The following is a 117,724-nucleotide window of genomic DNA, read 5'->3' on the forward strand; positions in this document are numbered from 1 at the left end:
TTGCCACCCCCCACCGTGGGTGCACGGTGCCAGTCAGATGGTACCGCCCTAGGCGCCTAATGGACCCTGATAAGTTCCAGGCAGCGCTTAGGGACTCGCATGCACCCCCTGCTCACAGCTCGGCGGAAGCCTTAGTGGAAGCCTGGGAAAAGGCAGCCACGGAGGCTCTGGACCGAGTTGTACCCTTGCGGCCTCTGACCCGGCGCAGATCCCAGCGAGCCCCATGGTTCACCGAGGAGCTCCGGGAGATGAAGCGTCGGAGACGGGGCCTAGAGAGCCGTTGGAGGGCCAGTCGATCCGAATCCGACCGATTGCGACTAAGAATCCTCACCAGGTCTTATCTCGCTGCGATAAGGGTGGCAAAATCCAACTACTTTTCCACCCTCATCGCGTCCGCAGATAATCGCCCGGCTGCCTTGTTCAGGGTGACTCGCTCCCTATTAAACCAAGAGGTGAGGGAGGAACCCTTGCAGGGTCGAGCCGAGGAATTTGGTCAATATCTGCTGGATAAAATCGCTCGGATTCGAACTGGTCTGGACTCCAACTGGGCTGAGATGGAAGAACAAGACATGGACAGTCTTGTCGACGTCATCTGGGAAGAATTTGATCCTGTAACTCCTAAGGAAGTGGACAGGATTATGAGAAGGTTGAGCTCCTCCACATGCTTACTGGACCCGTGCCCTTCCTGGCTGGCCTATGCAGCTCGAGAGGCGACACGAGGCTGGTTCCTAGCGGTCATCTCTGCTTCTCTGAGTGAGGGTCACTTCCCCACCGCCTTGAAGGAGGCGGTGGTGAGACCTCTCCTCAAGAAGCCCACCTTGGACCCATCCTCTTTGAATAACTTTCGTCCAGTCTCCAATCTTCGCTTCCTTGCGAAGGTTGTTGAGAGCGTGGTGGCGCACCAACTTCCTCAGATCCTGGATGAAGCGGTTTATCTAGACCCGTACCAATCGGGTTTCAGGCCGGGCTACAGCACGGAGACGGCATTGGTCGCTCTGATGAATGATCTCTGGAGAGCCCGGGACAGGGGCCATTCCTCTGTCCTAGTCTTATTAGACCTCTCGGCGGCTTTCGATACCATCGACCATGGTATCTTGCTGCGACGCCTCAGGGGACTGGGAGTGGGAGGCACGGTTCTGCGTTGGTTCTCCTCCTTTCTCCAGGGTCGCTCGCAGTCGGTGCTGACAGGGGGACAGAGGTCGACCCCGAGGCCTCTCGCTTGCGGAGTCCCTCAGGGGTCGGTCCTCTCGCCTCTCCTGTTCAACATCTACATGAAACCGCTGGGTGAGATCATTCGCAGTTTTGGAGTAGGGTACCATCAGTATGCTGATGACACCCAGCTTTTTATCTCAACTCCTAACAATATCAGTGATGCCCTAGACGTGATGTCCCGCTGCCTGAAAGCGGTCCGGGAATGGATGGGGAGAAACAGGCTTCAACTGAACCCGGACAAGACTGAATGGCTGTACGTACCGGCAAGCCAGGAGATTCAGAACGTCCCACTGCTTAACATTGGGGACAAGTTACTTCCCCCTGCTGATAGGGCCCGCAACCTGGGTGTCCTCCTAGACTCGCAGCTCTCCCTGGAAGACCACATTGGAGCTGTGACCAAGGGGGCCTTCTCCCGGGTTCGACTAGTTTGCCAACTACGGCCTTATCTAGACCTGGATTCCTTACGTACAGTCACCCATGCCCTTGTGACATCTCGCCTGGACTATTGTAACGCTCTCTACATGGGGCTGCCCTTGAGATCCACTCGGAAGCTTCAACTGGTGCAAAGTGCGGCGGCACGGACACTCTTGGGAGCCTCCCGATACTCCCATATCACACCTCTCCTCCGTGCGCTGCACTGGCTTCCGGTTGCCTTCCGTGTGAAGTTCAAGGTGCTAACAATGACATTCAAAGCCCTACATGGCATGGGTCCGGACTACCTACGGGAGCACCTTCTGCCGATGTCAGCACCCCACCGTCCTGTGCGCTCCCACAGAGAGGGCCTCCTCAGGGTGCCACCGCTCAAGGAATGTCGGCTGGTGGCCCCCAGGGGGAGGGCATTCTCAGTGGGTGCGCCAGCCCTCTGGAACACCTTACCTACCGAAATCCGGATGGCCCCTGACCTCCGTACCTTCCGTCGCGACTTAAAAACTTTTTTGTTCCAGCAGGCTGGCCTGGCATGATACCGTTAATTGGGGTCCCAGTTTGTGTTCATTAGTGTTTCTTATTATTTTATTGTTCGGTCTGTATACTTCGTCCTTCCTCTGTACACCGCCCCGAGTCCCTCGGGAGAAGGGCGGTTTATAAAAACTAATAAATAAATAAATAAATAAATTTCTCAGATGGCTATACATGCAATGATACGTATGCACCAATATGCCCCCCCAAGTGAAAACTGCCTGATCATGGCTATAGCTGAAATAATCTTGATAAAATATGAACAGTAGACTCAAAACCCTAAGCAGACATTTCACTGGATAGACAGGTTAGGAGTATGGAGTCCTTAGTGCTCTCTGAGCTTGGTTGTTTTCTTTCAGATGTTTCATTACTCAACTAGGTAACTTTTTCAGTACTAGAATGGGGTTTGTTCTCTGTTTATACAGCGTTTTGCCCTGTCAGTGCTGGTGAGAGTGTTGTTTTCTTGGTAGGTTTTTTTTGGAAGATTGTTTACTGCTTGACTGTTGGTTGTTGGACTGATATTAATCCTGGTGTTAATTCTTGCTTATGTGGGCGTTGATTACTGACGAGAAGCAGTCTTGATCTTTTTCTTCCCTTTTACCTTTTTATCATCTTTTCTGAGTGGTATATAAGTGTTGTTTATCTCTATGTGCCTGTTGATAGCTGATTTGTCTGAGTGCCAGGCTTCATGGAATTCTTTACTGTTTTTGAACTTGGTAGAAAACTCAGTTTCACAATTGAAACTATGGTTAAATCTTGCTGTGTAATTAAGCAGTTTTCATCATATCTTCTGACAGGTAGTTGGTATAGATCAGGCTTTGCTTTGGCTTACACTCCTCCAGCTTTTATTCGTGCCTGTTAGTGTTTGCTTTGCCTCACTTTGAAGCTTGCTCTTCACATTTTGTTTTGGACCTCACCCTTCTCTGGTGGCCACGTTTGACCTTTGCTTCACTGGGGAATTGGAACTGCTTCTTTTCTGGGACCTGTTTCTTGTCCTGAGGATTGTCCTTGTGCCTGGACCCTGCCTGGTGGATGGGACTTGGAACCCCGGACTTTGCCCTGTGAGCGTGCTCCTCCTCTATGGGCTTTCTTTGTGCTATTGGGGTTGTGTTTGGGAGTCTGAGGATGGAGCCTTACCTGTTGTTGGAGGACCATTGGCTGGAACATTTGTTAAGAGAAATAAAGGAATCTCTAGAGGCCTGCCTTGCCTTGACCACCTGGGTCATAACACTTACAAGCATTCATTTAATAACCATTCAAAGTTTAAATGGGACTGGAAAAAGTGACTTACAACTGGTCCTTGCACTTATAATCAATGCAACACCCCCATGCCCAAAATTTAGGTGCTTGGCAACAGGCATGCATTGACAGTTGTAGCATCCCAAAATCAGGTGATTGCCATTTGTGTGACCTTCCCAGCTAGCTTCTGACAACCGAAGTCAATTGGAGAAGCCAGAGTCACTTAATGGCCATGTGATTCCCTTAATAACCATAGTGATTCCCTTAACTATAGCAAAAAAGGTGACTAAATTGGGCATGACTCACTTAACAACTGTCTTGTTAACAACAGAAATTTTGTACCTAATTGTCAAGTCAAGAACTACCTGTAATATGTCAGACTACTGTTAGAATGTTTAGAAAGAATATTCTATTTGCACATTTACCCTCTTATTAAGGTTCAGAAATCATGCCACATTTTGTTTTATTTAGGATTAGGTGGCCTTCTTACTCTTGACAGGCCTTGAAAGTAGCTTACCCTAATTAAGCGAGATAATGTATACATAGCTTTTCCTTAGATAAATGTATTCTCAGAAAATTAACTGAGGTCTGGCATGAGGGCTGATTGTAATGTATATAAGCTGGGCCTTTTCAGTTGGATGGAGAAAATGGGAATGACATTCTTAAAGCTGGCGTCCTAGTTCATTTCTGCATAAGGGGTGAGGTTCATTCTCAGCTATCCCATATCTTTCTCTAATAGTTTGCTGTCATCCCTCTTGGAAATGAATAAAGAATGTAATTTCATGACGCTGCCTGGTCTTTTCTTTATCCCAGGATACAGAACGGACTTGGTAAGGAATAAACATATTACAATACTGCAATCCCAGCCAGGGAATTTTGGGAACTGATGTCCATATGGCTTCAAGTTGCAAGATTGAGAAACATTGTATTAGAGTTTGGGAGCAATAATTAAGGAATCTAAAGGAAGGCCTGGAGGAACACTGTCCATGGGGCCGCGATGGGTCAGGCACAACTTTTCAACTAACAACAACAAAGGAAATCTAGCAAACTGTAAGAAGCTTGCTGGAAGGTGGCTATTGTGAAAATCAGGAGGAATAGCACTCTTGGTAATGCAAAAAAGGGGGGAGGGAAACATTATTTACATATAAGGAAACAGGTATATTATCCAAGTGGCATGGGAACTTGTCACTGCCATGATAAACTACATCGTCTTTAAGTTTTTCAACTGTCAAGAATTCCTAGCAGAATTCTGACTGTCTGGGAACTCCGGGAATAGTACTGTGGTCTAATATACTATAGCAAGAGTATAAGCCAGGGGTAGGCAACCTCGGCTCTTTTATGACTCATGGACTTCAACTCCCAGAATTCCTGAGTCAGCATAGCTGACTCAGGAATTCTGGGAGTTGAAGTCCATGAGTCATAAAAGAGCCGAGGTTGCCTACCCCTGGTATAAGCGTTTGAAAAAGGCTGGATGGAGAAAATGGGAATGACATTGTTAGAGTCCTAGTTCATTTCTGCATGAGGGGTGCGGTTCATTCTCAGCTATCCACATCTTTCCCACTTTCATTAACCAACAGCTTTCTGCAAACAAGTAACTTGGATGCAGCCAAATAGTTTGAAATCAGTACTTCACTAGGTGGCAGTATAAACTCTACCGTGCGGGAACGCTAAAATAATCTGCCACCTTCTTCACTACAAATCCCACCATGCTTCAGGAAACAAGCCCGCCTCCTGGTGAAAGTCCTTGCCGGATTCCTGCGGTGAGTTTCTTCTTTGCATTCACGTTGTTGTTGTTCTTAGTGCTAAGAAACTATGAGAAGCATGCGAGAGTAATTTTGGTTTTGCAGAGTATTTTTTTTTGTACCTCCTGAGGTAGAAAGAAGTTTGAATTGCATTAGGCTTTGCCATGTAAGATATTGGAAGCCAAAGCAAACGGCTTCTCCCATACTTCCTTATGCCTAAACTACGTGTTTTCCCCTGAAATGCTGATGGAAACCTTGTTTCCAGTCTTATGGGAAAGGTCCCCAAAGATTATGCTCCATAGTGAATTGCGTCAAGTCATCAAAGACTAGGAGATATTTAAATCCCCATGTGCTCTTTTAAAGGTGCAAGCAATTTATAGCTGTGTTTGCCCAACACATTTTCTCATGGTTAACCAAACTGTGCTCTATTCAGTCCAGTTAACTGTGTCTGCTGATTCATAAGCTAAAGGAGGCTGACTAACCAGAATTAGCATGAAACTTTAGTGCTAGTTTTGTTCAGCTTGCCTCAGCCCGGTGCAGTCATATTTCCATTCCTATAATAATCATTCTTTTAAGGATTTATGAGAGTGGAAGTGTGGAGAAAATCATATTGGAGAAGATTGTTTCAGAAAATATTGCCGCATTATTTTGCATTTCTTGGCTGGTCCTGGGATATGTGAACTCAAGCATTTGAGAGACTTAATATTTTTATTTTATAAATATTGATTCATTAAAGTTTTTCAATGTCTTTAGTGATTTTGTGTACAGTATTCACAAAATAACGAGGTATCTGAAGCAAAAGCAAAATTGTCATATGATGCAAAGGTGTAAGTCCAGCCGTTCCCTCTCTAGGATAGGAAATAGCTTTGTTCTTTTAAAACCAAAGACAGAATTTAAGAGAAATAGATGTTTCTTCCTTATGAAAAATAATTTTATTAACAGTTTATCTGCAGTGCCTCATTATTTGAACTAATAAATCCTCATCCTTTCTTCTTAGCTGAAGAATAACCACTCCTTTGACTTTTTGATCAATAACTGCTACAAATATTTGAAAAGTAGCTTTCAGTCAGGAAGACTAACATACCATAATGATGCAGGTCACAATTATGTATAACATACATCAGTGGTTCTTAATCTGATGTCCACAAAAGGGGGGGAATGGGGGCGGGGGGGGGGCAATGTTGTCACAGGGTGTCTGTGAAGGCTTAAAGAAATGCTATGATTTAAATCTTGAATCTTGGTGGTCCGTGGCCATGATCCAGGCCACAAAAGATATTTAAAGGGGAGACCATGGTAAAGAAAAGGTTGAGAACTACTGATATACATTATCTGTGTTCACTTTTGCTTCTGAGGAAATACCAGTGGAGAAGATGTATTTCTTTTTGTTCCCTTTTCAAAGTCTCAGGTCAAGTACAAACCCTTCAGAGCATGTTTATCAACTTTAAAATGTGTGGATTTCAACTCCTAGAATTCCTCAGCCTGCATGTTATTATTTATTAGACACCCCCCCTTTTAAACTTCCTTGCCAAATACAAAATTCAAATATCAGCATAAAAGGACTTTTTGGAAATAACTACAAATTAAAGAGTGAACTGATCTGCTTCATATGAAAAAGAATCAGTTATGCGTTTAGATACCTAAGTAACTCACTCTGAGACTGAAAATCTTCATATAATGTGCAGATAAATGAAGATCTGGATTGTTAATGAGGAAGTTGACAACTTCCTTACCATAGTTACTATGGCATAGTATCTCTCTAATCTGTAAATTATGTTCTAAAATCAGTTTTGTAACTAAGAAGTACAAAAGAAGCATGGGGATCTATTAGGCTACTATATAAATGGAAATATAATGAACATCTGTTACCTTGCAGCTGTAATCAAGACCAATCCATAAGGCCCTGCAATTGATTGGAGCTGCTTCTAAAATGGGGCGGCTTCAGGGGAAGGTAATACTACTCTCTGCTGCAGCCCAAGGAATTGGCCAAGCTGTGGCTAAAGTAAGTGCAGAATTATTTATTGAATGTCATTATGGGATCGTGCACTTGATTTTATAAGTTTCAGGTACAAAAGTACCTTCCCTTTAAGTGTGGGAGCTAAAGGCTATGTGCTGGAGGAAGTGATGAAAATAAAAACCTGAAGAGAAAGGATTTAATATTATCAGAATAATATCATGCTGCAGATGTTTCATCACAATCAGATGCCAATATTTCATGACCTTGGCTGATCTTGAAAAAGCTAAATAGGATCAGACATGGTTATTTCTTTGATGGGAGACTCCCAGGAAATCCTTGGGCAAAATTTCCTTGGCCAAGGAAATCCTTGGCTAGAATCCAAATTAAAAAATGAGTCTCAGAAGAAAGAAGTGGCAAATCACTTTAATATTATTGCAAAAAAAGCAACAACCCTGTGCACCTGTCCATATATAGGACCAGAAGTAATTTCATCTAGAATTGTTACAAATGATGTAACATTTGTAAGTTCACTCATTTTGAAAGTAAATGTATTCTGTATGTGTTTGTGTTCTTTTATTTAAGAGGTGGGTATTTCATGCTACTACAGGCATAAAAAAATTCATAACTATCAAAAGTAGATTTTAAGAGCCAGCTTTAGAGTATATACAGGGTCATTTACTGAAATGGAAATTGAGCAAATAATAATTGCAAAAAGCAGCTTACATCCTGTGACAAAACCTCTAACGCCACAAAGCACCAACATCTGCATATCTCAGATCCTTGGGAAGGACTCTAAAGGTGGATAAAAATTCAAAATCTGAACATTTGACTGACTGTGTAATGAACCATAATAATGTAAAATCATGCAAGATAAAAAGTCAGTCCTAATTTTAAAAACTGGGCATCTTACACAGAGGAAAATATTATTATCTTGGAATATTCATACATATTCCATTTCCCTGTCTAGGAAGAAACTTGCATGAATCTTTAAAATAAATAGCATTATGTAAGTAACAATATTTAATATATATTTAGCTGGGATTTGCAATAAAAATCCAGGAGCTAGCTAGCCATCTACAGCTTCTTCCAGAAAATCCATTCCATTCCTACTCCCAAGTTTCACTTTTTTTAATCCCCCCCCACTAAATAGTAATTAGGAGGAGAAATTTTAATATATTTTTTTCTTGTGCTTTTTTCTAATCTTTGCAAACTGTTCAATTTCTGTGACTGCCCAGCTGAACAAGTACCGTAATTCTGGATGGCAATAAACCTTAAATTAAAAACAATTCCCATCATAAATATAAAGATTAAAATACACAGTAACCAAGGAAGATGCCACACTCCACAGTTGTTAGCACAACCAGGAGAGAGCACCCATCTCACATCTGGGGCCTCAGGCCTGGACACATGCAAATATGCTAATACTTCCCACTTCATGGGTTAAATATCTCATCTCACACCTGATTTTAGCATATCATGCTTTTTTTTGCAGCCAATATATTTTATTATTTATTTATTTATTTATTTAATTTGTATACCGCCCTTCTCCCGAAGGACTCAGGGCGGTGAACAGGGCAATACATAAAAACAAGATACAAAAATTAAAAATTATTAAAAAGTAATTAAACAGTGCCCATAATAAATTAATACAGATTAACAGTTAAAATCCATTTATAAAATCCAACCCCGTCCCATCAGGCCAGGCCAGCTTGTTCAAAGAGATGGGTTTTAAGATCGCGCCAGAAGGAGCGGAGATCGGGCGCCATCCGGAGCTCGACCGGAAGATGGTTCCAAAGATCCGGTGCACCCACAGAGAACGCCCTCCCCCTGGGGGCCACCAGTCGGCATTCTTTGACCGGTGGCACCCTGAGGAGGCCCTCTCTGTGGGAGCGTACTGGGCGGAGGGAAGTTGACGCCGGCCGCAGGTGCTCCCCAAGGTATTCCGGACCCATGCCATGTAGGGCTTTGTAGGTCATTACTAACACCTTGAACCTATTTTGGTTTTTCTTCTGAATATAAAAAAATTAAGTATAATAAATCTTTTCATTTGATATGAAAACTCATTTTTCTTAAGTAGATTGTTAGTTTACAAGATGATTTGCAGACATTATGATTTTTTTTCAGCAAATCATTTTTTTTTAGCAATTTCAGAACTTTTCACTGTCTGTGAAGATGCTCTGGTATTTCAGAACATATATCGGAAGCAGTAGTTTCAGAGATGCCAGAATATTTCTGGAAGAATTTAGTTCCTAACCAATTTTGTAGATATAATTCTTGGTAATTGCTGTAATCTTTAATGGTGGTACTATTGTTATAGTATTGTTACTGTTGTTGGTTGTTAGCCATTTTTCCAGTGGAACCCAGAGTAATGCACAGAAGAACATGATAATAACAATTTAAAATAAACATAACTGCTATTAAAAACAAAAGAAAAATATTGTGCTGCTTTTATCTATATGGCTATAGTTTGTAAAAATGAACATATATGTACATTTTTTTGTTTTTAAAGGCTTTTGCAAAAGAAGGAGCTCAAGTTATTGCTACAGATATCAATGAGTCCAAACTTCGAGAACTGGAAAGTTATCCAGGTATTCTTTGAATTACTTAGAACCAGAGCTTAGCAAAGTGTATTATGTGATCCCTCATTCTTGTGATGGTCCCATCTCCATCACTACAGAAGGCAAGTGGAGAAACAAGTCTGTTACATTTTATCCCTATGGCTTATCTGTAGTAAGTACCATTTCTCATATTGTATGAGGTAGTGAATTCATGCCTCAAGATTCAAGGTAGCTCTGGGCAATGAGCAAAGCAATCAGCAGAGAAAGCAAGGGAGCTACTATGGCCTTCACATTTACTATCTCCTCTTAAAGCTCTAATAAGCAGCAAGGTTGTGGTCCAGAAGGCCTAAACAGAAGGCTGCCATGCAGATAAGAACCTCTGGCAGCTTCTGTTCATGGGAGGACTATCTTGAGAGGATAAATGAGCAAATCATAACACAGTTGTCAAAAGTTGTGAGGGTGTTCTACCCTAGCACATTCCAGATGTGTGGGATGTCCTACTTGTCTCAGCAGAGGTTGTGCTGACTGGGAATTCTGGGAGTTGAAGCCCAAATATTTGGGTAGTAGATGGAGAAGATTGGACACCTAGATTGGAGAAGGCTGTCATAAATGACACTCTCAAAGTCCTAGGTCTCAGCAATTGTCAGATGTCATTTGTTTGGAATTATGAGGCCAAATTCAGGTTTTCTTCATTCCATTATTAGATCATTTCAATGTAAGTTTCCAATCTTGTGCTTATTTAGCAGTGTTGCCAAGGCTTGCTTTCAGCTATATAGATCAACTGTATCTCTATTATGAATCTTTCTTCATTTTCCTCTTTCTCTAGAAATTCCTTTCCTTTCCTAGATCAAGAAAGTTTCAGAGTAGTTGACCTGAATGGACTCAGAGCCTACTTCAACTGAATTTAAGTTTAATATCATATTCTCTCATCAGTGTTATTGTCAAAAAGCTTTATTCAGGCAGCTGTGGTCCAATTATTTCTGTATTTGATTTTCAGTTGCACATTTTCCAAGTCAGTCAGAAAATTATTCAGTGATTCAGTGGAAGATATAAATGTGTCTGTGGTTCTAGGTTATAACTGCTGGAACATAAAATGTTACTCAGCAAACAGAAATAATTTGTAACTGAAACATTAATAATGTAAACTTGTTATTGCGAACAGAGCAACTTTAACAATTATGATGTTTTGTGTATGCTTTCAAAGAAGCTGACACAGGTAGTTGACTTTTGACCATGGTTGGGTGCAGAATTTCCATTGCTAAGCAAGGCAGTTGCTGAGTGATGCCATGGTGGTTGAGTCATGTGGTCATTAAGTGAATCCAATTTCTCTAACTAGCTTTCCTTGTTGGAGGTCAGCTGGGAAGGTCGCAAATGGTAATATATAATCCTGGGATGTGGCAACTGCCATAAATATATGCCAGTTGCCAAGTGCCTAAGTTTTGATCACATGACTGTGGAGATGTTGCAAAGTGCAAAGACCAACCATAAATAACTTTTTCTCAGTGCCGTTGTAACTTCGAGGGGCTGGTAAATGTATGGTTGTAAGTTGAGGTCTATCTGTATCACATGTAGATGATCTCATAAAGAGATAGGTAAAGGTAAAGGTTGCCCCGCATATGCGTGCTAGTTGTTTCCAACTCTAGGGGCCGGTGTTCATCTCCGTTTCAAAGCCGAAGAGCCAGCGCTTGTCTGAGGACGTCTCAGTGGTCATGTGGCCGGCATGACTAGACGCCAGAGGCGCATGGAACGCTGTTACCTTCCCACCGTAGTGGTCCCTATTTTTCTACTTGCATTTTTATATGCTTTCGAACTGCTAGGTTGGCAGAAACTGGGACGAGTAACAGGTGCTCACTCTGTTACGCGGCACTTGGGATTCGACCCGCCAAACTGCCGACCATCTGATCAACAAGCTCAGCGTCCTAACCCACTGAGCCACCGCGTCCCAATAAAGAGATAGATCCATGTAAAAGAAAAATTTTCCACAAATGAATGTTGAGGACTATGTCAGACTAAAGCTTATAAGATGCTATTCATAATTCCAAAGAGAACCAGCATCAGTAGCATTTAGCTTCTCTGTGCAGAGTTACTCCATGTGGTTAGGAAGTATGGACAGTTCTACATTCATTCATTCATTCATTCATTCATTCAAATATCATGCAGGATGCTGATGTCAAAAGATATCCTTTTTTTTCTTCTTGCTTCAGGAGTTTGCCTGAACATGTGACTACCAAGTAGGGATAGGTCTACAAAGACTGATCCCATTTCTTATCTCTCCAGAACATACCTGGCCCCATGAATTCTCTTTCATTAGATAAAGCAAACACCTTGGTTGTAGATGGTAGAGGGCAGGAGTGACATCTCCCAGCTGTTGTCCTCTTTTGGGGAAGAGAAAGAGGAACAGGTCACTTCGCATGTTCTGCATTTTTGAACCATCATTAGGAATCTTGCTGGTTCTGCAAGAGGAAAATCAAGTGGGTACTCTCAGGCAGCAGGTTATTTTGAATTGGTTCTCTCTGTTTCCTTCTTCTTGGACTTTGCTTTGCTAAGATGACATGGGCCAAAATGTTTTCTCCTTTGAATGGACGTTGAACTCGTGAAAGGATTTTGTTTTTGGAAGTACTGTATGGTCCCTTTTCTTGTATGGCTCCCCACTTTCACCTTTGTAATATGGCTGCTTTTTTAATTTTGAGAACATCACACATACTCATCACAGCATAGATTATGTGGATCTCTTTTAACAGGCATTCAGATCCAGGTGCTCGATGTCACCAAGAAAGAGCAAATTGAAAAGCTGGCCAAGGAGGTGAAGAGAATCGATGTTTTGTGCAATATTGCAGGGTAAAATGTTGCCAGATTTTTAACTGTTTTTCCAATCTTTCTCCTTTCTGAAATTAGACTTTTGTTTCCACTTAGCTTAGTAATAATCTGAATCAAAGATGATTTGGCAATGCAGGGTAAATGAGCAATAGCAAGTTGATTCCATCTACTATAATCTTGATTCTGCCTATCAGATGGGCACTAACCCTTTAATATTATATTAATATTATAATAAAAAATATGGATATAATATTCTACACTTGCTTCTGTAGTGCGAAAGCATTGGGTTATCCAAGCCATCTGCTGTTAGTCATTTCTTCATATACTGTACTTGACTGCTCTGAGAATCCCTCATAGAGGTGACTTGCCTTTCATATTATAACACTGAACACATTGTGTTGACTAACTGTCTGCAATTCCACTCCAGATGTTGCTTCAATTTGGGTTAATGAATTCATCTGATTTGAAGCAGCACTTTGATTTGGAAAAGTTGATCTGGTTTGAACTGCCACATTGAAGTGGATGAGTTTGCTTCATGGGTCTTTTGCTCCTGTGTATCTTAGACTCTTTGATCAAGATGGTATGGAAGTCTAATGAAGCATTCCTGGATATTGATTCACTTTCAGTGGGTGTATCATTAAAAGACGTTGAATTGAAATATCACCTCAAAGCAACCTTCATAAAAATAAGCACGTGTCAGTTTGATTAATAGCACAGGAAAAGAAAATATCAAACCCTTACTGCCATAGTCCCAAAGTGATCTGTGAGCATAGGTATCCTTCTGTAATTAATTATATGTATATTAGAGACCATGATACCTCTGCAGTTCCAATTTTGTGCCAGTGTGTTTGCCAATACATACAAATTTACTCTTCAAAAGATTTAAACGTGATTGTCTACTTTGTGGATCACACGTGTTGTGCAAACTCATCATTTTTGTAGTACCGAAACAACAGTCATGATTTCAGCATACTAGGCCTTCTCCTGAATCTTTAATTTATAGTTTTATCCTATCACTTGACAGTTTATGTGCTTCGGAAAGTAAAACAAAACAATTGTGTCTTCTGCTATAGTTTTGTTCATCATGGGAGTATTTTGGACTGTGAGGAAGAAGACTGGGCCCACACAATGGAAGTCAATGTTCGTAGCATGTATCTCATGATCAAAACATTCTTGCCTAAGGTAAGATTGAGACTTTTCACGTCTGTAGAGCAACTGAGTAAGATGAAAAGAAATTTGGAAGTTGAAAAGTTCTCAAGCCACCTAATATGTGTTATCCGTTATAGAGGTATAAAGCCTTGGTGCTTTGGAAGGATATCTGGAAGCATTATAATAATAATCTTGTAAGGCAGAAGCAGCTGATACCTTTCATATTTTCAGCCTACAGATTTCATATTGTGTTAAAATTGGCCATAGTGGTTGGAGCTAGTAGAAGCTAAGATCAAAAGGTGTGTGATTGTTGGCACAAAGGTTTATGGGATTAGGCCAAAAGCATATAGGATAGTCATTCTGAACTTGGAATCTCATATATTTTCAACTACAAACCTTATAATTCTCAGCCAAAATGCTGGCTGAGAATTATGTAATTTGTAGTTGAACACTGCAGGGTATACCAAACTGAAAAGCATGCATTTCTGTCAAATATTTGTTGTGCCTTCTATGATTCTTGCACATGAAAACAACTCATTATTCAGATTACATAGTACTTTTAAATCTGTACTTGTAAATCAATTTTTTAAAAAATAAGACACTTAAAACATCACAGGATATAACATTTCAATTTTTGAACAGATGCTTGAGCAGAAATCCGGTAACATTATCAACATGTCTTCTGTGGCATCCAGTATCAAAGGTTAGTGGCTGATAACAACTGGCATGAAAGGGAGTCATTATATATGCTGAAAAAGATGGACAACAAAGACTTAGCTAACATTTGTATGTGTACTGGATGTTTCTCTCCCCAAAAAGGAGGAAAAGGGAGAAAACAAATAGGAATGTGTCCAGACAATTAAAATTCAGGAATGTGTATAGAGAATTGGTCCATCTGCAAAATACTCCTTGTAAAAGATAACCAAACAGAAGTCTGGAGCAGAACAAGACTATTCAAAAGAGCCCTTATGGAGATGGGGGCCAATACTGAATGAAAGTGATCTCTTTTCATATGCTTTAGTTACGTACCTTGATTGCTAATCCTTTCTCCTTCAGGGGTTCCCAACAGATGTGTCTATAGTACTTCAAAAGCAGCCGTTATTGGTCTCACCAAGTCTGTAGCTGCTGACTTCATTGAGAAAGGAATCAGATGCAACTGTGTTTGTCCTGGTATGCAATATTCTACAATCTCTGTTTTGGGGATTTTGCCCTTCAGAATTGTGCAAAAGAATTCAAACTGTAGCTCAAAGTTGAAGGACCCATTGTGCTTACAATGTATCAGCTACATTTGATTTATAGCACAAAGTACTTTTTTTTATTTAGTTAAAGACCCACCTTTGTTCATGAACCACATGGTGTCATTTTTAATTAAGGTTTGCATATGTTTTATAGGCACCGTTGACACTCCTTCTCTGAGGGAAAGAATCCAAGCAAGACCTGATCCAGAACAGGTATGTAATGCATTTTATTATAATATGCAAGCGCACAATGAAGGAACAAATATATAGCAGTTACTTCTATAAGACCCGTTTCCCAAATATTTGCAGGAAGTTTTGCTGGAAAGTTCCTATGCAAAGACACCATTAGTGGGATATTTGAAAAGGCAAACCAAGTGCAATTAGAAAGATAAATAGGACAATAAAAATGTTTTACCTAATTATATACCTAATTATAAGCCGCCATAAGCCTACGTGTATTTGGCAGCATACAAAACATAATAAAGAAATGAAACTTCACACACAAATCTAGTTTAGACTCTTCCCAGTAATTTCTTCCAGAGTTATCTCATAAGCCAAGTATATAGGTCATTGCTGTTGATGAGTTGACAATCAGTCTTTCAGTGGCCAAAGAAGAGGAGGTCAAGAAGACCACAGCAAAGGGAAATGTGTGTGCTGCCTTTCATGGTATAAAAAAAGGTGAAGGGAGTCCCTGCAGATTTTACTCCACTAGTTGTTGCTGACTGTACGGGGTGGTGTTCATCTCTGTTTCAAGGCCTTTGAGCCTGCGCTGTCCAAAGACATTTCCATGGACATGCAGCCAGCATAACATCACAGGGCGCTGTTGGGTGACTCAGTAGTTAAGACGCTGGGCTTGTCAGCTGGAAAGCCAGCAGCCCAGGTTCAAGACACGAGTTCCACGCAATGGTGTGAGCTCCCACCTTTGCCCCAGCTCTTGCTAACCTAGCAGCTTGAAAGCACACAAATGCAAGTTGATAAATAGGTACCACTTTGGTGGGAAGGTAACAGCGCTCTTCCTGGTATAAAGGGAAAAAATAATTAATTTGCTTGAGCTGCTATTCCATATAGTTGCAGAATTACAGCATGTTTGTAATAGTTGTATCTTCAACCAAGATCAGATTTCTGTACTTTGATGGCGGTAGAGATGTCTTCTTCTGTTGTAGGACCTCATAGAGTCCTACTAGAGTAACTGCACTATTAGAATGAAGTGGCTGCTTCAGTAAGCTGACTTTGAGGTATCATGAAAAGCTCAGCAAACCATTGCTACAGTTTTCTCAAGGGGCTGTGCTAATGGCACATCTTCCTTCTAGTGCCAAAATAAGCTAGATAACTTTTAAAGTCTCAAAGGATGTATGATTGGCTTTTTTAGTCTTTATGGATATACACAACAAGCACCTAGAGACCTGTTCTATTTAAATAACTTTTTAATTTATGTGGGTTTCATTGGTTATGCTAATTATTTACTGCTGTGCCTGATGATAACATTGTATACTGGTACTTTTTAGATCTTGCAGTATTTATCTGTGCAGTATTGATATACAGTATTACATGCTTGAAAAGATGTTTCAGAAAGACAGCTGGGAAAATGTTTAAAGTAAATTTATCTTGAATTTTGAAGGATGCATCTGTTATTTTCTATGCTATTTCAGCTAGCAAATTATTTCAAAAGTTGATATTTTTTATTCTTTTAACCAAAGGACAAACATACCAAATGTTCCAAGCAATATTTTACCATAATTAAACTTTGTTAATTTGCCTTGTAGATTTTGTAGGTGTCCTACTTTTTTTTTAATAATATCTTGGAAACAACATAAGACTTTGACACTCATCAAATCATTTGTAGGGCATGTTAGAATGCTGATCTGTTGCCTCTGATGATGAAAAATCAGAAACAATCTAACTCTGGGGCTGAATATTTACTTCCAATATCATTTTTTCTCCCCTAGGCACTAAAAGATTTTCTCGCCAGGCAGAAGATGGGTAGATTGGCTACTGCTGAGGAAATTGCCCACCTCTTTGTATATCTGGCATCTGATGAAGTAAGTTACTTGGATCAGCTATATGTTCTTTGAAAGAGAACCTTCCTGTTGCTAAAATGGGGGTTTTAAAAGAAAAAAGATATAAAATGTATAGGTGATATTTTTATAGGTACGGTAGTTCTTGCTTAATGACAGGTTGCTTAATCACCATTCTTTACGACAGATCCCCAAAAGGTACCTGTGACCCAATTTTGAAGTTCTGATAGCTGGTCCCAATAATCATATAACATTATGGGTGTTATGCAACCAGCCCATCTTTGTGGCTGTTTGAAGTGTCCCATGGTCACATGGCCACAATTTTTTACAGTTTTATTGATGGTTTCCATGCAAAATCATTGGATAAATTGTATTTGCTTAGAACCACCACATTTGCTTAACAACCACCAGGTTCACTTAAAGACTATCACTAAAAAGGTCATACAATTGGAAATGGTCAGATGGTAACTCATTTAATGACTCAGTGATTTATCACTATAATTCCAGACTTAATTACAGCCATAAGATGAGATCTGCCTACGTAAATAATTGCAAATATGTTCAATAAATAAAAATCTGAGAACAGTTCCATATATAGAAGGTTAAAAAAGTATGTGTTCAAGAATTACATTAAAGAAAAATCATGTGCAGTAAGGGATATTATGGTTATAGTGAACTTCAGCCCTTATTTCCTTGAAGCATAAATCAAGCTATGCATGGTAAATGTGACACTGGAAAGATGTCATGCACATATTTATTGCCACAGTAAATACCATGTAAAATGGTTTATTAAAGAAAGGGGATGTGTTCTTTAGTCAAATAGTAGTTTTAATTCTGATACCAACTGCAGTGTGTATTTCAATTGGTAAAAAGCATTTTAATATTTGACAGTCTATCTGAAATGCAAAATGGCTCATCTGTAAAATTTTGCATTATATGGCTACATCCCATAACCAACTAAGGTGGCATTACAATATTTGGAGCTTTATATATAAGATTTCAACACCATTAAAAACAACTTTATGAATGTTGTTTAATTATATAAGGAACGGTTGCTGGAATTGGGTGCGTCTAGTTTAATGAGGGGAGACATGATAGCAGTGCTCCAATATCTCAGGGGCTGTCATAAAGAAGAGGGAGTCAAGCTATTCTCCAAGGCACCTGAAGACAAGACAAGAAGCAACGGATGGAACTAATCAAGAAAAGAAGCAACCTAGAACTAAGGAGAAATTTCCTGACAGTTAGAATAATTAATCAGTGGAACAACCTGCCTCCAGAAGTGGTGAATGCTCCAACACTGGAAGTTTTTAAGCCATTTGTCCAAAATGATATAGAGTTTCCTGCCTGAGCAGGGGGTTGGACTAGATGACCTCCAAGATCCCCTCCAACTTTTTAATAAATAATAATAATAATAATAATAATAATAATAATAATAATAATAATAATAATAATAAAGGGGATAAATTGGATTCAACTGGCAAATGGATTTCCTTAAACACGAAACTATTTTCCTAGTGAAACCAAGTAGTATCTCCTTCAAACATTTGTTTCAATGCTTTCCGACCCAGTCCATAGCAATGAAACAGAGAAAGTTCTCCGAATTCCACTTGCTGCCATTGGCTACTAGGCTGAATAGTAACACAGAATTAATAAATGGCAACTAGCTATGTTCTCTATGTCTCTGCTTGAAGCTTCCTAATGCTTTTCTGTTTGCCTGAAGTTTCACTGTACATCCACAATACAGTTTGCTACTCTCTTAAGGCAATGGCTGTGGTTTTCCTGCGGAGGGGTCTTCTCAGATCCTTGTTGACAGTTCTATCCCTGTCTACTCCCGACTCTGCCCTATTTGCAGAGAATCATTACCCAATCAGGACTTGCCCTTTGTGGCCTGCATGTAGCTTGCTGCTCATTTCAAACTCTGGTTGGCATCTCCTATAACATATGCTGTATTCTAAAGAATTTGTGGCTGTCAGTGCTCCAAAGCAATTTTGTGCCTTAAATCCAAAATGCTAAACAACTTTAAATATGAGGCACTGATCAATTCTACAGTTCTATCTGCTCTAAAACTAGCTTGTTCCTCTGGCAAGATATGTTTTGAGTCTCACTAGTATAACAGCTCCAGGTGCAGATGTTTGCCAGAGATTTTACCGCTTGGGTGGTCACTGTTAACTTTCTTAAAAATAGCAATAAATATTGCTGGTCACAGTCATTTGGAATTCTAGTTGAGCTGTCAACTAGACATCAAGATTGGACCTTTCCAGTCAAGATTTATTTAGCCCACCCAGTGGAAATGGAGACAGCTCTAGGTGTTTTAGCAGTTTTCAGCTGGTTGATCGATCAGTTTAGATATTTTGAAGCCATAACCAATGGCCATAGTGATAATGACTCAAAGCGGGGGGGGGGGGGCTGTGTTGCTTTTGATGTGCCCCTCCCATATTGCTGCTGGCATATGACACTCTGCCAGTAATGCTTCATTGTTCAGACAAGCCAAAACCAACCTCTGTAAGAAGGTGGAATCAGCAAATTAACCGCTGTAATGAATCCTTTGATGCTCTCCTTTGTGTGGCTTACAGTCTTTTATTTTGTGTTTTAAACTGGATAATCCCTTTATTGGGAATATGTATGGAGTCTACCATATCGGCATAAACTCTGTTTCTGTACATTTATTTGTGAACATTTGCCCAGTTTGACAAAAAAATTGCCAGAAGTGAAGAGGTTGATTGTTAAATATGTAAACAAATGCAGTTAAAAACCCTCAACAGTCTTCAGGATTGTTATGCATTTGGGGGAAGTTTCCAAACTCTTATTATTCTTATTGTTCTGCATGAGGGTACAGAATGTATGTAATATACTTGGGCATATTTGTTTCCTGTGTTGTGCTGCTTCTGGCTAGTTTCTAGAATTACTAGCCCAGCAGTTTTTATCAACCTCTTGGTAAATTGTGTCAATACCATACTTCTGCTGGTGTAGAATGTGGCCACGTAGGCAATTGTGGACACCCAAAGAAGGGTGCATGTAACACTTCTTCTCTACAAACTGCTTTGAGTGCCAATTTGCTACCAGAACCAATTCAAGGTGTTGGTTATGACCTACATGGTAAAGGGTCAGGCTACCTATGGAACCGTTTCTGTCCCATTACATCTGCCCATCCCACACTGTCAGACAGCAAAGGAATGTTGCAGACCCTGTTAGTCAAATTCAATTGATGGAGTTCAGGGAGACAACCTCCTCTGTCATTGTCCTTGCCCTGTGGAACATTCTCCCTCCTCCTGGAAATGAGACAGGTTCCCACTTTCCCGGCCTTGTGAAAGCATGCCTCTGCGGCCTTGCATGGGGAGCCCAGAGGAGAACATAACCAGGGGGCTGGTTGCCACCTTGAGAGCTCTCCCGAAACCTTTCAGTTAATTTTTAATATGTGTTTTAAGTATCTTTCCTCCATTTAAATTTTAAACTTTTATGTATTTTTATATTTTAATATTTTATTGTGCATCACCCAGAGCCCTTCTGTGAGGGAGGTAGGCAGTTTAAAAATTCGATAAATAAATAAAAGAAATATACAGAGAGACAATTAGGTTGTGTGGTTAAGGCATTAGGTTAGAAATCAGGAGACCATGAGCTCTAGTCCTGTCTTAGGCACAAAGCCAATGGGTTACCCATAAACCAGTCACTCTCTCTCAGCCCAAAGAATCAGGAAATGCCAAACCCGTTCCAAAACCCCTTGCCAAGAAAACGGCAGAAACTATTTCAGATAGTTGCTAAGAGTCAACACTGACTTGAAGCTACCAAAAAAATCCCCACTCCACTTTTATTTCAGATTTTTATACCATCCTTTTTTTCCATGTAAAACACAAGGCAGTGTACATACCAATACTCCTTCCATTTTCTCTATAACAAAAACCCTGTGAGGTGAGTTGGCCCAAAGGTCAGTTGGTTTTCATGCCAAAGGCATGACTAGAATTCACAGTTTCCTGGTTTCTAAGCCAGCACCTGAACCACTACACCACGTTTATGTCAGACATTGAATCAAACCTCAATTTATCCTAAGCCAGTTTGGTTTTATAAGAAAGAAATGTATGAATAGGGAAACGGAGGTAAAAGAAAATGTTACCTATTATCAACATAATTTATTTCACTTCCTTTTATATTTCTAAATAGATCCCTAGGAACTTTTTCCCACAGATGACTTTATGACGAAGAACAGAATACTGAGGCTCAGTGAAAATTAACTTCCTCTTTTATTTAAAATAAGCATTTACAGAAGCAAGGTGAAAATCATTTCAAAATTACATTACAAGATGGTCAAAGCTTATCTTAATTTCTTTTGGAGATTTTAAACTCCATTTATAGATTTTCATTAAATACTACTTTGATTAAAGTTCCAGATGAATATGAAGAGAAGTGAGTACAGGGAAATTTTCAAAGGTTGGACTCAAGTCACAGCAACTGGTGATGAGGAGGACCCTTGAAAGTTGACAGCAAAAGCCCAGTTTTTGTCCCCTCGAGAGCCATGCTGCCGAGGTCATTTTCTTTTTCTGATTGGTTGTTTCCCTTAGCTTTGATTGGACTGTTTCAAACTACCTGGAATGATCTGGAACATTCTAGAACCGTGGTGGCAAACCTATGGCACACGTGTCACAGGTGGCACACAGAGCCCTCTCTGTGGGCACATGCACAGTTGCCCCAGTCCTAGGCCTTCAGCTGGGTTTTATAAAACCTTTTTGCTTTAGGCCTCCGCTGCCATATGCAAAAAAAAGGTTCAATCAAACAATCAATTTCAACTTCTCATGGGGAAAAAAAGATCTCGCAAAGTTGGAACTGATCGATTGAACTTTTTAGTCCCACCCAGTCTGCCGTAACCACCGCAGCCATGCCCACCCAATGGGCCATGCCCACCTGGCACCTGACGATACATAAGTGGGTTTTGGGTTGCAGTTTGGTCTCTAAAAGGTTCGCCACCAAGGTTCTAGAACATGCCATCATTTCCACCTTGGTTTCAGTACATGACCAACAGTGGTTATAATTGCTAGCTTGAACACAAATTTGACATTTGATCACTTTATTAGCATATCTTGTCAACCCTCTAGCTCATCTGCTCTTCTCTGATGAAGGATCTATTCGGCATCTTTACCCTGTTACTGCAACTTTTACTCTACCTAAATTAAACTTGATTTCTCTGACAAAGGTATGTGAAGCTTGCGCTATGTACCCACTCTCTGCAGATAGTCCTCGAGATACCATGGGACACTTAATAGCCCTTTGAAACTATGACGGACCCTAACTCCCAAAAGCTACATGTGATCCTGCTTCAAACCTACAGCAGCTGCAGTGCCCCTGCAGTCATTTGCCCTTACAACCAACCACATGGGTGTTGCACCAGATGCCCCTGTTCTGTACCAGCCTGCTACCGGCCCTGCAGAAAAGGCAACCCCTTTACAAACGGCAAGAGGCTGGAATTACGCCTGCCAAATTTATTACTACAAAAACAAACAAGACACGAACCAAGAAACACTATCCGAGCGGTTGCCTTCAGCAAACCAGCCCTCCCCACACATTCCCCTTATATAGAGTTCAGGGCGTGGCTTCTCTCTGCCTCCTTCCGAGAAGCCCCATTGCCTTCCTCTGTTTACTCCTAATTGACTGCCTCCTGCGTCGGGCGTCCTTGAACAGGGCCAGCTGTGGGTCATCTTCATCCACACTGTCAGGCTCACACAGCTGGGTCTCCTTGGTGACCAAGTGGGAGGGGCCTGGCTGAGGGCTATCATCAGCAAGATCGTCAACCCCCTCAGCAAGGTCTTCAACACCCCCCTCCTCCTCTGAGTCATCCGACCCAACTGCCAAACCCACAGGCTGACCCTGAATCACAACAGCCCCCCAGGTTTCCTCCCAGCCTGCCCCATTAGGACCCCACAGCGCTTAACACCTGTCTCCCATGCTTTCTGAAAGTAAGCAGAAAGTTCTGCGCTCCAACAATTCCTTGCAGAAAACATGGCAGCTTTCGGAGCTTTCTACCCTCATCAGTTGGCCATCAGGAGACTACAAAACTATCCTAGGCTTTGAGGAAGTCAGCTACCTGCATGCAAAGATAGCAACTTTATTTATTTATTTTATTTTTATTTTAATTCCATTTATATCCCGCCCTTCTCCGAAGACTCAGGGCGGCTTACAAGCTTAGCAGTAGCCTTCATTCTATGTATATGCCTGCTTATTAGGGCTTTCACACACACCCCAAGCGGCATTATTACAAAGTCAGCTTAACTGCCCCCAACAATCTGGGTCCTCATTTTACCTACCTCGGAAGGATGGAAGGCTGAGTCAACCTTGAGCCTGGTGGGATGCGAACCTGCACTAATTGCAGGCAGCTGGTGTTACTTAAGGAGGCATTTCCAAACCTTTCCCTTGCTTAACCGCTTCCCTCCCCCAGAAATCCACATTTTTTCAATAAGGGGGGGAAAAAAGGTCGAAGGGACAAATGTGTTGACCTCCCCCCCCCAAAAAAAAATTAGGTGCTGAAACTGAGTTCTCTACCTCGGCCTTCCAGTCTCAATCCCTTTTAATAATTTAATTTTAATCTAATATCTATATAGTACGCAAAATAGACAATCAACAAGCCAAAAAGGGAACAAAAAGACCCAAACACCTTTCCAGCAGCAATCAGCTGGTGGATGAGCTGATGAGCATAGATTAACTCCAAGGTTAACATCAGACCAACAAACAAGTAAACAATACCTCAATCAAGGAACTGCCAAACAAGCCAACAACAAACTGCCCAATCAAATAACCTCTAATACCACCCCACCAACACTAACAGGGCAAGCCACTAGAGCAGAGGAGCCCCCCCCCAACCTTTTGAGCACCAGGGACTGGTTCTGTGGAGAGAGGTTTTTCTGCGGACAGGAGGGGGTGTGGGTTTCAGGTACTGCCTGCATCCTGTGGATGGGACTTTGCTTATTTGCGCTGCCTGGTTTCTGGCATGCTGCGGCCCGGTGCCGGTCCATGGACCAGGGGTTGGGGACCCCTGCACTAGAATATTTTATTTTTTATTTTTTATTTTAATTCCATTTATATCCCGCCCTTCTCCGAAGACTCAGGGCGGCTTACAAGCTTAGCAGTAGCCTTCATTCTATGTATATGCCTGCTTATTAGGGCTTTCACACACACCCCAAGCGGCATTATTACAAAGTCAGCTTAATTGCCCCCAACAATCTGGGTCCTCATTTTACCTACCTCGGAAGGATGGAAGGCTGAGTCAACCTTGAGCCTGGTGGGATGGGAACCTGCACTAATTGCAGGCAGCTGGTGTTACTTAAGGAGGCATCAACCCCACTGCTTACTAACACTGAAGATGCTACCTAGTTTGGGTAATGAAATGTCTGCAAGAAAACAACCAAGCCCAGAGAGCACAAAGAACCCCTCGGAGTTAAAGTTGTTTGTTGCAAAAATCACCTAAGAAGATGGAAAATATACAGTTAAAATAAAAATATAATCCGCATCTAAGTACTAAACTCTCTTATACTGGAAGCAAAAAGGAATAGATCTCTTAGAAAACGTAGGAACCATGTATCTGGAAATGTTCTTGAAGGGCATCTCATCTAAGGATATCCCGAATCAGTCTAGTTGTGATTACTTGAATCTTTTAAGTTGCAGACCCCAAGATGTTAAAGTAACCAATCTCTTGAAGGTGGAGTTTACACATCCTAAACCATGGTTTGTTTAATCACAACGGATTGGATTCATCTAGCAGTAAAACGTGCTTGGTGTAAGTGATGCAACAAACTGAACATTTGTTGCCATAACCTTCAATGGTCATTTCATAGAGATCTGTACATCTCTTAAAGTTGAGCAAAGTAAAAGTAATGAAAGACAGACAATAAATACATCAATGATGGTCTGGTGATGCTACAAAGATCCTGTTCATTACTAGGTTTGAAACCACATTATCAATGTGTGGATTTAATCTTATTAGTGTTTCCTTCTATAGCTAGTCCTCGACTTACAACAGTTTATTTAGTGACAACAGTTTATTTATTTATTATTTATTTATTTATTTATTTATTTAATTACATTTATATACCGCCCTTTCCCAGAAGACTGTTAGTGACTGTTCAAAGTTACAACGGCACTGAAAAATGTGATTTATGACCATTTTTCACAGTTATGACCTTTGCAGCATTCCCCATGATGATGTGATCAAAATTCAGATGCTCGGCAGCTGGTTCAGATTTACGACCATTGCTGTGTTCCCAAGGTCATGGGATCACCTTTTGCGACCTTCTACCAGCAAAGTCAATGGAGAAGCCAGATTCACTTACTAACCAGGTTATAACTTATCAACTGCAATGACTCATTTAACTGTGGCAAAAAAGGTCGGAAAATGGGGCAAAACTCACTTAACAAATGTCTCACTTAACAATGGAAGTTTTGGGCTCAATTGTGATCATAAGTCGAGGACTACCTGTATTTTATTAGAAATCAAATTAATTTAATTTTAATATTTAACCTTTATTTCTATGTGCTATTTATCACTTGAATGCCACGTTTGTTTTTATTTTCTAAATTATTTCTTTTTTCTCCCTAAATTTCAGTCGGCATACATGACTGGCAATGAATGCATCATTGATGGTGGATGGAGTATGTGACCAGCTTCTGCAGACATTCTACCTGCAAATTAGTGTTCTCAGTATTCCAGAAGATAAAAAGGACAAACTATGTGCACATCTAACAATCATGTCAAATTACTATAATAAAAATTCATACAATTTGTTAACTATTTGATGGCAGCAAATCCATCAATTTCTAAAAGACTGTTCACATAATGGATTTATTGCTCATTTGTTAAGCAGCTGTTGTGTCCAACTTCATTTGAGTCAATTCTTCTATTGTTGGACTGACAGTTTGGTGTATAGACCCAGTTTGATCTAGTGCTTAAGGTAGAGATCCCCAACCTTTTGGGCGCCAGGGACCGGTTCCATGGAGAGAGATTTTTCCACTGACCAGAGAGTGTGTGGTTTTGTGGATGCCCGCGTCCTGCAGATGGGGCTTTGCTTGTTTGTGCGGACTGGTTGCTGGCATGCCGCGGCCAGGTACCAGTCCACGGACCAGGGGTTGGGGACCCTGGCTTAAGGCACCAGGCTAGAAACCAGGAGACTGTCGGTTCTACCTTAGGCATGAAAGATGGCTGGATGACTTTGGGCCAATCATTCTCTGTCAGCCCAATTGACCCATCAGGGTTTTGTTGTGGGCAAAATAGAAAGAGAAAGGAGTGTTACGTATATTAGCCCCCTTGATTTTTTTTAATCAAGATAATAAAGGCAGAAAAGAAAGAGAGAGAAGAAAAAGAGAAAGAAAGAAAAAGAAAAAAGAAAGAAAGAAAGAAAAAAGATTTACTATTTCATAATGAAAATAAGGTAGTTTGCCTCAGTACATTTGACTTTTGTTGACTTGGTCATTTCTGTAATGTTTTTCAGATGATTTGCCACTGTCATAATCAAGGATGTGTGGCAGGGTTTTTTTACTTCCAAGTTTAGCCTATAGCCATAGTATTCCTTAGGTGGTATTTTGTTTCTAAGATCAGATAAGATCATTCAGATGCTGCCACTCACAAGAGCTCTCTGAAATGTGAAAAATATTTATCAACCTTTTCTTTTTGCTTCTTTCAAGTCCAAGATTATTTCAGTTGCAAAACGTCATTGTTGAAATACTCACCTAGATTTCACTTTTTATTTTTAAATGGCTAGCAATCATAATGCCTTTCTCTCTGCTTACAATAGCCATACAGGTACACAGCAATGTTTTACGATAAATACAAAAAAATACAAAAATTGAAGGAGGTGAACAGTCAGGATATAGGTGCACATTTGGGGAACATGGTAATATAATTATAGTGTTTAAATATAATCAATTTCCTAGAGTATTCAATCATACTTATGGAAGGATTAATACAAGGTGTTTTTTTAAAATTTTGGGTAATGGGATAAATTTTCACTTTGCTTTCCCATACCATCCATGCCTGCCTTCTGCTGATTATGCACAGTTCTGGGGGCATCACTATTTTCTGTTAGAAGTGGATAAATTAATTTAAAATAAAGACTTGTTTCCTTAACATAGGTTCTCAAAGACAAATTATTAGACACATGTTAGTATGCTACTCTCTAATACTCTCTCATGGAGTATTCTGATCATAAGGTGTTGATACCACAGGAACCTTGTGGGGAAGTGATCATGCAATATTGGAATTCAACATTATGGAAGCACAAGCAATAGAACACAGTCAAACTAGAGTCTTGGACTTTAAAAGAGCTAATTTCAATAAACTTGGAGAAAGCTTGGGAAGGATTCAATGGATGAGAATCCTAAAGGGGAAAACAACTCAAGAACCTTGGGAAATTTTGAAAAGTGAGATAATAAAAGCCCAGTCTAGCACAATACCAACAAAGAAGAAAAATAAAAGCTCTCAAAAAAAAACCAGCATGGCTGCATAAAGAACTCTCTGATAAATTGAAAGATAAAAAGGACAAGTATAAAAAGTGGAAAGAGGGGCACATAACTAAGGCAGAATATCAGCAAATAGCCTGTGCCTGCAAAGATGAAGTGAGGAAAGCTAAGGCTCAAAATGAACTAAGGCTTGCAACCAAAGTCAAAAATAACAACAAAAAAGCTTCTTTCAACATGTAAAAAACAAGAAAAAAGTTAAGGAAATGATTGGTCCATTAGTGGGGGAAAGTGGCAAGAAGGTGACAAGCAACAGGGAGAAAGCAGAACTATTTAACTCATTTTTTGCATCTGTCTTTACACAAAGGGAAAAAACAGACCAACCTATCAAAAATAGTACCATAAAAAACAGAATAAAAACACAAGTTAAGATAGGCAGGAAAATGGTAAGTGAGCACCTGTCCAGCCTAGACAAGTTCAAATCACCAGGACCAGATGGATTACAACCCAAGGTTCTCAAGGAATTGACATGTGATCTCAGAACCACAGAACTATATTTTTCAAAAATCCTGGAGCACTGGGGAATTACCAGAGGACTGGAAAAGAGCTGATGTAATTCCCATCTTCAAGAAAGGGGGAAAAATAGATCCAGGAAACCACAGACCTATCAGCCTGACCTCAATACCTGGGAAGATTCTGGAAAAGATAATCAAACAACGAATCAGAGAACATCTAGAGGCAAACAAAGTCATTACTAAAAGCCAACATGGGTTTGTCAAAAACAGATCATGCCAGACAAATCTTATTGCATTCTTTGACCAAGTGACAAAATTAGTGGATCAGAGGAATGCTGTGGATATAATTTACTTGGACTTCAGGAAGGCATTTGATAAAGTAGATCACAACCTACTACTTGATAAGATAGAAAAATGTGGGTTAGACAACATTACCATCAGATGGATTCGTAGCTGGCTGACAGGCCGTACTCAGCATGTGGACCTCAATGGAACTGTATCTATGTGGAAGGAAGTGTGTAGGGGGGTGCCCCAGGGCTCTGTTCTGGGCCCAGTGCTCTTCAACATCTTCATCAATGATTTGTATGAGGGGATAGATGGGGAACTCATCAAATTTGCAGACAACACCAAGCTGACAGGAATAGCCAATACTCCAGAAGATAGGCTTAAGATACAGGAGGATCTGGACAGACTTGAACACTGGGCGCTTTCTAACAAAATGAAATTCAATGGTGAAAAAAGTAAGGTTCTACATTTAGGCAGGAAAAACCAAATGCACAGGTATAGTATAGGTGGTACCTTGCTCAATAGTAGTAACTGTGAGAGGGATCTTGGAGTCCTAGAAGTAGACAATCACTTCAATATGAGCCAGCAGTGTGCTGCAGCTGCCAAAAAAGCCAACACAGTGCTAGGCTGCATTAACAGAGGGATAGAATCAAGACCATGTGAAGTACTAATACCACTTTACAATGCCTTGGTAAGGCCACACCTGGAATACTGCATCCAGTTTTGGTCACCATGATGTTGAGACTCTAGAAAGAGTACAGAGAAGAGCAACAAGGATGATTAGGGGACTGGAGGCTAAAACATATAGGGAACGGTTGCTGGAATTGGATATGTGTAGTTTAATGAAGAGAAGGGCGAGGGGTGACATTATAGCAATGTTCCAATATCTCAGGGGCTGCCACAAAGAGGAGGGAGTCAAGCTATTCTGCAAAGCACCTGAAAGCATGAGAAGAAGCAATAAACTAGTCAAGGAGAGAAGCTACCTAGAACTAAGGAGAAACTTCCTGACAGTTAGAACAATTAACCAGTGGAACAACCTGCATCCAGAAGTGGTGAATGCTCCAACACTGGAAGTTTTTAAGAAGAGACTGGACAGCCATTTGTCTGAAATGGTATAGGGCAGGGGTAGGCAACTTCGGCTCTTTTATGACTCGTGGACTTCAACTCCCAGAATTCCTGAGCCAGCATAGCTGGGAGTTGAAGTCCACGAGTCATAAAAGAGCCGAGGTTGCCTACCTCTGGTATAAGGTTTCCTGCCTGAACAGGGGGTTGGACTAGATGACCTCCAAGGTCCCTTCCAACATCATCATCATCATCATCATCATCATCATCATCATTATTATTACATATAATCATGACAGCGAAGAAAAGGAGTCAAGAATTCACTGTGTACTGAACAAATGTTTTGACAATAACAAGGTGACAATAGGTACCAGGAATTTCAACAACATAAAGTAGAATAAACAAGGGGAGCAAAATAGATACATTCTCTAGCAGAATTAGGAGAAAAAATGATGGACAGACTTTATGTTACAGACACAAAGGACAGACTGACCAAGCATGTGTAGACAAGTGCACTTTAACAAAGGATGCAACAGTTTACTCTGGGGGGGGGGGGTTATGCCTGATTCATCTAAGCTAAATGAAATAGAAATTCAGGCTTTCAAGAAACAATTAGCTAGAGAACCCTAGGACACACAGGGCATCTGTAGCAAGGGGTACTTTAATCCAGAAAGGATACTTTGAGATTAGATTATGTTTTTGTCCTTCCAGGGCTTTTCCTTGGCAGCAGGATCAGGATTAATGATATAAAATCAGAAGAATATTTTGATTTATTTACAGTTCTCAAGCTTTGCCCACTGCAGCTGTTTCCATCTTTTCATTACTAGTAACAAGGTGGTTTTAATGGACTGTGCTGGCTGTATAGGATGTTATGTTCATGGCCTACATACTCCAACCTTAAGTATGAAAAACATTTTGAAGTTTATACTTTCTCCCTATCCATACCATAAGCTGCACTGGTTTATACTCTATTTGTGTCCGGTCCAGATGTAGGAAAATTAACAGGCACAAACGTCAAACCCACGTTTTTTTTGGTAGCAGATCCCCAGCAACGACCAATCAAAGGTGAAAGACACTTAAGCATCTTTAGAAATAATGCATATGCAAGTAGCCATCTCTATTTCCATCGCAGCGTATATTTGCATTGTAGCAGTTTGGCATTATGCAAAACGGCAACATGACGCTTTAATTTTGGCTTGGATTGTGGCTACCATGAAGTACAAAGATCCCTGTACTGTACGGCTACTGTAGGACCACTGCCAACTCAGTGATGGTGGCTTAGGCAACAAACCAGGCCGCGGAGGCTTGAGAACGACATGTGCGTTTCTCCCAGGAGTAGGCAACCTCGGCTCTTTTATGACTCGTGGACTTCAACTCCCAGAATTCCTGAGCCAGCCAAGCTGGCTCAGGAATTCTGGGAGTTGAAGTCCACGAGTCATAAAAGAGCCGAGGTTGCCTACTCCTGGTTTATTTATCCTCATCTGCTTTTCCTCGGTTCTCAACTCCCCTCCCGGCGCTACGCGTTGGCTGGCGCCGACGAAACCACGTGGTCTAAAATGACAGAATCCGCCGGGAGTCTCCCATTTTTGCCGCTCCGGGCGGATCTTGTGGGCTTTGGAAAACCTTTCACCCGGGTGAGGGAAATCTCCCTCTTGGCACGAGCTGCCGCGATGGCTCGCACAGCTAACGTTTTCCTGGCCAGCAGAGGCTCTTCCCAGCCGCTCCTCCTCTCTTTGCCACACAGAAGGGAGGGGAGCGTTATTTATATCGGCGGCGCGACCTCGGAACCGCGGAACCAGGCGAAGGGTTTAGAAGGCAGCGGCGTCCAGGAGTTAACGCTGCAACCTGCGGCTGCCTTTTTTCGCCCGCCTGCCTTGAATGGGGTTGTCTTTCGGGACGGCTCATCTACTCTTGACAAAGGCGGGCAGCCAGGGGATCCGCCTCCGCTGCAGTCTCTGGAAGGAGATCGGTCGCTCTCTGGCAACTGTTGGGACCGAGGTACGTTTTAATCTCAGAACTTTTCTTCTTCTATCCCAGCGTTTTCCAACCTTAGGAACTTGAAGATGCGTGGACTTCAACTCCCAGAATTCCCCAGCCAGCTATGCTGGCTGGGGAATTCTGGGAGTTGAAGTCCACGCATCTTCAAGTTCCTAAGGTTGGAAAACGCTGTTCTATCCGGACCGGGCAGATCCATTCACAGTGGTGCATCACTGAACGACCTATTGAGGTCCCGCCGTTTCCATCCTTGCTCGTGAATCGATCTAGTACCGAGAATGGAGAGCAAGGTGTTGAGGACGGTCACTCGTCCGTGCCCCCTCCTCGCGAGTGGCAAGACATATTTGTCAGTTCCCGCCGTCCAAGACTTCAGATGTACCTTAAGAGTGCCTAGGTTACCGGTAGCACTCGATTTACGACCACAATCGAGCCCCAAATTTCTGGTTGTAAGCGAGACAATGGTTAAGGGAGTGATGCCCCATTTTACAACCTTTCTTGCCACAGCTGTTAAGTGAATCACTGCAGTTAACTTAGGACGCGGGTAGGCAACCTCGGCTTTTATGACTCGTGGACTTCAACTCCCAGAATTCCTGAGCCAGCCATACTGGCTCAGGAATTCTGGGAGCTGAAGTCTACGAGTCATAAAAGAGCCAAGGTTGCCTACCCCTGACTTAGAACGGTCGCTAAGTGAATCTGGCTTCCACACTGACTTTGCTGGTCAGAAGGTCACAAAAGATGATCACATGACCTGGGGCCCTGCAACCTTCATAGGTATGAACCAGTTGCCAAGTGTTTGAATTTTGATCACATGACCATGGAGATGTTGCAATGGTTGTACTGGTAAGTGTGAAAAATGATCATAAGCCACTTTTTTCCAGTGCCATTGTAACTTCAAACTGTCACTATAAATGGCTGCAAGTCGAGGCTTACCTGTATAGTACTTTGCTATCTCTTATATATTTATTGTCTTAACTGCCCCACTTGTCCAAAAAAAATCACCCTCTCTTTGTCTGCTTTGTGGGGCATCATTTATTCGTTGAAAGCTTGTCAGTTACAGTCTGGTTAATATTTTTAATTATAAACGTTTGCTTCTGTGTGTGTTTCTTGAGGCTAATGAAGTATTCTCACTTTAGAAAAGGAGCTTTGAGGTAGGTTAGGAATAGCACTGATACAAATCCTTGTAGTCTGAGTGGCAATGATATATTTTTTTTATTTTTATTTTTTAATTCCATTTATATCCCGCCCTTCTCCGAAGACTCAGGGCGGCTTACAAGCTTAGCAGTAGCCTTCATTCTATGTATATGCCTGCTTATTAGGGCTTTCACACACACACCCAAGCGGCATTATTACAAAGTCAGCTTATTGCCCCCAACAATCTGGGTCCTCATTTTACCTACCTCGGAAGGATGGAAGGCTGAGTCAACCTTGAGCCTGGTGGGATGCGAACCTGCACTAATTGCAGGCAGCTGGTGTTACTTAAGGAGGCATTAGCCCACTGCTCCACCAAGGCTCTAATAATCTTCTAATAAGTACTTTCTAGCCCATTCCTCAAGGCCTTCATTAGATGCACATAATGACAAATGAAATGAATGTGGGTGACCCTTAGTTCCCTAGAAGTGTCTTGCGTTCAAGAGCATTTAATGTTATGCCAGGGCGGATAGTGACCGTGTCAAGGTTCCTTTCTAAATGTGATTTAATGAAGCTCTTAAGCACTAAAGTCCATTTCTTGTATAGATGTCTACAGAGGGGGGAGAGGAGAGAAGGTGGTCACAAGGACAGGCACATAGCAAAAAAAATTGCAGGGACTTGTCAACACAAATCACATCCACACCTGTGGTTGTAGCTTGCACTGTGGCATAATACACATTTTGGCATCATTATGGCTAGGAATGAATGGTTGGTTTTTCACATTGTGCTGGTCTATGATGTAATTGGGTTTGGTTTAGAATGTGTTACATGAAGCATCCATTGTACTGTAGTTTATAAACCATGTTTTTTTGGCTTATCCTTAAGTATGTGATTTATTCAAGAACAGTTGAGGCAGATCATGGCTTTTTTGTAAAACCAACAGAGTTCAACATCGTTTATTCTTAAGTGTAGTACAGATAGGTTGAAGTTCTAGCACCCAGCTACAGTTACAAGACTGACATTCCCAAAGATAACTGATTGACTGCTGACCAGCAGGTTAATGATTAGGTTTACCTTAAAGAGAAGTACAGTGGTGGCCAAATATTTACGGACCAATATATTTCTATGCAAACTTGTCAATACCTTTAGTAACAGAGGCAGATTCCAAAATGTTAACACACATACAGTTACAGTTAAACATAGTTACACGTGTACCCATACAATTACTATAGCTCACAATACTGGCAAGATACTGTATATCTGCTCCTGATTTTCCTATAGCTAGAATAAGTCTGTCCACCAAGGTGACTGATTTCATTATTATTTTGGCATCAACAGAGTATCCCCAGGTGGAAAAAGTTAGGAAGGCAGTTGCACCTATAAAATTAAAAGATGTATATACACATATACATGTGTGTGTATGTATATACTGTGTGTGTGTGTGTGCACATCATATATATATAATTTGTTATTAGCTAAAAGCAGTGTCCAACCATAATGATAAAGGATACTGACTTCTCCCAAGTAATATTTGTAAAATGGAGATAAAAAATGTTCAGATAGATTTTTACTGATCTGCTACTGTTGCAATTTTATGTTGACATATTTTCTCTTTTATTAAAAGCATAGTTTAAAGCAACATATTTGAAATCTTAAAAATATCTGTACTGCATTTTGTCCAATCTACCTTTTTTGTAATTTGATATTTGCTTTTTAGCTGCTTTATAACATACTGTATAAATGACTTTTCCCATTATGGAATCTTCTACCATATCTGTAACTCCACAATATATATAATATCAAATTTATCATTAGTGGGGGAGATTTGAAAAAAAAAAATCTGTGTCCAAAATTTCCCAAGGCCTGCTGGCTTCAGCTGGTTAGATTAGCATACTCAATTTCTTCATTCTTGGAGTTTTTTTTTAATCCCTATGATATAAAATTTTAAACAACTGCACCATGTTGAGGCACAGGATTCAAGTTCTTAATTTGTGGAAATATGTTCCTGTTCTGTGAGTTAAAGATACTTTGTTCTAAACCTTATGTGATAACAGAAATATTACCAGAAGTAGATTTTAGCTGGCAGATCTTTCTGTGATTGTTATTTAATACCACAAGCCAACTCTCCAATCCACTACATTGTTACAACTCCATTCTGCTATTGGATATCACCTCTGCATCATCCTCTGCATGGCAGTCAGCTCTGGAGTTTAGGTTTGAACTACAAGTTGCTTGTCATGCCTGTTACATTAAAAGCAAAAACTGAACCGTCTGTTTCTGTAGAAGTCTTCACTGAAACTTCCTTGGTGTAAATGAACAAGCTGGTGTATATTTGCAAAAGTTTTATTTGCCTTTCATTGCCTGTCGTTTCACATATTTTTAGAAACTCATGTACTATATTTTACATTAGCTGTAATTAGCATAAGTGTGTATCAAGCAGGTATGCTCTTCAGGAAATTAGCTTCAGCCATTTCTCCCTGACATGCACACCAAATAGGAAACGTTCTCTTGATTTTGCATGCTACACAAAGCAGAATAGCCACTAATGCTCACTCCATTGTGTACTTCTACACCCATTTCAGCACTTGACCTGGTAAAGCAAATTTCATTATCAGTCCAACTAACAAAACCACCTTGTTCTTTGTGATGAGATGAAAAGATATTTTTGCCCAGTGTACAAATAAAAGAAACAATTCTAGGCTTACATAGATCACTGCTTCTACCAAACATTAGTAAATGTGGCAATAATTTTAGTAACTAAACTCGCATTTGGAGAAATTGTTTTGTACTTTTTTGTAAAAAAATCAGAACTAATAAAGAAACTGCTAATGAAGGTAATTCAGTTTCAAGTTGTAAATGTACGTAATTGTGTTTTGGGAGTCACACTTTCATATATGGAAAGGATTGAACGTTATTTTAATCAAATCTATTCTGAACATTTTCCAGAGTTCATTGTTAGTCAGCTTGAACATATGGAGATACTCACTACACAGTCATTGTGCTTGTGACCATGTCACATTTTTGCATCCAGTTCCAGAATCTTCATCAAGAATGTGTTCATGTGACTAGTGATTCAGGATAAGCTGACCCAGAAATAACTCTAACAAAAATAACAAATCAGCTGAAATAATCCTCATCTACTATCAACAGGTTAATCTTTAGAATTGGCCTTAGGAAGAGTTTTGACAGACGTCTACCCAAGGTAAGAGCAAATACTCACATTCTTTGCATCCTCAGCCATGTAATTCTCCAACCAGTGGTTCACTCCTCAAAATAATTTGTGTTATATCTGCACATGGCGGGAAGACTTGTAGAAAACTGGGAAAAGAAATCAACTTACAAATATATTCTGAGGACCAATGTGCATGTGCATATTTACATATATATGAAGAATGTGAGAAAGAGGGAGAGAAAGAGAAAGTGCGTAGATGAATTTCATATTGGAATCCATTTAAAAGTATTATTTGGGGGGATTATATCAATCAATTTAAAATAGTCTTTGGGTTAATATTGATCACCTAACATATGTAGGCCCTTATTGGATGTTGTAATGATGATCATGTGTCTATGAATGCTACTTCATTGCCGGAGGTGCTATCTTTTTTAAAGTAGATGGTATCTTGTTTTTTTCCCTTTTTTTTGCTTTTCAGTTAGGTTGATCAAAATGGCAGAAGACCCAGTGACAGTGAGTTGGAAACCAACACCACTATCTGCAAATGCTAGCAATAATGTAATTCCCATGCATGGAGCAACTCAGGTATTTGTTGTTGCTGTTGTTATTTTACAACTATGTGATTTGGTTATTTTCATATATCCATAACAATCTCCCCCAGTCTAGTGAATCTTCCATAAATATTGGACTTGAAATCCAGTGGAACATTCTAAAATATGGAACTATTATGGGAGTTTCTGAACTACAACTCCCACAATCCCTCACTACTAACCACTAAATTCCCCTCCAATTTACTCGACAGCGACCATTCCAATGTACTGCTGTTATTAATTTTGCGCAGAAAAGGGGAGGGTTGAGCTTGACCTCTATAACACTTCTGTGTAGTTTCTTTGGAAGTGTAAAGAAATATGCAGTGCTTTTAAAGAAGGCATATTTTATGCTTTGGATCATTAGAAAAGATTGACCATAAGCTGGTTCTGATAATAATGGCCTCATATAAATCTATGGCATTGTTACATCTAGAATATTATGAACAGTACAATATTCTAGTAATCATATCTCAAGAGAAATATTACGTTGCTGGGAAGGTGGAGAAAAGGTAATCTAGAAGATGAGGGATTTGAACGCCTTCCCTATGAGGATAGGATGCAGTGGTTGGGACTGTTTAGCTTGGAAAATTGACAAAAGAAGATACGATTGAGGTGCATAAAAATGGTTGATAGGGAGAAGTTCTCCATATCCCATAATACTAGACTAGAGACTATTCTAGCAGAAAATGCAAAATGCAAAACTGATGCTTTTTCATATGATGTATATTCAACCTGTAGTATGTGCTGCTTCAGGACTTGTTATTGGCTAATAGTTTGCAGTTTTAATTATTGACTGCTACTTGTTTACATATTAGTTTCTTGGAATTGACAGTGGGAAAAAAGATTGATAGTCTTATTTCTGGGCTTGCTAGATGCTTCTTGTGGGCCCTTCTTGAGATGGAATGTTGGCTAGATGATCTCATGATTGAACACTGCCATTTTCCTGGATGCTTTGTCGACTTCCCTATGGAACCCTGGAATTCCCCTCAGTCTCACTACCAGGCCAGACTATATACAGTAGTGATTGGGTTACTTTTGAGTAATGAATTACTCAGGGGTAATATATGCATTATTGTAACAGTTTAATACACATAATCCTCAACTTACAACAATAGGTACTGGAATTTCAGTTGTTGTGGTCATTAAATGATGTTATGACCATTTTCATCAATCATTAAACAAATCACATGTTTAAGTGAATCACGTGTTAGTTAAATGAATCAAATGATTGTCACTAAATGAACTGCTGTAAGTCAAGGACTACCTGTATTTCCTGAAGCTAGCTATGAAACTGATCAGTGATAAACCCAATGTTTATCATGGAACTCCTGCTCCATGTTTTTAAGCAGGAGTAAATTGTATCAAGACAAATTCTTAAATTGCAATTATAAACCACAAAGCTTCATTCTATCTATCACTCTCAAAAGAAATTGGATTACAACTTATCTGTTGTATGGACATAGACTAGAAGTGAGCATAAAAGTCAGATAAACAATTTGAATAGATCTAAAGTCATAAAGGACCTACAGACTTCATAAACCAGCATATTTATCAACAACTGTTCTTGTCTAGACATAATTCAATTCAGTTCAATCCAATTTGGTGCCATTATTAGAATTCAGCTATGGAACAAATTTCTCCAGACAAAATTTTACTTAGAATTAAGTTCATTACTTTTGAAAATTGAAAAAAATAGGACTTAGAATGTGACAAATGGTTGTTCCTAATATTATTTCTTGATTTGTACTCAGGATGTTTTGGATTCTGGAGGCACCAGTGGCATTGTACAAACAAAAGAAACAGCTCCATTAAACAGATGTGAGGAACACGCTCAGGGACCTCTGGCTGAATTAAAAAGTTCAGGAAGACGAATATGTGCTTGTCCTCCTCAAGGCATCATTGCCAGAATAGCAACAAATGGTGAGGGGAAAAAGAATTTTTAAAAAGCCCCTTTTTTGTGGAGCATATTTAATTGATGTCTAGTATTTTAATCTGTTCTAGAATAGGTCAACATGGGAAAATAGCTCCGAAGAAAATGTGAGTTGCCCTTTGGACGTCTTATAATTCATGCTGGGTGGTGCATGCAGAAAAGTGTAGGAGTAATAGAATATATCATCCCAGTCTCTTTCCTCCACACCCACTTCTTTTCAGTCTTATCTTCCTATTAGCTCTCTGACTTGCTCATGGGTTAATGAGTGACTAGTGAAATTGTAAATTGTACCCAATAGAAAAGTATTGATTGTTCACAATGCTGGTTCCCTTGATGGTGACAATGGTCCCTAACAAGTCAGACTCTCTTCAGTCTCATTCTGTTGCACAGAGTAGAAGGGGTTATTTAGGCTACTGAGTCCAAATAGTCCTGGAATTCCATTTCTACAGCCCCCTGCCTCTGTCCAACTATTGTGCAAAGATTGCTAATCTGACTGATGAAAATCAACAGAATATATTCTTGTAATTTGAGGTTGGAGTATTACAATATATTGGTTCTATGAACTCTAAATTAAGCACAATACTATGAAAGCAAGAGGGTGAAAGGTGGGACTAATTGTCAACCTTTCCCAAAGCAAAGCTTGTAAAATAATGCCTCTTATTTCACATTATTGTTCCACACCCTTTGTATCATTGTTAGATGCACTTCAGCCTTTAGACCCTCCGAATATATTCAATAAGTATATCAATCACACCACTTTGCCCCAATTTTCTATGTTAATAATTTGATTCATTTCCTTGGGTAGATGTGCACAGTGTATTCTAGGCCCAAGGCAAGGATATCGGAGTAGCATTTAAGGTGACATCTGCACCCATAAGAATGAAGTCCTGCCCTCTCTTTTTGTCTGTCACATGGTCACATCTTGATCTTTTTACTCCCTTCCTATGGATGCCTCTGGCCAAGGGCCATATTTGATCTTTTAATTTTATAATGAAAAGTGGCCTGTTTTAGAGTGGCCTGTTTTACATCGGCAGCCCCATAGTGGCCTGTTTTACATCGGCAGCCCCATAGTGGCCTGTTTTAGAGTGGCCTGTTTTACATCGGCAGCCCCATAGAGGTGGGAGCTCTGTGGGTGCTGCCCCACCCAGGGTGGGCATTTTGGACCATCCCCGGAGGCAGACTCGCGTCCCGTTGTGAGAGGACGGGTTGTGGTATGCCTCTGGGAGCATCCAATCAAGTGGCAGTGGTTGGTGGATGGCCCAAATGTCCCACTCCTTTCCTTTGATCCTCCTGTTGGTTTCAATCATTGGACTGCCCTCTCTGGACTCGCTGACTGGATGCATCAATATTCTGACACGGACTTGCTCGCCCTCAGGGGTGCCCCCCTCTCCTGGGTGCGTCCCGCCTTCTTTTCTTTTCCTAATCTCGATGAGGGGCCCAATTGTTGGGACCCTGAGAGATGGCCGGGAAAGGCCAGGGGCTCTCGATATAAACCTAATAAGAGGCCCCTGGTTAATTTTTTAGCTAAATTTTTTAGGGGGTTGGGGAGGGGGGTGGGGGGTAGTGGTTGTCTGGCGGTGGGGGGTAGCCAAACAACTTTGTTGCAGGCCAGGCCTGGGTCTGACGGCGTTCAGGGGGAGCGGGTTGTGGTTACATCTGGGGCTCTTGAGCGGGTCGTGGGACTACCAATTCCCACGACGGGGAAAGGCAGCAGGCGGATAGACAGGGGGCCATATCGTTACCGGGAGGGCCGTCTCCGCTGTCTTCAAGCGGTGAGGCGCTCCGACCCTCTGGTTCTTCCCCGAGGTCCCGGGAGCGGGGATGTGCAGCCTCCTGAGCTCCGGCTGGTGTACCTGAATGCCAGGTCCGTGGTTAATAAAGCTCCCCTCGTTAGGGATTTAGTTGAGGGCGAGCATGCGGACCTGGCTTGCATCACGGAGACTTGGTTGGGCCCAGAGGGTGGGGTCCCTTTGGTTGACCTCTGCCCACCAGGTTTCCGGGTGCTACACCGGCCACGAGCTCAAGGTAGGGGTGGGGGAGTGGCGGTTACCATTAGGGAGACCTTATGTCCGCGGGAGGCCACCGTTTCTCAGATAGTCGGGTGTGAGTCTCTCTTCATGAGATTTGGTCCTGGGGCGCAGTTGGGCTTGCTGCTGGTGTACATTTCGCCTAGTCTCACAGCGGCAGCCCTGCCCGAGCTGCTCGATATCCTCTCTGGTTTGGTGGTTGAGTTTCCCAAACTTATAGTTTTGGGAGACTTCAATCTACCATCCCTGGGAGGTTCATCTGAGCTAGCTCGGGAGTTCATGGCTTCCATGGCGGCCATGGACCTGACGCAAGTAATTTCAGAGCCAACTCATGAGGGAGGCCACACCCTTGACCTGATTTTTTATCTAGACGGTGGTTGGATGATCTAGGTGGGGGCTCTCCATTTATTATGCCCCTGTCATGGACCGATCATCATCTCCTGCGGCTGGTCTTCCGCTTTGCCACCCCCCGCCGTGGGGGTACGGAGCCAATTAGATGGTACCGCCCCAGACGCTTAATGGATCCTGATAGATTCCAAGCGGCGCTGGGGTTCCCACCTGCCTCCACTGCTCACAGCTCGGCTGATGCCTTAGTGGAAGCCTGGGGAAGGGCAGCCACTGAGGCACTTGACCGGGTTGTACCCTTGCGGCCCCTGACCCGGCGCAGATCCCAGCGAGCTCCATGGTTTTCCGCGGAGCTCCGGGAGATGAAGCGCCGGAAACGGGGCCTAGAGAGCTGCTGGAGGTCTAGCCGATCCGAACCCGACCGGTTGCGGTTAAGAACCTATATTAGGTCTTATCTCGCAGCGATGAGGGTGGCGAGGTGTAATTACTTCTCCACCCTCATCGCGTCCGCAGATAATCGCCCGGCCGCCTTGTTTAGGGTGACTCGCTCACTTCTCAATCAGGAGGTGAGGGAGGATCCCTTGCAAGGTCGTGCCGAGGAATTTAGTCATCATCTGTCGGATAAAATCGCTCGGATTCGGACCGGTTTGGACTCCAGCTGGGCAGAGTCAGGCGATCAGGACACGGGCGGTCTTGTCAATGTTATCTGGGAAGAGTTTGATTCTGTGACCCCTGATGAAGTGGACAGGATTATGGGGAGGCTGAGCTCCTCCACATGTTTGTTGGACCCGTGCCCTTCCTGGCTGGTTTATGCAGCTAGGGAGAGGACACGAGGCTGGCTCCAGGCGGTTATATCTGCTTCTTTGAGTGAGGGTTATTTCCCCACCGTCTTGAAGGAGGCGGTGGTGAGACCTCTCCTCAAGAAGCCTGCCCTGGACCCAGCCGTTTTGAACAACTTTCGTCCAGTCTCCAACCTTCGCTTTCTTGCGAAGGTTGTTGAGAGTGTGGTGGTGCATCAGCTCCCTCTGGTCCTGGATGAAGCGGATTATCTGGACCCCTACCAATCGGGTTTCAGGCCCGGGTACAGCACGGAGACGGCATTGGTCGCTCTGGTGAATGATCTCTGGAGGGCGCGGGATAGGGGACATTCCTCTGTCCTAGTCCTATTAGACCTCTCAGCGGCTTTCGATACCATCGACCATGGTATCTTGCTGCGGCGTCTCAGGGGATTGGGAGTGGGAGGCACAGTTCTTCAGTGGTTCTCCTCCTATCTCCTGGGACGCTCGGAGTCGGTGTTGGCAGGGGGGCAGAGATCGGCCCCTAGGTCTCTCGTTTGTGGAGTTCCTCAGGGGTCGGTTCTCTCGCCTCTCCTGTTCAACATCTATATGAAACCGCTGGGTGAGATCATTCGTGGTTTTGGAGTTGGGTATCATCAGTATGCCGATGATACCCAACTTTTCTTTTCGACCCCAAACCACCCCAGTGATGCCCTCGCCGTGATGTCCCGTTGCCTGGAGGCGGTTCGGGTCTGGATGGGGAGGAACAGACTTCAGCTCAACCCTGACAAGACTGAGTGGCTGTGCATTCCGGCATCCCGGGACATTCCAAATGTTCCATCTCTTTCTATGGGGGGTGAGCTCTTACCCCCCGTGGATAGGGCTCGCAACTTGGGAGTCCTTCTAGATTCACGGCTTACTTTGGAAGAGCATATAGTGGCCGTGACTAGGGGGGCTTTCGCCCAGGTTCGCCTGGTGCGCCAGTTGCGGCCCTATCTGAACCGGGATGCCCTGTGTACAGTCACTCATGCGCTCGTGACCTCTCGCCTTGACTACTGTAATGCTCTCTACATGGGGCTTCCCTTGAAGACCACTCGGAGGCTCCAACTGGTACAGAATGCGGCCGCGAGAGTTGTCTTGGGAGTTTCCCGGTACTCCCATGTTACACCTTTGCTCCGCGAGCTGCATTGGTTACCAGTTGTCTTTCGGGTGAGGTTCAAGGTGTTGGTTACGATCTTTAAGGCCCTACATGGCATGGGTCCGGGTTACCTCAGGGACCACCTGCTGCCGGCATCGACTCCCCTCCGCCCTGTGCGTTCCCACAGAGAGGGCCTCCTCAGGGTGCCGCCAGTCAGGGAATGTCGACTGGTGGCCCCCAGGGGGAGGGCCTTCTCTGTGGGGGCTCCGGCTTTATGGAATCAATTGCCGGTGGAGCTCCGGATGGCACCAGACCTTCGAACTTTCCGTCGGGGCCTGAAGACCCATCTGTTCGAATTAGCTGGTCTGGCCTGATGGGGGATTATGGGCTTTTAATTGTTTTTAATCTGTACTTCTGTTTTTAATTGGGCATGGATTTAATTCTTTTTTAATTTTTGTATAGTGTTTCATATGTATGCCCTGTGAACCGCCCTGAGTCCCACCAAGGAGAAGGGCGGTATATAAATCAAATAAACTATAACTATAACTATAAAATAATATTCCAAGAAATAGGAAATGATTAACACAATTACCCCTCAGTCATACATGTAATCACTTCTGCCACTTTGAACATTACAATTTGATAAAATTTACATTAGTCTATGATCCAATTTCCATCATTTGGTTGCGTGTCTGATTGATAAGAAATTTACTGGATTATGCAGATTTATACCCACAAAAGAGAACATTTAGCAAAATTGGATATATTGGCCTTAGAAGCACAGGTTTGCTTCTTCCAATTTTATAAGTCATAATTCAGATGCAATTAGTAATAAATAATTAAAGAATAAGTAATAATTCCTTTAAACATTAATATAAATGTGTGAAGAAATTCTGTGAAATATTTTCAATATGCTTACATATTTTTCATTTTTTTCTTCTTCCAGTGGTAGCAATAGCATTGATCTGGGCTGTATTCTGGTCAATTACAACCCATGAAAGTCTTCCTGGTGGGAGCCTCTTTGGATTTTTATTCCTCTATCTTTTTACTGTAATTGGTGGTAAAATTATGGGCTTAATTAAATTTCCTGGCCTGCCTCCACTCCCTCCTCTTTTGGGTAAGTATGTTTTTAGATAGGCTGTATCTTTCCACATTTAGATTGGTTATTGAAACAAATAGTCCATTGTCAAACTGCCATATAATACAAATTTAGATCATTAAGCTATAATTAATTGGAAAATACAATATTACTTAGTGAAGATATTTTAATTACTGGGAATATCACTCAAAAGTTGACTAATTTTAATTATTTATTCATTAAATTTATATGCTCCCCATCTCATTATCTAAAGGAATGGGTATGACTCTGGGTGGTTTGGGATTGCTGTTTGATTTTTTTTGTTTACAGATGAAATAACTCCTATAATAAGGAATCTTAAAACAAATAGTAATAAATGTTAAGTCTTAAGGGTACAAATTAAAAAGTAACAATTACAAAAATGTTTCCATTTCTCAAATAAATATTCATCTTGATCTTTAAATAATGAGAAAAATGAATTGATTATCTCCTTTTAAAGATAAATTATCAATTATTTTTTTCAGTTTACCACCTCAAACTGTCCCTGTTTCACTAAGAAGTTTTTGTAAGGGATCCTTCATGTGCATGCAACCTGCAGATTACTTATATTAATTAATATTTTTTTAAGATTTTAATTATTCCTTTGTTCTAAACTCACTACTTTTTGGGTCCAGGGATGGTTCAATTTACAATGCAGCAATTACTTCATTTTTCAAGTGTTTGACTCCCACGTAGTGTTTTAACCATAACCCAGTTACTATGGGTTCACACAAAATATTGATCCATAAACTAAACAAAGATGTTGAGTTTGCCTATGAAGCTAAAAAACAAATCAAAACAAAATAAAACAAAACAAAACCCCCTAGTCAGTTTGGTGGGTGGTATTGTGGTATTCTAGTTGAGCCAGTTGTTTAAATGTGTAAAAATCATTATCATTCAGCTCATCTTGTGATAGCAGCATTAAAAGGTGTAGATTATTGTTCTATGTATGCTTGATTTAATTTTTGATGATTAGGTCTAGTAAAAAGAAACGTATGTTCACACAATGTGCAAATCCCTGCTGCCAAGCCATAGTTTCCTGAATAATATTACCATATTTTGGCTTATCATGATTAGACTTAGCTCAATTACTTTCTCTCAGAATGTGACTGAAGTCCCACATCATGCTAAATCATAGCTTACCTAACCATGGTGTACTGCATAAACCTCCATTTAATAAACCCTCGTGGCTAGTTCTACATAATACACAGTACAAACCAATTATTATGTAGCACACTGCCTAGATCAAGCAAACATGATTTAACACGCTCAGTATCTTTGCATCTAATAAGCTCTAGTCTATGGGATTGTTAAATTTATAAAACAAAATTTGGTGGAATACAAATTTGTACATATTCAGGAAGAAAATATTATCTGTGGTGTTCGGAGATCAAGAAATGGGACTCTATATGGTGCAAGAGTATGACCCTTTGACTGCGTGATCACAGAGCAACTGTTGTCTTCTTAAATGTTTGGTTCAAGCAGTGCTTTTTTTGCAAAAGAAAAAGGTGCCGGAACTCACACGTCATACAACCCGCCTTGCCTATCCTACAAGGTTCCATCCAAAAAAGGTGCCGGAACTCCGTTCTGAGCGTTCTATGACAAAAAAAGCCCTGGGTTCAAGTGGTGTTTTGTGGATACAAAAGGAAAACTTCTTTGAAGGCACTGGACTTCATAGCAAACTTTTCAGACTTTGTAGCTGCTAATTATGTCAGTAATATGCATCTTTTGCCTCCTTTTTAGGAATGTTGCTTGTTGGATTTCTTCTAAGAAACATCCCACTGATCACTGACATAGTCCTGATCAATGTGAAATGGGGAGCCACCCTGAGAAGTATTGCTCTCTCAATCATCTTGGCCCGGGCTGGCCTTGGCCTTGATCCAAAGGTGGAGTATCAAATGGTCCTTGCTTAGCAAATGCATAGCTAGATGATAAAGCTGTGACTAAACTCTGATTCATATACTGAACTGGGTCACAATTTGTTTAACCCTGGCTTATTGAGAAACAAAAATGGCTGGAGCTGCATTACAGATTAAGGCATAGAGTGTTCCTAAATTGTACTTTTCAAAATTTCAGTAATCCTCTCTTAACATAATCATCAACTGGCTGGGTTCCCAATGAAAATAATGGTGCCAGCTCTGAAATTGGCTTAAAATTGTTTCAAGAAACAAAACACACCCTCTCTCCTTAGAAAGCCGCACCCAATACTGAAAGTCCTAGGTTCTCTTGCATATATTTAACAAGGATCCACCCTCTTTACTTTGTTTCTCACCCAATGCAACTCCCAATCTCCCCAAAATTCACATATATTTTGGCTACCAAATCCACACATTCAGATAGCCATAAGTCATAATTCACAACTCCACCAATTAGGTTTATATGGCACACATTGTGATTTAACTAATGATATATTTGTATAATGTGTGACCCCAGTCCTCATCTTAGATTAATTTGGAACCACTTTTCCTCTGATGCAATGACCAAATGTTCCTTCCAACCAAACTTTCTTTGTGACATTTGGCTTTAAAAAAAACATGGAAGGAATATTTTGTAGAGATGTACATTTAATTGCAAGATGAACCTAAATGCCTCAACATTCCCCATCTAGTGTTTTCCTGCGATGTCAGGTATAATTTCCAGGATCCCAGCCCCCATATGTATTACCAGGACATGTGTAAGAACAGTTTCAACCCTGACCCTGTTTATCTCTGTGGTAAGAGCTATAATGCCCCCAGTAGAGCAGGGATATTATCCTTAAGTGCAAGAAGTGTTAACTGTTTCTCTTATAAAAGATATTTGGGGATTTTGATCTAGAATGTGAGGTCTTGGAAAAACTTTGCAAAGAAAACAATTAGGTTTCTTGACACCTGATGGCTTTGTGGACACATCCATGTGGTTTTCTTGTCAACAGATTGTTATTATCCTATTCTGGATACAGTAGCTTATGCTTCTGGTATTTGTTTGGGTTTTTTTGAACTTCATTTTGTTTTTTTCTGGGATTTGTCCAACATTACTTGCTTTCTGAGAGCAGCCAGGGATATCAAGCCTTGGTGGAGCAGTGGGCTAATGCCTCCTTAAGTAACACCAGCTGCCTGCAATTAGTGCAGGTTCGCATCCCACCAGGCTCAAGGTTGACTCAGCCTTCCATCCTTCTGAGGTAGGTAAAATGAGGACCCAGATTGTTGGGGGCAATTAAGCTGACTTTGTAATAATGCCGCTTGGGGTGTGTGTGAAAGCCCTAATAAGCAGGCATATACATAGAATGAAGGCTACTGCTAAGCTTGTAAGCCGCCCTGAGTCTTCGGAGAAGGGCGGGATATAAATGGAATTAAAATAAAATAAATAAAATAAATAAATCAATGCGTGAATTAGTTTGGTCATCTGTACTGATCCTCAGGATTATGATCAGTCTTGCCTTTAACTGAAGTTAGACCGTTTCTGAGCCCTGTTCACTTAGAACAGTTTAAATTCATTCAGAGGTAACATAAACTATGATTTACAGTAATGAGACATAACTAGCTTTGAGGATTAGATATTCCTAGCCTTTTTTCCCCCTGGATGATTGAAAAATCAAAAACTTCTGCTTTTCACTGAGATTAGCTAAATTGTCTGAACCCTGAACTATGGCAACCTCCACTATATTTAGCTCATAATACTATATATAAAACTCCACTATATTTAGCTCATAGCTGTTTCATAAATTTATAATTAAAATTGACTTCCTTCAGTCAATGATAAGACTAATCTATTTTAGAGTTTTAGCAATGTAGTGGTTCTAAAACTCAAGCATATTCTTCTAAATTCCATCTGTTAATCATGCAAACTGATAGGAGCATACCTAAGCCTTACTAAGATACAGTATTGCCATGACACTAATGCTGTGTTTGTGCAATATATTGTGTCAGTTAATTGATAAAACCCATGTAGTATATTATCTGAATCTGGACCATGGATCCAGTTGTAGAGGACTTAACAATAACCTGTAACCAAGTTTACAATTAATGCATCTTAATCTAGATTCCTCATGTCATCCAGGCCAATTAATCTTTCCTAAATGTTTCTGGCTTCTGGCCAAAATGATTGGAACTAAAATAGATGTAAAATGTCCTTTTCCCTGATTTTTTAAAAATTTATTATGTAAAATTAAGACCATATGCCAGATTAGACTTAATGCATTAAGCAAATACATTAAACCTCTGGCATGCTAAATGTTGCCATATTATAGTTCTTAGCAGTCTCAGCCAGCATCTCCAACGGTGAAGGAAGCTGGAAACTGTAGTTCAGCTATGTCTAGAGTGCTACAGTTTACCTGTTCCTGTTTTTTGCAGAAGCAAAACCATTGTAAACTCAGCAGATAAGGAAAAAATCCTCAGTTCTACCACCTTTTCTAAAGCAGCATGCTCACTAGGTAGAGCTTTCATATACAGGTGGTAAAAAGCCAGTTGGGATCTCTCTTATTTGCTGCCATCTGGTAGATACCCAGATTTTTTTTATGGCATCCCCATCATTGTGCAGAGCCAACTTGGTGCAATGGTTAAGGCCTCAGGATAGAAATTGTTTTAGTTTTGCCTTGGGCACAAAGCAAGCTGGGTGACCTCAGGAGTCACTTCCTCTTAGCCCCCAAAAGGAGGGAATGACAAACCACGTCTGAAATCTTGCCAAGAAAACTTCAGGGACTTAACCACAGAATCTACAGGAGTCAATAGTGACTCCAAGGCATAAAATAATAATTAAATAAATAAAATAAAATAAAATAAACAATAAAATAAAATGTAATATTTTCATCACAATGCCTTAACACAGCTTGGCCAAGAGGGAACATAGATGCTGATCCCAACCAACCAACAAGAATACACAGCAGAAAATAAATTATTAAAACATAGTGGTTAGAAGGCTATTCAGATAAGCAGAACAATCAAAAACTGTGTCATAAAACCTCCTGAGGCAGGTCCTGGGTCATTGTCAAATAGAGCAAATCTCACAGGTTTTTATTCCATGGTCTTCAAAACATTTAAAAAGCAATTCCATTGACTTGCACATGCATTTATCTTGCAGGCTCTGAAAAAACTAAAGGCTGTCTGCTTTAGATTAAGCTTGGGACCCTGCCTAATAGAAGCGTGTACTGCGGCAGTCATATCTCATTTTCTTATGCACCTGCCATGGCAGTGGGGATTTATGCTTGGGTAAGCCCCTCTTCCAACTCAAAAATGTTTTCTTTTCTGGGCCAGAATTGTTTTTCCTCTTCCATGAAGTCATGGGTAAAGTGTGGGTGTCACATCTGATTTAGTTTGATTATGCTGTAAAACCTATGTTCTTATCATATCACAGAGAATTAGGGTACGATTTGAAATCCTGATCCATGAATAATCTGGAATTTACAAAGTTGCATATTCAGTGAGAAAAACTACTGTAGGTTAAATCACCATTAATTCAAAGGTAAATTTTCTTTTAATTTTTTTGATTTATTTAATCCTGTTCAGAAGTCTTTTAAAAAATATCTTGCCGAGACCTATCTTTAACAACAATTTCTTAATAAACCATGACTGGATAGTTCATGTAACATGCTGAACCACAAACTAGTGTATTGTAACAGTGAAGCGCTTAGATTAGAAGCAGAGAGATTCATCCTCAACCCCAAAAGCACTCTGGGTAATCTTGGGATAGTCATTTGCCTTTCAAATCAATTTATCTCACAGAGTTATTTTTCTGGGAGAAAATAGAAGAAAGGAATATTATGTATAGCACCTTAAGCTCCCGAATCAAAGGTAGATTACAAATAATCAGCAACTACCGGTACTTTGGTTTACAAACTCAATAGCTGGGCTTATACATTAAGCCACAATAAATAATTATGATCTACAATTATGATCTATATTACATCAATCCAGCGTGCTTCAAGGACTCAACCTATATTCTTAACATAAAGTGATTCTTAGAACACCTTCCATCTTGACTACTGCAATGCTCTCTACATGGGGCTGACCTTGAAAAGTATCTGGCAGCTTCATTTGGTTCAAAATGCAGCAGCCCACATGGTTTTGTGAGGCCTAGACTTGCAGATGTGTCATTTCTCCTGCAGCAGCTGCATTGGCTACCGATTTGGTTCCAGATCCAAGTCGACGTTATCACCTTCAAAGCCCTACATAGCTTGGGAACAGCTTATTTTGCCAATCAGATCTACCCAACCCATCAGAGCAGGGAGGCAGGGAATACTTCCTAAGGAGGTCCATCTGATGGGAGCAAGAAGGGCTTTCTCTGTGGTGGCTCCCTCCCTATATAGCACATCATCCTTGCAGAGATAAGATTGTCACCCACTTTGGCAGTCTTTCACAAGGCCCTGAACATATGGTTCTACCAACAGGCCTAGGGACCCAGAATTGCATGGAGTCCATTAAATGGTTCATTTGATTGTTGTTGCCAGGAGGGCAAGGGTTATTGCTGTTTGTATTATTTATGTATTGGGATTTTATCCTTGTAAGCCACCTGGATTCGTTGAGGGTGAGTTGGGCAGCCATATACATTTTCATAAATAAAATTAGTACTTTTGTACTGTATTTTCCAACTCACAACACAGTTCTTCAGTTTTCCCTTTCTCTTGTAAATTGCAGGTCCTACTCTGACAGTGGAAAGTGGAATAACTATAAATTAATGTCCCTAAAAATTAATTTGTGTGTGTCTGTTCAGATTTGTCTTAGGTGCTGTGTCTCCTGCAGTTGTAGTCCCTTCAATGTTGGTTTTACAAGCAGGAGGATATGGTGTTGATAAAGGTGTCCCAACTTTGCTAATGGCTGCAGGAAGTTTTGATGATATTCTGGCTATCACAGGTTTCAACACCTGCTTAGGGATAGCATTCTCTTCAGGTACCTGTCTATTCTATTGATAAGCCACATCCAAGCCACTATCCTCTCTGTCGTAATGCTATGTTTCTTCTATACAAGTAATATGCTTTGTATAAAAAAACCTTTTATATTGATTTTATGTCTAAATCTTTGTGACACAATAAAATTCATAAAATTGAAAAATTGTCCCTTTGATCAGGATAAACCTGAGACCTTAGTGTGCATATTTCTTTACTGTCTCTTCTATATATACCTTTGTGACATATACTTTACACCATATAATATAGATCAAGTTTCAATGAAGGAGAAGTGGTTTGTATTACAAATTGAGTTACCGAGTTACCAAGTTCTTATTGGCAGCTATTGCCATTAAAAGGCATAAGGCAGTGATTGTGAACCTATTATATGCATGTCACAGGTGACATGAGGCCTCCAGACTGTCTAGAACAGAGTTCCCCAACCTTTCCAGCTTTGTGGACCGGTGCAGGGTGGGAGGGGATGGTTTAACACAGGGGTGTCAAACTCAATTTCATTGAGGGCCGCATCAGCATTGTGGTTGCTCTCAGGGGGCCAGGTGGGTATGGCCAGGGTGGGCATGGCCTACTGGGTAGGCGTGGCTAGAGTGCATATGGCCTACTGGTTGGGTGTGGCCAGCTCTACATCGTTCGCATCAAGGGTGCCTATGGGGGCCTGGGCAGGAGTGGGACAGATCTGAGGGTCTCTGGCAGAAGGAGGGTCTCTGGGCCAGGGCCAAGGCAGTGGGGGCCGTTCCCTCACTGTTTCCAGGATGGCTTCGCGGGCCACATGAAACCACTTCGCGGGCCTGATCTGGCCCCCGGGCCTTCTGTTTGACATGTCTGGTTTAACAGGTAAGCGGACACATGCACGCAGCTCCATTCGTGCAAGATGGGAATGTGCATGTGCTCACCCGCTGCTTCAGATAGCCCGGTTTTGAACAGGTCACAGCCCGGTAGTGGGCCATGGGCCAGGTGCTACAGACTCTTGATCTAGAAGTTGCTCTGAGCTATAATCCAGCAATATTAGCCAGCATAGCCAGTCGTAATGGATATATAAGAACCAAGTCTAAGGTTTAGCTTTAAGTATGCACAAAATGTCCCATAAATGAGTTAGAAATATTCGGGAAAATTCTGAGATACTTTGTCTTTCTTCCCCATGATGGTTTCTCAGGAATATTCTTGTTTCCAAAATGCTTTCTACAACTCTAATATTAACCTATTACTTATACGGTTTGGTGTACCTGAGAGTATCCTTCCTCTCATACAGATATTTCTAATTACTATTATCCTTATGAGAGGCCCTATTGATTGTATCACATATTCTAGATAAGGGGTCTTCAAACTTTTATGACTTGTGGACTTCAAGTCCCAGAATTCCTCAACCAGGCATGCTGGCTGAGGAATTCTGGGAGTTGAAGTCCACAAGTCATAAAAGGGCCAACTTTGAAGACCCCTGTTCTAGATATAGTATGTATTTTCTGGAACACTTTTTCCTTCAAAATAAAGCTTGTGAAAGCACCTGTAAAACACATAATTAATCCTTGAGAATCACAACAGCATGCAATATTCATTTCCAATATTGTATTGTAAATATCCAGACCATTGATACCTAGCCACTATAATTCAGTGGGACAAAATCAAGATATGATTTAGTACTTCATACAGTTCAGCAACTCCTGGAAGACCACCTGTTTCTCTCCCTTCCTGGGATACAAAATTCAGCTAGAAGTATCTTCAATTCTTCCTTTTCTTTTACTGTCTTCTTTTTGTGTAACAATAATCAAAATTGGATGTTTTCTCTGCTAAGCCAGCCATGCTTATAAGTGTTAGCTAAGGGACTATCCAAAAATCCATTTGAAACCTCTGTTTCTGCTTTGCCAAAACAGGTTCTACCCTTGAAAATATCCTGCGAGGTGTATTAGAAGTTGCAGTGGGTATAGCAGCTGGTGGGCTGTTAGGAATTTTTATTCGTTATTTTCCAAGCAAGGATCAGGTAAGTTTTAGTTTTATTAAATTTAGTTTAGTTTTATTAAACTTTTATACCGCCCTTCTCCCGAAGGACTCAGGGCGGTGAACAGGGCATATAATAAAAATACAAAAATACAAAAGTTAAAATAGAATTAAATTAATGCCCAAAATAAAACAATAAAATATACAAATATTTAAAACCCAAATTAACTCCCCATCAGGCCAGGCCAGCTTGTTCAAATAGGTGGGTCTTTAACCCGCGCCGGAAGGAGCGGAGATCCGGTGCCATCCGGAGCTCAACCGGCAGTTGATTCCACAAAGCCGGGGCACCCACAGAGAAGGCCCTCCCCCTGGGGGCCACCAGCCGGCATTCTCTGACCGGAGGCACCCTGAGGAGGCCCTCTCTGTGGGAACGCACAGGGCGGAGGGGAGTTGACGCCGGCAGCAGGTGATCCCCGAGGTATTCTGGACCCATGCCATGTAAGGACTTAAATACCATCACTAAGACCTTGAACCTCACCCGGAAGACAACTGGTAACCAATGCAGCTCGCGGAGCAAAGGTGTAACATGGGAGTACCAGGAAACTCCCAAGACAACTCTCGCGGCCGCATTCTGTACCAGTTGGAGCCTCCGAGTGGTCTTCAAGGGAAGCCCCATGTAGAGAGCATTGCAGTAGTCAAGACGAGAGGTCACGAGCGCATGAGTGACCGTACACAAGGCCTCTCGGTCCAGATAGGGCCGCAACTGACGCACCAGGCGAACCTGAGCGAAAGCCCCCCTAGTCACGGCTACCATATGATCTTCTAAGGTAAGCCGCGAATCTAGGAGGACTCCCAAGTTGCGCGCCCTATCCACGGGGGGTAAAGACTCAACCCCCATAAAAAGAGATGGAACATTTTGAATGTCCCGGGATGCCGGAATGTACAGCCACTCAGTCTTGTCAGGGTTGAGTTGAAGTCTGTTCCTCCCCATCCAGACCCGAACCGCCTCCAGGCAACGGGACATCACAGCGAGGGCATCACTGGGGTGGTTTGGGGTTGAAATAAAAAGTTGGGTATCATCAGCATATTGATGATACCCAACTCCAAAACCACGAATGATCTCACCCAGCGGTTTCATGTAGATGTTGAACAGGAGAGGCGAGAGAACCGACCCCTGAGGAACTCCACAAACGAGAGACCTAGGGGCCGATCTCTGCCCCCCTGCCAACACCGACTGCGAACGTCCCAGGAGATAGGAGGAGAACCACCGAAGAACCGTGCCTCCCACTCCCAATCCCCTGAGACGCCGCAGCAGGATACCATGGTCGATGGTATCGAAAGCCGCTGAGAGGTCTAATAGGACTAGGACAGAGGAACATCCCCTATCCCGAGCCCTCCAGAGATCATTCACCAGAGCGACCAATGCCGTCTCCGTGCTGTACCCGGGCCTGAAACCCGATTGGTACGGATCCAGATAATCCGCTTCATCCAGGACCAGAGGGAGCTGATGCGCCACCACACTCTCAACAACCTTCGCAAGAAAGCGAAGGTTGGAGACTGGACGAAAGTTGTTCAACACAGCTGGGTCCAAGGCTGGCTTCTTGAGGAGGGGTCTCACCACCGCCTCCTTCAAGACGGTGGGGAAATTACCCTCACTCAAAGAAGCAGATATCACCGCCTGGAACCAGCCTCGTGTCCTCTCCCTAGCTGCATAAACCAGCCAGGAAGGGCACGGGTCCAATAAACATGTGGTGGAGCTCAGCCTCCCCATAATCCTGTCCACTTCATCAGGGGTCACAGAATCAAACTCCTCCCAGATAACATTGACAAGACCGCCCGTGTCCTGATCGTCAGACTCTGCCCAGCTGGAGTCCAAACCGGTCCGAATCCGAGCGATTTTATCCGACAGATGCTGACCAAACTCCTTGGCACGACCCTGCAAGGGATCCCCCCTCACCTCCTGATTAAGAAGTGAGCGAGTCACCCTAAACAGGGCGGCCGGGCGGTTATCTGCGGACGCGATGAGGGTGGAGAAGTAATTACACCTCGCCACCCTCATCGCTGCGAGATAAGACCTAATATAGGTTCTTAACCACAACCGGTCGGATTCAGATCGGCTGGACCTCCAGCAGCTCTCTAGGCCCCATTTCCGACGCTTCATCTCCCGGAGCTCCGCGGAAAACCATGGAGCTCGTTGGGATCTGCACCGGGTCAGGGGCCGCAAGGGTACAACTCGGTCCAGTGCCTCAGTGGCTGCCCTTTCCCAGGCTTCCACTAAGGCATCCGCCGAGTTGTGAGCGACGGAGGCAGGTGGGGATCCCAGCGCTGCCTGGAACCCGTCAGGGTCCATTAAGCGCCTGGGGCGGTACCATCTAATTGGTTCCGTATCCCCACGGCGGGGGGTGGTAAAACGGAAGACCAGCCGCAGGAGGTGATGATCGGTCCATGACAGGGGCATGATAAATGGAGAGCCCCCACCAAGATCATCCAACCATCGTCCAGATAAAAAAACTAGGTCCAGGGTGTGGCCTCCCTCATGAGTTGGTTCAGAAATTACCTGCGTCAGGTCCATGGCCGTCATGGAAGCCATGAACTCCCGAGCTAACTCAGATGACCCTCCCAGGGATGGTAGATTGAAGTCACCCAAAACTAAAAGTTTGGGGAACTCAATCACCAAACCAGAGAGGACATCGAGTAGCTCAGGCAGGGCTGCCGCTGTGTGACTAGGCGAAACATACACCAGCAGCAAGCCCAACTGCGCCCCCGAACCAAACCTCAAAAAGAGAGACTCACACCCGACTATCTGAGGGACGGTGGTCTCCCGCGGACATAAGGTCTCCCTGATAACTACCGCCACTCCCCCGCCCCTACCTTGAGCCCGAGGCCGGTGTAACGCTCGGAAACCTGGTGGGCAAAGATCAACCAAAGGGACCCCACCCTCTGGGCCCAACCAGGTTTCGGTGATACAAGCCAGGTCCGCATGCTCACCCTCCACCAAATCCCGCACAAGGGGAGCCTTATTAACCACGGACCTGGCATTCAGGTAAACCAGCCGGAGCTCAGGAGGCTGCGCATCCTCGCTCCCGGCACCTCGGGGAAGAAACAGAGGGTCGGAGCGCCTCACCGCTTGTAAACAGCGGGGACGGCCCTCCCGGTAACGATACGGCCCTCTGTCCATACGCCTGCTGCCATACCCCAGTGTCGTGGGAATCGGTAATCCCACGACCCGCTCCTGAGCCCCAGATGTAACCACACCCCGCTCCCCCCGAACGCAGTCGGACCCAGGCCTGGCCTGCACCATGGTTGTATGGCCACCCCCCATAGTCAAACAACCATTACCCCCCACCCCTCTCCCTAACCCCCTAAAAAATTTAACTAAAAAATTAACCAGGGGCCTCCTATTAAATTTGGATCGAGAGCCCCTGACCTTACCCGGCCATCTCTCAGGGTCCCAATAATTGGGCCCTTCATTGAGACTGGGAGTGGCAAAAAAGGCGGGACGCACCCAGGAGAGGGGGGCACCCCTGAGGGCGAGCAAGTCCGTGCTGGAGTATCTATACATAAGTCCAACAAGTCCAGATAAGGCAGTCCCATAATGGAAAAGTCCAGTAGGAGGTTCTAAAGGAAGGGAGTGAGACATTTGGGCCATCGACCAACCTACTGCCACCCGGTTGGATGCTCCCGGGGGCAGACCCCAACCCGTCCTCCCACGACAGGTCGAAAGTCTGATCCAGGGGATGGTCCAGAATGTACACCCTGGGTGGGGCATAACCCATAGAGCTCCCACCTCTATGGGAGTGCCGATGTGAAAACAAGCCGCTCTCCCACTGCGGCTTGCACCCAGGTCCGTCCCAGTCCAAAGGGGAATAGGGAGGCAGATGGAGAGTTAGTAATTGGCAGTCCACCGGAGCTGCTACGGCCATCGCAGACCAGATGAAAAAGCACCGACCACCGCCATATCGCTGCCGATGGAACGGGCCAGCAAGCCCCGAAAACGCCGTCGTCGCCATCACCGTCGGAGGCCGGAACAAGGCAAACGAAGCAGCAGCACCGCCGCCGTCGCCGCGGTCGTCCTCTCCACTGCCCAAGGCAGCCCGAAGACGCCGTCACCATTGCCACCTCCGCCGCCGGCAGCGGCCCAAAAAACAGTGCCAGGGACATCCCTGCCACCGAGCTGACCAGCGGTCGTCCCCTCCGCCGTCGAAACGGCCCGAAGACGCCGCAGCCGCCGAAAGCGGCCCGAGGCAGGTCCAACAAAGAGATCCCCGCCGCCGCTGACATCGCCGCCAACACGGAAGCGCCAAAATGGAGGCGCCGATCAGCTGGAGCTCCGAGGCCACCGCCGATCAGCTGGAACTCCGAGGCCGCCGCCGATCAGCTGGAGCCTCAGAGACGCCGCCGAAAACCGCCGAGAGCCGGCCAGAAGCAACAGCGTTGCCCGAAACAGCAGAAAACGCCGTCACCACCAGCTACAACCCCTCAGGAGCAGCCCAAGGCAGCCCGGAGACGCTGAGGCGAAGCAACCCGGAGACGCCGAGGCTGTAGAAACCAGCAGGCCGAGACCAAACACAGCAAACACAGCGGCAGCGCAGACGAAGCAGATGGAAACAGCGGGCGAAGCAGCAGACGGAGCAGATGGAAACAGCCACTCATAGACGGGAGAAAGCCAACAGCAAGCTACCTCATTCTTTGCCTCTAGAATTAATAGTCCAAATCCCCTACCCAGGGGCCCAAAAGGACCCCTGAGGGGCTCCCAAGGGACGCCCAACAACTGGAGCTCGCGGAGCTCAGCCCAACACGTCCGCCATCTTGAATTGAGAAAACCTTTTGAAATGTAGCAATCTTCTATCTCTTGAAGCATGAGAAACAACACAAGGTGGAATAATATGTATAAAAAGAAGTATCTGGCAGTTGCAAATGCTTTGATCAGAAGAGTGCTTTGGATCTCGTACAAATATCAGGACAACATCACTATGCTATTCATTGAAGTTGTTGTTCTTTGTTCAAACTTTTGAACAAAGAGTTAATTCTTTAAAACTGGTACCTTTTTTCAGATGAAAAAAATGGGCTGCTTTAATGAATAGAAGAGAGGTGTTATATAGGTAATCTTTGACTTAACCATTTGTTTAGTGATTGTCCAAAGTTACAAAGGCTCTGGAAAAAGTGACTTACGATCAGTTTTCACACTTATGACTGTTGCAGCATCCCCACAATCACATGATCAAACTTTGGATGCTTGGCAACTGGCATGTATTTATGATGGTTGCAGCATCCGGGATCCTGGGATTGTCATTTGCCCTTCTTAGGGAGCTGCTGAGAAGCAAAGTCAATGGGGGAAGCCAGATTCGCTTAACAAATGCATGACTCACTTAACAAATGTAGTGAGTCACTTAATAACCATAGCAAAAAGGTTGTAAAATGGGGCATGGCTCATTAATTGCTTATGGGGCAATTTGTAGTCATACGTTGAGTTTCAAATTATTTTTTTCCAAATTATTTTTGAAGCAAATACAACTTAGATTTCTAGTATATTTATTTTAAAGAAAAAGTAAAGATTGCTTGAGTTGAATTAGGGATGTATAGTTTATTTGCAGCATTTTGAAAGTAATAATACAAGTGGTTTTTTTTTTCAACTTCCTAATCTAACTAACTAACCTGGAATTTCCCGGTACTTCCCTATCCAGAGGTAACCCTACTTAGCATTTACTGTACATAGTCACACAGATCCAAAATATTGTATTCTTTTCAGTTTCCTGTCAAGTTTGGATTGACATTTATGAATCATGTCTCTTGCTTTCTCCAATTTCTCTCCCTAGACGTATCTTGTATGGAAGAGAGCATTCTTTATTATAGGCTTATCAATGCTTGCAATTTTTGGCAGTATGTATTTTGGTTTCCCTGGAACTGGAGGACTGTGCACAATTGTCTTGGCATTCCTGGCTGGATTATCATGGTCTGATGAGAAAGTGAGTATTTAATTATCATGTAACCTGAAAGTTTCCCTGATTCCAGAATATGAGAGTTTATTAACTATTTTGGGCAAGTTGAAAGTGTTAAAAAATGTTTCAACATGAATTATTTTGGTCCTAGTTTTTAGTCATTTCTTTGTACACTATTTTGAGATTCCCCATCCCATGATTTATGGGGAGTTTAAAAAATATTTCTACAGATTTGAAAGTTTATTTGAGCCTTCCATCTTCTTTCTCTGAATGTATCCTCCCAAGTTCATAACCAGTGATGTTCAGTTTCTGAAAAAAAGAGGAAATGGTGCTAATATTGCATCACAGCATACAGAGATTCTTAGCTTAGTGGCTCAATCATGTTATTTTTTCCCCATTCAACTGAAGCAAATGTTCTGAAAAAATTATGAATCTAGTATACTTCTCTGTTGAGTATTATGAATAAAAGTGAATGGGATTAGAAGAGAACAGAGTGTCTTAATGAAAAAGGAGAACCCTGGAAGAGAACTACCATCTTTTTAATTACTTCTGTAATATATTATAGAAATAACTAAAAAGATGGTATCGCCTTAAATTATGTTTGTGGTGAGGGTATTCCTCCTAAAAGAATATTTATAATTTCAGAGCTCCTATTAAATTAAGTGTCCTTAATACCTTAATATTTGAAAGTTGTGATCTCATCTTTATAATGATAGAATCACTGTTCCTAAGATGAGAGCAAGAACATGAATGAATCATTTAATTGAATCGCTTAATTTTTTGAAAATCTTATTTAATGTGAAAATAACTGAGTTTGCATTATACATCTTCTGCATGAATGTACAGTACTGTGCAACAAAAATGCATTGCTTTTTTTGCAGAAAGAGGTAGAAAAAATTATTAAGGTTGCATGGGAGATTTTCCAACCTTTTCTTTTCGGTTTAATTGGCGCTGAAATATCTGTTGCATCTCTTGATCCTCAAACAGTTGGTAAGTTTTCTACTAACAACTGGGCATTTATACCTATTGTCCTTTTCAGAAGGAAAATTATACGATTCAGTTGTTGACATGATTCTTTTTTTTAATAACAGAAATAATTAAATCTATTTCTTTGTTGCAGGACTTTGTATTGCCATACTGGTTGTGGGACTAATAGCCCGAGTTACAGCCACATTTGTATTGGTCTGTTTTGCTGGTTTTGAGCTGAAAGAGAGAATATTTATTGCATTGGCTTGGATCCCCAAAGCTACTGTGCAGGTATATTGGATTTTTATGGAAGAATTCTGTCTTCTGGAAATAAAATTGATTGAACACATCCTTCCAAGAAAGTTGAATTGAATGGAATTGAGTTTGGTTAAGTTGAATACTTTATTTGGCCAAATGCGATTAGACACACAAGGAATTTATCTCCGGTATAGAAGCACTCAATGAATATGCAAAACAATAGAATCATTATCGTCATCCCAATAAAATGGGGGAGTAAGGAAGATAATAAGAATGATAAATAATACTACAGCCACACTACATGAATCAGTATACATAGACATTAGACTGTGAGAATTAGGTGTTCAGCCGAATGATGACATGAGGAAAAAACTGTCCCTATGTCTAGTTGTTTTGGCATACATGTTTTGGCATACTATGTCCTAAGGCACCATCCCAAGGGAAGGAGTTTAAACAGTTTATGTGCAGGCCTGTTCCCTCTTCTTTTTATTACATTCATTATTCACATTTTTTACTGAACAGCATAAACTTTGTTCTCCAGTAAAAATTCTTCTATCCATAGCTAAGAAATGGGGATGTTTCAGCAAGCATTTTATTTTTATTTCAATGCAAGTCAAATCATTCATAGTCAGAATTTGCAATCCTATTTTCAAATTTCCCTTTAGGAACACAATTTTTCATAGCACTAATGCAACAATTATACTACAACATCATAAACATTTCCTTAAATCTAGTGAGTTGATCCACCTATACTTGGAAAATATATGAAACCATAGCACTGTTGAGATGAATCACAAGGCTAGATCTTCCTAATTAGATATAAGATTTTCCAGAAGCAATAAGAGACTATTTATCTGATTTTGTAACTATAGCCAAGTTCAAGACTGACTTTCGACTGTGAACATCAATATTGACCTAAGATATAGACTATTTTGTAACTCTAAGATGTTTTCAGGGTTGTCAGTATGAATGTTAAGTCATTGCCAACAAATGTTGCTTGTGTGAATAAATGAGAGAGAGTAGGGTGACAAGAGGGAAATTGGCCTTCATCTTATCTTCTACTATTTCTTGGCATCCCAAAATTATCAATTTTCTATCTTAACCTCAGGCAGGAAAGTCCAATTTAGATCAACTTCAAAAATATAAACAGCATTTAATAAGGCTGTTAGTAAGGCTCTTAAAAGAAACTACAGACTCTAAACCATTACTCTCCTATAAATACAATCCTAGTTTGTTGCAAGATTTGATGTTATACTTCTCACCAGGTATAACCCTCAAACACTTACTGATTACAGTAAATCAAATTTTGAAAATATATGAAGGAAGAGCTAATCCCCTTTGAAACAGTAACTATTGTATTTACTCTTGCAGTCCTCTTCCAAAGCAACAGTAAAGAATAACAGAATAACAAAGTTGGACGGGACCTTGATGGTCTCCCAGTCCAACCACCTGCATAAACAGGAGACCCTGTACCAGGCGTGTCAAACTCTCAACGTCACATAATGTGTCACAACTTATCGTGACTTTTTTCCATTGCCAGCAATGGGGTGGGCGCAGTTTTGCTATGATACTTTCTGCCCACGGGCTGGCAGTTGGACACCCCTGCCCTATACCATTCCAGACAAGTGGCTGTCCAGTCTCTTCTTAAAAGCCTTCAGTGATGGAGCACCCACAACTTCTGAAGGCAAGCCGTTCCACTGGTTAATTGTTTTCACTGTTATGAAATTTCTCCTTGGTTCTCGGTTGCTTCTCTCCTTGATTAGTCTCCATCCATTGCTTCTTGTTTTGTTTTCTGGTGCTTTGGAAAATAGTTGACCCACACTTCTTGGTGGCAGCCCCTCAAATATTGGAACACTGCTATCATGTCACCCCTAGACCTTCTTTTCACTAGACAAGACAAACCCAATTCCTGCAACCGTTCTTCATATATTTTAGACTGTTCCTCTAATCAACTTTGTTGCTCTTTTCTGCATTCTTTCCAGAGTCTATATCTTTTTTACGTCGTGATGACCAAAACTGGATGCAGTATTATAAGTGTGGTCTTACTAAGGCTTTATAAAGCAGTACTAATACTTCACATGATCTTGGTTCTATCCCTTTGTTAACACAATCTAGGACTGTGTTGGCTTTTTTGGCTGCTGTCGCAAACTGGCTCATATTTAAGTGGTTGTCCACTGGGACTCCAAGATCCCTCTCACAGTTACTGCTATTGAATCAGGTTTCACCTAATCTGTACCTGTACATTTGATTTTTCTTGCCTAAGTGTAAAACCTTACTTTTCTCTACACTTAACTTCAATGTAGAAAATCACTTAAAATAAGTCATGAAATTTGAGTAGATGGATACCAGTTTAGATGCTTTTGAAAAAGGCAATACAAATTCAGTGAGAATTGGTCTCTTAATGGCTGCTCGTCTAAATATCTAGGTGCTATCACCTGAAAACTAGATAGCATACCTTAAATACCAGCTGCTGGGGAACAACAGTGGGAAAAGTTTCTTATTCACTAATTGGCTGCTGTATGGTATGCAGTGTTTGATGAAACAAGCTTTTGTGCTGTATTTTTAAAATGCTCTTTTGCTGTGTTATCTATTATTTCTTTTCTCTTGACAGGCTGCAATTGGCTCAGTTGCCTTAGATACAGCACGGGAGCAGGCAGATAAACAATTAGAGAAATATGGCATGGATGTTTTGACAGTTGCTTTCTTGGCAATCTTAATCACAGCTCCAATTGGAGCTCTAATAATTGGGCTGGCAGGGCCCCAACTTCTCCACAAGACTTCTGATACCAACAGAGAAAGTCATATATATGAAGAAAGAGAAGAAATAGAAATACAAGGGCCAGCATAGGGAGATATGAGGTGCAGTCCACAGATCACCTGAACTGAGACTTCTTATGAATCATGGTATTCACAAGTAAGCTGCAGAAGTTTAAAGGCCTGTGAGATACACTGCAGATCTTCCAAATATATGTACATATTTTTAAGATGACATCAGTTGAAGCTGTTTAGAGCCAATATTAGCTATTAGTGGCTTGTAGCTTTTCTTTTTATGGTTAACAGTTTATTAGGTGAAAAGATTAGCAGCTGCTGAATTAGAGCATATTTAAAGTACTGAAGAATAAATGAAGCTGTTTAGCTTAAACATCCCTGGGTTCACAGAAATCTTTTAGATGCACTGCCTGGGTGAGAACTAGGGATTACTGATAAAAGACTTCCAGCCTTTTCTTGTGGTGGAAAAATAGTTAGGACTGAGATTTAGCCTGAAGTTTCTCTGAAAGACTGGTAGCCTGAAGTCTTCTCTGAGGACTTGGGACTTGGTTGGGAAGAGTGAATTAGTGTAATTAAAAAATAGATTTTATATAAATAGTGTTGTAGAGAATTGGAATGTTAGATGTGTTGATGGTATGCATGTTGAGTGAGGGAATGGCAATATAAATAGAGGAAAGGAAGGTTGAGGGGCCCCCACTGTGGATTATGACAGGCAGAGATAGATATGGCAGGAAGCACCAGTTTGACTATTACAGGAAAAGGGAGACCCATATATTTTATGAGTCTCTTCTTCTAAACCAGATATTCCAGACCAGAGCCCAGATGGCTGAACTCTTGGGCATATTGGCCTCCAGTTACTGCTCAAAAATGACGAGTTGGTGCAAAGTAAGACCACATTCATTTACAACGTATTGGTAGATGAATATGCTGACTTGATGTAACTTATTGTAACATGGATGAAAAATAATGGGAATGTAGCCCTGTTGCAAATTTGCTCTGCCAGTTTTCAGATTATGCAACAGCTATAGCAATTGGGCAAAGGAGAAGGGGTTGCTGCAATGTACAATGTACACACCTTTTTTTTTAATCCCATTTATATCCTGCGCTTCTCCGAAGACTCAGGGCGGCTTACAATCTTAAGCACAAATCCATGTGCTTAGCAATAGCCTTCATTCTATGTATATGCCTACTTATTAGGGCTTTCCCCCCCCCAAGCGATGAGTGATGAGGAGCACTGTTCCAGGTGTGACTGGATAAGAATGTCTTAAAGGGTATTAAGTTATAGAGTACTCCATTAATTTGTGAATGTCATCTTAAAGATAATGTTGGGCCATCCCAAGACTGAGTGTTTGAGGAGACTTTGATCTTTCTGCCCTGGAAAAGAGTTCATGTGTTCCATGAGTTTATAACCTTGGGCCTGCCTCAAATAATCCATGCCAACAGACAAAAGCAAACACCCATTATGCCTAGTTTATACTTGGAGCAAATATGACAAAATTGGAAATGGAGGACATTGATACCTATCATCTGCTATGAAGAGTTTACTTCCTATTCAGATTCATAGACAACCAAGGCTTCCATATGAATATTGAATCCTTTCAATTGGTATTCTCCAGGACCTGGATGAATTCCAGTGGACTTCAAAGGACAATCTGATGAATTATTCTGTTTTGTGTCTGGCTTACGTATGGATCCAGCTGCTTCTGACAAGTGGCGGAGGAGGACTAATATTTTATATGTTCCTTTGTATATCCTGCTCTGTTTTACATTGCCCAGTATATACATATTGAAGTGGGGCTACAAAAAAATTAAAATAAATAGGAAAAAAATAAAATAAGAATTTTATTGAATAAACATCCTAATATGCCTTTAACCTTCTAGAAAAGACAAGAACAAACACACTGAATGGTTCCATACATGTTTGGAATGATTCTATGCTATCCTAGAACTGATAATTTTTCCTAACATATAAAACAAAGTAGCTTAATGAACAAATATTTAAGTATGGCTTTCAGCCAGTTAAATGAGCCTTACCATGCCACTCTTATGTTCACACAATGCCACTGAGTTGCTTTACTATTAGGCAAATATATACAGTACAGCAGGGGTCTCCAACCCCTGGGTCACGGCCCACTATCGGACCTTGAGCTTTTCGGAACTGGGCCAGAGAAGTGGCGAGCATGCGCACCCTCACTTGTGCAAGCAGCAGGTGAGCACGTGTGTGCATTTGCCTGCCACTCTTGCACAGACATCCCCTCTCTCCTTCCTGCCTGTCCACAAAGCCAGAAAGGTTGCGGAACTCTACTGCAATGAAGATTTAGTGAATTGATTCTTTCAAAATCTTTGTAAATTTTCCTACTTGCATACATACAGTCTTAGAAGGACTCTCTTCTTTCTCTCATATTATTCTCTTTTGTTTTTAATATTCCCTTGTATTGAAAAATAAACTTTGAAAAATGCTGCCTCACGGATCCAAGGTGCTTTGGTAGTTGAATATTATGAAATGTGAAGAATCCAAAATGATCCACCGCCAGAACAAGCAAAAATACAATAAGCCTGACCAAGGTATAACAAAAAAGCAACTGTTCCAAAAATAAAAAATAACTGAGTTATGAGACCTAACTTTGAAGAAAATTATTAAAATATCTCAAAAGACTAAGGTCAAATATAGTCATATAATCAGATTCTAAAATACTATTTATAATTCTATTATATAAAATACTATTTAGATTATTTTTCTTCAGAGCAAACATAATAGTATTTTCCAGATCATCCATTGCTGAGCTTGAAAAATACTTCACTGAGCTATGGTTTGCTTAAATAATCTATGGATTATTTAATGACCACAAAAGCTATAAACAAATTACAATAGATGGGTTGACACAACATGCTAAAGAGATTGCTAACAACTAGACAACTGCAAAGAAATACAATCCTTCCATTCCCCTCCCCACCATCTGGTCAGAATCTATCCATCCATCCATCCATCTCCCCACCATCCAGTCTCAACTGATGAAGTTTCTTGGATGAGACAAGAAACATTTTGTTCTTTCTCAAAGAAAAAAACAGTCCAGCTGTCTTTTGAAAAAGCACCTTTGAGACAACAATGACCTGGAAGATTAAAAATCTCCAAAGGGGTTTATCCTTTCATATATTTCGATTATATAGCTCATCTTTTCTCAAGTTTAAGCTTCTTCATGGAATGCATTCTCTATTCCCCTTCTCTGAACCGGTTCTCATTTCTCAAAATTAGTGCACTGCACAGAACTGCACAAAATACTACAATACTAGATATGAGAACTGACCAGAGCAGTGAAATAAAACAATACTTCCTATGATTTGAGCAATATACTAGTACTGCTAGATAGATAACCTTTATTGTCATTTTTCACTATGAGCAGACTGCCCCATATTAAAAGCGTGCAGCTCTTTCGCACCAAGACCTTTTTCACGAGTAATTACTAAGAACCAATCTATGTACTGTCTTTCTAAAGTAAGTATCTTGTATTTCTCTCTCTTAAATTTTATGTTATAACTTCCAGCCCATTTCACCCGCCTGTCAAGATAATTTTGGGTTTTGTTTTCTAGAGAGGTTTCTGAACTTCTTTTTACTGAGACTTTAAGATGGGTGGCAGCTGAAGTCCACACATCTTAAAAGTCCTTGAGGTTGAGAAACACTGTCAGTATGTGCCGGGCCACCACTCCATTTTATATCATCTAGAAATCTAAAGCGCTTCCCTCTCATTCTCCAAATCATTCTTGGAAGAAAGGAGGAAGGGGAGAGGACCCAGGGCTAACCACACCCGTTTGATACTTTTCTGCAAATCACGAATGAACCACCCCCCCAGTACAAATTTCAGGGCTGCAATATCCACTTATTTTTATTTATTTTAATTCCATTTATATCCCGCCCTTCTCCGAAGACTCAGGGCGGCTTACAAGCTTAGAAGTAGCCTTCATTCTATGTATATGCCTGCTTATTAGGGCTTTCACACACACCTCACACCCCAAGCGGCATTATTACAAAGTCAGCTTAATTGCCCCCAACAATCTGGGTCCTCATTTTACCTACCTCGGAAGGATGGAAGGCTGAGTCAACCTTGAGCCTGGTGGGATGCGAACCTGCACTAATTGCAGGCAGCTGGTGTTACTTAAGGAGGCATTAGCCCACTGCTCCACCAAGGCTCTTATACTGTACTTACCTTTCCCTCCCCCTTGTCCTTGTATTCTTTTTGCAAAAATAGGGGGGGGGGAAACCGAAAGAAGGCGGTGGCTGCTACTATTTCAGCCGCCTGGGTCCCCAAAGGCTGGGCGGAAATACAGAAGAAAGCAAGCCGGGGCAATTCTTGCTGCAGGGCAATGACAGACACCCACACACCCCACCCTTGCTGAGCGCCGTTGAACCAGATGCCCTTTGGCGGCGGGCTGCCACGACCGTTATTTCAGGACCGTTATTTCTCTCAGGGTGGCTCCGAGGCAGCTTTTACAGTTTGGAGAGCGGCGAACCGGGAGGTGGAGCTAGGAGTCTTCAGCCATCCTTGCACCTCCCACCTTTCCCCGGCTCCAGACCAGCCTTAGTGAGAGGCTTCAACATTTTAAACACGGTTTTCTGCCCTACAGTGGCTGGGGACGTTGAACGGGTCAGTGGCGCTATCCTCGCCTTATATCGCCGACCCTCCGAGAGGCAGACCGGGGCCGCGTGATGCTCTCAAGGGGGATTTTAGAAGCCAATTTCGAGGGTTCGCCTACAGCCCCTTAAGTCATGTGCCACGGTTTAGGAAACTGTAATGGGCAATTAACGTGTAACGCCCATGCCAAACAAGCCATGATGCTGTTGAGCGTGATGCGTAAGTCCCGTCCGCCACATGCTATTTCTGAAGATGAAATTGGGAAACAACCCTATATTCTTTTGAACGCCCGGTGAGAGTACAATCCGCTTGCTTTTCCGAGAAGTATAAATCCTCTCCCACCTCACATTCGCTTCCCCCCAAATCCACAGATACGTTGCCATGGAGATTCTTAATCATCCAGGTCATGGCTGTCCCAAGAGTGCTTTTCCAAAAGACAACTGAACTTTCTTGGGGTTTTGTTTTTTTAATGAAGTTTCTTGGATGAGAAGCGGACCATTTTCAAAGAAAAAAAAACAAACAAAAAGTCCAGTTCCCTTTTGGAAAAGCACCTTTGCAAACGCAAGCTATGCTTGATTTCACCGTAATCCCCCAGCCAGAGCTCAGATTTATAGGAGTCTCAAATCAGGAATTTAGGGCCGATGTAATTTTAGGAGTGGAAGTTTATCCCAAAAATGTGCATACTAAACTGAGTGTTAAGTCAGGAGGAGTTAATTCCGATACGTAGCTTCCAATGATAAACGTGTTAATTGTACTGGGAGTAAGATGAAACATTGTAAATATTATTTTCTGATTTCCTTGTGTCTTCTGCTCCAAGATAGTGAGCATAGAGGTTCAGCTAACCAATGCAGTCCTATAGTAGTTCATAGTTAAGAATAAATTTGCCTTCAGGTTTTTGAGGTTATTCTCAAGAAAATATATTTAGGAATTTAGTTGTGGCAAGGGTGTTGATCTATAACCTTTTTTATTTTAAAAAAATGGCAAAGAATTTGAACTAAAGCGTTGTGCAGATGAATACCTGTACCCATATTGTTCAGAATGTCTTGCCTTGTCTGCTCTAATATCTTGAATTTGCATAAAAAATAGAAGTTCCCCATTTATTAAAAGAATGAATTAGTTTTGGTGGTTCACACTAAGATTTTGTGCTGAAAAGTTAAGAAAAACCAACAGGTTTTTTTTAGTATTGTGCAACTCATTCATAGCATTTTATGAACTCTGGCACATACTCTTGACTAATGATTACAGAATATCATTGATGGTGATATTTTTCCAGTTCATGTTTTTTCCTAAACTCAATCCAATTCCATTTGTGAATTACAATCTAAGAAGATGGTTTAAAATTTAAAAATAAAAAAGTTCCTTTTTAAAAATAATGACTTGGATAACACTCAAAAGTCATTAAAATAAAAATATATTTTAAAGTAAAACACATTTTATTTTACAAAATTAGATAGTGAACTATGTCAGAGAGAATATTTGTGGCAGACAAGAAAAACATACCTTCAAAGTCAAGAAATGAAGTTTATCCAATTCAGGTAATAGTAATGACAGTTTTATAGTTATATTGATAGTTTAGGAATTAATAAAGAAATAAGTTATGCCTTATATAGGATTGAATGAACTTTATGAACTTTATATATGAACTTTAATGTAAGTATTGTCATGTTTCCTTTCTTCATGATATAGTTATGGCAAGTAAAGTTAGAGAAATGAAATGATCTTGCATCTAGATGTATAATTTCTGTTAAGCCAAATAAGCAAAACTTCTAGTGAAGGAGACCAAACATTATCTTTGCGAATTTGTGTGATTCAAATAGAAGACAGTGGCATACAACTTCATTGCTTAAAGAGCATCTATTCTTTAGGGACAATAAATGGATATTTTTTTAGTGTCAATAATAGTGCTTGTTTCAATATTAAAAGAGCTCAATGTTTGTTTTTCTTTGACCAAAAGGCTTATGATTTTTATTTACAAATAATCACACTGAGATGAGGAACAGTTTAAAAGTTCCAAGAAACAGCCAAGTCCTTTCTTTGTTTAGTTATGAGATTTATCTCAATCTATGGGGACTCTAGAAAAGTTATTTTTTAAAAGATAGAACAATAATAAATATTAAATTACAATGAAAACCAGAATAAATTACAGCTTCTTTAGGAATAGGAGTATAAGAATATTTTTATTGGCCAAGTGTGATTGGAAACGCAAGGTGTTTTTCTCCAATGCATAAGCTGTCAATGTACATACAAACAATAAACTGCTAAGTCACAGATCATAAATCATAAGAGGTACCGGTAATTAAAAATTATAAGAGGCAAATAACAAGTGATAAATATATGATACCAATAGGAAATGGTAGCAGGAAAGATGAGATGATGAGAAAGATAAGAACGAAGAGAAGATGAGAAGGATAATAGCAATACAGCTGTACTACGTGGGTAAATCTTTAGGCATAAGACAGTGCTGTGGGAATTAGGTGTTTAGCAGAGTGATAGCATGGGAGGTGGGGGGAAGGAGAACTATCTTTATGTCTAGTTATTTCAGCATGCAATGCCCTGTAGTGACGTTTTGAGGGGAAAAGTTGAAACAGTTTATGCCCAGGATGTGAGGGGTCTGTAGATATTTTCTCAGCCCTCTTTATGGTTCATGCAACATACAGGTTCTCAATGGAAGTCAGGCTGGCTGCAACTGTTTTTTTCTGCAGTCCTAACTATTTGTTAAGTTTGTACCTGTCTTGTTTGGTTGCTGTACCAAACCAGACAGTTGTAGAAGTGTAAATGACTAACTCAATAATTTCTCTGTAGAACTATATTAGTAGCTTAACAGTTGTATTAAACAGATCTTTCAGTATCTGTTCTTTAAATTGACTAGTGCAAGCACCAATGGCTCTATAACTAATCTACAAAAGCCAGATTTTGGCAAAATTTCAGAAGACCATAAGGTGGGATTCATCCTTGTCTTAAAGTTAACTATTTCACAGAAGGGAAACTCCCATAGAAAACACCTGTATGGGGCTTCCTCCGACTGAACTTCCTAGTAAGTTCTACTGAGGAATCAGTAGACTTATAAATTGACAACCATTACATCTTGCTTGCTAATCCTCTTCTTCCCCATCCAGACTTAATCTGCAGGCTCCAAATCAGAATTCCTATTGCATTCCCCATTGGTCATAAAAGTACAGTTAACTATTGCCATCATGTGGGTGATAGTATAAACTAATAAATTAATTCTCCCAACAAAATCATGTAAATGTTAAATAGATGTCATTATTTGCTTTTTGGCTGTAAGCCATCTAGAGTCACATTGTTTGAACTGGTGGCCTGTAATTCCACTGAATAAACATATAAAAACCAAAAGAAAAACCTGCCAGCAATGACTGTGCATAAGATGTTTCTGACATTTTGCAACCAACAACTGAGAATGTTAAAGCAGTTTTTCTATGGAATTTAATTCTGTTGAGAATGTTTCCTCATTTCATTTCAGGAAGCTGGTGTTTTGGATTCCAGTGGAGAGCAAGTACAGGCTAAGGCCAAGTTTCAAGAAAAACTGCAGAAATTATGTACTTGTCCTCCTCAAGGTATAATTGCCAAAGTAATAACAAACGGTATGTAAAACACAAGTCAAAGGCAAAAATAGTTCAAAGAGGCCCCCACATTAGGTTCCATTAATTTTAGAGGTTTGTTTTTACGTGCACTAAAAGTTCATCAAAAATAGACTTTATAGTTTTAAAAATTTCATCTTATTTTCCAGTAGGGAACATGATTTCCATGTTTGTTTTTATGAAAGAAATTGAATCAAATAATTAAAAAATAATTTGAATTATTTTGCTCTGACACCGATTAATCCTACAATTACTTGAGATTTTATATAGGCTAATGAAGAGATAATTACTTGTTTAAAGTTTCCTTTTGTCTGATGGAAACTTCTGAAAAATTACTCTGGAAAAACAAGAGAACCGTGGAGAAATCCCAAATTCATTCCAGGAGAAATAGAAGATAGAGACCAACGGGGTTTGTCAGGACTGAAGCCAGTGTGTGTGTGTGTGTGTGTACAAGTGCATGCATGTGTGCTCTATTTGTGTGAGCAGAGGGCACACATGCACGTGACTGGCACAAATGGAGCTGTCCACACACGGATGGGTGTGCTTGCTGGCTGGTCACATGGAACGATCCCCTCTTTCCCCCCCCCCCCCGTGCCAGTCCGCAAAGCCAGAAAAGTTGAGGAAACTCTGCCCTAAAGGATATTTTGCAACTAGTGCCTTCCTGATGCATTGTGATTATGACTCATAGAAAATATAATGCAATATGAAAGGATTAAATTTGTGCTGTGTGAGGTTGTGACTTACATTTTGTCATTTTTTCATTATCACAATTTCTACTGACACCTAGTCATGACTGAATTATCTGAGTCTGGGAAAGGTTAACTGTTAAAAGTCAAATTTTGTGAAAATTTTGCCTCCCAAGAGTAGATAGATTCCTGCTACAAAATACAAATATTTCCTTTCTTTTTGTAATAATTTTAAAAGTAAGTCAGGGACATGCAACATTTTAAGCTTCAGAATAATGTTATGAACAAATAATGTTTATGATATTATAATTAGCATTTTAATACGTTGATGATAAATCAATTTGATATATACATTTTAGAGACTGAATGGAATAAGAAATAGGAGATTCCTGCTTGGTTAAACAAAGGATATTGTCTTTTAACATCTATCAAAAAATTCAATAGATGTTTGTTAAATAAGGTGATTACACTTTATTCAACAAAAATGCTTTAGCCACACTGGACTTCATTATACTCTTACAGAAAAGGAATCAGGATATCATTTTGTTCAAGATGTAATAATTCATACAAGTTTTTCCAATCTTCTAAAATTGTAATATTTTGGGAAAAAGTCACTATGCACTTTAATTTGACTTTGAGACACAGTTTAATATTTTGGGTTGTTCCTATTCATATTCTGAATTACCAAATTACTATACAGAAATTGGCAACCGGACAACAGAAATGAATTCTCTGGATACTTCATATTGCTAAGAGATTATTATTCTTGTAAACTGTTCAGAGTCATTTAAATAATGAGGAAGTGCATAAATTTGATCAATAAATTAATACATTCAAGATTGAAAAAATAAAAGATAAATTTATAAATTGCATATTCTGTAAAACAAAGTTCTGATGTTACTTGTGACTCCTTCATACGTTGCTTGAAATATTGTAAGAAAATATGGTAAACCTTTACGGAAACTGTACTATGAAGCACTATCTTTAGATGGAGATATGCGTGAGTTGCCCTTACATCTTTTTAAATTTTTAAATTTATTTTTTACTTTGTTTCCCCCCTGCCCCCATTTGTTCTGTTCAAATAAATACTCCCTCCCCGGACAGAAGAAATAAATAACATTTGAAAAAAATTAAGTGAATGTAAGGCAGAACATAACAACATTAAAAAATAGTATCACAAATAGGGAAAAGTACAAGAACAAATTTTGCTTCCATATCCTACAGGTGATTTTTCTCCTTTCTGAATACCTATAAGATTCATACTTAACATTTCCTTCCTTCCTCCCCACCCTACTTTCTTTTCCTAGTGGCAATAGGAGCAGTGGTCTGGGGCCTAATTTGGAATTTTACAAACAAAGAGAGTCTGCCTGGTGGGAAGATCTTCGGAATAGTATGCCTCTATTTTTGTGCAGTAGTTGGTGGCAAAATTATGCAGCTAATTAAAATACCAGGACTGCCTCCTCTCCCTCCTTTTCTTGGTAAGTATCATGTTAATAAATATTGTGCCAATTTCATTCTCATTAGCTAGGCCTGGTTTCTTCCAGCCTAGTATTCCAAATTATTAAACATCACTTTCAAATAATAAAGAAGCATTAACCCTTGTTATGAAAGCTTCTTTTGTGGCTCTCTCATGGACTTAATCTTTCAGAAGGCTGTCTGTGAGGGGAAATAGATGTTGAAAATTATGGATTGATTCTGCAGTTGGTTCTGGGTTGTAATGAGTAGACTGCCAAACAAACTGACCTACGGAATTGCTGTCTTAGGCCCCCAAGGCCAACTCTTGTGACCAGCTGCAGAAAGGGGGACCTTAACAAGAGACGGGTTTTCTAACACAGTTGCGTGACGGGAAAAACTTTGTCACTTAGGTGTTGCTTATCAAGCTAAGTGTCATTAAGATGAATTTTGCTTGACTACTTTATTGTATCACATTGACATATGAGAGGGTGCAACTCCAGCTTTAAAATGGAATCCCCAAAGGCCAGGAAACAGGTCTGTGGTTTTATTCTTGAAGTTGTGAAACTGAACATTGATTCTTTTTATTGGTTTGTTGCATTTATTTTTCCTGCAATATTCTCCATCTGTTCCTCCTTCCCTCCGTCCCCCCTCCACCCGTTAATTTTTTGTAAAAGATGTTTATTTTTGTAAGCAAAGAAAATGAAGAATCATTGTCAGATATTATGCTGGGTCTCTGAAAGAGTTAATCAGGTGGTTTTTTCTCTGTTCCATTTAGGTATGCTGCTTGCTGGATTTCTCATCAGAAATATTAAATACGTCAGTGAGGTGATTGTGATCGAAGTAAAGTGGGGAGTTATATTCAGAAACATTGCCCTCTCGATTATTTTGTCTCTAGCTGGTCTTGGCCTTGACGCAAAGGTGGAGTATTTTTACTTTGAGACATATAGTAGAGGGCACAGGTGTTGGGAGAAATGGAACAGAATATGAAGAAAGAGGAAGCTTAACATTTCCTAATGTGACTAGCATAAATTATCCTTCGAATAGTTCTCAGTATTACCCAGGAGGAATTTCTCTCCTACCTACTGTGTCTGTGGGAAAGAGAGAAATTGTAGCTCAGATCATACTATGTGGGGGGGGGGGATAAGTTCCCATCAAGCTTATAAAAACTTAAAATAAAAATTGAAACATAACTAGACCAGGGATGTGTGTATTGTGTGTTTGCTTGTTATTTACATACCTAAACACACACATTTAGAAACAATCTTTAGGGCTTATTTAAGTGTTGCCATCAACTGATTAATTTCCTTTCCCAAACAACTCAATTTGTTTTAAAAAAAGGAAAAGTGCTTTCACTAATAGTGGCACACCATTTTCTTACTTTTAATTGGCTTGCCTGGAAGCCTTTGAAAGGGCTTTGAAAAACATGGAGAATAAAGACAGATTGCTTCCCTCTTGAAATAATCGTGAAAATTGTCCTTATTCACTGTGGGGGAAGATTTTTATTGTTACCAATGAACAAAGACGAAGGCTCACTCAGTCAACCCCACCTTTGGGTGACTTCGACAAACATGGAGGGTTTGGCCATGTTATAGAAAACAGACCTAAGCCTGGGGGGACTCGGGGAGAGTGGGAAAAGGGATGAAGGGGCAGGAAGCAGGTATCTCAGGGGGTGGGGAAGGTGTTGGGAAGGCCAGGAGAGGTAAGCCTAAACTTCTGCCTAGCCTCCAAGGACCTCCCCTAACTCCGAATCACCCCTTGCTTCGCTTAATAACCCACATATTCCTTTAATGATCCATTGGGAAGAAGAGGGATGTAGGGGTCATTATGTGAGACGCTTTACCTAACAGCTATTACATGGGACCATAATGGGCAGGCTCCATTAAGGTCACATCTTGAGAAATAGTTTGCTCTTGCTTCTTCCATTAGATACTTAGGGCACAAGAAAATGTTTTGGATTGGGCTTGAAATATCCTTAAACTTCATGCTATGTTTTTTTTACCCTGCAATATTCTTTTTAATATTTTTGTTAGTCCAAATTAAGAATAAAAATGGGCACCCATTCTTTATTAGAACAATAATACACTTACCACATTTGGTCCATTATATGTTTGGAGGGGAAATACTTCTGACTAATTTGAAATAATTTGTGACTAAAAAGTACTTTTTAAAACTTGTTCTAATTTGGAAAACTCATACATTATATCTCCAGTATGGAGTTACATACATTACTTACTCCATTCTAAAGCATGATTTATAGCCTAGTCCCTAGTGCAAGAAGGCTATTTTAGAAATTGTGGACTTAATCCAGAAAACATGGTTTATTGCAAAAGTAAATCCAGCCAGTGTATTTATTAGCAAATCTTGGAATATTTTTTTTAATATTAATTGTACAATATTTTTGTATTTCAGGCTCTGAACAAGTTAAAAGCTGTCTGTTTCAGACTGTGCATGGGACCCTGCATCATTGAAGCATGCTCTGCAGCAGTCATATCTCACTTTCTAATGAAATTCCCATGGGTATGGGGGTTTATGTTAGGGTAAGAGGTGACCCTGCTTCTTTTTGTGCCAAGTATTTCTTTTCTTTTTTGCTATAGTACATCTTATCTTCCATTCATAAATACAGTTGGTGAAAGTACTTGCAGTTTCCTTGTTAACACACCCAAAGCCACTTTAATGTTGGGAAGAAACAGGCAAAGGATGTTCTCTTGCTTGTACTGATGCATCTGGAAACTTTAGTTCTACAGTCTTAAGATCCCATTTCGTTTCCAGTCATACTGTATTGGGCTACAACCCCTTTAATTTTCAGCCAGTACAAGTTGGGGAAGCCCCATCATGAATAGTGCAGTTGTGATAAGAAACCATACCCACCTCATTTTTGTTTATTCCGTGTTTGTTTTCTAACATTCTAAACTGTTGTGGGAAAGAGAGTGATCTTTCTACCAATACATTATTTAACCGTCTGTATTCTGCTGCCTCCAACAAACCTTGACAGATTTAACAATGGCTGAACATTATTTCTTGACTTGATGAGATCCAATAATGTGTAGATTTTCAGATTTGTTCTAGGTGCTGTATCTCCGGCTGTTGTGGTCCTTTCCATGCTGATGTTACAGAGACAAGGTCTTGGTGTAGATCAAGGAATTCCAACTTTACTAATAGCTGCTGCCAGTATGGATGACATTGTAGCCATCACAGGCTTTAACATTTTCTTAGGCATGGCTTTTTCCTCAGGTAATATTGCTACACTCTAGAACTGATGAAACAGAACATGTACCCATTGAAAGGGAGGGTGGGTGAATTACTAAGAGCCAACACTGGCAATAAGATTTATTTGTAGCATCTTTATTTCTTAGGATGAGGCAAAACCATGAAGACCTAGATAATTGAATTAAAATAAATCAGTAGAATATTAAAAACCTAAGAGATATCACTTTTTAATATATTCTGGTGATATTTAGATACAGCTTTAGCGAAATCATAAATGCAAATAATCATACAAACATAATTCAGTGGTGTAGCTTGTGAACGACATGAGTCCTCAAAACTCTCTGGAGTCCCCAAATTTTCATGACATAACTTTTCAGTATTGGTTTATGTAAATTAGAAAATAAAATAGTCTCTTGTATTCAGTACTTAACTGACATTACCTTTTCTTTACACACAAATAAAATGGCTGAACTCTACTATGATAGATTCAAGAATATATAGTCTGTGACAAAATGTAGATGCAAATCTGTACTTTTGGAGCTTGATTTCACTTTTTGCTTTCTGTTTATCACTCCATTTGTTTTTGTTGAATTATTGTAAATAGATGGGTCATAATTCTGAAAGCTCAATAAGCCCACATTCACAAGAAAACCATAGAATGTCATCAACAGCTGGAAACTATGTAGTAAAGCAGAAGAACTGGCATTTCCCATGCCTCCCAGTTAAATGTCCTGCAGAATTGAAGGGATTTCCCCAGTTCGGCCCAGTTCTTTCTCCCTGGAGGGCATAAAAAAGCCAATAGCAACAGAAAAAAATATCCAAGATCCAAGAAAATGGTCATGGCTGTACAGGAGGCCAGGCTAACCCTTCCCAAATGGGGTGAAGTTGAGAAGGCGACAATCTAATGGAAATGTGACACAATCCAAAAGGTTGCCAGAGCATATTCATATATGATTAGAAATCAGTAGGGAAATATTTTTAATACAGAAATATCTTTTAAGCCACGTTATTATGGGACTTGAAAAAAGAGAAAACAAAATGTCTTCAAATCTGATCTTTTGAGCTCTCTGATGCCGATTGTTTTACTTGTCATGCATCTGGTTTTCAGATGCTGATTAGAGGCAATTCTGCCTTATTTTACGGGGTTGTACTTTGATTACTTTTCCAACGTTGTTAATTATTTTTACCATTTAAATGGCCACCCATCTCAGTTGCATGACACAACCTTTGGTGATTAATGTTTTCTTAAGTTTTGCAGAAATTGTTTATTTATATTTTTAAAATCACTAAAAAATTACATTAAAATATCTTCTTTACTTTTTTCCTATTTGTTTTTCATAGGATCCACTTTTCGTAGCATCTTTCGTGGTCTGGTGGAAGTTGTTATTGGTGCAGGTGGTGGTTGCCTTTTAGGATTTTTTGTTACATATTTCCCAAGCAAGGATCAGGTGAAAACAATACTGTTAGGAAAATATTCTGTGACAAAGCCCACATTTTTAGGCTGCATTTACAGTAAAAAGCATGTGATAAACTGAGCACATTCTAAGAAACTGGAATAGAAGAAATTTAGTCATTCCTTCCAAACTGTCACATTCCTATTTTTTCAAATGCAGAATTGGTGAAAAGTAGACTAAAAAGCATCCAGTTGAAGTCTATTTTGCCAGTTAGACCCTAGTCCTAGGATATCACAGATTGGACATTTTTGATGAAGCAGTTAATAGTAACTCCCTGTAAAGAGGTTAACTTCCACTATAAAACTGGGGATAAGTATTAGAGGGAGAGAAAAACAAAAGAGAAGAATAAAGGTGGAACAATCAGACCCGTTTCCCTAAAAGAGGTCCAGATTATCACTCTCCAGACACCTGACACCCGCTCTGCAATGAATATATCCTGAAACCTAAGACCTTATTTTAGTAAGTAGTAATTAGTCTTTCAGTTGAGTGATATGGTGGCCTAGTGCTGAAGACACTCACCTCTCACATGGAAGGTGAGAGTTCAATCTAGGTACCAGCAGATATTTCTCTCCTAGGATGCCAAGAAAAAATATCCACAGTAGATATTTTTTCTTGGCATCCTAGGAGAGAAATATCTGCTGGTACCTAGATTGAACTCTCACCTTCCATGTGAGAGGTGAGTGTCTTCAGCACTAGGCCACCATATCACTCAACTCCATATGAAGGAGGCGGTGGTCAGACCCCTCCTCAAGAAGCCTGCCCTGGACCCGGCTGTTTTAAATAACTATCATCCGGTCTCCAACCTTCGCTTCTTGGCAAAGGTTGTTGAGAGTGTGGTGGCGCATCAGCTTCCTCTGTTCCTGGAGGAAACTGATTATCTTGACCCGTACCAATCGGGTTTCAGGCCCGGGTACAGCACGGAGACGGCATTGGTCGCACTGGTGAATGATCTCTGCCGGGCTCAGGACAGGGGATGTTCCTCCCACAATTCCACAGCCAAGATGCTGGAAGTTCAAGTCTACCCATCTTAAAGTTGCCAAAGTTGAGAAACACTGTCCTAGAGTATTTCCAGATGGACTGATCAAAAGCATTATGTAGTTGTTCTATTTTACTGAATGTATTTTCTTTTCTGGGAATTAAAAACAAACCACTGATAAAAAAAGAAGACAAATATAATTGAAGAAAAATGATAACAAAATAAAAATGTCCAGAAGTGTTGATCACTTCAGGAACCAATAATGTATATACTGCTCAGAAGATACAGAGCCAGTGTAATTTTTAGATCTTTTTTTTTAATCATTGGTGGTAGGACCCTATGAAAACATCACATCCCCAAGATTATTTTAAATGCAACACTGTATTGTGTCATTATTTAAAATATTAAAGAGAGAATTCTGCTTGCAGCCTAGCAGCTGCAAAAATGGTATATTTGAACTTTCTGGTTTTTCAGCTTCTCTGCACAGAGCAATAAATTATTACTGAAAAATTTGGATTTCCTGTCAGCAAGCAAGTGAATATTGTGTTATGAGTTTATAGGGATAATATACACTACCTTATCAACATCCAAACTCTAGAAAGAAAGTTGGAATTACATCATGATCCCACTGCCCAGGGCAGCGTATTTCATTATATGTTCTTTAGATATATGCTTTACTTACCACTTGGAGGCAGGGTACAACATGTTTTGTTCTGCTGTACTCTAGCAATTATATTCCTTTTCCATATCTCTTTCAGAAATCCATTGTATGGAAAAGAGCCTTCTTTGTGATTGGCTTCTCGGCATTTTCTCTTTTAAGCTGCAAGCGTTTTGGCATTCCAGGATCTGGAGGACTCTGTGTCATTGTTTTGTCGTTTATGGCTGGGATGGCCTGGTCTAAAGAAAAGGTGAGAATTCTCTTACCACACATCAAAATCCCGGTTCTGATTCCAAAAAATAGATAACACTATTTTTTTAACATACTGTAACTGATTAGTCTTAGTTTGGGACAAAGGTAGGTACTGTGTATCAGTGTGGGGTATATTTCTTCAGATTCTTAGAGTTAAAAAACTGGAAGTTGACAGTTTCCTAGCAGTTTGCCAAACCCATATTTGTAGGAATCCCTTTGGGGCTCATGTAGTAGGAGTCATAGTTATACTGAGAAAATAACTGTGAGGGGTGGCGTAGCCCAGTGCTTTGTTGTGATGGATGCAGGGAAAAAAAGATAAAAGAGAGCAAATTTACAGTTTGCCTTCTTAGTAAACACAGACACTTGTGATTGATCATGCCTTCTGTGGAAGCTGTTTTGTGTGAGCAAAACTTCCAAATGTGCATATACTCCAAAAATTAGAATTAAAGCAAAGTTGCCTTCTACTTATTTTGATATTAACTCTTGTAGGATCTTGGGCAGGTAAACATCGCACATTAAATGACAAATAATTTTGTTAATCCAACTTCATTGGTTACACTATAGCGAGGCTTCGCTAACACATACGCACACACACCATTCTCACTCATTCTCCAAGTCGTACCAGAGTAGCTGCTCAATAAAGGGACTGGAAGAGATGAATTGAAGACAAGGCTAAATGGAAGTTAGGTAGCTTTAATGACAACAGCGAAAGACCTAAAAGTCAAGTTAAGAGAAAATCATTTGGAGAAAATCTATCCATATAATCACTAGGAAGTGACACATGATTTGATAGCAATCGAACAATCTCTCTTTTTATTGATTTAGACCAAATACATACTGTCAGTTTATGTCATAAGATGTTGTTGTTGTTGTTAGTTGCGAAGTCGTGTCCGACCCATCGCAACCCTATGGACAATGTTCCTCCAGGCCTTCCTGTCCTCTACCATCTTCTGTAGTCCATCTAAGCTCACGCCTACTGCTTCAGTGACTCCATCCAGCCACCTCATTCTCTGTCGTCCCCTTCTTCTATTGCCCTCAATCTTTCCCAGCATTAGGCTCTTCTCCAGTGAGTCCTTCCTTCTCATTAGGTGACCAAAGTATTTGTCATAAGATACACACATTTTATTCACTATCTTATTTAATCTTCAAACAATTTCAGCATTTTTATTTGATAAAGAATGGCAAGTCAGGTAACAGTCATACAGATTTTTTTTCCTAATTACATAGAAAATTTGAATATTGGTTTTGCTGCCAGAACAACCTATCTTGATTCAACTTTCAATCACAGGCATACAATTACTGTGGAGGTTAGCAATTTTATTTCAAGCCTGAAGTGATAAAACAGTGACCAAAAATGTAACCAAACCAGAAACTTGCCTGAAATTTGTTTTAGCAGGAGAACTCAGAAAAATAATCCAAATCTATTCCAGGGTTCTGAGAACCACATCAGGCAGTTTAGAAGTCAGAGGCTCAAGATTTCATATACAAATAGGATTCACAGGAACATCACACAGGACTCCCCCTTGTCTCCATATAAAAACAGTTGAAACCATTTTCTATAATAAGGCAAGGCAGGGTTTTTTTCTCTTAGACATGAGGTTTTATTTTTTCACTTTCTGTAGCTGTCCAAATCAACTAAGTAACTGAATGGTTTACAATTCTAAAATTAAAAAACAAAACAAATTAAAAACATTAAAAATATCCACAAAATAAGTAAGTACAAATAGCAGTTGTGATGATCAATAAACTAATTATAAAGCCAAGTATCAGGGCCCTTAATACAGTCTGAGCCCCAGGCCCTGGTACACAGCCAAGTTTTTAAAGCTTTCCAAAAAGCCAACAGAGTTGGGAACCATTCTAATTTCTGACAACAGAATATTGCATAAGGCAGGGCTACAGCAGGAAAAAGAAATCTGCAGCACTGGCTGGCTGGATGCTTGATAGATGGAGTCATTATTTGTTAAAATTGGAGAATTCCAAATTGAAATATATTTAATTAAAAGTAAAGGTAATCTATTTCAATCATTAACTTTGGCCTTTGAAATATTGAAATATTTTTCTAGTGCTGCATTACATTCTTGTCAATTACATACTAGCTGCTTTCAGTCCTTGAAAGATGATGGTACTTCTTCATAATTAATGGCAGAATCCAATTTCTAGTGTTAGAAAAAGGAAACTCGTGTTTTACTTGGACAAATTAATTTTAAGATATGCAACTCTACTGCACAAGTACCATCAACACTTGTTGGTGTAAAACTTATGTCTTGTAGAAAGCAGTGCAAGATGTTGTTACTTTTGCATGGCAAGTGTTCCAACCATTTCTATTTGGACTAATTGGAGCTGAAATCTCCATTTCCAATATTGGATTTGAAACTGTTGGTAAGTTTGCAAAGAAGAGCTATACTGTAGCATTCTGAAATATTGTGCCTGGCTTCCTTATGAGAACGAGAATCTTAGTCAGAATTGATTGCATTTATAGAACATAGTGGGCCATGAACCATGATTTAAAATTATATTATGGTTTGTAGCAATATGTAAACTAGCAGTTGAATGCCTCTTCCAAATCAAAACATGCTTATATTTCTCCATGCAGCAAACATAGAGTTTTTTTAAAAAAATGTTACTGGTCATGCAACTAAAATTCTGTTTATACACAGTCTTGCATTCAGATGAATAATCATTTATGATTATATATAATGTAATTATATATATTACATCATTAATATTTTAACTGTCAACTAAGAATCCCAAGATGAGTGTTTATATAAATATTATTGGTCAAGTAGTTTTCAGAATATGAAATAGTTTTCCAAGACAGTTATAAAATGCCCGAAAAGTTACAACTTAGCATAATTATGCCAGAATCTTATTTTTGCAGTACTGTGAAAGCAAGAGACCTTGTTTGCAGAAGAGATCTGTACATCTCAACAAAATTCTTCTCCTATTCCTCTATAAAGATGATGTTCAGTAGTTATTGCCTTTGGAGGAGATCTAGACATTTGCTCCTGCTCAATTGGGAGTAATGGCTACAAATAAAGTATCTTATTTTAAAAAAGACTAATTTTTGATAACGAATTAATAAACAAAGACAGTCATGGCTAATTGGTTTCATAAAATGCACTGGCTCCATCTGAAAAATACTTAGCTATATTTTATCGATCAAGATTGTCATTGCCTGGCATTTGTGCTTACAAATATTATCCCAGCCCAAGTGGAACAATTAAGTATCGATCTGTTACAGGGTTTTGTTTGGCCACTATGTTTTTGGCTTTATTGGTTCGAATTCTGGCTACGTTTTTGTTGGTGACTTGCTCTGGCTTTCATTGGAAGGAAAGGTTATTTATTGCACTGGCATGGATCCCCAAAGCAACTGTCCAGGTAGAGTATTTTTGTATATTTAACCCGAACCTTATGTAAATAAGGGAGTTGCACCAATGAAGACATGTAAATATATTTAACACCAAATGGGTAGAGTGAGGTAGTGGGTAGAGACAAAACATGAGAATGGCTCTCTTCTATTCAGAAGCACCGAGTCCTGACTGATGATTGAAATTTTAAAAGCCTATAGGCCTTCAGTTGATTTTGACACTAAAGTCAGAATAGATCATCTACCATATGTTTGTCCAAATGTTGCTGAACTAAACTACTACCATACCTCTGGCTATGCTGGTTACAAAACTGTGGGGAGGTTTATAGTTCAACAAGATCTGGAGGGCCACCTGCTGCCCACCCCAGATCTCTAAAGTAGTGAAAAGTTCTTATCTTGGATTGAAAATGACATATTTTCCGTGCCTGGGATTCTCTGGCAGCACTGCAATGTGTATATATGTTGTGAATGCTGTTTGTAAAGAAAATGGTTTACAGAGAACTCATTGGTATGTGTCAACTGGCTGTCTTTTGGTATGTTTTCTGCCCAGCCACAATATATTCCCCAGCCCTGCTTTGGGTTCAAATATTTCTTTGCATCTGTTTCAATATAGGGGTCTTCCTTTTGAATTCCTGTGCATGAGTTAGGTAAGGCAGATTGGTATCGAGGAGATTATGGCAAGGACATTCTTGGGAAACTTCACATGTTTGCTACATGTTTTAGACCACCTATGACAACAGTTATTTCTTCTAATGCTTACTATTTGCAACAGTTAATCCTTTACTCTTTTAGGGTGTTTTACAGCATTTAATGGGGTTTTTTAATATAAATATGAGAATCACATTATTTGTCTATCATTTTTATCTGTTTATCAATGCTACTAAGAAAGTATATTTAAATACAAACGCATTAATACATTTTATCCACAGTACTGCTTACAAAAGGAAATTCACAAATAACATAAACATTCAATTTCAAGGAAATTAATTTATCATGTCGTATTGATGGGAGGAAAGTGACATAGCCTTTGAAATGGAAAGTAATAACAGAGAAGCAGTTACAACCTTCAGTCCTAGGTATAGACAAGAAGAATTAAAAATAGTCATGGTTATGAGATAGATGGTTAAAGCTGTTTTCACTATGATCAATAAACAGTATTATGACTCTTTCTACTCAGAACTGAGGTTGTATACACATTTGATCTCAGTAGTTTAAGATTTCTGAGTAGACCTAAAAACCCAAGAAGTTCCAAAGCCTCCCTTAGCCAATCAAAATTTTTTAGAGAGTCTCAGGTAGATTTAAACACCCTCAAAAGGTATTCACATAAGGCATTTCAGATTTTGATATAATCATTATGAACTTTAGATAATTGGCTTTTTTTGCAAAAAAATAATAATACAGTATGCCTTTAAGAATATATAATTGTTCCCATAGGGTAAGAGCACTAAATGATCATCCTTATTTTTTTTCCAAATAAAGACATATCCATTATGGCTTTTTTGATTTTATAACTGAGGTGACCAGAAATATAATACTTCTCAGGAGTAACTACACTGGTCTGAAACCTAATATGTATAAGATATTCCTTTGTGTTAAAGCATCAGAATACTCAGTTTATTTTGGGTGTGCTAGACATCTAAAATGACGCCATGCTGCATGTTTCCAAATACTCTTTGATTAGTAGAGAACACCCTCTGAAACAATATTTTCCAATTTGGATGCCCTCCAAATGAGTGGAGTTTAATTCCTAAAATTCTCAGAAATGGCCATGCTGCTTGGCAAATTATGGAAGCCAAAGCACACACAAAGGGATACTCCAATTGAGAAATGTTGTGCTAGAACAATACTGTATAGAAGACAAATAACAAGCAATGAGACATTGTCTGAGAAAAATCTTAACCAAGCAAACGTGATTTGAGGCATGTGTCTCCAAATAGGAGAACTTTGAGGGATGTGGCTGACTGCAAGTTGAAAGGAAAAAAGGAAAGTTATCCCATAAACTTAAGGTGCAATGGAGGAACCTGCTTTACTAATTGTGATGATCTATTTTGTCTAGGTTTTTAGCACAATAGGTGAATTAAAAAATTGTGATTTCTCTTTATGGCGTAATGTGATGTTTGAATCCTAACAACTGTGCTTTATTCAATCAATCATGGCTATAGAAACCATGATTTAGCGCAATATATGAACCCAGATCAGTGACTTTTTAAAAAAAATCTGTCTGCAGGCTGCAATTGGTTCTGCCGCCTTAGATACAGCACGAGAATATAAGGATAAAAAGCTAGAAAAATATGGCATGTACATCGTGACAATAGCTTTCCTTGCAATCTTGATCACAGCTCCTGCTGGAGCTGTGATAATTGGACTGACTGGACCTAGACTTCTCCGCAAGACTACCAAAGGCAATGAAGATAATCTAGCAATAGACAGTTTTTCACCAGCAGAGACAACTTAGACATCGTTTTAAATTCAGATTTAACTCTCTGATGTTTGAGATTAAACCGAAAAGAAATGGAAGTATAATTATGGATCAAATTAAACGTTTTTTCCTAGTGTGAGCAACAATGAAATCATAGCACTACATGATACTTTGTTTTCAGACCTGTGATCCACCCTGTATTTTATATAATAAAAATATACTGTATTCTCTCAGCATTTCTGGCTGCTGTCTAAATCAATTTCGAAACAGAAGACTTGGATCTTAAATTTGATTTCCCAAACAAAATAAGTAGTACTCTTGGCACTGGATTTTCTTGTTGTGTATTTCATTTATCAGTCTCCCAGAACTCTTGAAGCTCTTTTGGTAGTTTGAGAAAGTTTAGTTAGTCCTGAAGGTGGCATTTGTTGCAACTGTTCTCTCCTTTAAAGGAAAGGAAAAGTACCTTCGGACCTTTTTTTATGAGATGACTCACAACTCAGTTCTGCATTATTATGTATCAGCTGAAAAGTACCTGATTTCCTATTATGTTGGAGGAGAACATTTTCAATGATAGTAAAAATCATAGTATGTAACTAGCTCATCTTTTCCTCACATAGAGGTATCACATCAGTGTTTTTCAACCTTGGCAATTTAAAAATGTGTGGACTGGCTGAGGATTTCTGGGAGTTGGTCCATATTTGTTTACCTTATTTGTCATTTTGTAACTTGCTAAAATTTCATTCAGTTCATAGTTCATACTGTTTTCCAGTATCATACATTTCAAGAAAGATACTTGGTCTCCATGACCAGAAATAGAAAAAATGCAAACGTTGCTTCTTCAAAAGCAAAGTGATCATAAAAAAGAATACACAGTTGTATTATTTTCCTTAAGTAGAAATGCATTTTTTTCTCTAGAAAAAAAACTAATAATAAGCATACTATATCTCTACATTTCTAGCAACAGTTCATCCTTGGTGAAGTATACAGATAAGGGACTTACAGAATTAATGGAAATATTTGGGAGGCCAGATGTAGAATTTAAGTTTTACAAACAGCCCTTCACCATAGATAGGAAACTAACAAAGTAAAGTGCTTTGTTAGAAAACTGGATTTTGTTCATGGAGAAATCCCTGAGATTTAGTGGGATGGAGAAAAGGAATCTATTCTTAATTTGACTGAAGATTGGAAAATATGGGGGGAAATATTAGAATGTAACATAAGAGGACTATGTGAGGTCAGAATGCTATACTGTTTACGTGTCATGAACTAATTGGTTTGAGGGGAACAACAGGTTTAGTAGCAAATAGGCTAATTACTGTAGTTCATATAATGCAGCCAGTAATTACTCAACATCATGTATTGTGCAGTTAAAATAGGCAGTTCTTAGACTGAACTCTTCTATATTTTGAAATATCAGTATATAATGCTGTCATTTCTAAATCACAAACAAGCCAATAATATACAATCTGTATCAAAAGCAAAAAACACTGCTCCATCCTTAAGAGGCGCAGAGCAGGATTGCTCTCAAGAAGCAGTGACTCACTGCTTTTTCAATCGCCCCATTTTCTCACAAAAGGAGCTCCCCATCTCCCCAAGGTTTCCATTCAGATAAAAAGTGTTTGAGCGGTAGCAGCTTGAGTTTCTCTTTTCCATCCGAAAGGAAGAAACTGGAGGCGCAGAGCAGGATTGATCTCAATAAGGCCAGCGCATGCGAGCGAGCGGCGCACCTGCGTCTTCTTGAGGACAATCCTGCTCTGCGCCTTCCTTAAGGATGGAGCAGAGAAACTCAAGTCACTGCCACTCAAACACTTTTTGTCTGAACAGAGACCTTGGGGAGATGGGGAGCTCCTTCTATGTGCAAATGCAACGCTTGAAAACGCAGCAAATTTGCTTCATTTTGAACCGCCCCATTTGCTCACAGAGGGAGAATCCAATTTCTCCAAGGCTTCCCTTCTGATAAAAAGTTAGTGAGCAGCAGTGGCTTGGGTTTCTCAGCTCCATTTGAGTGGAGGAAAGCAGAGGCGCAGCAGTGGGATTGCTCTCAATAAGGCCAGTGCATGCAAGCAAGCAGCACACCCGGGTCTTATTGTTTAAGAGCAATCCTGTTGCTGAGCCTCTGCTTTCTTTCACTTGGACAGAACTGAAAAACCCAAGCAGCTACCACTGCTTGCGTAAAGAAGACAAGGAGGAGAAGAGTGGTGAAGATTTGTGCCAGCCGGCCAGCCAGACAAGGAAAAGGTTGGGCAAGGTGGATGGATGGCTGGGGAGGAGGATCGTGACCACTCAGGTGGTTGCCACTGCTGCTGGCTTGGATGCGGGTGCCAGGGACCTGGACCTACAATGCCTCCCTGCTCAGTTGAAGGCTTTGCTCCTGCCCTCAAACTAAGGCTCGCACACACAAGTGAGGCAATCAGCTGGGCCATGGACAATTCCATGCCTTACCTCATAGGTCAGGGCTTTTCAACCTTTTCACCCATTGTACCAGTTTTAGGATATGACAACATCCGAGTACCACCAGTCGCCTAGCAAGGTGTCAAAAACTTGATGACCAAAAAAAAAGAAGGAAAAAAGTGATGAAGTACAGGTAGTCCTTGACTTACAACAGTTCGCTTAGTGATCATTCGAAATTACAGTGGCACTGAAAAAAGTGCCCCCCAAGCCACAGCCGAGCAAGACACCTGCCTGCCCGCCTGGCGGCACTCTTCCTCCTGTCTGAGGTTATCATTGCTGTGAGGGTTTCTGTTGAGGATTGGCAGCAGGGGTGGGGTGGGGGTTGTTTGGTTTTTATTCTCCCTGTCTGCTGGGTGGTTGCAGCAGGTTTTGGTCACTTCACATGACACTGTGACCAGCATAAATATGAATCAGTTGCCAAGCATCTGAATGTAAATCCCAAGACCCTGGAAATGCTGCAACATTCCAGCTGATCGGCACTTCTTCTGGGCTCAGCAGAAGTGCCAGGATCAGAGCCGAGCTCCAGCTGGAGCCTGGCACTGATCTTGGTGCTTCACTGAGTCCTGACAGCCCTGCAGCTCCAGCCGTCTCTCACTCAGGCTTGTGCAGTGCTGCCACCAGTTCAGCTCATTCCCCTCCCCGGCTACCACTTTTCTAGGATGGTCATGTATCACCTGCCAGATGCCAATGTACCACAGGTGGTACCCGTACCACTGGTTGAAAAGCCCTGTCATAGGCGTCCAAACGAAGCAAACACTCCCCACCCCCAGAGAATGGAAGTTTCCGGGAGCCGACCTCTTTTGCAGAGAATGGCTGTTTGAATTCATGCGATATTACGGCAGCCAGGAGCTTCCATTGTCAGCAGGAAAAGCATTTCCAAGCCAACTCTCCTCTCCCTCAAAGGGAAAGAAAAAGCGGCAGAGAGCAGACAGATTTTTGCAAGGTGAGTCCTGCATGACAGGAAGGGAGGGGTAAGCAGTTGTGAGGAGTGGGGGGGGAATAGGGTGAATGTTGCAGACCAGACATGTCAAACACAAGGCTGCAGGCTGGGGCTGGCCCGATATGTGGTTCCGTCCGGTCTGGGGACCAACTCTGGAAACAGCAAAGGACCGGCCCATTGCACCTTGGCCCAGCCCAGACCGACCGGGCACTGATCTACAACCAGGTTGCGTCCATCAAAGCCAGAAGTTGCTCAGCTTTAAATCCACGGGGCAGCACTGCTCTATCCCCTGGGTGCGTGTGCAAGCGGAGTCCCTGCAGGCTGACTTCACCCATGACGCTGACGCCGGTCATCTCCTTTGCGAACACCCAGGGGGCGGGGCACAGGCGGCAGGGCAGCTCCTTGTGGATTCCAGGGCTGCCCAGTGGAGCGCATTCTGGCTTTGATGGACTCAACCAGGTTGTATGTAGATCAGCGCTGTCACCCCTCCCACCAGCACCTCCAGCCTCGCAGCCAGGAGGCTTTTCTTTCACCAGGACAACTCTCCCCCTCCCATCACCCCTTCCTGAGTGCAGAGGAAGGAAAGAAATGAGAAGGCAAAGGAAGGAATGGAAGGAGGGAGGGAGAGAAGGAAAAAAGGGAGGAACGGCAGAAGGAAGGGAGGGTGGGAGGAAGGAAGGGAGGAACGGAGGGAGGGAGGGAAAAAAGGAAGGAAGGAGAGGCAACTTGGTTGGAGATGCCCCAGTTCACACAGTTCTGCTTCAATCCTAGATCCATTGAGACTTGGGCTCAAAGGAGAAAGCAATTTTGTGTTCTCTTTTGTCACAGACAGGACTTTATTTGAAATCCAAATTAACCCTGGTATTCTTGAATTGTGAACTCTTAGGAAAGTATCCCTTCCTTGTGTGTTGCAAACAGGCATTTCCAGTGGAGAAAACAGGACAAAGCAGAGTAGGGGAAAATATTTTCCTTTGCTATATTTCCAGTCTGAATTAAACCAGGCAGGGTCCCTGCAGGAGAGCTCTTTTAAGGATTATGTATTAATATAAAAGCAACTAACTTACCTCTGTTCCTAAATACTAAAACTCTTGCATACAAAAAACAGAGCTCTGATCAAATATCACAGCCACCATTTTGACTGTTCTGCTGTACTGTTGTCTGTGGATGCCCCCACTAAATGCAAGCATGGGATAAAATGAGCCTGGTTTGTTCTCGGTCTTTTAAGTGGCCGCAGACTACTAGCAAAAGTGGCATTTGATCACAAGGCAAAGAGGCATCTAGAAATGTTTCCCCTTTTGCATTTGAGCATTCAAGAAGGGACAGGAAAGGAGAAAGGGAAAGACAAACAAAAAGAAGGAAAGAGAAGGAAAAAGAAGGAAAGGAGAATGAAGAGGGAAGGAAAAACAAGAAAGGGGGGGAAGGAAGGAAAAAAATATATATGTAGGTATCTTGGTATGCATCACATTCCAGAGGTTGAAAAGGTAATAGAGAGCAAATTTACTCTTTGCCTTCTAGTAAACACAAACGCTTGTGATTGATCATGCCTTCTGTAGAAGCTGTTTTGTGTGAGCAAAACTGCCAAATGTGTGTATATTCCAAAAGTTGGGATTAAAGCAAAATTGCCTTCTACTTATTTTAATATTAACTCTTGTAGGATCTTGGGGCAGGTAAATGTCTCACACTAAATGTAATGCAGTGCACAAATAATTTTGTTAAGCCAGCTTTATTGGTTACACTATAGCATGGGTTTCAAACTTGTCATGTGACGTGTTGTGACTTTTTTTTCATCGCCAGAGCTGGGGTGGACGCGTCCTGTGTATGATACAACCAGCCTGCGGGTTGGCAGTTTAACATCCCTGCACTATAGCAATGCAATTCTCACTCATTCTCCAAGTCTTACCAGAGTAGCTGCTCAATAAAAGGACTGGAAAAGATGAATTGAAGACAAGGCTAAATGGAAGTTAAGTAGGTTTAATGACAACAGCGAAAGACCTAAAAGCCAAGTTGAAGAAAAATCATTTGGAGAAAATCTATCCATATAATCACTAGGAAGTAACACATGATTTGATAGCAACCAAACAATTTCTATTTTTATTTATTTAGACCAAATACGTAGTCAGTTTATTTCATGTACCCCCACGCACATTTTATTCACTGTCTTATTTAATCTTCAAACAATTTCAGCATTTTTTGTTTGAATTGATAAAGAATGGTAAATCAGGTAAATCCTAATTACATATTGTGTCCTTATGGTCCAGAGCAAAGTTAGGTATTTATTTTACTGCCAGGATAACCTATCCTGCTTCAAGTTTCAAACAAAGGCACATAATTGCTGTGGAGATTAGCAATTTTACTTCAAGCCTGAAGAGATAAAACAATGACCAAAAATGTAACCATACCAGAAACTTGCCTGAAGTGTTTGCTCTAACAGGAGAACTCAGAGGTTCAGGATTTCTTACACAAATAGGATTCACAGGGATATCACAAAAGATTCCCCCTTGTCCCCTTATAAAACAGTTGAAAATATTTTCTTTTAGAAAGCAAGGTAGTATTAAAAGTGGTATTTCCTGGAATTATTTTCTTCTTCAAAGGAAAGGAAAGTTACCATGGGACCTTTTTAATGAGACAACTCAAGAACTCAGCTCTTCATCATTATGTATCAGCTTAAAATTACTTGATTTCCTGTTATATTGGAGAAAAATATTTTCAGTGAATATTTTCAGTAAAAATCATAGCTAGTAACTAGCTCATTGGCTTAGCTATCCACATTTTTTCCTCACAGATGTATCAGATCAGTGTTTTTCAACCTTGGCAATTTAAAAATGTGTGGACCGGTTGAGGAATTCTGGGAGTTGATCCATATTTGTTTACCTTATTTGTCATTTTGTAACTTACTGAAATTTCATCCAGTTCATAGTTCATTTCGTTGTCCAGTATCATACATTTCAAGAAAGATCCTTGGTCTCCATGACCAGAAAAATAAAAAATGCAAACATTGCTTTTTAAGAAACAAAGTGATCATAAAAAGGAATACAGTTGTGTGTTTTTCTTTAAGTAGAAATGCATGATTTATCTAGAAAGAAACTGATAGTAAGCATACTATATTTGTACATTTCTAGCAACTGTTCTTCTGTGGTTAAGTATGCAGACAAGAGATTTTCAGAATTAATGGAAATATTTGGGACACCAGATGTAGAATTTAAGTTTTACAAACAACCCCTACATCATAGTTAACTAACAAGGTAAACTGTTTTTGTAGAAATCTGGATTTTGTTCATGAGATTCAGGAGGATAGAGAAAAGGAATTTACTTTTTCTGTGACTATATAATGTCTAAGAATTTTTTTGATTTCAGCCCATTTCTTCAAAAAAAAAAATAGTACACACCTTAATCTAGCATCATTTACTGTTCTTTTATTAGCTTGCCTGAGTCCTTTGGAGCAACTGATATTTTCCAGAGTATACAGCTTAATACTATGTAAAATGTGGGCCATGACCAACTAATGTTACTCTTGCACATGGGAATCCGAACTTAACTATGTACAAGAGGTACAGGTAGATTGGATATACAGACCAAGAAGGTTTGGAAAATATGCAAAAAAGTATTAGATTATTTGAAGTTCAGAGTGCTATACTGTTCATATACCATGAACTAATTTGTTTAAGGTGAGAGCATGTTTAGTAGCAAGTAGGTTAATTACTATAGTTCATTTAATGCTACTCAGCACCATGAATTGTGCAAATAAAATAGGCAGTTCTTGGACTGAACTGTTCTGTATTTCAAAACATCACTAAAGACAAGCCAATTATATATAATCTGTATCACTTCTAAAAAGCAAAAAAAACCCACTCTGCTACTAGTTTGTATATCTCTTTAATCATTCTCAAAAAAAGCCTATCTGCGGTTCTGTATAAAAGTGATTCCTGAACACGCTCAATGTTCAAACTGAAGTACCGGCTTGTATGCAAATTTCTATGCCCACTTAAAAACAAAATTATGACCATGTTTGACAACCTCGAAAAATCAATTCCCCGTTTTGTGGCTATCTGGCAATATAGCTGGTTTAAAATCTGTTAACTCTGTAGTGTTGATACATCTGTAATTAGAATAGAGGTATCTATTTCTTTCTCTTTCTTTCTTTCTTTCTTTCTTTCTTTCTTTCTTTCTTTCTTTCTTTCTTTCTTTCTTTCTTTCTTTGTTACAATTCCTATAGTTCTGGGAAAAATAATTCTGCGATGGTTACAAAGCATAGATATAGTACATTTTTGTTATATAAAACACATTACTAAACATCTAGCACAAAGTATAAATCTAAGATAATTTAAAATATTCCAAAATCTAACCCTGTGACTAGCATAAGACAGAAACCTTTACAAATATATATACAAGTTGACTTCCCATCAGTCATAGCATACTTAGGAGTGTGCTAGACTTCTTTTTTCCTGAGTATTAAAGGTCCTATATTATCTCCTGTTGACTCGTTGTGTTTGTTGTGAGAGCCATCACAGACAGGGAACTGAAACAAAAACAGAGGAAAAAGTAGGCAACCTGGAATGTTAGTGATTTTATGACTATAACTGAGATTAAGGGTCAAGTTAGACTCAAATACATTAATAAACACAATACATACTCAGATGAGGTTGGTAGGCTAGTATGGGTAATAAATCACCAAGGATGAGAAGTATCAAAATAGGTAATCTAAAACCTAAATGACATGCTTGGTGGTTTAAATTATGGACTATGCTTATCATCATCAAAACTGAACAATTTGAGCATGTAGAGTGGCTGGCTAACAGAAGCGAGCAGTGGTCAGAAATGAACAGCTACAAAAATATTATTTCCAAAATCTTTTCCTTTTTAGTTTAACCTCAACAGTTGGTTAGCTTGCACGTGTTAAGGTATAAAGTGTGGTTTAGAAATCATAATAGGCTTGGTATAAAATATCTATATTAATAAACCCCATTACTTGGACTGAATTCAATTGGTATTGGCTATACTTATATCTTCACTTATATCCACTTTCTTCCTCTAAGTTACAACTGTTGTGGTGGCAATAAACTTGTATTAAATGTTACATACAATATGTAGAGGATTCTGCTTAGTGTAATGCTAAAAACTGAGCCATAGTTGCCAATGTGGACATGTCAAACTATAAGTAACAAGACCATAATATTATTTGGCTCTATATCCAAATTCAGTTATGGTTTATGATCAATTTGCATGACAAGACATGATTTATAACACTTGTTCTAAACCTGAAATGCCATGCTAGTTAAATAAAGCTGAGAAATCATATCTATATCATAGCTGTTGTTCTTCTCCAGGAAATTCAACCTTACAGTTCAGCAACATGTCAGAAACTAAATGGAAGCAAAGAACTTTTAAATCATGATGAACACATATGAATTTGACAAACTACATGGGCTACGCTAGATGTCCATGCAAATGATGTGTTCACAAAAATACATATAAAATTCTCAGGCATCACCTTTCCCAATGATCCTAAAGGACTATGGACAATATTGTTTTTCCAGCTACAGAATAGATCTTAAAATGGAGGTATTTACTAGTATGCAATCAAAACTAGTTCTGGCAAAAGTGGGGGAAAAGTATTAATTCTTCACTAGTGATAAACAGTCTGCAGGAACATTCTACCCCGAAGTGTACAATCATGTCTTTTAAAAGAAGCAAGCAATTCTGTACCATAAGTGACAAGAACGACCTTAAGTAAAAAGTGTACGGCAAATTCAATAAAATAACTCACTGTTTTAGAGCGCCAGCATCTGCAGTACGCTGCCTTTGTGTGACATAGATCCTCAATGTGGATTTCATTTACTACTTTGGGATTCTCCTTCTGGATCTTGAGATTGATCAAGCGGTCCTTCTGCTGTTTCTTCTTGGAAAGGAATGGGCGAATAGCAACATATCCGAGCAGAGCAAGGACACCCAGGAAAGGCAATAACCGGAGCCATTCTGAAACTAAGCACATGCCACAAGCATACTCTAAAACAATATTCTGCAGCAACGTATTTCATATACAAACATTAATTCCCTTCTTGTTAATTATCCCAGTGCCAGGACTAGCTTGCCAAAGGGTGGGGAATGGTTAGGAGGAAAAAAAAAGTGTGAAACAGATTAATCTTGTCAGTTTTGAGCCAGAAAGCACACTTTCAGTCCCATAATTTTGTACGGTGCAAACTGCTTCGCTTAATTAGAAAGGGGGTGGTCCTAACTGTGGTCACTAAACAAGGATTACCTGTTGTTCTAAAACAGCATTATTGAATGGGGACAGATATTTCCCTCTGCCAGGCAGTCACATATTCTCTGCAGAGAATAGATACAGATTGCAGAAGGATACCACCTATTTTAGTATACCAGTATAAAAAGCAGAGTCATTTGGAGATGATATGGTACACTGCAGTAGAATTCTTTGGAACAGAAACAGGAAATGAGAGCAGGAAGATATAACTAGAGCACAATACAATGCCAAATCTAACAAGTCTTTCCTGCTTCTTCATCTTGCATCCAAATGAAATGGAAATCAATTTTTGTTAAAGCCCAACATTAATTAACAAGGAAGAAAGATAAGCAAACTTGATTTGTCATACAAAGAGACTTTATACATGTCGAAAGAAGATGCAGCAAATCCTTCTAAGTTATATTTTGCTGCTGCTTTCCTTTGGTCTGCAAAACTCATTGGATTAGGCTAAAAAGAGACCAAATGGTTCACGACTCAGCATATTTTTTAATATGTAAATAAGATGGAAAAAAGAGCAAAGTGGGAGTACTCACAAAGACATAACAGAAAGAAGAAAAGATTTTGGCATGATTTAAAAGTAGGTTTACTCTTTTAAACCATAACACTTTTCCTTTCATGTCCTAATGTTTTCCAGTATGTATCTTAACTGCAGTCTTTATTACAGAAAATACAATAGAACTATAGTTAAAAATGGAACCAAGGTATTTTCATGGTGTCAGTCAGTGAAATAATAGCTTTGTAAATGAGCTCAATGTTGTAGTTTGACTTAATGATTTTCATTCTCTGCAGAAATTAATGTAAAACTACAAGCCCAAAGATAAAGCTAAAATCAAGACTTCCGGTTTTTGCACCATAGCACATGGCCGCAGGATTGCGGAACTCTGCATCCCACGGCTGATTTCACCCGGCCAGTGGACCCTAAAAGGGTCTGAAGTCACCCTGGAGAGGCAACGAAGAAAGAGGAGTGCCCCAATGATCATGGAACGACAGCGGTCATTCCGTTTGATCCAGGGGAAGCCCTCTAACCCAACAGGTGAAAGGCTAGCTGCACATCAGCATCTAGCCCAAGCTACCTGCAGCCGAAGTCCAAGAGCACGAACCAGAACAACGGTGAACAGCGTGCTTGGAACTGGTGAGAGTATTGATCTCCTCTACTCTACTCTGTAACTAAGTCCTTGGGAAAGATCCCCCAAAGTCAGAAAACCTCCAAAAGTGAAGGGGACTACACCTCTACTCCCCCATAGACAGAAGTGGCAAATTAACCTTTAAGGGGTAAAGAAATATATTGAAATCAAAGTTAAAATAGTCTGGATAAATCTAATTTTTTTAAAAAAAAAACTGCTAAGATTATACTTTAAAGGGTTTTGATGAAACTATAAAAATAGTAATAATATTTTTTGTCTGAAAAAGCTGGAAAACAAACAACTACTGGAACCTAGTGGAGAACTAGAACATAGAACATTAACAACATTGACTCAGAAATTGGCAAAACACCCAGAAGCAAAGAATAATCTGTTTCCTTGAACTTTAATAACTCTCAGAAGACAGCTGGGTGGGAACAAAGAAAGAATACATACTGGGCCAGCCATAAGATTAAAAAGTGTCTGAAGGAAAAGAAATACTCTGACTGTTGTCTAAACTCAAGAATTGTTTACAGAAAAAGAAAAACTTTGACTCTGGGCTAATCTTTTAGGGAGGAATTTACAGGAAGGTGGCTAAATATATTGAACTGCAATTTTGACTGGTTGACAACTGACCCCTGAATAAAAGAACTATTATAAAATACTGATTTTACTGATGCCGTGACAATTGAAAATACAGTGGATTATAAAAACTATATATAAAAATAAGAACTACCGGTATATAAAATTTGGGCTGCTTGGATTCTGAGTTTGGTTGGATCGATAAGGCTAATTATAGACACTATGGCACTGATGGACTATTTGAAAGGGGGAGGCAATGCATACTTATCAAAAAATGACAGAAAACCACATTTAATACTTACTGCCGAAGGACCTAGCCTGGAATATCAAGGACCTCCAGAAGTAACATTTCAAGACAAGACAAAATACTTTCCAGGAGGAAATGTATGTAATGCTATGACAGATATAAATGACAATAGCTTCAAACCACGAGGAGATAAAAAATAACTTTGATGGCATAAATGAGCACATCTCTAATCTAAACCCACAATCAAAAAACACTCAGAAAATTATGGTAAAGAATGAACAAATCAGATAACAGAACATAAACTAGAAGAAAATTACTTGATCAGCGAAGCTACAAATGAAGAGAATTATAATTTAACACAAACAGGAAAAAACCTAGAAAACTCTGACATAACAATAAAAATGGAAAAAATACTTTATTCATAAGAATGTCAGAATAAATCTGAGGATAAGAAAGAAGATTTAACAAAATGGACCATAGAACTGCCAGGAAAACCATTAGATTCGGGAGACAAAAAGCATACAGTATATTCTATGCATCCTGTCTTCTCCATGCCCAACAATACTTAACAAAAATATAAGAACTCCCTGGCAAGCAGAATATATCAACCTGGGAAGCTACTTGGCAAAAGAAGGCCGGAGACAGATTCGAGATTTGACTCGCCCTACCAGTATTATATGAGCAAACACTTGTTTGAATATGGTTAAAAGAGCAGATGACTTTGGAAATAAAGGCGCCCTACAAGAAGAGGGATAAGATATATAAGTAATATAGTATTTTTCATAATATATAAAATATAAAAATATTGGGATGATGTATGTGAATGAAAAGTTTGACATTTAATGGTAAATTAAGCTGAAGAGAATTAGGAGTGAGGAATGACTGAAATACTGAGAGGAAATTAAGCTTAAAAAAGAACTTTAAAAATAAGATATATAGTGATTTAACAAATTAACTTTTACAAACATAACTGAAATATAAAGTACGGTAATCAGAAAAGATGTTATAGGTAGATGGCTTAAGATAGATAAGCAGCATAGTATTTTTATAACACATGAAATATGAAAACATTGGGATGGTATATCTAAATGGAAAATCTGGATATTTAGATGATTAATATTGAGAAAATTATGACTGAATATTAAGGGGAAATTAAGCTTAAATAAGAACTATGAAAGGATATATGGTGAACTATTAAGATGATTTTTATAAAAACAACACAAGTTGATTAGAAAAAATGTCATACATGGACATTATTTGTACAAACATGAAAAAAATGTTTATATTTAACCATTTATGCACTGAAAAAATTAAGAACGATACTTGTTTAAGGTTGAAGGAGAATACTATTGGGAGAAGGGAAGATAAAAGAAATATATTATTAATATATTAATTATGGAATTACAAAAATTAATTATTGTTAATTAACTATTGATTTTTTTTCCAAAATATATGAACTAAGACAACAGGCTGTACACTATGCTCTAAGAATTGTTATTCTAAAAAATCAATAAAACATTTCTAAAAAAAAGCTGAAATCAAGAAAGTTAAAACCCCCCATCATGATATGATAGGGGGTTGATCATATATAGATGTAAATATATAGGGAGATAGAAATATCAAATCATCCTACAATAACATGGTAGTACAGGAATACCTCTATGTAAGAACATCAGCTTTGAACTAATACTAATTTTTACATAATTATCTTCAATGGCATTTTAACAATTCGTTAAATTTTATGTTGAGAAAAAATTTACGCAAAAACTAAAATCTTAGTTATTATCATTTGGACAGAAACATTAGAGCACTGTCATGGTTCCAATAGATAAAACTCTTCAGAAGAACTCCGAGGCATTGTTTACCTTAAAGAATCTTTTATTCAAGAAACAAAGTATCAGCACTACCTAGTTGAAACCAGAAACTAAATTCCCCTCCCCTGGATACAAAGTAACAAAGTGCAATTCCCTCCTCCAATAAACAGTCATAAATCACATTCCCCAATTAGCTTGAAGCGGGCTTTCTCCCCAGCTCGCTGAAACACTATCAGCTCTGGGTCTAATGTCCTTGGGTTCCCACGATTAAGTTATTATTGTTATGACTAGCTGGACTCTCATCCCTATTCCCCCTCCCAGCAGCAACTAATTCTAAAAGCAAGAGAAAATGGCTGCATTTCCATCTGTTGTCAAAGCAAAAACATCCGATGTTCGCAGCGTTGACAAGCACATTAAAAGTATTTTAAGACTCAATCACTTGATAAATTATAAAATTTCTTCAAAATATCAATATTTTTATAGAAAATAATTATAGTCTGCATATAACAACTTGTGTTCATCTCTTACCACTGTTATACTTGAAATCTCTATTTGCCTAATAAAAGATGTAATGGTTCCATTATTAAATGAAAAATAAAAGAAATAAAAAGACATGATTGTACCCTACAAATTGATCCAATTAATATAAAGGAATGAAATCTCTATTTAAGTCACAATTCAAAGGTGTTGTCCAGTTCCAACAAAGCCACAAATTCTAATTTCAATTTTTTCCAAATGAATAATCGGAATATTTTTATTTTAAAAATTAATCCATTTTATTATTTTTATAAATAACTGAAGGTGGCAAACATATCTAATTCTCCTTCCTCATCCGCTTTTTTTTACAACAGCAACCCTGTCAGGTGGTTTGGGCTGAGAGACAGTGACAGGTTCAAAGTCACCCAGTCAGTTTTCATGCCTAACGTGGGATTAGAACTCCTGGTTTTTAGTCTACTAACTTAACCAATAGAACAAACTGGCTTTCAGTGGAGATCAATCAAGTACTTGGTGAACTTTTATAAAACCAGATTGGGTAGGATGGATTACTAATATGTCTGTAATATATGTGTCATGGTCACTATTTTTTTGTAAATGTTCAACAAAAATATAAAACCATTTGTGTTCCGTTTTACTCAATTACTTGATACAATAGATTAGGTTCTGGACTAGTTGCAGGTCGAGCATATTGTGGGAAATCAATCACTGCTTACCGTTAGCATATTGTGTTAGCCAGGCCATTGTGTTCATTCATCAAATTGTTCGTTAGTTTTATACAGCATGCTGTATAAGTCTAAGACACAATTACTGTTTGTGTCTTGAAACTTTCTATTAGCCAAAAATCTGTTATGCAAAGCAACTGTATAATGTTTTTTGGGAAACATCATTCCATGGAGGCATGATTTTACCTCATGACCAATTTGCTAGGCTAACATAAGAAAATACCATATTCTGGGAGCAGCATGTTAGGCACAGATGGACTTCTCTATCTACTGTAACTGTGCTAACAACAGATATTTAGCCTGATGCAAGAGTACAAATGAAGTAACAGGAAGAGGCAATTAAGGCAATAAAATTATGGGCCTGAAGGTGACCTTCCCTGTGAAATTGCTAAAGTCCTCTGTTCTTCACAAATTGGTAAATAAAATTTCCAAAGTTGCTTTGGATTCAGTCAAGAAAGGCAGGTTGAACAAGATTCCTTTTCTCTCAAAGCATTTTAGCCTCTACCCCATGTTGGCCTTTCAGCTGTGCTTTTCACTTTTCACTGTTTTTTAACCTTGTAGCTATGTAGAGTCTACAGAGCCAATACACTCATTTGAGCTGAAGCTTAGTTATCTCTCCAAGCCTCTGAATTTGTTAGGCAGCTCAGCCTAGAAACAGTTAATAGTTGGAATCAAATTTTTAAAAAATGAAATAAAAGAAGAGATAAGAGATATGCCATGTTGATTAAGAAAACTAACTCTGGATAGAATGTCAAAATCAAACTTAATCTGCTGACAATTAACTCATTTTTTGAGCTTCCACAATCAAGTCAACTGATTTCACACAATAAGCAAAATTACCAAGGTTAAACTAACCAAAGTTATGTTGTGTGTATGGAGCTATTAGATCTTTGGTAGATCTACTTTGGCATGTTGTATACATCTAACTAGTAGTTTTAAGAGAAAGGGAAAACAAGTGTTGAAGGAAGTGTCTTCATGGTTCAGTCCAAGCTGGGAATAAACAACATGGCGACTGCTTTAGAAAGAAGGTTGCAGTTTATTGAAGAGGACAGCCAGACAGAAAGATTCCTCTGGAAGAAAAGAGAGAGAGCACATGTAGGAAGTGGGTTTTTATACCCTCTGGGGCTCTTGGAAGTTGTTTCTTCTTCCTGTTTGAGGCTTTATTATTTGTTTGTTTTTATATACCGCCCTTCTCCCGAAGGACTCGGGGCGGTGTACAGAGCAAGGTAAGTATACAGTAAAACAATAGTAAAACAAATGAAACCCCAAAATCTATCAGGCCAGGCCGGCTTGCTTGTATTTCTTGTGTCATGTATTTTGACCTGAGTCTGAGTGTGCCCCTTTGGCATCTGTGGGTTAATTCTATTATGTCCTGTCTTAGATTTTAGGTGTCTGTCTTCCTAAGCTTCTAGCTGGAGGCCTCCAACTTTCCTAAATGGATTACTAATCTGCATTTCTACAGAGCTGGTTTCTGCTTGGGAAGGGAGACTTGGGGCTAGTAAGAAAAACTGGGCATGTTTTTCTGTCTCTTTAAGATCCTTTGAAAAAATATAATATTCTGACCTTTTAATATTTCCTTGGGGGGGGGGGTTGTGGGAACGGCCAGAATTTGGCCTCCCAAGAATTTGGCCTCTCAGCCTTCAGCTTTCCCAAACCCCCTTATTGGCCTCCACTTGAGTTACAGTGATGAGCATACTCTCCTGGCTCACAGGCTGGCATGTGGGAGGTTTGGGAAATGCTATGATAGAGCTTTCACATATATCTTTTAGTATCTTGTTTTTGTAATGATCTCATAGGCACCTGAGAAGTTCTCACTATGTATCCAATTATCTCTATGTATCCTATTTTGTATGAGATTGATGGAGTTTTTGTAATGTTGGTATTCAGAAGAGGGAGGTGAATAAAAGTTCAGCGGGCAGTTGCTCAGGAGGTTTTTTGGTGAGACGAGGCTGCCTGGCTGGTTCAGAGCATCTCTATCGACCTGGGTCTGAATTCTTTTCTCTACTGGGTTTAACATGCCATTATCCGTGTCTCATGCAGAATCAGGAAAATTAATCATTCTTAGGCATGAAAGAAAAGTGATCTTTCCTCTTTCCTCTATTAACACAAGAAAGAGAACAAATGTTTGGTTTATTTTTCCAAGAATAAGTTCACATATCTATCCTCCACAGTTACTGTCACAAGGTTTATATTGATCTCGTCTCCAACATGGATATTCCACCACATGCTATGACTGAGGTAGATTGAAGTACACTGATGCCTAGTTTGTCAGTGAAACATCTGCAAGAAAAACTCCAAGCTCAGAGAGCCCCCACCCCACCCCGGTAGTTCAACCCTGAGCTACAAATATTCTTTTTCATTGGTATCATATCTACTCTTTTTAGGGATGGATGATTTAGTAATGTGAGAAATGAAAACATCACTCACAACAGAAACATGCCCGGAAAAAGATCATAAAAGCAGTTACCAAAAACCATACCACTGTAGGAATAAGAGGATTTAATATAGAAAAAAGTAACTTATCTCCACTGAAGAATGTTTCTATACTTCATGGTGTGGGACTGGGTTGCCTGAAGGACCACTCATCTGCAATTGGAACTGCCTGTCCCCCATTAGAGCTGGCAGAAAGAGCATGCATTATCTGCTTGACTTGGCTGGCCTTCTCTGCCCTGATGCCCTGCTTGTGGAACAATCTCCTCCTTCCATCACTCCTAATGTTCCATAAGTTTGTCAAGACCTGACTTGGGGAGGGGATGTCTTAAGGGACCCAGGATATCTGAAGAGGGTTCTGGCATAATACAACAACTGGACTGTTGTATTAATTTTCCTATATTTTTATTTAATGGTTGCATGCTACCCAGAGTCACTTCATGGAAGATGGTTGGCCAGATAAATGAACTAAACACTCTCTTGCTAAATCTCTTGTATAATGATATCAATTATCATTACTTATGTACCTTTTTAGTCCACTACATACAGTTCCAAGTGGCTTGAATAAACCATCAAAACTATGTAGATACAGGAAACTAAAAAATCAACATCGACATAAGGTATATGATTCAATAATCTTAGTTCCTAAAAATATGCTTGTACTATTTACCTTATATTGTTTATAAATACAGACTGAAATGATAGACGACAAAATCTAAAGAAATTTATTTTATTTTAAAATCCTACCTATTAGCATTAGGAATACACAGGAAAACATGAATGGGTAAAAATCCTACAGAGTTTTTCTTTTACATATTATATAAAGGTTTTTTCAAGCGGAAACTCCTGGTGATTTTACAGGTTTGGGGAACAACTTGGAAGTGATTTGCATTTGCCTTCTTCCAGGACACTTTTCTATTTTCTATTCTATCTACAACCCTAGAATTATCTACTATCTACTTAATTAGCTTATTTTTAATTTATTGGGTTGTGGGGCCACCCAACTCCCAAAAGAGACTGAGTAGCCTACAATATGTAAAATGCATTATTTAGGTTACATACAGCCCAGATCAAACTGCATCAATAATTTTTAAAAAATTGATAAAGATGCTGTCACCTGGGAAACTGCATTATCTACAAAAGCATTTAAATGTGTCTCAAAGTGTACGTAAAACAGATGTTTTGGAATGTAAAACCAAAAAATAAAATAGCTCTTTGGAAATAGAATTATTTTAAGTTGTGACTTTTACAATCCACAGATACCAACACAATGATGAAACAAACATGACAACATAAAGACAACACTTGGAATATTGCATCCAGGTTTGGTCACCAGAATATAAAAAAGATATTGAGACTCTAGAAAGAGTGCAGAGAAAAGCAACAAAGATGATTAAGGGACTGCAGGCTAAAACATATAAAGAACTGCTGCTGGAATTCGATATGTCTAGTTTAATGAAAACTAGGGGTGACATGATAGCAGTGCTTCAATATCTAAGGGGCTGCTGCAGAGAAGGGGGGGGGCAACCTAGTCTCCAAAGCACCTGAAGGTAGGACAAGAAGCAATGGATGGAAACTAATCATGGAGAGAACCAACCTAAAACTAACGAGAATTTTTCCTGACAATCAGAACAATTTATCAGCGGAATGAGCTGCCTCCAGAAGTTGTGAGTATTCTAACACTGGAGGTTTTTAAGAAGAGAATGGATAACCATCTGAAATGTTACAGGATTTCCTACCTGAACAGGGCTGGACTAGAAGACCTCCAACTCTGTTAATCCATTATCATTCAAACTTAACCAAGTCATCTGTTCTTGTCAAAACAAAGCACGTTTTGACATTCTCCCCCCCCCCCAACATGGAAGCCTAAATGACAACCTGGCATCTCTCAGATATAGATTTTTTCATCATGGTTAACCACTGTATTGTAGTTTGTGGTTTTATGTGTTGTTTCAAGCCAGGCATGAGATTTTCTTAAAATAAGACAGGCATAAACAATGTGCGAACCCAAGTTACATTTTCTCTGTTGGAATACCAATTAGTTTTCCATTTCTCCAACCCCTGGAAGCAAGCCAGCAAAGTTAGTAGCTGCAGAAAGTAGGAACCAACATGCTGTGTGGCCCTTTGGGAGGGAGCATCACGTGGCGGAAAACTGGGCACTGTGGTCAAGCCACAGAATGCACCGGAGGAGGCTGCCCGACTTCCTCCCGTTGAATCCATCGGAGTTTATCTCCGAGCTGACTTTATGCAAGTGTCCGTTCTTAAGCGAAGCGGAGAGCCAAGGCTGGGTGTGCAAGAAATGGGGACGTTCCATGATACGTCAGGCTAGTGGTCGGCAACCTCGGCTCTTTTATGACTCGTGGACTTCAACTCCCAGAATTCCTGAGCCAGCTATGCTGGCTCAGGAATTCTGGGAGTTGAAGTCCACGAGTCATAAAAGAGCCGAGGTTGCCGACCCCTGGGCTAGTCCAAAGCGGCGCTTCTCGCCTCTCGGCGGCCAGAAAGCCACAGCTTTCCCACGGACACGCAAGTGTACACGCCGTGCCCCCCTTTTGCCTTTCCCGAACAGCCCTGCGCTGCCCTCTAACCTGTGAGTCTCAGGAAGCCGCCGACGCTCTCCGGCAGCGGCAGGCGCTTGAGGTAAGCAGGCAGCTGCACTTTGACGATGCGGGCCAAGCTATCCAGCACCATGGCGCCGGGCGAGGTTTGGGCCAGGCGGGACGAGACCGGACGCCGCCGGGTTACCTTCGGCTCGCCTGGCGAACTTTCAAGCCGCGGCCGGACTCTTCCTCGCACAGAAGCAGCGGCACTCCCGGCCACGGAGCATGCGCGCCACCGGGGGCGGGGCCTACCGAGGAAGGAGGGCGGGGCGGAGCCAGAAAGCCGGCGCTAGATGGGTCGCCGCGGCTTTTCCCGGCGGCTGGCCGGGCGTTTGACGAGCCGGTGGGCCGAGAGGGAGGAAAGCCGGAGTCGCCTCGGAGGGCGTGACGAGCTAAGCAGCGTCGCCCTCCTTGGAATCTGCGAAGGAAAGTAGGCCAGGCGAGGAAGCTGGGAAAAGGCCGGGATAAAGCAGGGGGTCTTCAAACTTGGTCTTTTTATGACTTGTGGACTTCAATGGCCAGAATTCCTCAGCCAGTGTGCCTGGCTGAGGAATTCTGGGAGTTGAAGTCCACAACTCATAAAAGGGCCAAGTTTGAAGATACTTGGGATAAAGCAACGGCTTCTGGTGCGTCGCTGGACTGAAGAGTTGAGCTCTTGTCGCTCGGTTGGAAGAAGCACCTGGCAGATACAGAGATGCTACGCGAGGCCGCCGGTATCCGGAGACCGCTGGAAGTAGGAGCGTTACAGTTTCGCCTAGCTAATTTCTCCCATCTGGCGGTCGTCCAGAGTTTTAGTTATGTGGATACGTAAGCTGAGCTCGACTCCAGGACATGGAAGGAGAGACAGTTTTAGTATCAAAAGTTATCACCGAGTCAGGCTGCAGCCTCAACCTGCTCCCGCTAATCTTCATCTCAACGGTAAAAACGATTATACTTAGAAGGCAGGGGCTGTTATCCACCCAAAAAAGGGGAACGGGAAGAACAATCAGGATCATTTGCTTGTTCTTTCTGGGGAGTCCCTAATATAAGTACAGCCTGTACCTGACAAGACTTGATTCACGTGCCTGGAGGCCCTTCTTCGTTCAGCTAATAAGCTAGTGCCTGTTTGCTGTTAAAGATCTTCCTCTTCCTTTGGAAGGAGGACTCTTAACTGTTTTGCCCAATAACGAGCTTAACTCAAATCTGAATTCTCAAAAGGGATAATTCTAAGAATTCTACTGTAAAATAGTATTAGTGGCTACACACAGGGCTTTTTTTCTCATAAAACGCTCAGAACGGAGTTCCGGCACCTTTTTTGGATAGAACCTTGTAGGGTAGGCAAGGCAGGTTGTATGACATGTGTGAGTTCCGGCACCTTTTTCTTTTACAAAAAAAGCACTGGCTACACACATGCATAAACATCCATAACAAGCCATACTGTTCTCAAAACAATGATATGCACATTGTGACATCATCGAGCAAACGACCAGGTTTAGAGAAGACGCAAACCTTAGTAAATATAGCAAATCTGACGAGACGCGCGCTCACAAATCTAGCTAGCTCCTTTCGCTCCACCGAATGAGCGCGCGGTCTCCTTTCCTACAGCGGCCGTTGAGAGGCGCTGGATTCCGCCAATCGGAAGGCACTTAGGGGCGGGATATCACGCGTGCGCGCGTTGTAGGCCCGCCTCCTCAGCCTCCTTCACCGCTCTTCCCCCCCCCCTCTCCCCGTTCCTCTCCGAAGGAGGTAGCCGCCGAGCCGTCGTTGCCCTTTTGCCGGAGAGGCTCGTCGGGAGACATCCGCCGAGCGAAAGAGGCGGCGCCGTCGACGTCGCGGCTGGCGTTCGGTGCGGGCGGGCGCCCCCGGCTGTTTCCGGAGGAAGGAGGAAAACGCAGGCGGCGAGCGAGCGAGCGACTCCATCCCCCACCCGCAGGGAGGGAGTGCGGCAGCGGCGGCGCAGACAGGCCCGACGAGGCGGAGGCGAAGGAGGCGCAGTTCGAGTGACCCCCCGGCCGCGGCGGCCACCCACCACCACCGCCCTCACCGCGACGCTCCCCCCGCGCAGAAGGAAGGATGGCGCTGAAACGCATCAACAAGGTGAGCGGGGCCCGCCGAGCGGCCTCGGCCTGCCGGCTGGGCCGAACCGCCGCCGTGCGGAGGAAGAAGCCGGGAGGGGAGGCTGCCGCCTGCCTTCGCCCAGGGCAGGGGTCGGCAACCTCGGCTCTTTTATGACTCGTGGACTTCAACTCCCTGCTATGCTGGCTCAGGAATTCTGGGAGTTGAAGTCCACGAGTCATAAAAGAGCCGAGGTTGCCGACCCCTGGCCCAGGGCGTTGGGCAGCGGCGGTTCGGCTGGGCCCGGTAGGAGCGTTACGGGCGGAGGGGAGGTTGGATTGCCGGCTCGCGGCCGTCGGGCCCGGTTGTGGGGTGGGAGTGGAAGCCGTCGGAACGGGCCTTCGGGACCGTTGGGGCTCAGCGGGGATCGCGGAGGCTGCCGAGCCGATTCGTCCTCCCCGGAGTCCGTTCGGCTGCTGCCGGCCGCCGTATCTGCCTTCGTTGAAATTACAAAGCCGCCTGTTACGGTAGCTTACCACAGCGTTTCCCAACCTTAGGAACTTGAAGATGCGTGGACTTCAACTCCCAGAATTCCCCAGCCAGCTATGCTGTCTGGGGAATTCTGGGAGTTGAAGTCCACGCATCTTCAAGTTCCTAAGGTTGGGAAACGCTGGCTTACCATCCTGGCCCCAGTCGTTTCATGTGGGGAACAATCAAAAAGCATCCCGGACCGCTCTTCCTCTCGCGCGCTATTTTTTTTTGCTCGCTCGCTTTCAGCAATAATATGACAGACACATGCATGCTTGTCTCGGTTCTCAGCCGCCTCCTTTGCAGCTGCTGGTCGGCCTGGCCCCAGAGGCCGTAGCCTTGAAATCCTGCACACAAACTCCTTCCCTGGAGATGTCGCTTTAGGACAAACAATTAGACACAGCAACAGTTCATTGTTTTTCTCCTATTGCCCTGAACACCCAATTCTAATACTACTGACTACTGTAGGTATGTGTGTAGTATTTATCCTTATGTTCTGCCCCTTCTTATTGATCTTATTATGACGATTATATTCTGTTGCTTTCCATGTACACAGAGAGCTGCTCCACTGGACGCAAATTCCTTTTTTTATGTAAATATCTTATTAATTTCAAGTTTTACAATAATAAGTTCTTAATAAACAACTCGGTGTGTGGGTTCCTTTATCATTCAGTGGTATATATTAACTTTCACTCAAAAGATCCAATGCTACACCATCCAGTATTTCCCTGATCCTCTCTTCTTCCCCACTATACAAGTATAATTCTTACTGCTATTAATACCTATACAATTAAATATAAACATCTTCATCACATTTCTAATGTTATAATGTCAATAATGTTTTTTTATTTTTTATTTTATTTTAATTCCATTTATATCCCGCCCTTCTCCGAAGACTCAGGGCGGCTTACAAGCTTAGCAGTAGCCTTCACTCTATGTATATGCCTGCTTATTAGGGCTTTCACACACACACCCAAGCAGCATTATTACAAAGTCAGCTTAATTGCCCCCAACAATCTGGGTCCTCATTTTACCTACCTCGGAAGGATGGAAGGCTGAGTCAACCTTGAGCCTGGTGGGATGCAAACCTGCACTAATTGCAGGCAGCTGGTGTTACTTAAGGAGGCATTAGCCCACTGCTCCACCAAGGCTCTATTATTACTGTTTCGGTAGGAAGGCTGTGCAGAGCGTAGTGAGTACAGCAGAAAAGATTACTGGAAGTTCACTTCTATCCATGACATGACATATAAGCGCTGCTTGACCAGAGTCTGTAGTATTGTCAGGGACGCTACACCTCCTCTCCATGACCAGTTGGCTTTGTTAACTTCTGGGAGGAGGCTTCGTGGTATCCGGAGCAGAACAACTAGACTGTGTAAAAGGTGTGTACCATACGGTATCAATCTTGTTAACACTCATGACTCTTTTTTCTGCTATGTATTCAAAATGGACCAAGATTAGAAGTATCTTTCATTTTTGTTACAAACAGCAGTTCTGGGAAAATAATTCTGCTATGATTACAAATAATACATATATTATATTTTTGTTATATAAAAATATACAACAAATTACCTAACATCTAACACACAGTATAAATGTAAGATGATCTAAACATATGCTAAAATATAACCCTGTGATTATTATAAGACTGAAAGCCCTACACACACACACACACACACAGACTTCCCTTCAGTCGCAGCATATTCACAAGTTTGCTAGACTTCTTTTTTCCTGAGTATTAAAGGGCCCACATTATCTCCTGTTGATTCGTTGTGTTTGTTGTGAGAGCCATCACAGACAGGGAACTGAAACAAAAACAAGAAACAAAAAGTAGGAGACTGGAATGGTAGTGGTTTTAGGACTAATTAAGATTAAGGGATAAGTTACCCTTAAATACATTATTAAGCACAATACATAACCAGATGTGATTGGTAGGATGGATAGCTTGGGTAATGTCAGAAGGACACAACGGCTATCCAAAATGTAAACTGAAATCTAAATGCCACTCTTGGTGCTTTAAATTATGGACTATGTTTATTCATCACCAATACTAAGAGCTGTTGAGCATCTGATATGTATTCTTTAAAACAATGGCTTAAAACTGGAGTGAGCAGTGTTTAGAAATGGAACAGCTACAAAAATATTCTCTCCAAAATTTCATTTAACCTCAACAATTGGCTTGGCTTGCAGGTGTTAAGGTATAAAGTGTAGTTTAGAAATCATAATAGGTTTGATTTAAAATATCTACATTAATAAACTACATTAGATTATTTTGAGAATTCAATTGGTATTGGCTGTTCATTGCTTTTATCTTCATCTTCTTGATTACAACTCCTGTTCTGGCAATAAATTACATTAAATGTTATATCCATATGTAGAGAATTCTGCTTAATGTAATCTACCTGCTAAAATAATTGAGTTATAATTGCCAATTTGGACACATCAAATCATAAGTAACAAGATAATAATATTATTTGGCTCTTTATCCAAATTCAGCTATGGTTTATGATCAGATGGCATCATATGTCATGATTTATAACACTTGTCCTAATCATGGAATGGCGTGCCATTCTTAGCTAGTTAAATAAAATGGACAAATCACAATCATGCCTTTTAAAAGAAGCGAGCAACTCTGTACCATAAGTGACAAGAACGACCTTAAGTAAAAAGTGTACGGCAAATTCAATAAAATAACTCACTGTTTTAGAGCGCCAGCATCTGCAGTACGCTGCCTTTGTGTGACATAGATCCTCAATGTGGATTTCATTTACTACTTTGGGATTCTCCTTCTGGATCTTGAGATTGATCAAGCGGTCCTTCTGCTGTTTCTTCTTGGAAAGGAATGGGCGAATAGCAACATATCCGAGCAGAGCAAGGACACCCAGGAAAGGCAATAACCGGAGCCATTCTGAAACTAAGCACATGCCACAAGCATACTCTAAAACAATATTCTGCAGCAACGTATTTCATATACAAACATTAATTCCCTTCTTGTTAATTATCCCAGTGCCAGGACTAGCTTGCCAAAGGGTGGGGAATGGTTAGGAGGGAAAAAAATGTGTGAAACAGATTAATCTTGTTCAATTTTGAGCCAGAAAGCACACTTTCAGTCCCATAATTTTGTAATGTGCAAACTGTTTTGCTAATACAGCATCTTGAATGGAGACAGATATTTCCCTCTGCCAAGCAGTCACATATCCTCTGCAGAGAACCGATACAAATTGCAGAACGATACCAATTTAAGTAACACTTTATTATAAAGAATAAGTATAAGAATTAGTACAAGACACTTGTTTGACGTTACTTCATTGTGTGCAGCAGCACTGTGTCTGCAAGCAGCAGGAATGAGATGAGGCGCTGTTCTGGGAAGCTTCCAAAGCATCTGGCTCCATTCTTCCTTAAGGGACCTTTCTTTTCTGTTTGACTGCAGGAGGCTCAAAGAAGGTGTCTCTTTGGGTCACCTGGGTGCTTTTATCTAGCCCGAATGTGTAATTTTGGAGAAATGCCATGCAATAATCACTTGAGAAATCTGACTTGGTGAGTTTTCTCAGCCTGAAGGTACTGTCTTGAAGATGTAGCATCCATTCTGGGCTCAAGTCTTCCTCCTGGGTGCTTTTATCAACTTGAACAGGCTGATTTGGAGAAACGCAAATGTCTTTCAAAATGTCTTCCTCCTGTGACTGATGGTCAGTCTGAGCCAGTTTCTTAGTGGGGACCTTCTTGAGAGCGAGTGCTTGGTCGAGTTCTCTACGCTCCTTTGACAGCTGAGCTAGCTGGAGGGCATACTGAGCAGCATAGCTTTCTGAAAATAGCAGAGCCTCCAGGTTTACTGCAAACATCCAACTGATTTTCTTCAGTATCTCAGCAGTCTGATCTGCTGCTTTACTCTTCTGGAGGAGCGAGTGGTCTTTCTCCATCAGAGAGTGATTTTCCAGACTCATCCCAAAGCCTCCAGGCACGGCTTGTAGAGAAATTAATGTAAAACTACAAGCCCAAAGACAAAGCTGAAGTCAAGAAAATTGAAACCCTCATAATGATATGATAGGGAAATTTAAATGAAGAAATTCTAGGGGTTGCTGAGAGGGAGGGAGAGAGATAAAAATGCAAAAACTAAAATCCTAGTTTGCACAGAAATATTAGACCACATTAAAGGTATATAAGACTAATTACTTGATAAATTACAAAACTGCTACAAAATATCAATGTTGGTACAGAAAATAATTACAATCCATATATAACAGTTTGTGTTCAGCTCGTACTTGAAATCTGTATTTGCTTAATAAAAGAGGTGATGGTTCCATTATTAAATGAAAAATAAGAAAAAAAAATGACATTATTGCTGATCTCTACAAGATTTCTGACAAGACAAAAGAAAAGATAATTCCATTTGCCCAGCAAAGGACACAGAACAGCCCATATTGATCCAATTAATAAAAAGGAATGAAATGAAATTGTTATTTAGGTGACAATTCAAAAGTCTTTTCCAAATCCAACAAAGCCACAAATTCTGATTTTAATTTTTTTTCCAAACGAATAATCAGAATTTTAAAAAAAATCAATCCCACTTTTATTATTTTTATAAACAATTCAAGGTGGTAAAACATATCTAATTCTCTTTCCTCATCCTGTTTTTTCCACACAACCACCCTACTAGGTAGTATGGACTGAGAAACAGTGACAGGTTCAAAGTCAGTCAGTTTTCATGCATAAAGTGGGATTAGAACTGGTTTCCAGCCTACTAACTTAACCAATAGACCAAACTGGCTCTCAATGGAGATAATCATTATCAAATACTTGGTGAACTTTTATAAAACCAGATTGGGTAGGATGGGTTACTAATTATGTACTATAAGTGCCAGGGTCACTAAATATTTTTTGTAAATGTTCAATAAGAAAATCATTTCTGTTGTGTATTTTACTCAATTCATACAGCACCTTGGATTAGGTTTTTGACTAGTTTCAGGTACAGCATATTGTGGGAAGTCTTATTACGATATTGGGTTAGCCAGGCCGTTGTGTTAATTCATCAAATTGTTCATTAGTTTTATGCAGGATGTTGTATGAATCCAATTTCATAACCTTAAGCATACTTAAAAATAACTGAATTCACATTATGTTAATTGTTGAATACATCACACTTAGTTTGCATGTGCAAATGACATAAAATATGGCTTACAAATCTTAGGGACCAGGTTCACACAACAAGCTATGCCATAATTTGATTTAATTCTGAATTAGCGGTGGTTGTGAACCCAACAGCCGCTTATTTGTAAAAAATAATAAACGTGATAAATAAATATTCCACAAACCAATGGCTAAATAAACCACATTTTTTTATTCTGTATGTTTATTTACTGTATGTTTATTCATATTTATTATGTCTTCATCAGAACAATAAATCCAAACTCAGGTAGAATACACAGCTTGAAGGAAAATGTAGATGAATGTCCTTGAAAACAGAAGCAAAAGCCAATTTTATGAAACCACATCTAATATGAATATACAAAGTGAAGTGAGAGCAGAAACACTGATCCATCTGCCTCTAGAATGTGTGGATCTTCCTCTGGCACTCCTGGAGCTGAGTATATTAGAGTTTACAGGAAAATCTTTTACATGTGGTACCCTTCTAACTATGTCTTGAATTTTTTCTATTGTTACCAAAAAATCTGTTATGCAAAATAACTGCACAATACTTTTTGAGAAACATCGTTCCATGGAATCATCATTTTACCTCATGACCAATTTGCTAAGCTAATGTAAGAAAACACCATATTCTGGCACAGATGGGCTTCTCTATCTACTGTAAATGTGCTAACAACAGATATCTAGCCTGATGCAAGAGCACGCATGAATGGAACAGGAAGAGGCAAGGCAATAAAATTATGAAGGTGACCTTCCATGTGAAATTGCTACAGGAAAGTCTTTTCTTCTTCACAAACTGATAGATAAAATTTCCAAAGCTGCTCTGCATTCAATCAAAAAAGGCAGGCTGAACAAGATTCCTTTCCTCTTAAAGCATTTTATTTTCTACCCTAGAGGCCTTTTGGGCACCAGGGACCAGTTACATGGAGAGAGATTTTTCTTCGGACCGGAGGGGGTGTGTTTTTGTGTGCTGCCTTCATCCTGTGGATGGGGCTTTCCTTGTTTGTGTGGATCAGTTATTGGCGTGCTGCGGACAAGTACTGGTCCATGGACTGGGGTTGGGGACCCCTGCTCTACCCTATAGTGGCCTTTCAGCTGTGCCTTTCACTTCTAACTGGTTTTTAATCTTGTAGCTATGTAGGTCTAGAGAGCCAATGCATTCATTTGAGATGAAGCTTACTTATCTCTCCAAACCTCTGAATTAATTAGGCAGCTCAGCCTAGGAACAGTTCATAGCTCGAAACAAGATATATCATATTTATTTAGAAAACTAACTCTGGGTAGACTTTCAAAATCAAACTTAATCTGCTGACAACTCATTTTTTGAGTTTGCACAATCAAGTCAACTGAATTCACACAATAAACCAAATTATCTTCTCACATATTAACAAGGTTAGAAGTATTCAACCTTATGTTTTGTATATGCAGCTATTAGATCTTTGGTAGACTTACTTTGGTATGTTATCTAACCAATAGTTTTAAGAGAGGGAAAGCATGATTAACATGCCATTTGGCAGATACATTTACACAAAAGTATCCATGTCTCATGCAGAATCAGGAAAAATGATCATGCTCAGGCATGAAAGAAAAGTGATCCTTCCTCAACATTAGAAAAAGAACAAGAGTTTGGCTTACTTTATGAAGAATAAGTTCACATACCTTTCCTCCCCAATTACTGTCCCAAGATTGATATTGATCTCTTGTCTCCAACATGAATATTCCATCCATGCTATGATTGAGGTAGACTGAAGTGCAGTGATGATGTTACCTAGTTTGGTAGTCAAATGCCTGCAAGAAAACTACCAACCTCAGAGAGCACCAAGGATCCCACAGTTCAACTCTGAGCTACAAATACTCTTTTATCATCATTCATCACTCTTCAGTGATGAATGATTAGAAATATGAGTAATTTAAAAATAGGACAGAAATATGCACTGAAAAAGTTCATAAAGGCATAGTAACCGATTCATTTAATCATACCACTGTAGGAATAAAAGGATTTAATATAGAAAAAATAACTTGTCTCCATTGAAGAATGTTGCTATACTTCATGGCATGGCACTGGGTTGCCTGAAGGACCACCCATCCACAGTTGCAACTACCTGTCCCCCATTACAGTTGGCAGAAAGAGCATGCATTGCCTGCTTGACTTGGCTGGCCTTCTCTGCCCTGATGCCCTGCTTGTGAAACAATCTCCTTCCAGAGGGAGGTTAGTTCCATCAGTCCTAATGTTCCATAAGTTTGTCACGATCTGACTTGTGGGTGGGTGTCTTAAGGGATCCAGGATATCTTAAAATGGTTCTGGCATTGTGTTTAATCTATTCTCTACTGGATGCCTGTATTAATTTTTATATATTTTTATTTAATGGTTGCATGCTACCCAGAATCACTACATGGAAGATGGGTGGCCATATAAATTTACTAAAATACATCCTTGCAAAATATATTACGTAATGTTATCAATCATCACTACTTACATACATTTCTGTCCCACTACATACAATTCCCTGAGTGGCTTAAATAAAACATCAAAACAATTTAGATACACTCTTAAAACTGTAAAATTGCAATCAATCAAACTATTTAGATGAGGGAATAGAAGGAGAACTCATCGAAGTTGCAGATGACGCTAAGTTGGTAGGAATAGCCAATACCCCAGAAAACAAGCTCAGGATCTAAAAAGATCTTGACAGACTTGAACAATGGGCCCTATCTAGCAAAATTAAATTTAATGTGGAAAAAAGCAAGGTTTGACACTTAGGCAGGAGAAACCAAATGTCCAAGTACAGATTAGGTGAAACATGGCTCAAAAAACAGTAACTGAGAGGACGATCACTTAAATATGAGCCAGCAGTGTGTAGCAGCAGCCAAAAAAGCTAATACAATCTTTGGCTGTAGAAACATAAGGCATAGAATCAATATCATGTGAAGTATTAGTACCATTTATAAAGCCCTAGTAAGACCACACCTGGAATATGGCATCCAATTTTGGTCACCACACTACAAAAAAGATGTTGAGACTTTGCAAAGAAGAGCAACTAAGATGATTAAAGGTCTACAGACCAAACATGAAGAATGGTTGCAGAATTTGGGTTTAGCTAGTCTAGAGAAAAGAACTAGGGGGGATATGATAGCAGTATTCCAGTATTTGAGAGGCTGCCAAAGTGGAGAGGGTCAACTTACTTTCCAAAGCACCAGAGGGCAGGACAAGAAATAAGTGATGAAAACTAATGAAGAGGAGAAACACCCTGGAAAAATAAGGAGAAACATCCTAGCAGTGAGTACAATTAACCAGTGGAACAGGTTGCCTTCAAAAGTTGTGGGCCTTTCGTCACTGGAGACTTTTAAGAAGAGACTGGATGGTCACTTTGTCTGGAATGGTACAGGGTCTCCTGCTTTGCAAGGGGTTGGATTAGACAGAAGACCATTAAAGTCTTCCAAGTCTATTCTGATTGATTGCTGTGTGGCCCTTTGGGAGGGAGCATCACGTGGCGGAAAACTGGGCACTGTGGTCAAGCCACAGAATGCACCGGAGGAGGCTGCCCGACTTCCTCCCGTTGAATCCATCGGAGTTTATCTCCGAGCTGACTTTATGCAAGTGTCGGTTCTTAAGCGAAGCGGAGAGCCAAGGCTGGGTGTGCAAGAAATGGGGACGTTCCATGATACGTCAGGCTAGTGGTCGGCAACCTCGGCTCTTTTATGACTCGTGGACTTCAACTCCCAGAATTCCTGAGCCAGCTATGCTGGCTCAGGAATTCTGGGAGTTGAAGTCCACGAGTCATAAAAGAGCCGAGGTTGCCGACCCCTGGGCTAGTCCAAAGCGGCGCTTCTCGCCTCTCGGCCGCCAGAAAGCCACAGCTTTCCCACGGACACGCAAGTGTACACGCCGTGCCCCCCTTTTCCCTTTCCCGAACAGCCCTGCGCTGCCCTCTAACCTGTGAGTCTCAGGAAGCCGCCGACGCTCTCCGGCAGCGGCAGGCGCTTGAGGTAAGCAGGCAGCTGCACTTTGACGATGCGGGCCAAGCTATCCAGCACCATGGCGCCGGGCGAGGTTTGGGCCAGGCGGGGCGAGACCGGACGCCGCCGGGTTAACTTTCAAGCCACGGCCGGACTCTTCCTCGCACAGAAGCAGCGGCTCTCCCGGCCACGGAGCATGCGCGCCACCGGGGGCGGGGCCTACCGAGGAAGGAGGGCGGGGCGGAGCCAGAAAGCCGGCGCTAGATGGGTCGCCGCGGCTTTTCCCGGCGGCTGGCCGGGCGTTTGACGAGCCGGTGGGCCGAGAGGGAGGAAAGCCGGAGTCGCCTCGGAAGGCGTGACGAGCTAAGCAGCGTCGCCCTAGTACTTGGAATCTGCGAAGGAAAGTAGGCCAGGCGAGGAAGCTGGGAAAAGGCCGGGATAAAGCAGGGGGTCTTCAAACTTGGTCTTTTTATGACTTGTGGACTTCAATGGCCAGAATTCCTCAGCCAGTGTGCCTGGCTGAGGAATTCTGGGAGTTGAAGTCCACAACTCATAAAAGGGCCAAGTTTGAAGATACTTGGGATAAAGCAACGGCTTCTGGTGCGTTGCTGGACTGAAGAGTTGAGCTCTTGTCGCTCGGTTGGAAGAAGCACCTTTGCCAGGGATGCTACGCGAGGCTGTCGGTATCCGGAGACCGCTGGAAGTAGGAGCGTTACAGTTTCGCCTAGCTAATTTCTCCCATCTGGCGGCCGTCCAGAGTTTTAGTTATGTGGATATGTAAGCTGAGCTCGACTCCAGCACATTGAAGGAGGAGAGACAGTTTTAGTATCAAAAGTTATCACCGAGTCAGGCTGCAGCCTCAACCTGCTTCCGCTAATCTTCATCTCAACGGTAAAAACAATTATACTTAGAAGGCAGGGGCTGTTATCCACCCAAAAAAGGGGAACGGGAAGAACAATCAGGATCATTTGCTTGTTCTTTCTGGAGAGTCCCTAATATAAGTACAGCCTCTACCTTACAAGACTTGATTCACGTGCCTGGAGGCCCTTCTTCGTTCAGCTAATAAGCTAGTGCCTGTTTGCTGTTAAAGATCTTCCTCTTCCTTTGGAAGGAGGACTCTTAACTGTTTTGCCCAATAATGAGCTTAACTCAAATCTGAATTCTCAAAAGGGATAATTCTAAGAATTCTACTGTAAAATAGTATTAGTGGCTACACATATGCATAAACATCCATAACGAGCCATACTGTTCTCAAAACCATGATATGCACATTGTGACATCATTGAGCAAATAATATTGTAATTACAAACACTAATTGCAATTGCAATCACAATCATGTTGTAGAAAGAAGAAACTCACGCCAGCTTTTCAGGAAAGGTTTATTGCACAGGTTCAGAAGGCTTAAACGAAGCAAAAGGTCTGAACCCCGAAGGGCTCATGAACAGACATATTTATACACCTCTAATTCCTAGTTATACATTGTTATACATTGTTCCTTATATGGTTACATCCTGCACATTCTTATCAGACAACAGTTTACAGAAGAAAATTACATGAAGTATGTGTAGTTTCAC

The 117,724-nt window shown here is 40.6% G+C and overlaps 5 protein-coding genes and 1 long non-coding RNA gene across 9 annotated transcripts; 4 read left to right on the top strand and 2 right to left on the bottom strand.

Annotated features, from left to right (window-relative positions):
* Positions 1–5,113: 5,113 nt before the first annotated feature.
* BDH2 (3-hydroxybutyrate dehydrogenase 2) lies at positions 5,114–25,682 on the top strand. The gene is made up of 10 exons (XM_083366987.1): positions 5,114–5,168; positions 7,024–7,149; positions 9,614–9,692; positions 12,404–12,500; positions 13,553–13,661; positions 14,271–14,331; positions 14,685–14,798; positions 15,021–15,079; positions 16,813–16,905; positions 25,464–25,682. The coding sequence occupies exons 2-10, from the start codon at positions 7,078–7,080 to the stop codon at positions 25,515–25,517; spliced, it is 738 nt and encodes a 245-aa protein (XP_083223113.1). The 5' UTR covers positions 5,114–5,168; positions 7,024–7,077; the 3' UTR covers positions 25,518–25,682.
* Positions 25,683–31,004: 5,322 nt separating this feature from the next.
* On the top strand, positions 31,005–63,289 carry SLC9B2 (solute carrier family 9 member B2). 3 transcript variants are annotated; one of them, XM_083367753.1, is made up of 13 exons: positions 31,005–31,169; positions 35,326–35,496; positions 35,945–36,051; positions 37,808–37,976; positions 43,219–43,389; positions 45,133–45,275; positions 48,445–48,572; positions 50,074–50,249; positions 52,132–52,238; positions 58,012–58,161; positions 59,016–59,124; positions 59,255–59,391; positions 61,970–63,289. In XM_083367753.1, exons 3-13 carry the CDS (start codon positions 35,959–35,961, stop codon positions 62,204–62,206), a joined length of 1,620 nt encoding a protein of 539 aa, XP_083223879.1. In that variant the 5' UTR covers positions 31,005–31,169; positions 35,326–35,496; positions 35,945–35,958; the 3' UTR covers positions 62,207–63,289. The 3 variants fall into 3 exon arrangements, with proteins under 3 accessions (XP_083223879.1, XP_083223881.1, XP_083223880.1); XM_083367755.1 differs by having other exon boundaries at positions 35,949–36,051; XM_083367754.1 differs by having other exon boundaries at positions 31,040–31,169; positions 35,445–35,496.
* Positions 63,290–68,215: 4,926 nt separating this feature from the next.
* On the top strand, positions 68,216–84,864 carry LOC310643033 (sodium/hydrogen exchanger 9B2-like; the record flags this gene model as incomplete). The annotated part of the gene is made up of 10 exons (XM_083367060.1): positions 68,216–68,290; positions 70,237–70,357; positions 73,271–73,413; positions 74,905–75,032; positions 75,551–75,726; positions 77,044–77,150; positions 78,891–79,040; positions 81,313–81,421; positions 82,284–82,420; positions 84,637–84,864. The coding sequence occupies 10 exons, from the start codon at positions 68,216–68,218 to the stop codon at positions 84,862–84,864; spliced, it is 1,374 nt and encodes a 457-aa protein (XP_083223186.1).
* A 105-nt stretch (positions 84,865–84,969) lies between these two features.
* On the bottom strand, positions 84,970–104,700 carry LOC310643315 (CDGSH iron-sulfur domain-containing protein 2-like). 2 transcript variants are annotated; one of them, XR_014493048.1, is made up of 5 exons: positions 104,481–104,700; positions 93,984–94,198; positions 91,115–92,735; positions 90,120–90,211; positions 84,970–85,269 (listed from the first exon to the last, which is right to left on the bottom strand). XR_014493048.1 is itself a non-coding variant. In XM_083367606.1 (3 exons), the coding sequence occupies exons 1-3, from the start codon at positions 104,581–104,583 to the stop codon at positions 92,646–92,648; spliced, it is 408 nt and encodes a 135-aa protein (XP_083223732.1). In that variant the 5' UTR covers positions 104,584–104,700; the 3' UTR covers positions 90,067–92,645. The 2 variants fall into 2 exon arrangements, 1 of the variants encoding a protein (XP_083223732.1); XM_083367606.1 differs by lacking the exon at positions 84,970–85,269 and having other exon boundaries at positions 90,067–92,735.
* Positions 104,701–106,191: 1,491 nt separating this feature from the next.
* LOC310643432 lies at positions 106,192–107,698 on the top strand. Its single transcript, XR_014493070.1, has 2 exons — positions 106,192–106,568; positions 107,346–107,698. It is a non-coding gene; the product is annotated as an uncharacterized lncRNA (long non-coding RNA).
* Positions 107,699–107,787: 89 nt separating this feature from the next.
* CISD2 (CDGSH iron sulfur domain 2) lies at positions 107,788–116,331 on the bottom strand. Its single transcript, XM_083367859.1, has 3 exons — positions 116,129–116,331; positions 109,751–109,965; positions 107,788–108,856 (listed from the first exon to the last, which is right to left on the bottom strand). The coding sequence occupies exons 1-3, from the start codon at positions 116,229–116,231 to the stop codon at positions 108,767–108,769; spliced, it is 408 nt and encodes a 135-aa protein (XP_083223985.1). The 5' UTR covers positions 116,232–116,331; the 3' UTR covers positions 107,788–108,766.
* Between the last annotated feature and the right edge of the window lie 1,393 nt (positions 116,332–117,724).

The sequence above is a fragment of the Vipera ursinii genome (genome assembly GCF_947247035.1).
Source record: "Vipera ursinii genome assembly, chromosome: 7".
Taxonomy (NCBI): domain Eukaryota; kingdom Metazoa; phylum Chordata; class Lepidosauria; order Squamata; family Viperidae; genus Vipera; species Vipera ursinii.

Coding starts and splice junctions, on each gene's coding strand:
- BDH2 (XM_083366987.1), top strand. CDS start 7,078: ATGGGGCGGCTTCAGGGGAAGGTAATACTACTCTCTGCTGCAGCCCAA. Junction 14,799..15,020: donor ATGCAACTGTGTTTGTCCTG/GTATGCAATATT, acceptor TATGTTTTATAG/GCACCGTTGACACTCCTTCT. Junction 16,906..25,463: donor TATATCTGGCATCTGATGAA/GTAAGTTACTTG, acceptor CCTAAATTTCAG/TCGGCATACATGACTGGCAA.
- SLC9B2 (XM_083367753.1), top strand. CDS start 35,959: ATGGCAGAAGACCCAGTGACAGTGAGTTGGAAACCAACACCACTATCT. Junction 36,052..37,807: donor CCATGCATGGAGCAACTCAG/GTATTTGTTGTT, acceptor ATTTGTACTCAG/GATGTTTTGGATTCTGGAGG. Junction 59,392..61,969: donor TCCCCAAAGCTACTGTGCAG/GTATATTGGATT, acceptor TTCTCTTGACAG/GCTGCAATTGGCTCAGTTGC.
- LOC310643315 (XM_083367606.1), bottom strand. CDS start 104,583: ATGGTGCTGGATAGCTTGGCCCGCATCGTCAAAGTGCAGCTGCCTGCT. Junction 94,199..104,480: donor CGGCTTCCTGAGACTCACAG/GTTAGAGGGCAG, acceptor GCATGTGCTTAG/TTTCAGAATGGCTCCGGTTA. Junction 92,736..93,983: donor GATGCTGGCGCTCTAAAACA/GTGAGTTATTTT, acceptor TTTTTGTTTCAG/TTCCCTGTCTGTGATGGCTC.
- CISD2 (XM_083367859.1), bottom strand. CDS start 116,231: ATGGTGCTGGATAGCTTGGCCCGCATCGTCAAAGTGCAGCTGCCTGCT. Junction 109,966..116,128: donor CGGCTTCCTGAGACTCACAG/GTTAGAGGGCAG, acceptor GCATGTGCTTAG/TTTCAGAATGGCTCCGGTTA. Junction 108,857..109,750: donor GATGCTGGCGCTCTAAAACA/GTGAGTTATTTT, acceptor TTTTTGTTTCAG/TTCCCTGTCTGTGATGGCTC.